Below are 141371 nucleotides of genomic sequence, written 5' to 3'. Positions count from 1 at the left end.
AAATGGAAATTCATGGCTTTTCATCTCAGACCCACCGAGTCTGAGACTCTGGGGGTGGGATTCAGTGATACCCCCCAGCCCCCAGGTGATGCTGATGCTGTGAAAATTTGAGAACCACTACTCTGTAGGAATCACGCCTCTGCCCAACCCAGGGAGAACCGTCGTGGCCCACTCGAGCCAGCTGGCCAGGCACTCGGGCCTCCTCTTACCGTGTCCAGCTGTTTGTGCGTGTCCTCCAGGGACACGGTGCTCGCCTCCTTCAGCTGCTTGCTCACGATCTGGAAGAGGTTCAGCGTTGCCATCTTAATGGTGCCAAGCAAGAGGGTCTTCTTGGCGGCGGTGTTCTGGATGTGTGCCCAGCGAGATTCCTGGGGAGGAGAATGAGGGCGGGGCGTGAGCGCTAGGAGTGTGTGTGCGTGCGTGCGTGCGTGCGTGTGTGTGTGTGTGTCCCTTACCCACCCGGGGCGCTCACCCAGATGATGACGTCGCTGCGGGCGCGGTCGAAGCGCATCTGCAGGCGCGCCAGCTCGTTGTTGTGCTGCAGGATCTCGTCGTCCTTCTCCTCCTTGTAGCGCGCCAGCCGGGCCTTGGCGCGCTCGACCTTCTCCTGGCCCTCCTGCGCCGACTGCATGAGGTCATGGTGCATGCTCACCAGCGTCTTGTAGCGCGCGATCACCTCGTGGATCTCTTCGAACTGCGGGAGGGGATGGGCGGGGGTGGGGGGGAGGGGAGGGACGGACTCGGACCAGTGCACCGCCACCCAAGGGGTTCGACCCCACTCTGCGCCCTCCACTCCCAGCCTTGATGCCTCTGCCCGGCAGTGAGGCCCTGGGCCAAGGGGCAGAGGCTGTGAGGCCCTTGGAGTCCCCCTGTGCTCCTCCTGAGTTGGTATGGGCCGTGGGCCACGTGTTGGGAGCACGTGCATCTAGACCCAGGGCTCTCAGTCTTGACTGCCGGTTATTAGAATCACCTGGGAGCTTTAATAAAGCTAACGTGCCAGCCTCCACCCTCAGAGACCCGGATTAATAAACCGCTCCGAAGGTTCCCCAGCTGAACGGGAGATAAGAAAGCCAGACCCTGCTTTTAGGAAGCCTTACAGCTTGGGGTGGTGGGGTAGGACAGGCAGACAAGTAAATAGTCAGTTACAACACAGAGCGATAAGACCTCTCGGTGACTGGGGGATGGGCTGCAGGCGACTGTTGGGTGGTGTCTTCAGCCTGGTGCTCTCTGGTATTTGTTCAACAGGGGCTGGGGCCTCCCTCCGGCGGGGTCTGGAGAGGGTGGGTACCAGTGGGGCAGGTGGCTGGCCAGGCTCAGCTGCCCCGTCTGCCACAGTGCAGGGCCACGCTGCTCTGGCCCTAACTCAGCAGAACAGAAGCCCTGTAACCCTCCCTCTCTAGAAGGTGCTCTGAGTACCAGCTCCAGGATGCCAACTCACGTCCCCGGGGTGTGGGGGGTTATCAGCACGTGACTTCCAGCCACCCAGGGGACACTCCCTGAGTTGTCTCTCCATCTCATGACATTTCCAGTGATAGACTGGTGTTCCGGGAACTGGCCTCTCCCCAAATACATCCTCTGTGGGCAAGGGCCACTTAACCCAGCATTAGAGGAAATGGGGACAGCCAGAAAAGGCTTCCTCAGGAAAAGGATGGTTAAAATGAGACCAGAGGTATGACGAGAAGACGGGCAGGCAAAGGCAGGTGGGGGAAAGCGAGGAAGTAGTACAGGTAGACGGAACAGCCTGGGTAAAGATGATGGTGTTATGTGTGGCATATCCAGGATGAGCAAGAGAGTTTAATATGAATGGCCTGGGTTCAAGATGAGGAGGGAGAGATCACCCTGGAGAAGTTAAAAAAGTGCCCAGTAAACCCTGAGGAGTGTGAACTTCATCCACTGAAGGAGAGAGCAGAGAGAGAACTTCCTGTCTGCATTTCTGAGAGATGCAATGGTATACAACAGCTGAAACGAATGGGATACATCAGAGCACCCAGGAGCACCTCTCCAAAACTGAACGCTGATGTCAAAAGTTCCCAGGGGCCAACTTGAAGAGGCTCCCACTGTCCAAAGATGGGACCCTTTGAACATCAGTAAGAATAAGTGCGAAGGATTGAACCATATCAAATGTGTTGTTCGCGGTGATACTAACAACATTACAGGGCACTTTCGGAGGATGCTGGAGAACCAACTCATTATTCTGAAGGCTGTAATGAAGAATCAAGCATTTAACAAGATTTTTCTTTAAGGCCCACCTAGTCATCAACTAGTTGATGAAGGGAAGTATGAAGTCCTTTTCCAGATGGTAGTATTCTAGCTAATATGTGAAGAGGGGGACTTAGGACACTTCCAGCACCCTAGAAGAATCTTTGGCCCCCTTTCAGTCAGTATCTGCCCCGAGGAAACCAGAATTATGACTTCTATCCCCCATGATTCATTTCACCTGTTTTGAAACATATCAGTGGAATCATACAGTATGTCCTCTTTCATGTCTGGCTTCTTTTGATCAGCATAGTAATAACGTCTGGGACACTTGAGAAACACATCAACCAAATGCAGTTTGGGGACCTTATTTGGACCCCGATTGGGACAAACCAGCTGTACAAAAAGCATTTGTGCAATAACTGGGGAAATTTTGACGTCGGCTGGATACAGGTATTGTGGCTATGTGAAAAAGAGCTCTTTTAGAGCCATATAATGAAATACTTATAGATGAAAACAATATCATTTGCTTCAAAATGGCAGCGACGGGGATCTGACAATGAGCTGATGATGGCTGGAATTAGGTGATGAGTAATGGGCATTCAATAGACTATTTTCTCTGCTTTTGTATACGGCTGAAATTTCCCATGATACAAAGCTTTTTTTTCTCTTTAAATCATTGATTGGAAAAAAGCCATAAAAGGACATGTACATACTCTTCATAGTTTATGGATATGTAAACTGTGGCCCCAAATAATAACAAGCCTGAGAATGAGAAGCTTAAAAATCTGGATTACTGGTTACCCCTGAGGAGAGGAGAAGCATGGTGTTTGGAAGGGGGGCACACTGGGGGTTTCAATTACCAGTCGTGTTTTATTTTAGGAAAAAAAGGGGCAAATTGGGGGAAATATTAAGATGTGACGAAGCTGTGGAGAGTACTTGGGTGCTGTTATATATTTATGTATACTTTTCAGTACGCTTAAAATATTTTGCAAGAACTAAAGGACGAGGAAAGAGAATGAGAGATGGGGACCCCACTGGCTGTAGAATGCTGGACAGACTGGTGGCGAGGCATAACGCAGAGCTGAACTCCTGGTGAGGTACACTGGTGGTCTGGATGAGGAAGGGGCAGGGGCTGGATTTCAGAAATACTTAGGAGGCAGAATAGACCAGAGCTGCTGATGGATGGCTGCGGGGAGTGAGGGAGAAGGAGAAGGAGTCCAGGAAGAAGCCGGAGTTCCGGCGAGGCTGTGGGTGGGTGGTCTTGCCCTTCACCAGCACCGGACCCACCCGCAGCAGCGCTGGCCCGGGGGTGGCAGGAAGCAGTCGTGGACTCAATAAATTAGATGTACGGGCCTGACGCTTAGGAGGGAGCTCCAGGCCAGAGAGATCCAGGCCAATCTCCTCCATTCTAAGACACATTTTACTAGCTCTAAATTTGAGTCGTGTCCTATAATCTATCTGCTGCTTTAATATACTAGTCTTCTCTCACTCCCCCACCTCCCCCCAAACCCAATTATTAAATGAACAATTTATCATACAGTAGGTAGTGCCTTAGAATGCAGGAAGTAACACGGACTTGGGACTCATGCATAAATAAATTAGGTTAGTGGTTCTATATGGAAATTGCCAGGACTTTTAAAAAAGTGGTGCATCCTTTGTCTCCCTGTGCCCCCCACAGGACATGGGTTCACACCCCAGAGGGCATACCTCATACCTCTCTCCACCCTGGTGAAGGGCCCTGCTGCTGTCACATGGGAGGATGGGGGACATAGGTGGATGGCCGTTAACATGGGTGACATCCATCAGAGGCCCAGGGAATTCCTCAGGGAGAGAAGTGCAGGGTGTGGGACAAAGACCCGAGGAACTTGAGGAAGAGGAGCCCCAGAGGAGCCTGAGGAGGAAGGGCCAGAGGTAGCCTGAAAGTAGAAGGAGGGAGGAGTCCCAGAGGAAAGGGCACAGGTATATTTCAAGCAGGAGCATGGACAGTGTCAAACGCTCCAGAAAGCATGGGTGGGCAGAGGGCAAACAAGTTCCCTTAGCTCTGGCAACAAGGCAACTTTATGAAGAGCAGTTGTCAGTGGCTTTGTGGGGCCCACCGAAGGGTGGTTAGAAGCAAGGGCTCTGCCACTTATAAGCTGTGCCTCCCTGAGCAGGTTACCTAACCTCTCTGAGCCTCCGCTTCTTCCTCGTAACAGGGTGAAATGATGGCTTTCCTCTGGGGGCTAGTGAGTGGACTGAACAAGGCTATGCTTGCAGCACCCACCCAGCCCAGGGCCCAGCACATGCTAAGTGCCCAGCTCTGCGCAAGGCTGGCGCTTTCTCTGCCCATCTACTCTCAAGTAAACTGAAGAACACCAGGGAGGAGGGGAAGCAGGGAGAGCGTGGGTCACATCCGACGCAGGCCAAGCTGATCGTTGGTGCTCCAAAACAAAACCTCGCTCCTAGACACAGACACGGGACCCATATAGAGACAGGTCCACAGATGTCATACGCGCACAAATACACCGCCAGGTTCCCACCCTTGAGAAATGAGTCCAGCCTCGCCAGGGGCCTCTGCCAGCTGCCCTCCTTGGCTGGAGGCCTTTCCCCAGAGCAGGTGACCGTCCCTGCCCCAGTCCCCTCACAGCCCAGGCCCCTGGGGAAGAGTAGGTGGGTCTGAGGAACCTCCCACCCCCCTCGGCCCTCCACACACCTCGGAGTTCTCCACCACCTTCTCCAGGTACTTGTTGAAGATGGAGTATTCCTGCAGCTTGGCGCTCAGCCTCTGGTGCTCCAGCCGCAGGGCCGCCATCTCCTGCTTGGCCTTGGTCAGCTCTTGCGTGCACTGCCTCTTGAGTTCTCGCTCCTTGTTGGCCTTCTTCAGGGCCCGGATCCGTTTCTGGTCGTTCTCCTGGGGCCAGGGAGATGACGCCAATCGGGCGTGGGTCCTGCCCTCCCTGGTGCCCAGGCTGGTGGGGCTCCCACAAGGCCTCTGTCCACCCTGAGGGTGGACGGCGGTGGCCAGGCTGCCCACGTGGCGGATGAGGTGAAAGGAAGCGCGTCTCCAGGGTTATCTGAAGCTGGTTGAGGGGTTTTCTGTGGACTGAGGAGGCTGAGAGGACAGAGATTTAATCCAACATCAGAAGGTGGCCTTATGGGGACGAGACAGGACGTGATCCTGACTCTGCGGAATCTGAGCTCCGGAAGCCCCACGCCCCACTGGGCTCAGTGTCTGGAGAGAACTCAAACCCTGGGAAAGGCTGGGAAAATCTTCTGATAAAGTTTCCATCTCTATTGTTTTTTTTTTTTTTGGCCGCACCGCTCCTCTCGCGGGATCCTAGGTCCCCAATCAGGGATAGAACCGGAGCCCCCTGCAGTGGAAGCGCGGAGCCCTAACTGCTGGACCACCAGGGAAGTCCCTCATCCCTATCCTTAGTGGTGGCCATTTGTCACGGGGCAGAGTCCTGGGCCCAGACCTGGGAAGCCCAAATTTTCTCCTGATTTGGTGCCTTACCTTCTCCAATTGTAGAAATGAGAGGCAGGAGCCCGTCTCTTCCTTTCAAAAGCTGGGGCAACCCTGCTGGAGCTCTAGGGAGACGAGCTAGGAGGTGGGCCTAGTCCGGAGGGCCTGGTGGGGCAAGACCATTCCGGAGGGGATGTTCCTGTAGCTCAAGACTGGCATCAGGTGGGGACAGGAGGAGACGATGCAGGGAATTCAATGCCCAGAAAGAAAGACACGAGGCTCAGCTGCTGCAAGTGGGCTGGTCCCGTCCTCCTTCCTTCCTCGGGAGGACAAGCTCTCCTCCCAAGATGAGGGGCAGACCTCTCACACTGCCTGTGTGTGGCTCCTTTCCCCCTTCAGGGGCTGTGGTGATTCCACCCAGATGGGTGCCTGTGGTGGTGGCATTTGGAAGACATGGAAGAAGGCACCCGGGGGATTTGCATTCTGCCCTGTGGGTCCAGGAGAGGACAGAGGGGCCCCAAACCAGTGGTTTCCAAGTCCAGCTGGGCATCACAATCCCCTGGGGATACTTTTAACAATACAGTCGACTGGGCCTAATCTCAGGCCTGCTGAAAGCAAGGAGAGGGCAGGGGCCCAGGGTCCGTATCTGTAACAAGCTCTCCAGGATTCCGATGATTTGCAGAACCCCTCACCCCCAAATCTCCTGCCACCCCAAGCACTCCATGAGCTTTTCTCTGGCCAGTAAGAAAGACTGGACCTCTGGAGAATAATGCCTGGTCCATCAGCTTCCTTTCCCACCTGGTTTAGGCAGAGAGAGAGACAAAGATGCTTGAGAACAGGACTGCCCTGTAGCAGAGGCCAGAGGTTACCCCCTGGGGCTGGGCCAGCCCTTCAAGGCTCGGCAGGTGCCCGGTTGGAGCCAGTCTGGAGAAATCTGGATTTTAAAACGGTTAAATCCCTCCTCTCAGGACACACTGAGAGGGGTTGTCTCGTAGGGGACTCCAGTACCTGGTTCTCCAATGCCCCCTGCCTGGGCTTTCAGTGCAAGGATGGAGGGGTAGGGTGAGCTGGGGGGACTAAAACCCTGTCTGGAGGCTTCCCTGGTGGCGCAGTGGTTGAGAATCCACCTGCCAATGCAGGGGACACGGGTTCAGTCCCTGGTCCAGGAAGATCCCACATGCTGCAGAGCAACTAAGCCCGTGTGCCACAACTACTGAGCCCATGTGCCGCAACTACCGAAGCCTGCACACCTAGAGCCCGTGCTCCGCAATGAGAAGCCACCGCGATGAGAAGCCCGCGCACCGCAACGAGAAGCCCGCGCACCGCAACGAAGAGTAGCCCCTGCTCGCCGCAACTAGAGAAAGCCCGCGCGCAGCAGCGAAGACCCAACACAGCCAGAAATAAATAAAATAAATAAAAATTTATTTAAAAAATAAAGCCCTGTCTGATTCATCTTTGTATCCCCAAGTGCCTGGCCCTAACCGTGGCACATTCATTCATTTATTCATCATCCATCATTCATTCATTCACTGGATAAACTGGATGTGCCAACCACAGGCAAGGAAATAGGAAACAGCAATCTAGAGGGGGCAGAGACGGACAGGGCAGCAGGAAACTATCAATGCAAACGGAGCAGTAGGAGGGGGAGATAAAGGGGCAAGCCCCAGGCACTGGTGAGCACCAAGGAGACCTCTAACCCAGGGCGAGGAGTCGGGGAAATGGAGGCTGAGGAGGGAGGGGAAGAGGTAGGGAGTGGGAGGAGGGGCAAGCTGACCTACTGCCGAGTGTGGCAGCCCTGCTGCAGCAGGCCACACCCCTTCGTACCCGGATGAACTGCTCAAACTTCTGTATGTGGGCTTTCAGCTGGGCCTCCTTGACTCCCAGCTCCTCCCAGCGCAGGTTCAGGGTTTCCATTCTGCGCTGAAATATCTAGGGGGGATGGGGGAGCAGAGAGGTCAAGAGAACCCCTGAATGGGAACCAAGGAAGGCCCCAGCATCCCCTGCCCTAGAGCCCCTGTCCCCAGGTGCCCACTTTCCACCCCACGTCTGGTTCAGAGCAGAGCATCGCAGGACACTGGTACCCCAAGACTCAGATCCCTTGTGTGCTGTGCAGAGGAAACACAGGATCAACACCCACGATGCCTGGCTCTAGCCACCACCACCCACAAAACAGAGGGCCGTCCTCAGGCTCTCCCTGAGCCGTGGCCCTCCCCGCATCCAACCCTTGCGTCTCCCACCTCCTTCTTCTGCTCCATGGCATGGTGCATGAGCTTGGCCTCTTTCTTCTTCTCCAGCAGCCGGATGGATGGGGAGTCTGAGTGGTCCTCGGTGCTGGGGAACTTCCTGCCCAAGACACAGGCAATAGGGACTGTGGACTCTGAGTGCCTGGGGCAGCCCGGGACCGGGAGGAACCCATGGAGACAGGCACCCACGGGGAGGGAAGGCGCCCTACCCCATCTGAGCGAAAAGAACGGTGTGCTCAGGGGGAGAGAGGGCCGTGCTGGGGAGCAAGCTGGGGCCGGGGCCGGGCGGGATTGGTGCCAGTGTGATTTGCGGTGCTGGGTTATAGGAGCAGCGGGACAGGTGGGAAGGTGGGGCAACGGGTGGGCACGGCGGTCCCAGGCCCTCCGACACTCACTGCAGCAGCTGCAGCAGCCTTTGCCCATACTGCAACCGGAAGTACTCGGCCAGATCCTCCCCCTCCATGGTGCCCAGACTCATGGCGGCCGTGACCTGATGGCCCAGCGGCCGAACCTTCACAGTGAAACGGGGGTGGCGGAGCTCAGGGGTGGTGGCAGGGCTTGCTTCTCCCCTCCTCCTGCTTTTCAGGGTCCCACAGAGGGTGGGTGTCTGAGAGATTCAGGGAAGATGGCTGGAGGCTGCCTATCGGCAGGCAGCTCAGGATGTGTCGGCTGGGAGATCTGGTTGCCTAGCAACAGGTCTCTGGGTTCTGTGAACCACAAGCGGAACCCAGACTTTGCCCTTTGACCCCTGTCCACACTGACCCCACTCTGGCTGGGGTCTGGCTCTCTGCTCCTTCATTTATCCCTCAGGAACTCTGGGAAGAAGTTCGGCCTGATTTGAGGCCTGATTTGATGCTGGTGCGGGGGGCCGGGGAGGCAGGGGCTAGGCGTCCATGGCTGCGAAAGGGGGGTTTTGGTAGAGGCGTGTTTTTGCAGGGCAGCCCTGCCCGGGGGGGGGCTCCCTCCTGGGCTCAGGTGTGTGTGTGAGGGCGAGGCAGGGGGCTGGGGCTGGGACAGATGGTTGAGGAGGAAAGAACTGAAGGAAGCTGTTTAGCTGAGGCAGGGGTAGGGGTGGACAGGCGCATGCGGCCCGTGGGAGGAGGGGAGAAGGCCCGAAGTTGAGAGACAAGTAGTGGGTGAAGGATGTGTAGGGGTGTATGTGTTGGGAGGGGGCTGGGGCGGGGTGCAGATAGGCGATAAGCCTGGGGACCAAAGAGGCCGTCCCCTGGAGAGGTGGAGGAGGCCCAGGACGAGGCCCCTCGTAGGGTAAGAGGCTCAGGGCCAGTGCCATGTTTTGAGGTTGGCGGAGTATTAAAATAGGAAGCAATGCCGAAATGTGTTAACATAAATGTCAGATATTTTACATGTCTGCTTTATGACGCCTGCCTTCCTTGACCCCATCAGGGCATTGTGCATCAGCTCATCTGGCCCGAGGTCCAGCGTCTAAATCTGAGACCCTGGGTGTGAGGCGGACACCCTGGGACCCCCGCCCGGAGGTTAACAGCCGTGACCTCGCGCCCGCGCTGCCGGGCACCGGCTTCCGGGCTCCGCTGGGTTCTCCCTGCTTCCCCCGCGCACGCCGGCCGCGCGGCCCGGGTCCCCTCCGGGTCTGGGATGCGGAGCCGGGGTGGGGCGGGGGTCTCGGGCGGGGCAGCGTCCCAAGCCCGGCAAGTCCTCCGCGAGGCAGTGCCTGTCCTCTGGCGCCCCCTGCTGGCCGCCCGAGCCCGCCCTCAATCCCGGCCGGGGAGGAGGAGGAGACGTGGCGGGGCGCGGCCCACCCCGCCCTTTCCCATTCCCTCCCCCAAGTCTCGCCTCCAGAGCCAGACCGGCGGGATCTGAAGAGGCAGCCTGACGGCCCCCACCCAAACACCCCCTCACCACCCCACTCCACCCTCAGCGCCTCCACCCGAGAGGGTTCTCCATCGGGAGCACACGCAAGAAACAGACCCTCTCCTTTTTACTCCCTAGAGTTTGGCACAGCGGGGGTTTGCCTCCCGTTTCCCCCAAGAGGGTGTGTGTGTAACGCCCGGCCTTGAGGAGGAGGCTCTCTGTTTCTCGAATCACCTGCTTCCCCTGTTTTTTTTGCGGTACGCGGGCCTCTCACTGTTGTGGCCTCTCCCGTTGCGGAGCACAGGCTCCGGACGCGCAGGCTCAGCGGCCATGGCTCACGGGCCCAGCCGCTCCGCGGCATGTGGGATCCTCCCGGACCGGGGCACAAACCCGTGTCCCCTGCATCGGCAGGCGGACTCTCAGCCACTGCGCCACCAGGGAAGCCCCTGCCCCGGCATTTTGACACGTCCTTGGTTGCATCTATGAATCGGGTGGTCCAGGGCCGGGTTGGTGCCTACGGGCAGCTGTCAAGGCATCTTCTTCTCCTGCCGGTGTACGTGCCCATGTAGCGTTTCTGTTGCTTCTGTACCTTGTGGGAAAGTCATGAGAATCTTCATCCCCATCACCCACCATCCCTCCCTGGGGTCTCACTGTCTTTTCCAGAGCTGTGGGTCAAGATGCAGGGCTGTCTGGGATTCACAGAAGTCTGTGCTCTCCCCCACTCCTCTCCTCTTCTCTCCTTGGGTGAGCCCAGCTTTCTTACCACCCTTCACCCCCTACCTCCACTTTTCCATCTTGATATTTGCCTCTGAGGCATCTAGGAAAACCTGATGGATTTAGGTTGTTGGGAACCAATAAGCATAATATTTTCTGTTTTCTATCCTGTCCCATCCTCCCTCTGAGACAATTACCTGTTTGAAAAGGGAGGGGGGAAAAATATCAGGAGGAAGAGAGATCTAGGTTAACGTCTCAAAAAATATTTCCTGCCATATAGGCCAGCACAGTGCTAGGTACACACAGAGTACTGGGTGCGAGGAAACCACTTTTTGTCTATGTTATTTTCCATGTCTTAGATTCCATGTAAGTGGAATCACACAGATAAACTATATTAAATACATTTCAAAATGGACGTTATGGAAATTCCTTGTATTGGTCAACTATGTTGATGTTAGTTGCTGTAACAAACAATCTCAAGTCTCAATAGCTTACCAAGGTCCAATATGGACTTTCTCAGTGGGGCAGCTCTCCTGGGAGATTCTCTTCCAAGCAGTGAAAAGTGTAAGCCCCTTCCATCTCGCAGCTCCATGACCTCCAAGGTCTCTACGGAAGGGAAAGAAAGAAAGCAAAGGCCCTTCTGCTCTTAACAAACCCATCGCCATGTCCACTCACTGACCTCTGGTGGGAACCGGTCACGTGACTAGTTATGTTGCAAGGGGCTAGCGATGTGGTTTAGCTGTGTTCCCAGGAGCATCAAAGCAGTTTGTGCTGTACTTCTTTTGAGAATTAAAAGAATGTTTGGCTGTAAGCTGAAAGCAGAGCTTTATAGAAGAACTAATTATAGACAAAGAAAGAAAAAAACAGGCCAGACACAATCTCAAGTATGAAAATCCTTGTAAATCAACTATACTTCAATTTAAAAAAAAAAAGAAAATCTTAATGAAAACATTATCAAATTTAATTTAGTGTGAGGTTAAAAGAATAATTCACCAGGACCATGAATACAAAAATGGTTTAATATTAGGAAGTCTATTAATAAAATTAATTCTGTAAATATGTCTCAGGAGAAAAGACATGATCATTGGGATATACGCCAACAATGCATTGGAAAATTCAACATCCATCCTGATTTTAAAAATTCCAAATTATTAGTACACAAAGACACTTTATCAACATGATAAAAAATATCTGAACCCAACAGATAACGTTATAATTTCCATTAAAGACATTTTTGTTAAAATTAGAGACATGACAGGTTTTCTTCTGTCACTACAATCATTTGACATTGTTTTAGACGCTCTGTCTATTGCAAAAAGACAAAAAAAAGTTTTCTATTTTTTTTCTTTTTCTTTTTTTCATAATGACAGATGCTGTGATCATGTACTGTGAAAATCCAAGAGAATGGTTAATTAGTGAAAAACAATTAGAATTTAATGTAATCCTATGCTATTTATAAGAAGATTGAGGTTGATTTATATGCACGGACACGGAGAGGTTTCTGTGATAAATTGCTATGTGACAAAAGCAAGATGCAGAACAGAATGTGTAGTCTGTGTGTGTGTGTGTGTGTGTGTGTGTGTGTGCACGCACACGCGTGCGTGCATGTGTGCCTGTGGTGTGTGTATAGTTAAGCACGGCCCTAGAAGGATAGCACCATATTTCTGGGGACAGAATGACATGGGGGTGGGGTGACGGTTCTTTACATTCCTATACTGTTTAATTTGTTTTTGTACAATGACCACATGTTATTTTTGTAATCTTGAAAAAAAATGAGAAAAAGATATCCATCCGTCTTGGCAGCAACAAAAGAAATTCTTAGAAATAAATAAATTTAGCGAGAAATATGCAGGATCTTCAAAAAGAAATTTTTAAATTTTTACTCAGTGATATAAAAGAACTGAGTAGAGACTTACACTTCTGAATAATGACTCAATATTGTAAAGAGGTAAATTCTGTCCAAATGGATTTAGGAACTTGACGTACTTGCAATCAAAATCCCAGAGAGATTTTTTTTTCCCCAGAAGCTGACAAAATAATGTCTAAATTATTTGGAGAATTAGAGCACTTAAATATTGAAAAAGAAGAATAACAAGACCGAATGTCCACTGCTCCATACTAAAATATGTTATAAAGATAAAATATTAATGTTGCTAGTGTCACTCGAGACAGAAAAAACTCAATAACCTAAGAGCTTGGGCGAGTAACTTGGTCTAAGACAGAACTGACTCTCTAGACCCCCTAAAGCAGGGGTCCCCAACCCCTGGGCCACGGACTAGTACCGGTCCGCGGCCTGTTAGGAACCGGGCTGCACAGCAGCGGGTGAGCAGGGGCGAGCGAGTGAGCGACACTTCACCTGCCGCTCCCCATTGCTCGCGTTGCTGTCTGTGGAAAAATTGTCTTCCACGAAACCGGTCCCTGGTGCCAAAAAGGTTAGGGACCACTGCCCTAAAGGTAGTAAAATTCACAGGCTTAAAAAACACCTCCGGCCAAAACCAAAACAAGTTGAAACACACATGTGGAGGTCTGTTGAGCCCACAGTGCCACAGTTTGTGATCCTTGCTACACTGAATCAGAATAGAAAGCCCAGAAATAGACCCAAGTTTATACAAGGATGTGTTGTACGCTAATGTGGCATTCAACCAGTGGAGAAAGTGTGGATTATTAAACAAATGGTATTGGGGTAACTAGCTGATTATTTGGGAAAAAGAAAAATATATACAAATTTATTTTATTTTTCAAGTAAGAATCGTATCTACTTAGGGAGTACAACACGATGATTTGATATACATCTACATAGTGAAAATGGTAACCACAGTCAAGCTAATTAACGTAGCTACCTCACATAGTTACCATTTTTTGTGTGTCTGGTGAGAGCACCTGAAATCTACTCTCTTAGCAAGTTTCCGGCATTCAAGACAGTATTATTAACTGTAGTCGTCATGCTGTATGCTAGATCTCTAGGCTTACTCATCCCACACAGCTGCAACTTTGTACCTTTAGACCAACATCTCCCTACTCCCCTCAGATCCCCACTGCTCGAACCACCATTCTACTCTCTGCTCCTCTGTATTCCACTGTTTTAGGTTCCATATATCCGTTAGATCATGCTGTTTTTATCTTTCAGTGCCCGGCTTGCTTCATGTGGTGTAGTGTCCTTGAGGTTCACCCATGTTGTTGCAAAAGGCAGGATCTCCTTTCTTTTTGAAGGCTGAATAATATTCCGTCGTTCACATATACACCACATCTTCTATACCCATTTGTTGGCTGACGGACACTTAGGTTGTTTCCATATCTTGACTACTGTGTTTATGTTGCAATTAGCATAAGAGTATGGATATCTCTTTGAGGTACTCATTTCATTTCCTTTGGGTATATACCCAGAAGAGGGATTGCTGGAATGATTGATATGGTAGTTCTATTTTCAGTTTTGAGGAACCATCACACTGTTTTCCATATCGGCTGTACCATGTAACATCCCCACCAGCAGAGCACAGGAGTTACAATTTCTCCACATCCTTACCAATACCTGTTATTTCTGGGGTTTTTTGAAGGAAGCTACCCTGATGGGTATGAAGTGATATCTCACTGTGAAAATATGTTATTTTTGAATTAGAAGGGTAATGAGTGAATATATTCTCACTGTCCATCATTCAAACAAAATTGATACAGCTGGAGCCCTATTGATCCAGCATCCAATCCCATTTCCCAGAAATGAGCATGCATTCAACAAATACTTACGTTGAGTACCTGTGATGTGCCTGACACTATTCTAGGCTGGGGATACGGCAGTGAACAAAACAAGGTTCCCAGTCTTACGGTGATTGGGGGAGAAAATAGGAAATAAACTCTGGTGACTACATCTGAGAATGTTGTCTTCAAGATGCTGCCCCTACTACCACCACAAGTGACCATGAGTAGGGAGGAGTAGGGAGTTGGGACAAAGGAGCCAATCAAGGCCCACAGACCCAGGCACCTCCCATAAAATCTTCCCAGCTGGGTTGTTTATCCTCCAGGCCCTGTGGGCCCAGGGCCCAGGGTCTATGAGCTTTTCAAGAGCTTGCGACAATGTTTGAAGCCTGGAAATGATTGTTGGCTCGAGAATACAGAATGAAAAATAAAGAATAAATGTTTAATTAAATGCATACAAACATGGTATTCCAACTTCATGAAGTGTTAATTTTAGCATTCATACAGTGTTTCACACATTTGAAAGTAATCTGTAGATTTGATTTCTTCATTTCTCAAAAATTCCCAATTATGCACAGATTTTTGGAAAAAAATCAAAGCAAATTGCGAATTAAATGAGTTATTTATAGACAAAAATTTCAAAAGTGTGTTTACAAAAATCCTCTCACATTTTTTTCCCCAAAATTATATTTAGTGTCGATGCAAATTATACTTAGTGTCGAGTGAGTTTATACTTAGTGGGAGTGTGTTTTTAATCTGTTTGTTGCAGCAGGGTTTAGGGCTGAGTGATGTACCCAGCAGGGTTGGGTTGTCTACAGATGGCCCAGTTGGGTTGTCACTAGTAGGATCGTGCAAAGCCAGGGCCTCCCTGACCCCAGCCATCTTTTCACAGAATGGTTCTCTTACTCCCTTTCGGCAGTCTGCTGAGGTTGAGGATGACAGGCCCCTTCAGAGGCAGTTTCAAGGGCTTCTTACAGGGAAAGGATGAGGCAGAACCTTGGTTGTATTCATCTCAATGAATAGTCTTGGGCCAACTCTGACCTTGGCGCCTGGCCCCAAACCTCAGCCTGCTCCTGGGCTTGTCTCTGAAATGATAAATGACTCCCTGCTGTGTTCTGATGCCTGATTTCCCAACGCTGCTGTTTCTGAGAAGTGAACTACCACTGATCCAAATGAACGGCTCTGCTAGGCAGCAGCTGAAACCATCCCTTTCCTTCTGCTCTTGATGTCCTAGGAGTGTGGCTCTCTCCATCAGGAAGGGGGCCAACACTCTCAGTCCAGCTACGGGAGCTTCTGCCAGTCACTGTATCATCGCCTTGGAGAGACCTAATGAGCAGAAAGAAGTTTCTCATGCTCTGATCCAAGTTATTCCATCTATTTTATTATTCCCCTCTCCTGGGACTCCTTCAGCATTGACACTTTTTTTTTTTTAACCTCAAACAAGTATTTCAATACATAGTCATCATACTTCTGTCTTCAAACATGAAAACTGATTTTTCAAAGACGAAATATTGCCTTGCATACATATATGAAGTAAAAGTATAAAGAACCACTGAGAATGATAAACACTGAATTAGGATAATGGCTACTACCTCTTGGTGATGGTGGAGAGAAGGTTGCTATATATTGGTCGTGAGTAATCTTTTAGATTGGGCACTGGGCACACAAGTGTTCATTATGTTATTCTGTGTACTATTGGTAAGTCAGAAATATTTCCTAATAAATTAGAAAGAAAAGATGGCATCTGCTCCCATGGTGGGTTAATTGCATTTGTCATTCTCAACACTTGCTCATTCTCCTCCAAACCGTTTTCCAATCAGTGGTTTTCCCTTTCTCTTGTGACACCTTTCTCTTTCTCTGTCAATACCCTCCCCTTCTCATTCCTTGAAACTTGATTGACATTCCACCCTCTAACTTGACATTCATTTTCGTTAATAACTCTCTCTCGTTGGGTGTCCCCCCCCTTATGTCTCTATATCACCTTGGAAATTGTGTGGTCTTAAAATATCTCAATGTCTCTTACCTGCCACCTCTGCGTGTACTGCATGGAATCACAGAATTTTAGAGCTAGGACAACTTGAGATCATTTGTTCCAAACTTCTCATTACAGAGAAGAAAAGAATGGAGGCTTGGAGATTAAAATTCATCTTCAGCCACAACACATGAGGCTGACTTCAGGTTTCCCATAAGATTGCAAACCAGGAGAGGTTCTTTGCTCCTGTCCTGAGATGCTGCAGAGATGGGAGGGAGGTTGAGGGATACCAAAACCAAACATAAAAACTAAGAAGAAAACCCTAGGGAAACAGAAAGTGGTTGGATTTCTCTCTCTCTCTCTCTCTCTCTCTCTCTCTCTCTCTCTCTCTCTCATGGTAGCCTAGAGCAGAAGAGGGCCAGATACCAAAAGAAAAAAAAAAAAAAGTCGGAGGGGCTCGGACCATGCCATTTCTCTCCTTTACATTGCTGGGAAGATCACTGCACACCCTATTTCCACTGTTTGGCAAGAAAATAGCATTAGCCCAGTGCCAATGTGATACCAGCCCGGAGCAGTGAGGTGAGGGGGAGGCAGCCTTGGAGCAGATACAGGGGCACCCAGGCTGGACACACTTAAATGTTCCCTCTTTCAAGGGACAGAGAGTTGCAAGAGGGAGGTAGCCCCTGGAAAAGAGCAATGTCTGGGGAGGAGGTTCTGGAAGATTTACTGAGAAAGAATACTGCCTGGTTGGGAGAGGGAAGGGGGAGTGGTTGCTTTCAGACAGCAACACAGAGACTCTCTGACTGCCCAAGTACACACCGCCAGGCCAAGGTCATTGGTGGTTCCAAGGACACATGAGTTCAGAGGGGAAAATAATGGGATGTCTGAGGAGGGTAACTGTTATAAAAGAAAGGCAACAGACAGAAGAACCTGTTTCCCTGTACCAAGGGAAAGAGAACGAATGGATTAAAGGAATAAGCATTTAAAATAAACATAACAAATATACTCAGAGAGAGGAGGGAAGATATCAGAAACATGAAGCTGGAAGCAAGCATAAAGGATGAACGAATTCAAAGGACGTGCTCGATAGGAAAACTGAGAGAAGTACTTAATGGATGCATTGAAGAGCAGCAGATGCATATAGACAAAGAGCAATTAGTAGGTGGAAGGCCATTTTTAGCAACTCTCCCAGAAGGCATCAGAAAGATATGGAAAATAAGCTAAGATACAGAGGATTGAAGTAAAAAATAGAAAATCTAAAGTAGTAATGGAAATTTCATAAGAAGAAAAAAACGTGGGGAGGGGGAAGGGTAAGCTGTGACACAGCGAGAGAGTGGCATGGACATATATACACTAGCAAACGTAAAATAGATAGCTAGTGGGAAGCAGCCGCATAGCACAGGGAGATCAGCTCGGTGCTTTGTGACCACCTAGAGGGGTGGGATAAGGAGGGTGGGAGGGAGACGCAAGAGGGAGGGGATATGGGGCTGTATGTATGCATATAGCTGATGCACTTTGTTATAAGGCAGAAACTAACACACCATTGTAAAGCAATTATACTCCAATAAAGATGTTAAAAAAAAAAAAAGAAGAAAAAAATGGAGAGGGATGAAATGTTTGAAGAAAAAAAATGACCAAGAATTTCCAGAAGAGACCTCAAATTGAAAAAAGTCCATATCTAAGAAGGAGAAAACAAAAAACAAACAAAACCCAAAAACCAAAAAATCAACCACACCTAGACATAGTACAACAAAACTAATTCTTTTCATCAAATTTGGGAAGATTTTAGTCATTATGTTTAAAACTATTCTTGTTTTCCTTTATTTTTCTCTTCTCCTTCTGGGACTCCTATTATGCGTGTGTTAGTATGCTGAATGATATCCTATAGGTCTCTGAGGCTCTGTTCATTTTTATTCCTTAGATTGGATCATTTCTATTCACCTACCTTGAAGTTGCTGATTCTTTCTTCTTACAGCCCAGATTTGCTATTGAGACCCTTTAGCAAATTTTTCATTTCAGTAACTATGCTTTTGAACTCCAGAATTTCTATTTGATTCTTCTTTGTAATTTCTGTTTTTGTTGTTGTTATTGATCGTCTCTATGTGGTGAGACATTGTTGTCATACTTTAATTCTTTAGGCATGGTATTCTTTAGGTCTTTAAACATATTTGTAGCAGCTGGTTTAAAGTCTTTGTCTACTAAATTAAACCTTTGTGCCCTCTCAGAGATATTTTCTGCCGGCTGTTTACTATTATGTGGCAAATTTTTCTGTTTCTTTGCATGTCTTGTAAATTTTTGTCAGAAATTAGATATTTAAAAGAATATATTGTAACAACTTGAAATCAGATTCTTTCTCCCCAGATTTGTTGTTGCTGCTGTTTTTTTGTTATTGTTTTTCTAGTTGCTGCTTGTTAGTGACTTTCCTCAATTAATTCTATAGATTCTGTATTCCCTGAAGGGTACAGCACTTGAGTTCTCTGTTACGCATCACCCCCGCCTTTTTTAACTTCGTATTTTAAAGTCTGGTTTCCTAGGGTTCACTCCTGGTTCAGTATAATTTAGCGGTAAGCCGATGATCGGTCTAAAGATTTCGCTAAATGCCTTGCTTGTATGTCTTCTACCCTTGGACAAGGAGATCTGTGTCTGAAGACACACATTCAAACTTCAGGCAGTTAACAGAACAGACTTAGCTTTCACTTCCTGAGTACACAGGGCCTAAAGGTCAGTCAGAGGTGAGTGCCTGCAGCCTTTTTCCAAAGGCCTTTCCTAACCACGTGCATGTGCCCAGCCTTCTAGATCCCTAGGAATATGGTGGAGCTTTTCAAAGTTCCCTGTGGTTTTCTAGTTCTCCAGGGCTTCCTTTAAAACTTTTGTTGTTGTTGGCCAGGCTTCTGTTTGTTCCAACCAAAATCACCACCTTAGGCAGCTGAGATATTATTGGAAGATTGCTATTGTTTTTGGTAATGCCCTAGGGATACCACCTTCCCTCCCCCGCCACCCCCAGCTGTGAGTCAAATCGAATAGCCATAACACCTTGGGAATGGAGATTTTTCGGGTAGCTTCTAACTTGGAAAAAATATTGACTGTGCTCTAGGAATGGGCTTTTAACAGAACTCCAAGAGAAATCAGACTTCTCCATCAGCTTTGAGACTGCTAACTTTTCATGGCTACTGGCCCACCAAGCTGGGGAGGGACAGAGGGCTGGACACCACTGTCTTGTTGAAGTTCAGTAGTTTCTCTTGGATAGATAATTTTCAGTTCAGTCAGTGGCCTTGGTACATTTCTAGAGTACTCAAATGGTTGACTTTAGTTGTATTGCCAGTGTTTTTGTTGTTTTTATGGGAGAGTGGTTCACCAAGATCCTCACTTCACTGTTCTAGAAGTTGATCTCCCTTGAAAGCATTTTTTTAAAAAAGTACCTCAGGCTGCCCTGGTGGCGCAGTGGTTGAGAGTCTACCTGCCGATGCAGGGGACACGGGTTCGTGCTCCGGTCCGGGAAGATCCCACATGCCGCGGAGCGGCTGGGCCCGTGAGCCACGGCCTCTGAGCCTGCGCGTCCGGAGCCTGTGCTCCGCAACGGGAGAGGCCACGACAGTGAGAGGCCCGCGTACCGCAAAAAAAAAAAAAAAAAAAAAAAAAAAAATTAACAAGACCAAACACAGGTCCTTTAGAAACACTAAATGCAAACTTCAGAAAAGAGTAACTAAGCAAAAAGGACTGTGTTCAGCTGAGTGTGGGATTTTCTTGCTCATGCTTCTTGCCTTATGGCTGCAAGATGGCTGTTTCTCCTCTAAGGAAAGGGGAAGAGGAGGGGATGAAGCTTATGTAGGAGGTGGAACCTGTGTCTGGGAAAGTTTTTGCTTTCCCCACCTGCATGGGTATCTGGGAAGCTAAACATGTCACTGGAACACAGTTGCTGCCAGGAACACGATTTGGGTGAAGAAGAGAGAAGAATGGATATTGGGTAGGCAAGCAGAAGTTTCTGCCTCAATAATTATACACCAATGCATCTGAAAACTTGGGTAAAAAGGATAAATTTCTAGAAAAATGTAAAATTTCATATGACCAAATAGAAAACTAAGTGTATAAACACTTGGATGTACAAGAAAAACCCCTGTTCTACGGACCTTCAAGCACAACCAGTTTTTACCATTTATTGAGGTTTGTCTTATACAAGTTGTCCCATACGATAGAAAACATAAGAGAGAGGGAAAGCTGCTTTACTTATTTTAGAGGCTAGTGTAACCATAATGACAAAACTGATTAAGGAAAGTGAAAGAAAACAAAGTGAACATTAATGCAAAATTAATTAATTAATTAACGAATCAATTAAATATTGGCCAGTCAAATCCAATGGTGTGTTTTTAAAAAACATAACTTATCAGGATCAGATAGGGGCTATCTAAGATTTCATGGTTAGTTAAAAATCCAAAGTATTGATATATTGATGTAAAATTCATCACACAAATGGAGAAGAAAAATCACCTCATCTTCTCCATACATGCAGGAAATTCTTGACATAGTTTATGATGAAATGTTAGAAAACTAGGAAAAAAGGGGAGTTTCTTTAACTTAATAAAACCTTCAGCAAACATCATACTTAAACCTTTAGATACATTCTTTTCAAGGTCTGGAACAAAACAAATATGGTTATTTAACCATAACTATTCAGTATGGCATTAGAAGTCCTCACTAACCAAGACAATGAACCTCATCACCACCATCACCACTGACAACAAAATGTTCAAGTGTCAACAGGGTAAAGACAAAACTGATATTAGTTGCAGATGACATGCTCTTTTACATAGCAAACCCAACTGAGTCAAGAGACAGAGAACTAAAAAGAGGGTTCAGCAAGATAACGGGAGATGGTGCCCTGCAAACAATAACCAATAGGGTTTGTTTTGACAGCAGTAGTCAATACCAATTGAAAATATAAGAGAAAGTAAAATTACCTTTCACAATAGCATCAGAAACTATCAAGTATTTATGATCTTATATAATGAAAACTACATAAGATCTTTTTGAAGTAAAATTTAAAACTTTATTAAAGGATATAAAAAAGACCTGAACAAATGGAGAGATATACCATATTCATGGATAATGTGACTTAGCAATTGTAAAGATGCCAAATTCCTCCAAATTAATGTACAAATTCAATGTAATTCCAATAAAAATTCCAGACTTTGGGCAGAGATGGTGCAAACTAACTCCAAATTTATAAGGGGAAATGAAACTTGAAAAAGAAGAGCAAAGAGGAAGGACACACTGAATACTGAGACATATTACAAAGCCAAGTGCTAAAAACAGTGTGACATTGTGCAGGAATAAATAGATTAAAGAAACTAAACAGAGAACTCAAAGGCAGGTCTAGGTATACAGAGGCAGTACCATAAATCAGTGGAGGAAAAGGTGGGCTGTTTAATATATGGTATTTTAACAATTGGCTAGATGGAGAAATATAAAGGTGGGTGCCTATCTTAAGCATATGTGAAGGAAACCCCAAATGGATTAAAGACCTTAATGTGAGAGACTAAAACTGTGGATCTAATATTGAAAAATGTAAGACATATCTTTGTAACCTGGTAGTCAGGGGTAGTAGATACTTAAATACGATCCTCAAAACAAATTGTAAGGGGAAAAATTTTTTAAGTTTGATTACATCACAAATCAAGGCTTCCTGTTCAAAAAAGGACACCAAAGTTAAAAGATGGTGACAGACTGAACAGAGATATTTTCTGCATGAAAATCAACAAAGGGTGAATATCTAGAATGTAGAAGACATTCCTACAGAACAAGAAGAAAAAAGACAGGATTATTAGGGAAATGCAAATCAAAACTACAATGTGGTATCACTTCACACCGGTCAGGATGGCTATCGTCAAAAAGTCTACAAACAATAAATGCTGGAGAGGGTGTGGAGAAAAGGGGACTGTCCTACACTGTTGGTGGGAATGTAAATTGATACAGCCACTATGGAGAACAGTATGGAGGTTCCTTAAAAAACTAAAAATAGAGCTACTATATGATCTATCAATCCCACTCCTGGGGATATATCCACAGAAAACCATAATTCAAAAAGATACATGCACCCCAATGTTCATTGTAGCACTATTTACAATAGCCAAGACATGAAAGCAACCTAAATGTCCATCAACAGAGGAACAGATAAAGAAGTTGTGGTACATATATACAATGGAGTATTACTCAGCCATGAAAAGGAATGAAATCATGTCACTTGCTGCAACATGGATGGAGCTAGAGATTATCATACTAAGTGAAGCCAGTCAGACAGAGAAAGACAAATATCATACACTATCACTTATATGTGGAATATATGTGGAATCTTAAAAAAAAGGACACAAATGAACTTATTTACAAATCAGAAACAAACTCACAGACTCAGAAAACAAATTTCTGGTTACCAAAGGGGAGAGGTGGCAGGCGAGGGATAAATTAAGAGGTTGGGATTAACATATACACATTATTATGAAATAGATAAGCAACAAGGACCTGCTGTATAGCACAGGGAACTCTACTCAATACTCTGTAATAACCTATATGGGAAAAGGATCTGAAAAAGAATAGATATATGTGTACATGTAACTGAATCACTTTGCTGTACATCTGAAACTAACACAACATTGTAAATCAACTATAGTCCAATATAAAATAAAAATTTTTTAAGAAAAGAAAAAAGACAGGACACCAGACAGAACACTTTACAAAGTATATTGTGGAAATCTGAGCTGTGAGCTTCAAACGCTTTGATTTAACCTTGGCTAAAATTATAGTTGGAACCAAAGGTCACAGACGACAACTTGAATATCTTGGAAGGAAAATACTTTTGAAAATGCAAGGCATGATCCTGGCTCACAGCCCTGGAGATAAGTGTAGCCAAGCTGTGAGTCCCCTGAAATCCTTTCATTTCCCAAACAGTTCAAAGTGCTCACAGCGTGGAGAAGAATGGCTCTGCTGGCCCTACAATTGCTTGGCCTTGCTAAGTCTTTTGGTAGCTGGAGAACAAGGTAGCAGCTTCTTTGCTGAAGGAAGGAGGCAATATCCACCCCCACCCCCAGGGGAACCTCAAGCTCTCTTAGCGCTAAAGGTGCAGAGCTGGGACCCCTACTCCCTACCCTAGAACCCTCAGCTCCAAGAGCTAAACTCAGGAAGAGACAGAGCCTTCCTCCATTAGACCTGCCTCTTTTTTTATTTTTATTTATTTAATTTATTTATTTTAGGCTGCGTTGGGTCTTCGTTGCTGCGCGCAGGCTTTCTCTAGTTGCGCTGAGCAGGGGCTACTCTTCATTGCGGTGGCTTCTCCCGTTGCAGAGCACGGGCTGTAGGTGCAAGGCCTTCAGTAGTTGTGGCGCACGGACTTAGTTGCTCCGCGGCATGTGGGATCTTCCCGGACCAGGGCTCGAACCCGTGTCCCCTGCATTGACAGGGGAATTCTTAACCACTGCGCCACCAGGGAAGCCCCGGCCTGCCTCTTTTTAAAACAAATTTTTTTTAATAGTGGTGAAACATAAAATTGACCATCTCAAACATTTGTAAGTATACAGTTCAGTAGCGTTAAATCCATTCACATGGTTGTGAAACCAACCTCCAGACTCCTTCATCTTGGAAAACTAAAACCCTAAAACCCTATAACCACCAACTAAAACCCAAAACACCACCTCCCATTTCCCCCTGCCCCCAGCCCTGGTAACAACCGTTCTACTTTCTGTCTGTATGAGTTTGACCACTGTAGGTACCTCATGTTGTCACCAAGCCAGGTTTGTTTGCCCGACGTGCAGCGAGCCAAACGCTGAGACGCTGAGGTTTGCACCAGAGAAAGGGTTTATTCACGAGGCCGGGAGACGGGAGAACTGATCTAAGCTCCACCTCCTTGAAGGCAAGGGCCTCGAGGTATTTATGGGATAAAGAAGCAGGGTGGTCTGAGGTGTGGGGAGCGTGGGGAAAGGGGATTGGAAATAAGAAAAAGGTGAGGCAGTCATCCTGTGCTGGTGCAGGTGCAGCTAAGTTACAGGCTTCCTCATGAGATGTATGTTCAGAAAAAGGCAGGATTTTTCGTTTCCTCTAACAGTGTACAAGGGTTCCGATTTCTCCATATCTTTGTCAACACCTGTTATTTTCTGGGTTTTTTGTTTCTGGTCTTTTGTTTTTTTGTTTTTGTTTTTTTGATAGCCGCCATCCACAATGGGTATCTCATCATGGTTTCGGTTTGCGTTTCCCTAATGATTATAAACGCGGAGCATCTTTTCATGTGTTTGTTGGCCATTTGTATATCCTCTTAGGAGAAATGTCTATTCAAGCCCTTTGCCTATATTTATAATTGGGTTGTTCGTTTTTTGTTGTTAAGTTGTAGGAGTTCGTTCTTTATACTGGATATTAACCCCTTGTCTGATGTAGGATTTGCAAATATTCTCTCCCATTCCATAGGTTGCCTTTTGCTCTGTTGATTGTATGCTTTGATGCTACACGTGCCTGTTTGCAAACTTTGTCCTCCACCTGTAAACCCCATCATGTTTCCACTGGTGGACGTCATGATGCTGGTGGTGGGCCCCAGTTTGGATGTAGTAATGGTACCCGGTATCTCTTCTCTCCTCTCCCAGGTCACCTTGCTTAGATTCCTTTGATTGTAGTAAGGCAAAGATTTCTGGGCACCAGGTAACACAGAAGAGTTCATTTTAAAAAATGGTTTTGTTTTCTAAAGGCTTCTTCAGTCTCTATCCAAGAAAATGCCAAGCATATTCAGATATTACCCCCTCTGTGGAAGACAGTATTTCTTTAAATATCCTAAGCGCCCGAGCTGGTCTGGCTCACCAGCCCCTGAGACAGACACAGCCAGGTAGGTTTGCTGCCCACAACTGGCATGGTGGCAGCTGTTGTGAGGGGGGAAGGCATTCAGAGCCCTCTCACAACTTTCCTTAGAAATGGTGGCCCCCCGTGGCCATTATTTATGGCAGGTTCAGTAGTGACACCACCCAACCATAGCTCTCTCACCTAATTCACCCCACGGAGGGCAAGCATCTCACTATTCTCCAATGGAAACCTTGAAAGCCTCTACAACCTCCAAGCAAAAGATTCTCTCCTGGGGCTTCCCTGGTGGCGCAGTGGTTAAGAATCCGCCTGCCAATACAGGACACGGGTTCAAGCCCTGGTCCGGGAAGATCCCACATGCCACGGAGCAACTAAGCCCGCATGCCACAACTACTGAGCCCACGTGCCACAACTACTGAAGCCTGCGAGCCTAGAGCCCGTGCTCCACAACTAGAGAAGCCACGGCAATGAGAAGCCCATGCACCGCAACAAAGAGTGGCCCCCGCTCGCCTTAACTAGAGAAAGCCCGCGCACAGCAATGAAGACTCAACACAGCCAAAACTAACTAACTAAATTAATTAATTAAAAAAAAAAAGATTCTCTCCTTACGGGAAGTCTAGTCTCTTTTCTGGGAAAAGGGCACACAGGTTTTAATATATCTTGCGAAGAACAACAGAGGCAGTTTGTCGATGCCATCTGCTTCCGGAGAGAAAGGTCGTATCATGGCGGTATCAGAGGGTCTCAGGATTTTCCCAAAGGTGACAAATCCTCCCACCTTTTTCCATCGGTAGCGGGTGAAGGCTGGTGAAAACAGGGTAACTGGTAAACGCTGGTGAGGCCCTCACTGCAGGCACCCAAATATAACAGGTGAGACTCGAGGGGCAGCCAGGGTTGGACGGATGGGGGCTGAGAAGCAGGAGGTGAGGACCTGTGAAGCTGACACTATTCCTATCAAGGCTCTGACCCCATATGGCCCCCATCAGCCCTGGGACCTTCAAGTGGTACATGCAGCCATTTGTCCTGTTTCTTTCACACTTACAGGGACTCCCACCCACCCTGACCAAGACCAAAGCAGCATAAGGGTAGCTTGTCTCCTCAGGAAGAAATACCAGCGGCTGCTCTGAGCTGGCAGGGCCGCTGGTACCCATGTCTCTTACCTGCCAAGTCCACTGCAAACCCTGCAGCATCCCCGCTCCCAAGTCCTTCTCCCGGAGGAGTCCTATCTCTCACTCAAAGCCAGTTCAACAGTGGCACCTGATCCTCGTTGTTGTTTTTTTTTTTTTTCCCCCTGTAGTTCCCAGCTTCAAGATCTAAAGGGTCCTCAGGGAGCTGGCCTCACCCTGAACTGGAGCTTTGGGAAGGGCCCGGGCCCATGTTTGCCAAAGGAAGCCAGGCGGGTGTTTCCCCCGTGTGTTTGGTGCCCCCTGGTGGAACACTTCTGAATTGCGGGCCGACTCCCTTCCTCCCTTCCGGTCCTGGTTTGTTCTCCGCGGTCCCAGCTCCTGGCCCTCAGCTTATGGCCCTCGCACTCCATGTGGAGGTAGAAAATGGCCTCTCTGGCCCGAGAGGATGCCCTCATCCCTGGCACAGGGTAGAGGGGATGCAGGAGTCCAAGGTTGCAGCCTATGATGGTTGACATGTGCAGAGCGGGAATTCGGATGCCGCTAGGAGGGAGTTCCCTGAGGTAAAGGTGCGCCTGGGGCTCCCCCTTCCACCGCAGACCCCCAACCACAGGCTCACAATTCCAGCCCCCAGGGACTGCCCCTCGGGTTCATCCCATCACTCCCCTGGAGCCCTGGTTTTGAGGGCAGAGGGTCAGTCTAGGGCTGGGACTTGGGGCTCCATGTGGCCACACTGCACAGCAGACCAGGGGCACAGTGCCAGGTTCAGGGAAGGAAATAAACATTCATTCAGTACATCCCTCGGGTTCCAGGACGCCATGCCGTTCTGCCGGGTGAGAAGGGCCGAGGCTCAAAGGAACGGATCATGTCCAATCAAACGGCACAATTTGAAAGATCATGGAGGCCAAGGCCCTTGTTTTTCAGACTTGGAAGGTGAGACCTTGGAAGGGTAAGTGGTTTGCCCGAGGGGTCACATCTTAAGCTTCACTTCTGTAACAGAAGGCACCTCACCACATCACCCTCCCATCACAGATCACAGGCTCCCAGGGTCCAGAGGAACTGCAGTCCAGTCCAAACTCATGTCTCCAAGCTATTTCCCAACCAGACTTGAAAAGAGAGTCAGGTTTCCTGAACATTGCTCTGGAAAAGCCCTCTGATTTTGGAAATGTCTTCTGCTCTGCCCCACATCACAAGTATCACCAAACAGCCATATCCCTGGTCTCGGTGGCAGTCATCCATTGTGGAAGGGACCTAGCAGGCTTAGGAGTAATGTCTTTTCTGTATCGTCTTTCATTTTTATGATATAGGCACTGGTTTTCTGTCATTCTGGACTCTGCCATTCTACTTCTGCCATTTCCCTCATCACATGGGTTCAAAATTGCAAAATCATCTGTGATCCTTGATATCTCCTTCCTCCCTAACCTCCACATCGTTAGTCAATCAATAACCAAGGGCTATATTGTTGATTCCATCTCTGAAACTCCCTTGCATACTGCACTAGTCTTCTCCGGCTGCCATAATAAAATACCATGGGCTGGGTGGTTTAAACCACAGACATTTATTTTCTCACAGTTCTGGAGGCTAGAAGTCCGTGGTCAAATTGCTGGCAAATTCAATTTCTGGTGAGGCCTCTCTTCCTGGCTTGGAGACAGTGGCCTTCTCGATGTGTCCTCACACGGCCTTTCTTCTTGCACTGGTGGAGAAAGAGGGAGAGAGAGAGAGAGAAAGAAAGAGGGAGGGAGAGTTGGAGGGAGGGAGGGAGAGGGAGAGAAAGCTCTCAGGTGTCTCCTTTTCCTCTTATAAAGACACCAATCCCATCGGATTAGGGCCCCACCCTATGACCTCATTTAACCCTAATTACCTCCCAAATGCCCTATCTCCAAATACCATCACATTGGCAGTTAGGGCTTCAACATATGACTTTGGAGGGGACACAATTCAATCCGTGGCACATACGTTGTCACATCATTAGATCATCACATGCTTCTGAGATGCAGCCCCCTTCCTGCCCAGACAATTGCAATGGTCTGTCCAAAACAGACGTCCCAGCCCTGATGGAGCTCCCACAACCCAGACCCGTTGTTCACAGTGCAACCCGCAAGACAGAGTATAAGCTTTCAGTGCCTCTCAGCTGGCTGGTAAAATCTTCACTTCCAGGAAGCAGCGTGAATATTCAGAGGAAGGACCATGAGATTGGCAGTGGTCAGATCTGGGTTCAAGCTATGTTCCACCATCCAATAGTCATGACCCTGAGCAGCTAAGTCGGTTAACCTCTCTGAGCCTCAGTTTCCCCTGCTGTAAAATGAGCATCTGTGTGGTGAGAATTATGAGTGTGACATGTGCAGGTGTCAGGCACAGAGGGGGCGGGCATGGTTGAACCTGTGTGAATTCCCTTTCCCTTAGGGTGATATTGAGGGTGTCCACAGTCTGACTCCAACCCATGTCTCCAGCCTATTTTCCACAACTCCTCATACAAAATCCACAAGCAAGTTTAGCGTCTTGTCCCCGCCATGCCCCTGCCTGGTTATCACCCGCTACCCTTGTAGAACAGCCTCTCCACTTATCTGAGCCAGTTTCAACACACAGCTTGAGCAGATGGGCTCAAACAGATCTGGTTTTGAATTTTAACCTTCTGAGCCTTAGTTGCTTCACCTGTAAAATGAGTGGATGCTCTGACGTAATGAGGTAGCTTTGTAGCACAGATACCCTCGATTCTTGCCAGTCTGGGTGTGGGAGCCCAGATGTGTCCCTGAGTCACAAAGGTCACACAGAAAACTACCAACATTGGTGTTTTCCAAGCCTCTTCTAGGGAACACTAGCTCTGAAAGATACTGATTTGTGTACCTGGAAGAAGGTTGTGATACGTATTATGTCAGGGGAATTACAGGGCCAACAAAGTTAAACAGATTTGTTGGTTATAGGGCTTTCCAGAATCTTTCATTGCTAATACGTATTGTAAGTTTCTAAGAGGTGACGTCATTTACATAATTTCTTAAATTGTTTGGCACAGAATTCTTTTTTAATGCCCCCACCCCCCTCCCTGCTAGGATCAAGTTTTCTGCAAACTCACCTGGGAAATGAAGGTTTAAGTAAGGCTGAGCAGAAAGGTTAATGGCTCATCCAATATTTACTTTCCTCTTAGCCGGAACTAAGATGTGTTAGAACTCAGTATCTCTGATAGCCAGGAGGCTGTGAGCTAAGGATTTCATTTGCTTTTAACTTTATGATGCTGAACCGATCTAGTGGCTGGTTACTAGCGTAAAAGTCACACCTCTGAGGTCTAAGTCTTTGTGACCCGATCCTTCCTTCAATACGAAGGCCTATTTCATCATCTCCATGAGGTTTTCGCCCAGCATTCAACCATCACGCCTGCCCCACACTTCCTGAAACACTGTTTGAACTTCTCACTTGACATTCAGCTTGTCTTGTTCTGTGTATGTGTTTTCTCTTGGGCCTGCGGGCTGCCCCTTGTCCCTGGTTCCTGGAAGGCAGCCTCTAAATCCTTGGAATTTCCTGAATTATAAGAGTGTCTTTGTTATTTTTGGTGGGTCTCTCTGGACCACACCCGTGTTTATGCTAATGCGTGACTCCTGGAGGGCCCCTGGTTTATGTTAATGAAGTAACTAGTGAGGGACCCTAATGCTAATGAGATAACTGGGGAGGGGCTGCTGTGCCAGAAAGACCAACCACGTGATTAAATAGAAGTTTGGGGCTTTGAGCCACGTGACAACGGCCTGACTTCTGTTGGGACTGAAGGGGACAGGGGCTGAAGATTGAGTCTCAGACCAATGTCGCAATGAACCGTATGCTGATGTAATGGAGACCACGGATGCCAGAGTCTCCCGGGATGGCGATGCTCCGTGTATTTGCACACATCCGTGGCTCAGAGGTGGTGGATTCCGACTCCGTGGAGAGAGGACATGGCCACTCCACGTTTGGGACCCTCCAGGCCTCACTCTATGTGTCTCTTCTTTTGGCTACAATAAAACTGTAATCATTCGTGTGGTACCTTCATAGGTCCTGTGAGTCATTCTAGCGAATTATTGAACCTGAGGGGGAAAGTGGGAACCCCAAATTTGTAGCCAGTTGGTCAGAAGTGAGGGTAGCCCTGGGGACCCCCGAATTTGTGGCTGGTGTCTGAATCCAGCCTTGGGAACTACTGGCATAGCAGAAAATGCACCAGATTTGCGGGAAGGAGATCAGGGCTCTGGAGGTGTTTCCGACAGTGACCCAATGTGTGACTTTCCTAAGACTCTGTTTTCTTGCTTGTAAAATGCAGTGAACAACTTTGATTTATTCATAGGTTTGCTGTGGGAGGTCCAATGGCACAGGTACTAGCATCCTAGCCCTAAGGAGGCTGCCGCACCCTCACGGAGCAGACGCAGAAAGTCTCCATGTGCTCTTGAGAGGTGGAGCCTGCAAAATGGGAGTCCAGAGGACGTGAAACGGCTCTTGCCCTCATCTAAGCATCTAAGTCTAAGGACCCCATTTTGGTGATGCACACATCTGAGAGTAAGAATGAAAACCTGTTCACCTCCACCCCCTATCCCCCCAAACACACATTACACTTCCCATCATTTTCTCTTATTGGAGACTTAAGTCCCTGGGTGTGACTGTGGGCACCTGCACATTAGTGGAGAGAGAGAGGGAGACAGAGAGAAGAGTTTCGGTTCTCATGACCATCCTTACCTGCCCACGGCATGGCTTTTATCGGCTCGGGCTCAAGCCTTAAGATCCACAGGAATGTGCATGACTCATCGAAGCCTGCTGCCCCTTCCGCCGACTGAGTCCTGCAGTTCCATCGCCTTCCCAGCCCCGTCGGTTTCACCTGAACAGTTCAGTCGTGGCTGAAATCAACAGCACCACGCAAAGCTCTTGCAAACTGCATACGCCAAAAAAGAGTGACCACAAAGGGAAATTTTTTGTTTTTCAGCAAATGTATTCTTGCTCCATTATTTTAAAAAGACTGAACAGCCAAAAGTTAAATCTCCTTTTACTACAAAAGTAAAGAAAATCATGCGATGAGATGCTCCCGTGGGGCTTTGGCACAGACACGCTTTTGTCTCCCCAGGCTCCCTGCACTCCCGGCAGGACTCGTGGGGTTTGTCCCCAGCAGGCTAAGTGCTGTCCATCCCTTTGGCTCCTCCCCAGATCAGCGCATCCTGACTGTCTCTCAGCCCCTCCAGTCTGAGTGCTCGTCTCTCATGGCCTTCACAAGCCAGTCCCGTTCGGTCCCCTGCTCAGAATCACTCGTGTCACTGGCCTCCACGGCCAGCAGCTTAGAGTAGTTGATTGTCCGCTCCTGGGGCAGTCTGGACTGGATGGACAGGAACAAGGCCAGCCAGAGCAACAGGACCACACAGCAGGACTGGTAGAGCACAGCTAAGCTGAAGTGCATCACCACGAAGCCCCCCACGAAGCTGCCCAGGCTGGCCCCGACCCCGTAAAAGTGGTCTCGGAACACGGCACTCAGAGGCCTCTCTGTTCCGGGAGTGGCCAGATGCTCTATGGAGGCCCCAACTGCCCACCACAGAGCCCCGTGGCTGACGGCGCTCAAGAGCTGAGCGGGGAGGACAGACCACCAGCTCCAGAGGAAAGAGAAATACAGAAGCTGCCCCGCCAGGCAGCCCAGCCCTAGCCCCACCGTGCCCACCCTGGACAGCTTCCTAAGCAACGGAGTTTTGAGAGGATGAAGTAGAACTTCCCCCAGCAAGCCCAGGGCCACTGAGACGCCCATGACCGGTTCGGTGCTCTCGTGGTCTTTCATGCGCCAGAGCAGGAAGTTCTGTGCGGTGCTGGTGGCGGTTCCTATCCAGAAGACAGTGAGGGCGAGGGTGATGAGGCGGGGGTCACCGCCGACGAGAGACAGGGCTTTGCCCATTTTGTAGCTGGGCTCCCACCGCCTGCAGACGGGGACGGGAAAGGCAATGCTCACCAGTAAAGCCAGGGTGCTGACCAGTGAGTAGCCGTAGAAGTGCACTACACCCCGGGGGCCATTTGTCATCAGGAAGCAGTCCAGCTGCCCCACCAAGGCTGAGATGCCGCACACGCCTGCCGACATGCCCAGCAGCCTCCAGATCCACAGGCTTCTGTAGCCGTCAGTGGCGTCCACAAAATCCAGGTATTCATAAAGGCTGTCATCGGCCACCTGCTCCACAGGGGATGTCAGCAGCTCCCAGACCACCATGGAGCCCAGGGAGAGGATGAAAGTCCACCGCAACCCTTCCGAGGAGAGGTCGAGGGCCCCCGCCATCCCCCTGGCTGCCGACTGGTTGGCCAGACTTGCCAACGCCGTACCCCCAGCAAGCAAAGGATGGGCAGGACTGACCACCCTAAAAGCGCCTTCCTGGGGAGTATCTTTCACTCTTGAAGTAATAGGATGGAGGAGAACTCGGGATGTGGTCCTGGTTCCTTGGATGGAGCCCACAAAGGAGCTGGGCAGACGACTGAAAGGTTCTTGGCCACTTTCCCCAGGCCCTTCTCTGAAGCCATCGCCTGGGCCGACCCCAGTACTCCTCTCGGCTGGGAGGCTGGGCGCTGGGTAGTTCGGAGCTGGCTCGGGGGCGGAGGTGACGTTCACGGTGAGTGCGACCGCCGGTGGTGGGACCGTGGCGGTCACACTGTGGCTTCCGTTACACGAGCGGTACCCTGGGTCTCTGTCCAAGGGCGGCACCAGGACCATCAACAGGCTGGCTCCCACCGAGCCGAGCAGCGAGCCTATCAGAAGCACCCTCCGCTTCTGGTAGCTTTTGGCCAGGAAGGCACAGAAGGGAGCCCAGAAGGCTGCGATCAGGTGCTTGGTTCCCATGAGGATGCCCACCCAGGGCGCGGCCAAGCCCAGCTGCCGCAGGTAGAGGGTCAGGAACGGGGTCACGCAGGCATCCCGGACCCCGCACACCAGATGGAAGAACCTGGCCACCCCCAGCGCCCTGCTGGTGTCCCACTGGGGGTTGGCGCTCATGGCTGCCCGGCTCCGTCAGACCCGGGCGGACGGAGGGCGCGGCGGGGCGCGGGGCGGACGCGGCGCCATGTCCCTTGAAGGGAGGCGGGAGCGAGCCGCACGGCAGCTCCAGCCTCCGGCGGCGCCGCGGTCACCGGGTCAACGGCCGCCCACCGCCCCACGTCCGGCCACCGACCCGGAAGTGGCCCCGCCCGGAGGGCCCCGCCCCTAAGGGCGGGGCCGGCGCACCTGCGGGCCGCACCTGCCACCCCCCAAGGCCTTCGCCGCCGCACCTGCCAGACGTGCGCAGGTGCAGGAGGGTCGCGGGCTGAGGCCTGCTGGGTGCGCTCGAGGCCACCCCCAGGGCCCCCGCGTAGCCCACGGTGCTGAGTTAGATCCCTGAACTGCTTCAGGCAAGTAAAACTTGGCTGGGGAGGCGCGAGAGTGGAACTCATGATATGCCCCCCTGCCCCGTGTTCTTTAGGTCTTTGCTCATGGGCCCCCGATCAAGGACGACCCTGTTTCCCTCAGGGACCGTCCCTGTCTACCCTCGCTGACAAACCCCGCCCCCTCCCCAGACTCACACTCTCCCCTTCCCTGCTTGTTTTCCTCCGTGGTACGCATCGCTGTCAGACACACTACCGGTTTCTGTTTCTGATTGTCTGTCTCCATTGGAATCAAGTGCTATTTTTGTCCCCAGGGCCTAGAACTGTTTGATTGGATGTGAGCTGCCTCTGGAAGAGGCACGACCTTAGGTGACACGGTTTTCTTCAGTGGAGACAATCCCCCGAGAGGGACTGACAGCTGAGGGTGGTCTTGAGACGACAGCTCCTCCAGGCAGCCCCGTGCAGAACCCACCCTCAGCCCCACCCCCGGCCAACGTTATGCACGTACTGGATCGCTTTAATCGACACCTGAGAGCGCTTAGTTGTCCATGTGGGGAATACACACGCCAGAGGTGGTTAGCTAACACTTCATCCAAGTCACACTCCAGAGGCAGTGAATATAAGCACGTTAATGATCTCAGATCAACGGAAGTGGATTCATTAATCATCCCGAGAGATATTGGCAAAATTTCGCTGGTGAAATTCATGGTGTCCAAGTCACATGGATTGTTTATAATTTTTGGAGGCATCTCCTCCCTTGGTGAACAGGATTAAGAATCCGGAGATTCCAGCAGTCCAGACCCTTTGGAAGGGAAGACTTTACTTTGAGATGGACACTTTACAGTGTCCAGCCACCCAGTGTCCTTGCGTGAAGGTTTCAAGCAAGGTTTGTTCGGAGCACCTAATTTGACTGGGGGTGGGGAGGCATATCTGAGTGGGCAGCAGAATTTGGTCTATGACGTACTTTCTTTGTAAGCTGGTGGAGAGATTGTTGTGGGAGAAGGCCCAGAGCCCTCACCTAACTCTAACAGCTGGTAAACCCTGCAGCTGTTTATTTCACGAACCTAGTACTTGTTGCCCAAATTGATATGAATCAATTTACATAACCCCAACGACAGAAAAAGAAAGTCTAGCCATGTTCAGATAAACTCACTCAAATTCAGTGATATCAGTCACTTCCTGTTTAAAACCATCTCCGTTACATTCAGGGCTGTCCCTAGTCCCTGTCCTCCCCGGGCTCCGCAGGGGCAGCTTCGGTGGAGGACCGCACATCCATCAACTTCTCGGTCTTCACCTGTCCAGGGTGGATCGCCACTGAGGGGCAGGGATTTCGCCACGTAGTGTCCATCAAGGTGCCTGCGGTCCACATCCAGGCTTTAGGTTCTCTGGTCCCTGTAGCCACTCACGGCTGCACCTCTTACCTTGGGCTTATTTGCTTTCAACTACCTGGGGAAAACCGTACCTGCTTCCCGTGCCCAGAGAGGCACGGGGACTCTCTTTAAGCTTGCTCTTGGGCCCATCTGCCTAGGCCCCCAGGCAGCCCCTCTTACACCATGCCCCTAGGCTCTGAGAACGTGCTCTGAGACCTGCCCCCACTCCCAGGGCAATAAGGCCAAAAGTGAAGTGCTTACCTCTCCACTCTTGGGTCCCAAACTTGGAAGGGACTCTTCCATCCCACTGCCGCCGTCCCTTGGGATTGCCCAGGGGATGGGTATGGACTTAACATCTGGACTCAAAAGCCAAGAATTTTGATGTCTTTAATCTCTGGCTCCTCTGAAATGAGCCTGCATTCCCACCTCGGTTCTGGGGACATCTCTGATCAGGAGGCCCTCAGTGAACGTGAACGAGGAGGGGGCCGGGCAGGTGGACAGAACACACCAGTGAATGTTTCACCAAGCTCTTACCTGGGCCTAAGCAGAGTCGTTAGGTTAGACTACGTAGTGCCTCTGCTCTCTACTAAAACACAAGTATTGCTCGATATAGATGAGAGCAGAAAGGCTTTAGTGTGCATTTATTGAATCTGACATTTCCTCTTAACTGGGAGGGACGCCCGCCTGGGAGTGGGCGAGGTGGGCAGTGGCCCGCTAGAGGGAAGGGAACAGACTGGGCGGGAGGGGCTGCCGCTGCCCACGTCCTGTTTGCCCCAGGCCACGGGACAGCAGCTCTCACCTTGGTTTTAAGGGCCGGGTGGGGAGCTTGAGTGGGAGAGGCAGGGATTGGAAATCAACGAGGGAGTGGACACAGGCGCAAGGAGCTGGGCTTCGAGCGCACAGCTTGGCCAGGGCCTCCTCAGCCCTTCGTGTGGGCTCTGCCCCACCGCACCCGCCACGGCCAGCTCCCTGTGCTCCTGGGACTTGCTGGCTTTCAGATGTGGCTGGAAGCCGCCCCAGGGAGCCTCGTTCTAGTCGTTGCTGTGAGTGTTTGGGGCAGGTGGGGTGGTGTATCCTTCCTCTCGGGCCCTCTGCTCTCAGACTCAGCGATTCTGCAGTCCCTTTGGGCTCACTGGACGATGCCAGAGAACGTGTTGATGGGCATTCGAAGGGGCTTGGCCTTGGCTTTGGTCCTTTCTATCTCCTCCTGGTGTGAGCTGAGTCCCAGCACCTTGGATTTCTGGGCCCCAGAACACGGCTCTGGGCAGGGAGCAACCTCGAACCTGTGGGCGGAGAGAGGCCAGCTCGGGAGACCCATCTCAGGGGTCAGATCTGCCTGGGCCTTTTGACCGTAGCCCCTTTACTGTCGGGTAGAGACAAGGGGGCTCCGCAGAGGGAAGAGGAAGAGTCAGAAGGAGAAAGGGTACCCTGAGCCTGGGGCGAACGCACAGAGAGGAGGATACGCCTGAACGGGTCACCCTGTGCGCCTGCCTGACCCAAAAACACCTCCCTAGGGGACAGCAGTAAGTGTCGTGTTAACTGGGTCGTGGCTGCCGCAGAAGGGCAGCCTGTGTGGGGCAGTGCCAGCACCGGGGGTTGGATGGGGAGGGCTGCAGGCTGAGCATTTGTAGAAGAATCTCGGGAGAACTGAATTTCAGCTACTGCCCAAGGTCAGCCGTCGTTTGCTCTTCTTCCTGGATTTAAGTCATCACCTGAGTCCACACCCATCAGGGATAACTGCCTGGCCCACGATCCACCCCAACAAGGCGTTCAGGGCTCAGGCAAGAGCGGGGGCGGGGCCGGCAGCCGGGCAGCTTTGCCCCAGGGGCACGGAGCCCAGCCTCACCTGGCCACATCCCTGTACGCGCGGCAACTGTCCTTGTCCAGCAACAGTGTCAGCAGCCTCTGGTCCTGGCTTTGGATCTGGACGTTGGCCGACCGGAAGGTGTTTGTCACCGTCTGCGACAGAGACAGCTTGGGGAGCATCACCTTGGTAACGGATGGCCCGGCCAACACCTCCTACCCTGGAATCCTGTGTGTTTCAGTTCAGTACACAAGGGTCCCACCTCTCTTCTTGCAAGTGACCCTGAGTAGTGTCAAGCCTGCGTAAGATGCTTCTAGGCAGCCTTGGTCCTTGGCTCTCCCATCATTTCCACAGTTCTTTTTCCCACCTGTCGTCCTTAATCTCAAACACAACCTGGGATGCTACAGCTAGAGCTTGCCAGGTGCTGAAGTGACCTGAGCACCTCCTTTTTGACAGGCATGTTATGTATGTAATTTGGGGCTACTTCAGGGTTTTTATAAGCCCTGACCCCTGTACTCAGTGTTGGACTGCATACAAAATTATTTCCCTGGGGCAGAGACAGAGGGTCTGGAAAACAGTCACCTATCCCCATGACTCAGACTAAGCCTGTACCAGTTTGTACCACGGGGCTAGTTACGTCCTCTGCACGGGGAACCCGGGTCATGGTGCTCCCACCTTCCACACCCACAGCCCTGCGCAGCTTCTCCAGAAAGTACCCAGGAGCAGCGGAAGGCAGCCCGAGGCAGCCCTCCAACCCGTGACCTGAGGGGGCTGCTCCCGAGAGACCCCTCCCCCTGGCCAGAGAACGTAGAGCATCCTGGGCTCCAGGTGGGGCACTGAGGGCCTTTCCGGTCACTGGCCCATGGCACACGTGGATGGCAGCTTTGCGTGACTCACCACCACAGAGCATTGGAGTTTCTAGAACCTTAGCCTCCATCTCATTCAAGTATTCTCAACCCCTGGAGTCACCTTTCCAAAGCATAAAATTAGAAATTCTGACCTAAGTGGTCTGGAGTCCAGCCCCGGCCTGGGCATTTTTCATAAGCTCCCTGTTGCAGGCAGGGCTGATCCACCTTCCTACTGTCAAACAGCAGAGGGACAAACAGAGCCTCAACCTGGGGCGGGGGGTCAAGCATGTCCAGGCATTTCTGCTGGACTTTTGTGGGGTGGAAGGTGGGCTTGGCGGCCAGGAGTCTATGGGCAGAGTGTGCAGGAATCTCCCGGGAGACTCTACACCCAGACCACCAGGGTTCTCATCCTGGCTCTGCCACTTATTAGCCGTGTGACCTTGGATATGATTCTTAATCACTCTGTGCTTTTGTTTCTCACCTTTGCAACTACCTTGTAGGCAGCGAGACAGTACAGAGGTAAAAGGGAACTCGCTAGGGTGGTAAGTTTAGATTTTCAAAAAGCTCACAACCAGGTTATTTAAAGAGGTCATTAAAAATAGAAACCGTGGTAAGGAACTGACTTTGAAAGGGGAAATACATAAAGGTAAATAGGTCCACCCTGGAACCTGAAGCTCAAATACAGAGCTGTCCTGTTGGAAGATCTCAGCTCAGTACAAAGCTCTCAGCCCGTCAGAGCGCTCCTCCAGTGCACAGGCTGCCCCAGAAAAGATGAACTCTGGTTAGAGGGGAGATCCTGCACAGGTGGAGGCTGGATCAGATGATCAGGGAACATCTAGCCCGCTCCTGCTGTGGGCCATTCCCACGGTGGGCACCGGAAAGACGGAGATAGGGCCTGAGCCACGAGATCACGTCATTGACAAGTTTTGCAAATGCTTCAGTGGCTCTGTCCCCAGGGCTCTGGGGAAGCACAGAGGTGGGGTCCCTAGCTCTCCGGGGAGTGGGGAATGGGGAGTGTGGTGGAGGAGGTGGAGGGAAGGGCCTCCTGGGGGAGATAACACCTGAGTTTCATCTTGAAAGAGAAATAGGGGTTATGAAAGGAAGATGGGGAAGAGAAAGGGAGGCACGGGGTTTCAGGCCAAGCAAAGCGCGTGAACGAAGGCACAGAGGAAGGTCTGCCAGTACACTTCCAAATGGAACCGGGCAGGATACTACGGGACCTTCCCCGGACAGACCCCTCCCCCATGTCCTCTGCTGTAGCTCCTCTCCAAGTACCTAGATAACAGTATCTGATGCACATTTCCTGAGCTGTTTTACAGATGCTAAAACCACCACCAAATGGAAGAAATTAACTGCTTGATGACCATGAGCACGTAGCCCCCAGACCTACTGGCACCTAAGGATTGATAACGTTAACCGCTGTGACACCGCCCTGTTACCTCGCCATCAACCAATCAGAGAGCTGTGCACCAGCTGATCACACGCACTGGGGTGCCCTTCCCTCACCTGGCCTTTAAAAGCGCTTTGCTGAAACCCATCGGGGACCTTGGTGGTTTTGAGCACCAGCTGCCCTGGACTCCTTGCTTGGCACCCTGCAATAAACACTGCACTTTCCTTCGCCACGACCCGGTGTCAGTGTATTGGCTTTGCTGAGTGCAGGCGAGAGGACCCAGGTTTGGTTCGGTATCACAGATACCCCCGTGTAAAGTGCACGCAGGGGTGGCCAGGGTTGCAGATGGAGAGAAAGGGGAACCAAGCTACGCAACACTGAAGTGTCTCAGCCCTTCTGCCCTGGAGAGTAGGAAATGGTCGAGGGATTTTAAGCACAGAGTCATGTGTCCGAGTTCTGTTTTAGAAAGATCATGCAGGCAGAGGTGTGGAGGGTGGATTGCAGGAGTACTGGAATGACATCGGGGAGACCGGCTGGGAGGCTGTAGAGTTTGTCCAGGAGAAGGGGGTGGATGAAGGTCTGGCCCAAGGGTGACCAATCCGTCCCAGGAAACCCCTTAGTCCCTGGCAAATTGGGACAGATGGTCAACCTCACTGGACCACAAGAAGGAGGATGGAGAGGAAGAGAGAGGTGTGAGAGTGTTTGAGAGAGAAAACCAGTGGACACGGGGAGGTGAGAAAGGGGAGGCATCTGAGCTGACTCCAAAGTTGCCGGGACAGGTGACTGGTTAATGATGGTCCCGCTGAATGAGAGACAAGACACAGGGGAGGAGGGGATGAAATAAAAACAGCTGCTAATACATATATAGCTGTGACTTGGCCAAGCACTCTTCTAGAAGCTTGACATGTCACCATCATTTAATCCTCACAACAACCGGACAGGTAGGTACCATTACTGTCCCCGTTTTCCAGATAATGAGACTGAGGGACAGAGAGCTGGAGTGTCTTGCCTAAATCACGCAGCTGGTAAATGACAGCTCAGATCTGAGCCCAGGCAGTCTGGCTCCAGAGAGCTCTTAACTCCTAGAAAGCACTGGCTCTGGTTTTGAATATCTTGAGTTTGGGGTGTCGTGGGACACGGAGGTCGTGCTAACTTAGTTGAATGCAGGAGTCAGTCACTCAGGGATGAATGTCAGAGCAGGAGATAAAGGTTTGGGCACCCTTAACAACTTGGACTAAAGCCATGGACGTGGTTTTGAGAGTCCAGGGAATAAGAAAAGAAGTGGGCCATGGACTGAAGTGGAGAACAGTGGCTATTTAAGGAATCGGCTTAGGAAAAAGAGTCCAGAGAAAAGGGCTGAGTGATGCCAAGGCTTGGGATGAGGTGGAAGGTCACGGCCCTGACCTCGTGGATGCAGGGTATCGCGGAAGCACTCAGACACCTGAGCATCAGACCGAGTGGGCGGCTTGACCTAAAGGTAGTGTCTGCCTGACAGGCGATGTGGGGAAGCTGAGGCTGTCTTGAGAACGTGGTTCAGGTATGATCACGGGCTCCAAGCCCAGCCGAGTAGGGCAGTGAAGTCCAGAGAGGCCATCAGATAGGGAGAAAATGGGCGGGTCCTATGTCTGTATCAATAAGGGACTCTCTATGAGTATCGGTAAGGGTTAAGGCAAAGGGCAAAGGGCGGCGGTAGGGTGATGAGGTTGAAAGAGCTGGTTTGATGTGGTCAAAGGCCGGGCCATTGCTGTTTGGGAGTCTAGCTGCTGTGTGCAGGGGACGCCAGAACCCGGGTGCATTTTGCACTATCTGGGTACGTCTTAGTTCCTCAGATGGTCCAGGTGGAGGTGGAGGGCGGGGCCTTAACTCTTCCAGTGCCTTACTTATGCCAGTTGGTGCTCAGTATTTCAAACAGACTGACTGGAAAGCAGATTCTTTCCAACAGGAAGACCCACTTCAACAGCAAAGGCTCAGAAAGGCTCAAGAGTCCATTCCCCCTTCGCTGAAACCCTCCCCCTGGGCTCCCCGCCACCTACCCTGCATGAATCTCCCCAGTACTTACAGAGAAGGACCTTCCTGCCAAGTTGGAGGTCTTGACAACCTCTGTCACGCTAATATTCAGGCATGTGTGGTCTGTCTCGGGAGCAGCAGTTGGGGGGCAGTGGGTGGGCCCTGAAACTGGGAAGAATGAGATGGTGGGTGAGGGGCTGTGAATGGACCTCTAGGGAAGGAGGGGAGCTCGAGACTCCGCCTCCCGAGAAGGACACGAACCCACCTTGACTACTGCCCCGCCCCCTTTTAACCCCGCCCCACACCCTGCGCAGCCCCTACTTCCTGACTCCACCTCCGTCCTCGCCAGGCTTCAGTTCCCTCCAGATCATCAGTCTCCCTCCCCTGGAGAATCCACATTTCTATATCCTGAGGCATAGCAGACATCACCACCCTAAATCCTTTCTTTCACCTTCTCCTGTACCCGTTTCCAACGGGAAGAAGTTCCTCTGCAGCCACTGGGCATGCTCAGAATGGCAGGAACACCTAGCCCAGGATGGTGTGTAAGACAGAGGGCTGTAGGAGGGCATCTGTCCCAACATGTCGAGAGCATTTCTTTGACTTTCCTCACAGCGTATCATGTGTCAAAACCCATTATTGTGTGACTGCTGCCCGGCTATACCCCTCCCTGCCGACGAAGGAGGGTTCTTAGAGATCTAAGAACAGTTCGGATAGGACTGTGTGATGGAAAATGTGGAGGAGATTCAGGAGATAGAGCGGGGGTGGATGGGGTGGGAGTTTTGTAAGGGAAACAGAAGAAATCAAAGTTTAACAATAGGGCTGACGCTACAGTGTACGTGTGCACATACATTAGCATCTTGTCTCTATTTTAGAAATGAACAAACAGGTAGAGAGGTCACAAGTAACCCGAGGTCACACAGATGGAAACGCGGCAGAGCTGGGCTTCGACGCCTGCCCATCTGGTTCTAGAATCTGTGCTCCTGCCCCACTGCTCTGTGACCGCCTCTTGTCTTAGAGCTATTGCCAAAGTCACACGTCTCCTTCACGTACAGGAGGCCACGTACACCCCTCCGCATGGTCCCTCCACCTTCCAGCTCAGGCTCATCCGGCGGCAGAAGCATCACCCAGCGCTGCTCGATGCTGACCAACCTGAAGGCCAGGCGGGTCCTCACCCGGGCAGCCTGGTGCCCAGCTCCGGGCCCAGCACGGGTAGGAGTTCGACCACGTTCCGTGATCCCAGGGACAGGGAGGGAGGCTCCTTCCCTGGCTCAGCCCGTCTCCTTCTCTCTCCGCCCTCTCTCCTCCGCGCCCCTGCTTTCCCGTGCGTGTCCTTCCCTGTCTCTGCTCTGCGTGCCCAGCCCCTCACCTTCAGTGTCACCGGCTGGAAGGGCCTTTAGGACCAGCCCGGTGGCCCGCAGGGAGACGGTGACCTCTCGGGTGCGGTGGCTGAGCAGGGCCTGGGGAAGGGGGTGCGGGGACAGAGGGGGGTCCTCAGGACAAGGTACACGACACCACGTCAACAGTCCTGCTTCTGTCCCCTTCCCCCCATCCCCCGCTTCCCGCCCCTGCCCTGAGTGTTGGCCGTGTCACTAATGTCCAGTAAGGAGCTAGAGGATGCAGGCTCAGAACACTCAGCCCAGGGAGCCTTCCAGACCAAGGACTACGCCCCCATACATCGGGTCAGCTAGCGAGGAGGGTATTTTATTTACTTATTTATTTATTTGCGGCACACGGGCCTCTCACTGTTGTGGCCTCTCCCGTTGCGGAGCACAGGCTCCAGACACGCAGGCTCAGCGGCCATGGCTCATGGGCCCAGCTGCTCCGCGGCATGTGGGATCTTCCCGGACCGGGGCACGAACCCGTGTCCCCTGCATCGGCAGGCGGACTCTCAACCACTGCGCCACCAGGGAAGCCCGAGGAGGGTATTTTTGAGCAAGGCGACAGCGCCTTGTTCCTTAGGTCAGATCGCCTCCTTGGCTGTGTGGAAGGCCAACTGTAACCCCCCCATCCCTGCAAAACTCCCTGGAGGCTGGGAAACTCTGGGGGCAGCCACGAGAAAAGGGCAGAAGTTTCCTCTGGCTCTATCGGCTCCCCGTGATGCCCCTGACAACTGCTTCCCCCCAGTTGAACCTCCGGGCCACCTGCTGACCACGCCACACACACTGACCTTCTGGTAGCGAACAGAGAGCTCAGCCCCTGGGCCCTCGGCCACGCCCCTCCTCCGGGGTGAAAGGCTCTCTGCAGGGGACAAGAAGAGGCTGAATGAAGGCGGGAGGTCCCCGTCCCTCCCGCTCTGGCTCCCCACCTCCCTGAGGTGGACCTGAAGCTGCATCTGTCCCGGGATGGAAAGGCAGCACCCTAGGGGGGCCAGGCTGCCCTTCAGTAGGGCAAAGCCCCCCGGTATTCAGCAGAGGTGGGACGGGGCTTGGGGGGAACCATTAGGTGAGAGGTGGGGGGACTTTCTGGAAGCGGGCCTTGAGGAACTGAGCCAGGGCAAGCTTTGGGAAAGGGGAGACAGATGCCCACCTCTGGGGAACTTGGAGTCCTGGATCTTGACTTTGAGCTCGGTGAGGAAGATGTCCTCTGTAGGGTCCTGGCTCAGGTCACTGAGGAAGATCTGGAGGGAGGCGGGGAGGAGAGAGGCTGGAGGAGGCCGTCCCCAGCAGAGGCAGCTCCCCCCAACCCCCGCAGCCCGGGATGCGGGCTTCTAATCCAAGTGCCCACCGCCGCCCTCAGATCCTCCATGGGCCGACTTCCTTGCCCTTATCTTCCCCTATCTTTTAATTTATTTTTCTACTCATTTGAATTCTCACAGGAACCCTGTGGTGAAGATTATTCCTATTTTAAATGGTTGCCCCACCTCCTACATTGCACCTGCCTTCCAGAAAGGAGAAAGGCTTGTGCCAATTGAGACAGCCCCACCTTTTTTTTTTTTTTTTTAATATTTCTTTCTGCCTTTATTTAGGCTGTGCTGGGTCTTAGTTGTGGCACGCAGGATCTTTAGTTGCGGCCTGCAAACTCTTAGTTGCGGCATGCGTGTGGGATCTAGTCCCCCGATCAGGGATCGAACCTGGGCCCCCTGCATTGGGAGCGCGGAGTCTTAACCACTGGACCACCAGCGAAGTCCCTATTCCCATTTTGAAGATGGGGAAAATGAATGTTAGAGAGGTAGAGGTACCGCGATCCCACAGTGAGCAGGTGGGGGGACCAGGAGGCAAAGCCATGAACTTCTTAGCACCGCACACAGGCTCTAACTTTCCACCCACTGCACACAGCCGGTCCCACACTGACCCGCTCTTTGGTTTACACACACACACACACACACACACACACACACACACTCACACACACACACACTTCATGGTGTTAATAGCAGGACATTCAATTATAAACAAAGGACAGTCTCTTATCTCAGGGGACTCAGAGTCTTGGTGGGGAGAGACAGGTATCTGCAGATATCTGACAAAGTGGCAGTGAGGTGTCAGAGGGATGCCCAGGGCATCACAGGGGCACCCAGGAGAAGCACCCAATCGGGCTGAGAGGAGCAGAGATGAGGGCAGTTTTGCTGTAGGACGTGAGGGCTAGCAAGGATGAAGGGGAGGACGTGAGGTAAGGGAGAGAACCTTCCACATGAAGAAGACCTGCTTCTGCTTGAACTTGAGGCCTTGGGAGTTCATAATTATCTGACTCATCCAGAGAGTAAGAAGAGAAAGTTAACCACTAAGAAGGTCTGGATGAGTTTATGACTTGCATCCTGGCCCCCTGTTTCCCTGGAGCCAGGGTATTTAGGTTGTGGGGTCCTGGGATCCAGCAGGCTGCCATGGTCTCCTTGGAGCCCCAGGTGGGAAGCTTACCTTGACTGCGTAGATCTGGAAATAGATGGGTTGGGTGCCCATGCGAACATAGTAGGTGATGGCATCCAGGATGAAGGGGTCTACGGTCTGGGACGTGTCCAGGGAGAGAGGCTGTGAGTGAGGGAGAGGTACTGTCTTCAGCCAGCTTCCTCCAGCCTACTGTGGGAGCTGACTCGTTCTTTTTTTTTCTTTCTCGCCATGCTGCATGGCTTGCAGGATCTTAGTTCCCCGACCAGGGATTGAACCCGAGCTCTGGCACTGAAAGTGCTGAGTCTAAACCATTGGACTACCAGGGAATTCCCACCACTTTCTTAACAGAGAAACTCCAAAGCCCCCATGTGCCCTCTGTGATACACGAACCCAGCTGGTCCTTCAACAGTCCAAGCCTTTCCGACCACCCGATTTCTGCTCCTAATCAAAAGATGACTGTCTAAATCCCCATCTCAGGGACTCTGATTCACTTCAATCACACACAGACATACTGGGCAGCTCTGTGTATAAGGCACTGTGCTGGGTGCTTGGGGTAGACAAGATGCTTGAGAATGTAAGTAATGATGAGAGACACTGGAGTGGGTTCTAGTTTGCATTAGCTACTCACTAGCCAGGTAAGCTTGGGCACGAGAGCTGGAACCAGATGATCTGATGTCTCTTTGAGTTCTTGTGGCATCTGACTATATTAATAAATGAGCTAATGTTTACATGCTATTGGGAAATGACTAGTGCCGTGTCCTACAGGCCTTCCCCAACCCCATACGATTATAAAGCATAATGGGTTTTTCAGGTAAACAAAACGTCTATATAATGTCTGATAGTATCAGAGTTGGAAAGCAGCTCAGCGTATTTCATCCATATCCAATCTTATAATATCTCTTCTAACTTTCACATCTGGTCTATTGAAATCTCGTTCCTTTCAAAAAGCTCGCACTGAGGAACTATGCACTTATTCTAATAGTGCCGCCATTGTTCACACTATTTCCATTTTCTTCATGTGGAAACTGCTTTTGGAGTTAAGTGTAAGGGCTACATAAATTGTTAATTATAAGGGGAAAGAGAGCAGGGGAACATAAAAATCCTACCTGTGTCTTGGCAGGGAAAACAGCTACCAACAAAGGAGTATAAATGAGACCCTGCATCAGATGTTTCTCCTGTTAGTATCCTCCAGGTTTCGAGGAAAAGGTATTTTAATACCCAGCTAAACAGTCTTTCATATATAGGCAAAGACATTTTCAGATAAGTAATAATTCAGAAAAGATGCCTATCTCCAATATCTTTATTAGAATATAAGAAGATGCCTAATCAATCAGGCAATGAAGCAAAATGTGGCCAGTTAGAAAGTAATTATGTAAAAATCAATAACCTCCTTTTATACTAGCAGTGACTACTACCCAAATATAATGGGAGAAAAATCCACAACTATAAGAAAAAACCGTCAAACATAGGGAATAAATTTAGCAGGAAATGGGTAAAATCTATATGATGAAAACTGTACAACTCACCTGAGGGAGATACAAGAAGACTTTAATAAGTGAAGTTATACCTCACCCCCAGAGAGTGTAACATAATGTGCTAAAGGTGTTAATTCTCCAAACTTCAATCGAGATCCCAAGGGAATTAAAAATAAAACTTGACAAAGGGATTCTAAAATTTATCTGGAAAGAAACAAGACTTTCCAAGTCTGGAAAGTTTTGAACGAGTAATGGGGTAGATGTCCCGTGCCAAACATTGACATTAAAAAGTGCTAATTTATACAAAAATGAATAGATGAATCAGAAAGAATAGGTATCCAGAAATCAACTCAAGCATGTGTGACAATTTAGTAAATGATAAAAGTGGCATTTCAGATTGATGGGGCAAGATGGTTTACGCAATAAATAGCTTTAGGACAACTGGCTAAACACTTGGAAAAAATAAAATTACATACTAAAATTAATGGCAGATAGGTTATTCACATGTAAAAATTGAGACCATAAGATGGTTAGAGAAATTATCAGTAAATATTTACTTAATCTTGGAGTGGAGCAGGCCTTTCAAAGCATGGCTCCAAAGGGAAAAATCATAAAGGGTAAAAATATTGAAATTCTGTAAGTCAAAAAAAAAAAACCACTCTGACAAAATTGATAGGCAAATAAAAAAGTGGGGGGAAATGTCTGCAGCACATATGACAGCAGAAAGGGAAGGCCTTTCAAATCAATAAGAGATGAGCTCTCCTTGCCCCCCAACCGCTGCCTGGGGTGGGGGATTGGCACTATGGCTTGTGGTTAAGAGAACATGCTCTGGAATCAAGCTGCCTGATTCCAAGCGGGACTCCTTCTGTTTCTTTGGGCAAGTGACCTAATCCCTTTGTGCCTCAGCTGCTCGATCTGTAGAATGGGGATGCAGTGGCAATAGCGCCTGTAGACAGACAGGAGGACCTGGTTGGTAGGGCTGCTGCGTGTAAGTGCTTAGAACAGTGCCTGGCATGGCACTGTTCAGGGCAGTGCTCATGGCACTGTTCAGGGCAGTGCTCAGGAAGCATGAACTGTTGCAGTTGGAGAGAAAATAGCACAAGAAACTCACAGAAGAAGGCATATAATTGGTCTACACACTTAAGAATGTTTTACGTTATCTTCTCCATAGCGTTCCCGTAGGTGCCTGGTACGTGCTCCGAGTGAATTCCAGCCACTAGCTGGTTAGGGCTCCTCTTCTGTATTCCTTCCTGCCTCACCCCTCATGGGGCTCCCTGGGCTGACTCTTGAGGTCAAGGGTCAAGAAAACACCCCCTACCACCTCCCTCCCGCCCTCCTACCCTCGCTGCCCTACCATCTCTGCCAGCTTGTGGATGGCGGGGCACAGGGTGTTGACGATGCTCTCGTACCACGGGTCTGCGCGGCCCAGGAACGCAGCCAACTCTCCGAGCTCCGAACGCCTGGATGCTGTGGGCTTCTGGGGACAGAGGGACAAGGGGACAGGGCAGACCCGTCAGGCCCTCTCTGGCACTCTCTTCCTATCGGAGGGTCCCCAGGTACCAGTCCCGGGCAAACTAGCTTTGGGAATATGGCCAAATCACTCAACCTCTTGGGGCGTCGATTTGTGAAGACTTGTTTTACACCTGAGATGAAGCTGGAATCCCCTTCCCTGAGGATGCCCGCCAGGGACACTGAAAAATGGTCATCAGCCTTTAAAGGGGAGAGACAAGTATTGCCTTGAATTTAGTGCTTTCCAATCAGAAGCAGAGTGGGCAACAGAAAAGAAAAATTGCCGGTACGGCTTCATTCCCGGCCCCCCGGGAAGGGTGGTGTGTATGTGGCTGAGGGGGTGTGTGTGTGAGAGAGAGCCCCGTTTGAGAAGCTTGCCATTAATTCCGTTAGAAAAGCAAAACGATGCTCCCAGTGAGAGAGCATCTCTCTCTGGCCACATGCAGCCGCCAGGGCCCACGTCTGTGGCTTCTGGGACAGAAAGCCTCCAGGTCTCTCCCAGCTCCACATCCTAAGGAAGAACGATCCCAGTTCCCGCTCCTGACACCTTCCATCTCTTCCCCCACGTCCCCCGCACCCCCATCCAGCCACCTCAGATGCCAGCACAGGGATGTAGTAGAGCTGCAGGCTGAGTCTGGGGGTGAGGCAGAACTTCTGGGTCTCTCGCTTCCTGGCAAGGGGGAGCAGAGCACAGGCATGAGGGCAGGGGTTTTGACTTCAGACAGACTTGGTTCCACATCCTGGCTCTGCTATTTATTATCTCTTGACTCTGGGCAATTGACCTACTGTCTCTGAACCTCTGTTTTCTCATCTGTAGAATGGGTGCAGTAAAGCAGGAAGCACAGTGCTCCGTGGTGGCCGGGTGCGGGGGCAGGGGGATTACCGTGCACCATCCTCTGCCATCCCAGCCTGGTCTCGGCCTACTGAGCGCACCCCCCCCCCCGCACCCTTCCATCCTTCACCAGCACAGGCTGGGCCCACCTATGCCCCGACCATCCCTAGCTGCCCCTCGGGGCCCTACCTGAGGCTGTGGTAGGCCCGGGCCAGACGCCCCAGCATCCGGTCGTCCCCTAGCACCAGCACCCGGGCCGTGTGCAGCCGGGAGACCCCAGGCAGCAGCCCCCTATCCCCGCTGGGCCTGCCAGTCCTCTGGTGCAGCCCCGGGGGCCCATCCCAGCTGCCGGGCATCAGGATGTCCGGGGGCCACACCCGCTTCTTGATGCCCCCTTTGCGCTTCAGCCTGGCTCGCTCCACCTCGGGGCTGCCAGGTGTGGGCGGCTCGTCGGCCCCCCAAGGAAGGTCCCGCTCGATGCCGCTGTCGGTGGACAGCATGGACGCCCGGGCCAACTCCCCGTCTGGCAGGAGGCCCTGCAGATCCAAGGCTTCCAAGTCTGCACTGAGGCGCAGCTGGGATCGCGGGCGCAGGAAGAGAACCAGCTCCTTCCCTGGGACGCGGAGACAAAGGGGACCATCAGGGCGGAGAGCGGACGCGAGGCTGGCAGGGCCCCACCCTGGCAAGGCCAGTGGTTCCGTGTTTCCCACACACGGTTAGCTGAACAGAAGCCCCATGAGATGCTCCGTGAAGGAATAGAGGCTCTGTGGCCAACAGAGACTAAGAACCCCACACACTCCTGCCACAAGTAAACATCTTAAAGGCTCTGAGAAGTCCTGTAGCTTAATGCAGTGCCTCCTGCCTCTAGAGCCCTCTTCTCCATATTTGCTCATTGGCATCCTCCATTCTCCAGCCCCCCCATAGTTTCCCCCGGGACACAGATAACAGAGCATCAGCTCCTGGCTTTTCTAATCGACCTTCATTTTATTGCTCCTGAGGAAACTGAGGCCCCCAGGGAGCTGCCATCTAGGGTGACCCAGCACGTGAAAGGACACGTGGGCCTTGAACCCGGTTCACCAGCCTGGCACGTCCCACCACAACCTGCCGCTCTATCTTCCCCCCTCCCTTGAGAAGAGCCAGGGGGACTGGGGGACAGACATCAGCATGGAGGGGAAGTGTGGCCCCCTCCTGCTCTGGAAACCATAACTTTTTTGTGCCTGCCTCCTTCTTGGGGACGTGTATTGTCTGTTGGCATCATCATGGCATGTGACACTTTCTAGACACTTTCTAGACACATGTGGCCAGTGGCTAATGCACGGAGTGTTCTGACATAGAGCAAATGTATCCTCTTTTCAGATGCTGCAAACAACTCAGGGAACAAGGAGCACACACAGACACACACACAGCAGATACACAGGCAGACACACAAAGATACACACAAACACACACAGATGCACAGACACACACACACACACACACACACGCACGCACACACGCATACACCACTATTTCCAGCCCGCTCCCCCCAGAGGGGTCAAAGGCACTGCACTTACAGAGCTGTTCCTCATTGGTCCACAGGTGGAAGGTGATATGGGGGCTGGGCAGAGGGATGCTTGGAAGACGGTCCTGGGGGGGCTCACCTGAAGGACAGGCTGTGGAGACCACGGAGGAGAGGACTGTGAGATTCTCCTCTGCCCTCTCCCCACCCCCAGCTCCTGTGTGGGGCCTATGGGGGTGGGTGGCAGAGACCCTCGCCCTCCCGTATCTGGCCCTGTCGAGTTCCTCTGCCTCTCTGCCACCATCAGCTCATCCAGGGCCTAACACCTGCCCAAGGATGCCTAGCGGCTCCCAGTTTCCTACAAACTTCCCAGCTGGGCCTTCAAGACCCTGCACAAGCCAGCTCACTGCATTATTCCCAACCTTTTCTCCCTCCCCCAGCCCCGCTGCAGCCATGCTGCCTTTCCCACTGTTCAGAGACATCCTGGCCACATGCAGACCAGGGGAAAGGCCTCCGTATTTCTCAGGGCCTCCTCCAGGAGCCTGCACACAGTAGATGCTCAATTAACGTTTGCTCCTGGTGCTGAAAAGAGTCACGGCCAAGTACGAAGGGCAACAGGAAGCCTGCATCCAGGGGAGAGAGCAGGGCCAGCCAACCCCCCTCTCCTCCTTCCAGAAGCCTTCCTGACACTCCAGCCTGGGAGTCATCCCCTCCCCAGACCTTATTGGCGGCACACTGGGCACACCTAACATGTAGCCTTAGGATTTAATTTCCACACAGCACAGCTCCCTCCTGAACAAGGCTGCAAGCTTCTTTAGGGGAGAGCAACCCACGGTCACTGAACACTTACTACTGTTCTCACCGTGCCCACAGTGCTATCATCTCACCGGGTCCTACCAGCGACCCTGGGGCACAGGTAATATTATCTTCACCATAGAGGAGGAGTCAGGGGCACAGAGAGGTTAAGTAACTGGTCTGAGGTCACACAGTAAGTGGCAGAGCCAGAATTTGAGCCCAGGCAGCCCGGCTACAGAGTCCATGCTTTTACCCATGACACGGTGCCCATAACCACTGTCCCATGCTGCCTCCCAGCAGCAGGGGCTCAACGGGGGTGCTGGCTGGCCATTAAGATGCACAGGGCAAGTCTGGGCGGGAGGCAGGTGCCTGGATGTGTCTGGGATGGTGGGGGCAGCCCAGAGTGGTCTTGTCCTGCCCACGCAGATTTACTGCTGAGTTAGCAAGTGGTACCCAAGGAGAGCAAAGCCAGATTTGCCCCGGGGTTTGGCCCAGCTTTGGGAGGGGACAGGCTTCATGAACAGACATTTCCACGTGGCAATCAGAGGCAGTGTAGAATATTAAAGCAAAATAAGAGGAGGCTGAGAAGGAGGAGGAAGTTTTAAGCAGGTGCCCAACCTGCCTGCCTCACCCTGACTTCGGCAGTCTCCACCCTCCCTGGGCTGCCGAGGTCAAGCCCAGGGAGGGCCGGCACACTGGCCTCTGCCCGTGGTTTCCAGTCCTCAGGCAAGTGCTGTGTACCTATGGGTGCACCGTGTGTTCGGGGCATGCAGGCTGACAAACTCCACGGGTGCTTTGAGTGGCCATGAAACAGGACACAAATCAGAACCGTCCTCCAGTAGCCAGAAAATATATGTTCCAGACACTTCTCTGGGCTCTTTGGAGTTTCTGCAACACACACGGGCTTGCTTCTCATCAGTGTATGGCATCGTCTTATAAAAAGGCAAGCAGAAAGGAAGCGTTGGAATAAAAATCTGTGAGACCAGGTGTAAGTGATGTAGATGCTCTTTAGGGAATCCGTGGACCATTGGATCCCTTGGTTACTATAGTATGGTGGTTAAGAACTAGACAGCCTGGGTTTGAATCTCAGCTCTGCTACTTACTAACTGGGTGATCTTGGGCAAGATTTATAGCCTCTTTCTAACTCTGTTTTCTCACCTGCAAAATGGGGTCAATGCTTTCTACCTCATAAGTACTGTGAGGACTAATTGATTTAATATATGTAAACTGCTGAGAACAGCAACTGGGGTATAGTAGGTGCCCAGTAGGTGTCAGCTGTTATCATGACCCTAATTACCCACCTTCTAATTAGCCCGGGACCTTCAAGCTCTCGGGAGCCGCTGTGTGTCCCACCCCGCTTCAGCCACGCGCGCAGACTCTGAGCAGGTACAGCGCTGGTCTCTGGCGCCCCCTGCAGGGTACCCGGACCGCAGCTCACCGCGCCTGACGCTTACCGCCGCAGCGGCCCCTGGCGGCGGCCGCCGGCCCCAGCAGCGAGCAGTAAATCTCCCCCAGCCTCTCCAGGTGGCCCTCCCGGCTCGGGCTGGGCTCGCTGGCCATCTGCTCCACGGCTGCCACCACGGCGTGGAAATAGTGCTCCAGGGCGCGGGGGGAGCTGGTCTGCCAGGGAGGAGCATCAGAGCTTGAGTTCCGGCTCTGCACCCACCCACCCCTGCTCCAACGCCAAGCCTGCAGGTGCACGGAGAGCCCAGTGGCACCTCCCCTCTGCCCGGGACTCCGGCAGGAGCTTCCCCATGAAGGCCTTCCCACGTCCAGGGCTCCGCTCCTGCCCTGCCATAGCTGTTGCCCGATGCCGCCTGCAGCGGGGGGTCCCCTCGGCCCCTCACACTGTGGTGCGGGGGGACAGCTGGTGCCCGGCAATGTCGGGAAACCCGGGGGGCAGGGATGGCCTCTGGCGCCCACCCTCCTTGGGATGTCACTAAGTATCTGGATCACTGTTCTGCCATCACTCGGATGTAAACTCAGGATGGTAGCGGTTTTGTCTGTTTCATTTCCAGCTGCATCCCCAACGCCTAGAACATCTGCTGGCTCATAGTAAGTGCTCGATAAATATTTGCTGAATATTTCCTAAACGTCTGTCACTCCTATACTGCCTTGACATACCACCTATAAATCATTATTTTTCTTTAAATCATTGCACTTTTTTGGTTCAAAATTATTTCAAAAGCAAATTTTATATTGCTGCTCTAAGTAAAACGGCTAGTGTCACTTGTCATAAACAGAAAAAAACTAAGATGAAAATAATGATCACAAAACTCTATTATTAAATTGTAGCCAGGTACTATGGCCTGCCAAGGCTTTAGAGCTGGAAGCTTGCTTTTTCTTTTAAAAAAAGGCAGATTGGCAAGTGTTCAAGAGGTTAAGGGTAACGCCCCAAGCTGAGCCTTTCTCCTTAACACAAACAGGTTTTGAAGAGTTTCTCACTCTTTGAGTTTCACCATGCTCTCCAGCACCGAAGGCTCCTGTCTCCATGGGTACCTCTCTGACACCTTGAGAACTCCCCTGGGTCACTGTTCTCTGGCTGTGTCCCCTCACCCCCACTCACCACCAGCTAATCCCAGCTCATGACTGAGGATGCAGGGCCCAAACGAGTGACACGGGCAGGCACAGCAGGGCTTGCTCTGATCTCTTTTTTGCGCTAGGGGTCCACTGAGCAGGGTCTTAACTTCCTGGGCTGAGGGAGAGTGGGTCATTCTGACTAGCTAGGGCTCCAGTAACTATTTGCTGAATGACCAGCAATTAGAGGGACAAGGAATCAGAGTTGGAAGGGGCCACGGGGACCATCTCGTCTTGTTGCTTCATTTTATAAATTGATTATAAGTGAATTAATTAAATAGTTATCAAGTACCCACTAGGTTCCAGGCACTGTTCTAAGTGTTGGAGTACAGCAGTAAACAAAACAGACAAAAATTCCTGTCTGCGTGCAGCTTATATTATAGTGTATCTCTTTGTGTGTGTGTGGGGGGAAATAATAAACAAGATAAGTGAAATTTATAGTATGATAAATAACAGTAAAGTGATGAAAAGAAAATAAAGCAGGGAAGGAGGATGTGCAGTCTGGGGGAGGGGCTGAAGTTTTAGATAGACCAGAGGAGCCTCACTGAAAGGTGACTTTTGACTAAAAGTTTAAAGGAAGTGAAGGGTCGAGTCATGTGGGTACCTGCCACGGGGCAGCCCCACCTGGACACCATCTCTAGCATCCGGAACACAGAGCAGAGGGTCCGAGGGCCGGGTTGTCCCAGGCTGCCCTCCCAGTCTCGAGACCTTGTCAGATCCTGTGGACATGTGGGGAGACCAATCTACGCCCCCCACCTCCTACCTGGGCCTTGGACCAGGCCCTCAGCAGACAGGGTGTGGGCTGGTGGCTAGAAAAGGCCTACCCACCAGACCGTGGCTGTCTGGGCCACTTCTCCCAGGCCCCACCGGCCCTCAAGCCAGCAGGTATGACTGGGAACGGCATCCCTCAAGCAGAATTCCAGATAAGGAGGCTGGGGTCTCAGGGGGCGGGGAGCCCCAGGCCGGGCTGAGGTCTAGGAGTCCCAGCACCCAAAAGGGGAGGGGGGGTGCCGGGGGGACCACTGAGGACCCCTTAACTCCAAGCTTCCGAGGGTCTCTAACTTCAGATCAGTGACGCATTCCCTGGGTCTCTCCTGGCTCTTCTTTGGTCCCTCCCCACCCACCCCCAATTCTCTTTTCACAAACATGGAGACTCAGCCGTGAGCTCCGGATAAAGCGAGGTAGCAGAGGGTGCATAAGATTTTGACTATGTTTAAAAAAATACAGCTTTCACTTTCAGCATTTCTTTCTTCTATAGCGAAGTAGTGCACGCATCAGACCCATTAATTTCAGCCCTGAACCCCACCCCATTCTTGGCCCAGCACCTCCCAATCCTGCCCCATTCCTCATGCCCTCAAACCCAGCCCAGCCTCACTCTCAAGCCAACCCCTGAACTCCAGACACATCCAACTCGGGGATGGAGTGAGGCTGGGGATCCTCTAATGCCTGCATCACTGAGAAACAAAAATCAATGCGCTTAAGATGTTAGGGAACTGTTGACCAAAACCACCCACTTGGGCCAGGCACGATGATCACCGCTTGCCTCAGCTGTCTCACAACAGGAGGTCCCGAGAATTCAGGAGGGGCCAAAAGAGGGAGGAGATGACCAACCTCCCAGAATCCTTTGCACTGGAATCCACCTTGGCTGAGAGATACGCCACCAGGAAGGACCCTGAGTCAGACTATGGACCAAGCAAGATGATTGGCCAGAGACAACCCGGAAACTAACCCCATCACCACGAAACCCGAGACTGCGAGCCACGTGGCAGAGCAGTTCCCCTGGGTTCCCTTACCCTGCTGCTCTCCGCCCGGGGGCCCTTTCGCAATAAAGTCTCTTGCTCTGTCAGCACGTGTGTCTCCTCGGACCATTCATTTCCGAGTGTTAGACAAGAGCCCACTCTCGGGCCCTGGAAGCGGTCCCCCTTCCTGCAACACTTACGTGTTTGGCATTGTTGTGTGAAAATGGCGCCTTGACCATGGGCTGCTTGGGGAGCCAGAAACAACCTCCAGAGCCGCAGGTGGCCACACAGGGGCTGCCGGGTCAGCTGACAAACTCTGGTCAGGAAGGCGACTACCCTCCCCCCTTCCCGAGAGCCACGGCCAAGTGCAGGGAGAGGGGACAGGAGCCCACGTTAGGACAGACACATGAGACACATTAGGGGCCACAGGTGCCTGTGCTAAACCCAGCCTGGGGCTGGGTACGAGCCCGGCGGGGGAGGGTACGAGCCCGGCGGGGAGGGGCATTCCTCCATCACGCGTCTGTGTGCTGTGAGCCCCCAAAGGGGCTGTTATGGAAGGAGGGATGTCCCGGATGGCGGCATGGGGGAAGGGGGTCAAGAACCCTCAGTGGGTCCAAGCAGGTGGGCAACCACAAAGGAATGGTGGGGATGGTCCTTTTAGAGAAAAGGAATGACAGAAAACGACCAACATGGTTTAAGAAGGAACCCAGGGCTTCCCTGGTGGCGCAGTGGTTGAGAGTCCGCCTGCCGATGCAGGGGACGCGGGTTCGTGCCCCAGTACGGGAAGACCCCACATGCCGCGGAGCGGCTGGGCCCGTGAGCCATGGCCGCTGCGCCTGCGCGTCCGGAGCCTGTGCTCCGCAACGGGAGAGGCCACAGCTGTGAGAGGCCCGCGTACCGCAAAAAAAAAAAAAAAAAAAAAAAAAAAGAAGGAACCCAGCCGCACATAAAAGACACCCATCAAAGGAAGGATCCAAGACCTAGGGCTCAGGGTGTGGAGAATTCCAGATGGAAACTAGAGAAGGAAGAGCAACGGCTCCAGTGCATTTTGATGAGCAAAGCAAGGCCTGAGACTCAGGCTGGAGAAAGGACAGACACCCACTTCCTGGGGCAGGACGGGCAGGGGATCGTGGACCCCTCAAGGGCGTGCCCCGTTCTGGAGCCGGCCCCTCCTAGGGCACCACAGCCCTGAGCGACCCTCCGACCCCCCTTCCCGAAGGGCAGGCGCCTTTCCGCCTACTGTGCAGACTCCGACTGGCATCCTCCCCCACCCAAGAAATCCAGCACCTGGGGCCACCGCAGCCAGAGAATCTGCAACCTTATGCAGTCTTGGCTGTGGACAGGGGTGAGGCTGAGTCAGAGAGAAAAGCTAGGAAATAGGTGGGCAAGTGTTGGAAACAAACTAAATGCCCACAACAGGAGCAGGGGACAGTTAAAGAAATAACAGCACATTCACGAGAGAGAATTCTCTGCACCAGCGGAAGCACATGTTTTCCAAGGAAAATATTTCCATATGGCATATTTCCAGTGGCAAGGAAAAATAGATATTACATTTATGCACATAGAGAGGCAGTATATAAACTGTATACAGAGTCTGATAGCTCAGTTGTTAAAAAGGAGTGGGGCTGCGGATGGGGCTGGAAGGCGATTGAACACAGGCTTGAAGTCAGATAGACCTGGGTTCAAATCCAGGCACAGCCACTTCCTATCTGTGTCACCACAGGTAGGTTATCGGCTTCTCTGTGCCTTTGTTTTGGTAAGTGCATCCATTTCACAATGTTGTGGTGAGAGTTTTTTAAGGTGATACCTGTAAAGTGTTGAACACGGTGCCTGGAACACAGCAGACGTTCAATAAACAGTGGCTCTTGTGATGATCACTGTTGATATTATTCAGGAAACATACCAAATGTTAATTGCTAATGTGTGTGGGTAGAGGGGTGTGAGTGATTTTTATTTTCTTTCTTGGCTCTCCTGCATTGTTTTTCAAATTTTCCTTAGTGAATGTGTCTTTATCTTTGGTTTGGGGAAAGAGGTGATGTGGAAACAGGAGAAGGGAGAAGCCCAGGAGAGTGAGCGCTGGTATGGGGGGGCAGGGCAGTGACCTTACCTGAAGCTTCCTTTGCAGCACACCTGCCTCGCAGGCCTCCCCCAGCGCCGCCTGCAGGGTGTGGGAGACCACGTGGCGCATGCAGGCCTCTGGTGTCTGCTGCCCCTGGGCCGCCTCAATCTCCAGCAGCAGGGCACTGCACACGGAGGGAGACACCAGCTCAGGATCCACGAAGAGGAACACTCTGAGGGCAAAGGTGGGGGGACCGGGAGCTGATGACGAGGACCACGGGGAGAAGGGCCACCCTCAGAGCCTTGCAGCACCCGCCACCCCCCACCCCCAAGTTATTTACTTCCTCCAAAAACGGGAGCCTCAAATTCAAAATTCTATTGGGGGACAACGCTAGGGAGTGGTGGGGATTGCGGCAAAGAAGAGCAGGCACGGCCCTTCCAGGGGGGCAGCTGGTCCCTCTGGGTCCCTCTCATGTCTAGGTAAGTTCCAGCTGAAATGCCCCTCCCTCCCTCAGCGTCGTGGCCCGTTGACCCCGTAGCCCTCTAGGAGGGACCCTAAATCCTTCCTGCTGAAACGAGCTCCGAACCCTAAGTGAGCCCCTTCTTCTCTCATCCCCCTCATCGCAGCAGAAAACCAACCTCACCCACCCTCTCTTCCGTACTCAACTGTCATTTCAACCTCTCCAATGCCAAGTCCTCCGGATCCCTTCCCCTCCCTGCACCCTCCACGAACACAGAGCCCCAGGCTACACCTTTCAGTACCAGGCGAGCAGAGGTACCTGCAGGGCAGGAGGCTACGCACCCCCTGCTTCACCCCCGACTCCATCAGCCTCTCTCCCCAGCACGAGCAGCGGACGTGTCCTCAGTCTTACACACACACAGATGAAAGACCCCAGATCTCATGGTGTGACTGTGGCCTGAATTACTGATATTCTAGAGGTGCCTCTGGCTGCTTGACGCAACACCATGGCCAAGGGCAGAATGGAGGTGGAACCATGGATCTGCAGAATGGCCCGGTGCTCGTGTCCACGTTCTGCATGTGAGCGGGCGAGCTCTGAATCCAGCCCAAGAAGAAAGTCCTAACTGCTTTCAGGGATCTCCAGGGAAGGACACGCCCTCTCCACCCTGAGGACGTCCCGCTGCTGGACAAACGCCATGGATGGGAGGGGACGCTCCCCACGCAGACTCCTCACTTGTCCTGCGGGCAGCACCCTCGCTGGGGCCACTCACCTCTCCCGATAGGGGTACAGCTCACTCCTCAGGTTCTGCTCGGCAATGACCAGCCTCTGGTACAGCGTCCCTGCTGGGCAGACCACTTCAGCCAACCAGCGTCTGAGTCTGACCCCCATTCCCTACTTTCCCAGAAGGTGCTGGGGCTTTTGAGCTCCCTGGAATCCTGGAGAGGAAGGCAAGACCTTGGGCAGAGCTGGACTGGCTCTTACCTGGGACGGCCGTCTCCGTTTTCAGCCTTATGGCGCAGTCCAGGGCGATGGTGCAGTAGGGGGCGGGCAGGGTCAGCAACCTCGTGCAGAAGGCGTAGGTTCTCCGGTGGAGCTCCTCTGTGATGCCCGTGGCCTGGGTGAGACGGGGGAATCAGCGTGCCCGGAGCCCTAGGTCTCGCAGGGTCCTGGGTGGTGCGGGGTGATGGGGGGCGGGGAGAGCAGCCAGACCTGGGCTCACACTCTCTCCCAAATCTACACCTTCAGCCTCTTCTCCCAGCATCTTAAGACATCTCCCCTCCTACACCACGTTCAGGCCTCTCAAGATGGAAACTCATCCCCATCCTGTTTTGCCAGCACATCAACTCCCCTCGCAGCCCTTCTGCTCTGTCGGGGTCGCAAATTTACCGCCCCTACCTCCCCAATTTCATCTCTTCGTGTATCAGGGCGAGGGCAGGGCTATGGGGAGAAGCCAGTTAGGGGCAGGTGCTCCTCGAGCTCCTCTAGGCTCGCTCGCCAGGCAGAGACCGGTCGTCTCCTGAGTGTCCAGCCCCGTCACCCGGGGGTCACCCCGACCCCCTTCACCCTCAGTCCCCGCTCACCTTAGTGAGCACGTACATTAGCGTGTGCAGCAAGGGAATGATGACATGCCGGGCGTCCTCACTTTCTGCCTGGAAAACAGGAGATCACAGGACATGGATGGGGCGCACAGGTGCGGGGGGTCGCAGGGGTCTCGCCACATCCTAGCAGGAGATGTGGTGGAAGGCAGTGTCCCAGCAGGCCGAGGGGAGTGGAAAAGGGCCACAGCCTGCCCTGGTAGAAGAGCGGGGGTGGGGGGCACAGGTGCGGGAGCCCAGGTGTGAGGGCATGTGGGAGGGGTGCAGGGAACTCCCTGAGGGAGGGGCGGCACTGACTCAGGGCAGGAGCTGGTAGCAAAGCGACAGGTGAGGCGCCAGCTTGGAGGCTCCCCTGAGTGCAGCGTTTCCCAAACGTAGAGCACTGGGTGGTGTGGAGGGTAATTACGAGGATAATTTTGAACATTTTTAGTAGTTAGGCATTTACGTTTCCAGGTACTTTCCATTTCTGTCCAGTGATACGGGTTTTCCATTTACGGTCGTGTTGTAGAGATCCTTTTTGAAAGACGTTAACTCAGGTCAAAGAGTGGGAGTCAACGTAAAGATAAAATTGCTTATAGCAAAGTACTGGAAAGGGAGAAATACGGTAGAAATCAAACGACCAGAGTGTGTGAGACGCGGGGTGGATGGGCCCGAGTCCCCGGCGGGAACGGCCCCTCTTCCTCGCGTCCCTGTCTGCCCCCTGCCCGACGCCTGAGGACTCACCTTCTCCAGTTCTCTGAGCAGTATGCGGACCAGTGCCGGACTCTTACCAGGATCCCGCTCGACCTTCTTGTGCAGGGACCATCTCCACATGCCTGGGTCAGGAGAAAGGGGTGTCCAGCCCAGCCAGGGGGGAGGGGGGTGGCCTCTGAAAGGAGACCCCTCTGAGCAGGACCCTGAGCCCTGGAGTCCCAGGTCTGACCCCCGCCCCCACTGCCAGGTGCTGGGCTCCGCGCCCATGGGGGTGGGTTTCTCTGATCTGCAGCCCCCATGAGCGGTGAATTCCCAGGGAGGGAGGCGGGACGCTAGCGGGGACAGGTGTGTGCACGTGGCTTCTGGAGCAGCGATGTTTACAGCTCAGCACCCCAAGCCACGTTCCTGGGAGTCATGCGGGCCTGGAGTGCCAGGGGACTTTTATTTGCAAGGCAAGTTGGAGAAGGCGGTTAAGAAAGAGGGCGGCAGACCCCCGATGGGCTGTGCCACAGTCCCTGGAGGGTGAGCCGGGGGCAGAGAAGACCTTCTGGGTCCTTCGGGCTCCAAGGATTTCCAGGAGGACGGGGGCTTGGCTGGAAGCCCCTCATTCTGGGAGCTCTAGGCTGGGGCGCTTTCTTCCCGAGAACACGCGGGCGGAGTTGGCTGCGCGGGGGTGGGGGAAGCAGAGAGAGCGGACGATGCCGGCTCTTACCTTGGTTGCTCGGCAGGGCGGGGGCCGGGGCACTGAGCTCTCGGAGCACAGCGTGCACGCTCCGCTGGAGGTCCAGATCCACATCTGGGCAGCAGGGTGGGGAAGCTTTGAGGCCGGGAGCCCCTGGCCTTACCCTCGCTCCCACCTCCACTCTCCCTAAGAATGTCCTTAGCGTCTTCTCTGAGCCTCAAGAGGTGCCCGGAAGTAATCAACTTAGAGCTGGCAGCCTGCGTCCCGGCCAGGACTGCAACACAGCCTTTCAATCGGCATTTCTCTGTTCTTTGTAAAATCCACATTCCCCAGAGTGCGGTACGTACATTGCCAGTGACATGCGAGACAATTTTAGACGGTACACAGGTGATTCTAAAATTTGAGTAATTATGCACTTATTTTAATGTATAGAAAAAAATATATAACTGGTTCCTCAACTAGTATGAAGCTAAAATTTAAAGTCAATTTAAAGAAACGTATCAGATAGATACCAGGAGGTGACAAGAACTCTCTCCCTGACCAAACTTCACTCGGGATCCTCGAAGCCCTGTTCTCCACTAGGCCCTCAGCGTAGCCCCTGTCCTGTCTTTGGTCTCCAAGCCCAGTTTTAGCAAGGATCCTGCTGTCGGTCGATAGAAGTCCCTCTCCCTGATATCTGACCAAGCTCTCTATTCCCCACCTTTGATGTGTAAGTTCTTGACCTGTGTCGGGCAAGAATCCTGTTAGGTCACTTTAGGAAGAATCTCCCACCCCTGAGGTCCCCTCTTAGGAATTTTCCATCTACTGACCCCTCCCTCTGTTGGTTGGCCGTAAATCCCCAACTGTCTTTGCCTTATTCAGAGCAGAGGCCCATCTCTCTCCTCTATTGCAATAATCTTGAATAAAGTCTTCTTTAGGGTTTAACAAGTGTCAAAATAATTATTTTCTTTAACAGCAGAGCATTGACACTGCAGAGCTGTGGAGGTGGGTACACGAATCAGTAACTGACACTTGGAAAGCACGGTAGCCGTGAGAATGCACCTCACTGATCTCCCGCTACAACGAGTGTAAGAGCTTTGTGCTGTTGGGCTGTGAAATCCATCACCTCCTGCCGAGGCCACACTTCCCAGCCAATAGGGACAGCAGCAGGAATTCTAAAGCCAGCTCAGGAAGCTTTGTAGGCCGCTGACTCTGCGGCTCAGGGATTCCCCAACCCAGGACCCGTCTGTCAGTCTAGCACATTTCCACCCAACCCTTCCTCCCTTCCTCCTTCTTTCAGAGTTGGATTTTCATCACAGTCTGGGCGCTCGCTCTCCCAGCTCTCACCAGCTCCCTCCGTCTCCATTTTCTGTCCCACAGGCGTTTCCCCACATGAAGCCTTGCATGTCTAATCTTGTCTCGCTATCTGCTTCTTAGAGGATCTGGACCAACACAGGAAGTACGGGAGACACTCCCTGTACCATCAATTCCCCTTTATGATCAGCTCCAACCAAGAGGCTGTTTTTACAGGCGAGGGTGCAGTCTCTTGTTGTCAGACAGTACAAACCACACGCCTCAGAGGTTCCCCTTTTGCCTTGGTGGTCAGGAAACTTACAGCCAAACTGGGGCCCCGTCTCAAAAATCAGCTCATCTCAAGTGACAGAGACCTCTCTCCTTTGCTCCTTTTCAGATGTGCTTGCTTCATGTTCTACTCAACATACATCTTAATTGCCTCAGATTCCTTTGGAAATAGGTAGGGTGGAGAGGACAAATCTAAAAAGCCAGCAGGTTGCAGCCCAGGAGTTAGAATTGGTTTAGGTCAAGGCACCCCATGCCCTGGTGCTCATGGACTGGCCCTTCCATGGCTCTGGCGTGGGCCCTTGTACGTCTGCTGGGGCCACCCAGCATCTCTGAAACCCTCACTTTCCTCCTGCCTCTCACTTGTTCCCCTGCCCAGACCAGGTCCAGGTCTGAATCTGAGTCTCCTTCAGGCTCAGAGCGGGCAGGGAGTGGGCAGGTGTTATAGCGCACGTTTGCCCACCCGGCCACTCTGTTGGGCAGTGCAGCATCTCCCAAAACTAGCAAGGAAATGATTTAGCCTGGCAAGAAGTCTTATCACAAGCCATCCTTCCATCTACCGAGCTCCACCTGGCATGAAAATAAATGACTTAACGCAGGGTGGGTTATTAAAAAATAATGCTATGTCCTATTTCTTCTTTCCTTCTTTCTTCCTTCTCCCCTCCCTTCTTCTGCCCACCTTCCCGCCATGGACTACACAAAAGACTTAAAACTGTGATAACTGTGATTTCCTCCCTGCCCCCTCATTAGAAGGGCAGCCAAACCTTCGTCTTCTGAGCCCTAGGTTCTCCTGCTTTGCAGAGGGAGCTAAGTTTTTATGTTTCAGAGAAAAATGGAGAAGTTAGACTCTGCCAGTAGCCCCGGGAGACAACCCCAAATAAACTTTGTTTTCAAAAGTCTGGGCAGCTGGAACAAACTCTCAGGCTTTGGTCCACATCTGGCTTGCAGACATGTCTTGTTTGGGCTTGTGGAGCGTCTTGGAAAAAATTAAAAAAATGAACTAGCCGCCAACATTCACAAATGAGGAGATTTTGCATCAAAGTTCGGATTTCTGGCATCTCCTGAAAGTCTGTCGACACTGGGCGTGCGTTCTTCTTACATGTGACAGTGATGGGGCTGGGGAGCAGCTGCCCCTTGAGACAGGGCACAGCTCCCCTAGGGCTTCAGAGTGGTCGCTCTCCTTGTTTCCCTCACTTACATCCTCTCCCCAGCCCCTTGACTTTGAGACCCCTGGCTGTCTGATTGAGACAATCAACCTGGATTGTCTCCAACGGATGGGGGTGAAGGCTGATGCTTTTAGTTAAAGAGGGGAGTGGCGATTCAAGGGCGGAAGCTTGGATTCCCAAGACTGTGAGGGTACGAGGGTTATGGGGCCCCAGGAAGGAGGAAGACCAGGGTTGGCTGGGACATAGCTGAACGGTGGTGGCAAAGATCTCAGATGAGGGCAGCTAAGCGCTAAACTCTGTGTGCTTGAGTGCCACTGCTGTGGTCTCCTGGGCCACCTTTGCCAGAGCACAAGAATGTCCCCAGAGGAGCCCCCTGTCTCCTTATGGACCAGGCAAGCTGTTCTGGGGGCTGTAGCCATAGTGACACTTCCCATCATGCAGACTTTGTAACCCCTGGCCTTCTCACAGGATCCCAAGGAGAGGAGGGGGGTACCGCAAGTGAACGACATTGGAATTTGTATGGACCTTGGAAAACAAGAGCTTGAAGCTGGATTGGATTTGATTAAGCCAAAGAAATAATATTTCTCGTGCCTCAAGTATCTCAGGGCCGTTTATACATGATATGCAATGTCTAACAGAATGCTTGGTCCAGAACACCCACTAAATAAATAACATTCATTATCTACCCCTCCATCCAGGAATGTGATATAACTATCAGGTATCCAGATTACTATTAATACCTAACATTTAAATAGCACTCGAGGGCTTCCCCGGTGGCACAGTGGTTGAGAATCCGCCTGCCAACGCAGGGGACACAGGTTCGAGCCCTGGTCAGGGGACACAAAATTACTACGGAAGAGTTGAATTCATAATTCCCAAGGGATGTTTCCCTCAAACTAGGATGTTGTGGAGAATTGTCCTTTTCCACTCTCTGGGTATCAGCCATCAGAATCAGAACCCCCTCCCTGGAATGGAAATGGAAACACACCAATGAACTCTTTCTGGTCCCTTCCCTTTAAAATCACAATAAAATCACTAACCTAGGGGTCCCACTACCTCATGCCGGGTGAGCCATAATACAATTGAGAAGCATATGGTTTGTTTGTGTGTGTTCCAATTCAGCCTTGGACTACCCGAGGCAGCTTAGCTCTGTACCGGTGAATGTCATGTGGTACATGTTGTGTTTACTAGTTTCCGTTTTGGAGGATGACCTTTTCCTGACCTTGACCTTTGAGCTGGGCTCCATTTTCCTCGAGCCCATGGGGCCCCAACACGCTGACCACCTGGACCTTGCCGACTACCCTTCCTACCAGGGGCAAGGACTTGTCTGGGAATCCCCTGGTGAACAGACAGCACTGTCTGAGCATCTCAGCTGCTCACTGAAATCACGTGCTCAGCACCCAGATGCACCGTTGGCTGGAGTGAGTGACACGCTCACGTGCTCCTCTTTCTTCCATCCCGTGCCTGACTCCCACCTTCCCCCCATGTGGTACAAAGGCTCAGATGTTTCTAAAAAGGTTTGCAATCTTGCCCCTGTTTGCAGGAGTGGCAAAATAACAATACCTTTGGTGACCTTGAAACATTGCTCTTTGCAGCCCTCCAAATAAACATCTTACTTTTCAGGGGCCCCTCTTCTTGACTCTAGGAAGAGAGGTCTCTAAGGGCTGTAGGAAGGTGGGAAAAGTTAAAAACAACTATAATTTGGAAAGCCAGCCAGGACAACTGCAGTCCCTGGTCCTGATGGAAAAACTCCCTTTGGGAGTTTTCAGGGCCAGCATCCTAATTTGGGGATGCTTCTCTCACCCACTGGATTTTGGGTCAGGGGGTCATTTGGATGTTGGTGGTCTTTCTTGCCCTGTAGCCTTCCCTGCTCACTATAATCCTGGTGGCACTGTGACCCAGGTGCCCTGCTTTGACCTGGCCTTGGAGTGGCATGGGACCAAGCTGGCCAACGGACTCTCTCTCCCTCTGGGTGACCTTTGTGTGGGTGACAGCCCGGAGTGGAGAGAGCCTCCCTCTTCCTGTCCTGGCGGCAGATCCACCCTGTTCCCTGCCCTTTCTGGCGCCTGATGCTTCAGCTCTTCCTTCAACGCTCAGCCACTTTTCATCTTTGAATATTAAATGAACCATATGGGCTTCTATTGCTTGTATCCAAAGAAGCTTTATCGGTATACCTCCCTTCCTAAAACACGATACCGATGTGTCTTAATTGTTGTAATTAAAGTGAGTGCAAAGTAAGTTGGTTTTGAAATGTTCAGTAGGAGATTTTCACAGTGCTGTCCCCACCCTTATCCTCCCAGCCCAAACCCCAGCTGGTTAAAGGTGACCAGGAACCTTGTGACACCAAGATTCACTGGTTGAAGCTTCTTCTGATTGGGTGAGGCTCTCTGAGGGTGAGTGGCGTGTGGAAAGGATGCTGTTAGGAATGATAACAGGCTGGTGGCTGTGCCTGCCTCGGGGTGTCCCCTACCCTTCCCTGGGACAGGGATCTTCAACGGCATTGGAGTCTATGCCTGGTGGCCGGAGGAGTGGTTTCTGACTTGCCAGGTGAACATTCGTTGATACACATCTTGGGGGAAGGGTCATCTCTGCTTGTTGTCCCAGGACGGTGTAGGGAGAAAAGTCTAGGTTTTGGAGTCAGCCAGACGTGGGTTCCAATCCTGGATCTGCCACTTACTAGCTCTGTAGCTTTGAGCAAATTACCTAACCTCTCTGAGCCTGTTTCCCTTTTAGTAAAATGAGGACAATTGTACTGATATCCCTACCTCGCAGAATCCTTCTGATGTTTTGCATGAGGCAGCCCGTAGAGAAGTCATTCACAGCACAGATGCTGGAGCTAGATTGCTGGGTTCAAATCCTGATTTGACCATATAATATCTATGGGACCTTGGGACAATACCTGTCTTCTCTCACTTTCCCATATTCTTTTTTTTTTTTTTTTTGCGGTAGGCGGGCCTCTCACTGTTGTGGCCTCTCCCGCTGCGGAGCACAGGCTCCGGACGCGCAGGCTCAGTGGCCATGGCTCACAGGCCCAGCTGCTACGCGGCATGTGGGATCTTCCCAGACCGGGGCACGAACCCGTGTCCCCTGCATGGGCAGGCGGACTCTCAACCACTGCACCACCAGAGAAGCCCCTCCCACATTCTGTAAAATGGAAGTAATAATAATATCTATCTTATGGGGTCTTTATGAAGACTAAACAAATTAACATTTGTCAGGTGCTTTTCCCACTACTTGATATATTGTGAGTGCCATAGAGATTTCTGTTAAATAAATGCAAGTGTTTGGCAATATATGTTGCTATTATTGTCATTACTCCCAATGTCCAGCTCAGTGATCTGCCGGCAGCTGGGGCTCGTACAAGCGTGTAGATGTCCATCTCTCAAGATGGTCTCGCGTTCGGGGAGCTGAGTGCGGGTCTCTCAGCCCCGCTGGGTAGAGGTGGTCCTGCCAGCTCTGGGGGCAACCTCACCTGCCAGATGGGCCTTCCCCACTCTGTAAACGGGCACACCAGACCCCTCTCTCCCGGACCATACTGACCTGAGCTCTCCATGGGGGCCTGGGGTAAGTGTGAGGAGGGTGTGACTGTCTCAGGCAGCAGAATGGAAAGTAAGGTGCTTGTTTTCCTGCAAAGAGCTGGTTCTGCAAAAGAAGAGACAGTTAGTGGTGGGTGGGACGTGTACAAAGTATATTTGTGGAATGGAGAGGCTCCCGGGGGAACGAGGCTTCTCTCAAACTGGAGGGGAGGGAGTCTAGATTTATTTAAGAAGTACTACTATGGTGCTTGCTATATGCCAGACACTCTTCTAAACACTTAAAAACTATCAACTCTTTAATATTAACCTTATGAGGTAGGCACTATTTTCTCCCCATTCCACAGATGGGGAAATTGAAACACAGAGACAAATAACGATTCAAGGTCAAATAGCTAGTAAGTAAAGGAATGAGCCCTTGAACTCAGACCATCTGGCTCTAGAGCTCATGCCCTCAATCATGACCACAGGCTGCCCCACTGTGACCCCAGAGGGAGGGACACCCAAAGTCTGCTTCCCAGGGCAACACACTCCACAACTGAAAAGCAGAGGAACTCTGAAAGAATCCAAGAGCTTGTTCTTTGAAGAAAAAAAAGATACACACATACACACACACACCTGGGAAAGCTAATTGAGAAAGAGAAAACAAAGAGACAATATTAGGAATGATAAACATCCCATATGACATTTATCTGTATAAAGAAAGTCTGAACCCTCTGTATCATACACAGTTTTCTAGGGAAATAAAAATGACTCAAAAGGCTCTAGAAGAGTTAGAAAAACTGCTTATATTAGTAACCAGTGAGGAAACAGAGAAAGCCATCAGGTAACTGGCTCTTAAAAAGTGGTATCTGGCTCAGATGGTTCCTTTGATAAGTTCTCTCAAACCTACAGAGTGAAGCAAGTTTTTATGTTACTTAGCACAGAGTTTACTGTCCCAAAGAATAGAGAAAAAAGAAAAGATTCTCTGAAAAAGCCAGCCTACCCTCGGTACCAAAAATCGAATGAGGATAGTTTAAAAAAGTAGAGCAAGCACTTCACATCCACTGGGATAGCTACTAAAAAAAGAAATACAACAGAAGGGACTTCCCTGGTGGCGAAGTGATTAAGAATCTGCCTGCTAGGGACTTCCCTGGTGGTGCAGTGGCTAAGAATCCGCCTGCCAATGCAGGGCACACGGGTTCGAGCCCTGGTCCGCGGAGATCCCACATGCTGTGGAGCAACAAAGCCCGTGTGTCACAACTACTGAGCCTGCGCTCTAGCGCCCGCGAGTCACAACTACTGAGCCCACATGCCACAACTACTGAAGCCTGCACGCCTAGAGCCCGGCTCCACAATGAGAAGCCACGGCAATGAGAAGCCTGCGCACCGCAACGAAGAGTAGCCCCCGCTCGCCGCAACTAGAGAAAGCCCGTGTGCAGCAACGAAGACCCCACGCAGCCATAAATAAATAAATAAATAAATAAATTTATTACCCCAAAAAAAGAAAGAAAATAGATCAGTGGTTGTAAGGGTTTGGGATAGGGAGAGGGGGTGACTACAGAGGGGCAACAGGGAACTTTTGGGGTGACGGATTTGCTCTGTACCCTGTGGTAAAATCGATATATGTGTTAAAACTCATTGAACTGCATAGCAGTAAGAGTCAATTTTACTGTATGTAAATATAGAAAATAAAAAGCTATTAAACAAAGAAAGAAACCCACATCTGAATTGGTAACTGGGATCCCGTGCTTGGGTACTTAGTAGGCTTTGACCAAATTCTAGAATTTACCAAGAAAAAGGCATGTTTGTTCAATGGTGCTCTCACAGCTTTAAAACACCAGATCATTGACACACAAGGCACAGCTACCTCTTGAGAAACATCCGAGGAGCTGGAGTGGAAAATAATTGACGTATTTTAATATATACCCTTTTTTTTTTTACCAGTTTAATTTTTTTAAGCTTGTGCATGTTTTATATACTCTAAATGCAAATAAGCCTCTATATCTAATTACCAATTTATAGGAAATACGGAGATTACCAGGATGCAAAATCCAGCATTTGAGAAACTCTACAGGATGAACATTCTGTTTTCTTTAACAAATAAATTGCAGGGAAGAAGGGGTGAAGGTGCGGAGGGGAGACGTAAAGCCAAAGGAAGGGGGGGGCTACAGATTAACAGGGTTTAAGAGACATTATCAACCAAGTGACTCTTATTTCGATCCTAATTCAAACTATTACAAAAAACTATGGGGTTAGGGGCTTTCCTGGTGACGCAGTGGTTGGGAGTCCGCCTGCCGATGCAGGGGACGCCGGTTCGTGCCCCAGTCCGGGAAGATCCCACATGCCGCGGAGCGGCTGGGCCCGTGAGCCATGGCCGCTGAGCCTGCGCGTCTGGAGCCTGTGCTCCGCAACAGGAGATGCCGCGATAGTGAGAGGCCCGCGTACCGCAAAAAACCCCCCAAAAAACAAAAAAAAAACTATGACATTCGAGGCAACTGGGAATTTGAACACCACAGAAATTTGGGTGGAGGGAGATAATAGTTTTGTAGTTCTGTTTGAAAAAAAAGTAACAGCTGTTGTCTTTTCTTAAATTAAACATTCAATGTTGAGGTAACTAGATTCACACGCAGTTGTAAGAAATAACACAGAGAGATCTCACGTGTGCTTTACCAGTTTCCCACTGTGGTAACACCTTGTGAAACTGCAGTGCAAGTATCATTACCAGGATATTGACATTGATACCTTTTTATTCAGATTTCCCCGGTGTGTATGTGTGTGAGTCCTTTATCTTTTAATGATACACACTAAACTATAAAAAAAAAAAGTGGTATCCCTTACCCATAGGCACTGGTTTTCATTTTTAATACATTTCTACATCTGATGTCTTAATATGAAATAGGTTTGACTTTATTTTTATTATGTGGCAGAGGGCACACAAAAGAGAGAGATGACATGTATGTAAGTTGGGAAGCATAATAAAATAGACATCTGTGAGCTCATCACTCAAGGACATGGCCACTGAATTACACTGTGCGTGTAACTTATAATCTCAGGGAAAAAACAATAAAACTGTTAAAATAATTGCTCTTCTCTTCCTCCCTGGGTCTCTGGGACTGCTGTACTGTAAGGTTGACCATGCTGAGCTGTGGGCGTAACTTCTGGAGTCTGAGGAATCCGGCTCAAGTCCCAGCACCCCCACCCCCAGGGGGCCCACTGGGGGCCTCTCTGAGCTGCCGTCTCCTCCTCTCTTTGTGAGATGGACACCCAGAAGAACCAGCTAGAATGTCAGACTATTTCATGATGACATTTTGATCAAGGGCTAGGCATGCAGGTCGGGGAACTAAAACTCCACTCAAGAGAGGAAGGTGTCAGGCATTCATGCTGTTTGTTCTCTCTAAAAACGTGCAGTGGCATGTTTTGGTGGGTGAGACTTGACACTGAAATCTAAATGAACTATGAAACTTCAAACATGAAAGTTCGACTGTGAGTGGAAGACCTTGTGGGTGTTCCCAGTCTACACGGAGGAGGTGGAAAATGGCAACACAGTCAGAGCCACCGCCCAAGGTGGACAGGCAGTGGGAACAGGGCAGATCCCCAAATCCAGGGGTGGAGGGAGACAAAGAGAAGCTTCCCAAGTGGGAGCCCAGAAGTTGTGTTCTCAAGTCCCCCTCTATCGGTTATGTGGTTGTGAAGAAGGATGGTAATAACCTCTGCTCCAACCCCACCGCCCCACCAGGTCCAAGCCACCATCATTTCTTGTGCAAATTACGGCAGTGCCCCCAGTGGGTCTCCCAGCTTCCACTCTTCCCCCTACAGCCTAGCCCCTGACTGAAGCCCTCCAATGACTTCCCTTAGACCTTATCATAAAGTCCACCCTCCTCACCCTGCCTAAATCTTGCCCGATCTGGCTTCAGTGCTTCTCTCCAGCTGCATCTCATCCCGTTCTCCCTCTGGCTCACCAGGATCTCACCTCATGGCTCTTTGTGTTCCTCTAACTTGCCAAGCTCAGTCCTACCTCAGGGCCTTTGCACACCTCTGCCCGGAACACCTTTCTCCCAAGCCTTCCTCACAGCCGGCTCCTTCTCAACACTCAGGTCTCATTTGAAATGTCACCTCCGTAGAGAGGCCTTCCCTTGAGCAGTCTTTCTAAAATAGCTTTCCCAGTCATGCTCTCGCACACTCTCTTATTTTATTCATAGCTTTCATCAGGATCAGAATTTTCCCATGTAATGATCAGTTTTCTGGGCTCTTCATTAGAATGTGAGCTCCACAAACAGTGGGTTCCAGTGTCTCTTATTCACTGCAGCACGCCCAGTGTCTAAGGCAGTTATCGGCACCCAGGAGACAGTGAATAAATATTTTGGAGAAATAGTTGAAGTCACATGTCCAGTGAATGATGAATCAGGGCTAGAGCTCAGATCTCAGCCTGGGGTGCCCAGTCATGGCCCCCTCCCTTCCCTTCGTACCCATTCTTCCCCTGCTCCAAACCTCACAGAGCACCCTCTGCCCGAGGAAAATAAAGTACACACACAGTTAAACTTTTGTCGGGGAGGAATCAGCTAATAATGACCATTGAGCAGACTTAAAGGAAAAGAAACCACAAAGATACAGATTAAAAGAGAAGCGTAGGTCGGGTCGGGGGAGGGATAAATTAGGAGGCTTGGGATTAACATATACACACTATTATGTATAAAATAGATAACCAACAAGGAACTACTGCATAGCACAGGGAACTATACTCAATATTACATAATAACCTATAAGGGAAAAGAATCTGAAAAAGAATATACGTAGCTGAATTGCTGTGTTGTACACCTGAAACTTACACGACATTGTAAACCAAGTACACTTCAATTAAAAAAAAGAGAAGTAGGGACTTCCCTGGTGGTCCAGTGGTTAAGACTCTGCACTCCCAATGCAGGGGGCCCGGGTTCGGTCTGGGATGATGTTTAATGGAAAGCAAAATTCTAAGAAGTTTGAACAATCGCTGTCAGAAAGCCTCCTTCATTCTTCTATTCATTCATTCGCTCACTTATTCACTCATCAACCATGTATTCGGTGCCTGTATGCATTTGTGCAGGTCCTGGGTATATGCTGTGTCACCCCCTTGTTCCTCTGCAGGGGACCTCTGTAATCTATTTCCTGTCCTTTGGGGCTGCTGACCACACCAGTATGGGGCAGAGCCCTCAGGGGTCAAGCCTGCACCAGACAGGAAATGGAAACAGGCAGAACCCAGGTCATTCTGGCAAAACGCAGCAACATCTCAGTTGTCTCACTTCAGGATGATGTGAATTTCTCAGGAAATAAACCTTGCCCTTTTAAGCACCCAAACTTGCCTCTGAGGGTTCCTCGATGAATCTCATGGGAGTTGACTGCACGTACCTCACAGTAACACAGTGAAGATTTCAGGGGCTGCTGGTAGGTGAAGGAAGCCTCCATCCTACGCTGAAAGGCTCCTACTTTCTCAGGTATGAATCCCGTTTCAGCAGTGGGGACTGCACCTCGCACAAAGTGGGTGGACGGGGCTGCCGTCTGGCCCACCGCCTCACTGGCCCTCCCAGCCAGGAAGGGCGAGGCTCTGTAATCCATCCAAAAGGGTGCTTGCTGTCATCTGTCTGTTCAGCGGGGATGCCTCTCTTAAACTGGAACAAAGGCTCCTCTGTGCGGGTGGCTGCCCTGTTGCTGTCTCTGCTCTTTCACCAGACTGCCAATTTGCTGAACGCTGGGGAGCCAGATAAACACATGGCATTGTCTTGTATGTAAAATAGGGAGACAAAGCCCGAGAAACTGGTCTATGAAAAAAGAGCATGGAACTCCCATGCTCTTGGAACATCTATTTGGGCTGCTCCGAGGCCCTCTGGCTCTCTTCCTAGCTCCTGGCAGTGTTTCGAGGGACTGAGATTGCTGAGTAAATCAAACAGCATCTATGGAACACTGTTCACGTGGCAGAAAGTGCGCCAGGCCTGAACGTTTAGAGGTAAATAAATGAGACACAGTCCTTGCCCTTAGGAGCTGGGGGCCTTCCAGCCCATGACTTCTCACTGACTGCAGTGTGGCCCTACTCGCCACGTTCTCGGCCCACGATTGGCACACTGGTGTCCATGCCCACGGCAAGCTTGATGACACACGTGTTACACGGAAACCAAGGGTAGTCATCAGTTAGCCATTAATAAATACTGCCTTTGCTGATCAGGCTTGCTTTAATTATTTTTACAAAAACTTGCGTGTCCTCCAAGTGTCATGAAGGCTGAACGATAAGACGTTTGCCTAAGTGGTTTTTTAGGAACTCAAAGCTGTGTCCAGTTTGAGTTTGAGCCCATTAAGACTGGTTGAGACCCTCCATCTGGGCAGGCGCAAATGTCCACTTGGTGACCATTTGGCGTCAGGGGCCCAATACCTCCACCCTCAGAACACGCTAACGGCACCATTTTCTGAGCATGCGTCCTATGAAGAAGCCTGTAGCTTAGTTGCACCTGCACAGAACGATGATTACCTCACCTTTTCTTATCCCCATCACCTTTCCCCATGCTCCACACGCCTCATCTTTATCTCGTAAGTACCCCTCGCCCCCTCGCCGTCAGGAAGGCAGATCTGAGAGTTGTTCTCCCGTCTCCTCGATTGGCTGCCTCACAAATAAACCCTTTGTCTGTTGCAAACCTCAGCATCTCAGCATTCCATTCACTGCGACTCGGGCAGACCAAACGTGTTTGGTAACATGTGCACGGGGAACCAGAGACTTGCTCTGCCTGGTACATTGTTAGAATTTACTGCCCACGCTAAAAAGTCTGCCCATGGGAAATGTCTGGAAGGTACACATGCTATACAGTGAAAAAGCAAGCATCCCCCTTCCCTAGAAGCAGCCACGGTTCTAGAAAATTTGACTCTGTAGCCCACATTTAAAAGTTAGATTTCACATAAAAATCAAGATTCTCAACTTTTACTTAGAAGGAATAACTGGAAGATCTGGAAACAATGGGCCCATAATTCCACGTGGCAGCAATCAGTGGGCTTGGACTGCAGCTGCCCCCTGGAAGGGCCAGGCACCCGCCCCTCCTACGGCATCCACCACTGTCAGCTGGTCTGTGGCATTGTTCGCACTTCCTGCTGGGCTCTTTGAGGCAGACAAGCTGGCAACCCACAAGCTATATAGATCTTTCTTGATCTGTGATGGGGTTACACCCCAATAAACCCATTGTATGTTGAAAATATTGTAAGTCGAAAATGCACTGAACACACCTCCCCTTACAGAACATCACAGCTTGGCCCTGCCTACCTTAAACCTGCTCAGAACCCTTCCATTAGCCTACCGTTGGGCAAAATCTTCTAACGCAAAGCCTCCTTGATAATCAACGGTTGACTATCTCACGTAACGGATTGAATACTCTACTGAAAGTGAAAACCAGAATGATCGTCTGGGTGCAGAACGGCTGTAAGCGTATTAGTTGTTGATTCTTGTGATCACGTGGCTGGCTAGGAGCTGCCCTGCCCAGCATATCGAACCCCATATCGCTAGCCTGGGAAAAGATCAGAATTTGAAGTACGGTTTCTACTGAATGCATGCTGCTTTCCCACCATCGTAAAGTCGAAAAGTCTTAAGTCAAACCATTGTAAGCTGGGGACTGTCCACTGTGGCCCAGGTCCCAGTTCTCAGAGAAGAGAGTTAATTGCAGACACGCCTGACGTGAGCTGGGCGTTGCAGTTGCCCCGAGGTGCCATGTGAGTCATTCGACAAGCATTTACGGTACACTTCTCTACTTCTCCGTAGCCCCTGATGCACTGCATCGTGAATGTCAAGCACTTGTACGAAGACAAGACCGGGTCCCTGTCCCCAAGCTGCTCTCAGGCTAGGGAACGGAATCAAGTCTGTTCAGCATGGTTGCTACGGCAACTGGCACAGGAAACAGAGATGATACTGATGCTGAAAACACTGGTGAAGAGGCAGCGGTCCCATGGGAAGGGGGTCCCAGACACAGTGGTAAGGACGCTGCTCTGCCACTTGTGCGGGGCATTGGTCTCCGGTTCCGTCTCGGATGACCGACTGTGGCTTTTGTGCTGCTAACCAGGCGAATGGCACGTCCAAGCTCAGCTCCCAAGCCCCTGCCCTCCCCCAGTTCCCCCAGTCATAGCGAGAATGCGACATCACAGGATAGAAACACACCAGCCTCTGCCACCAGTTAGGAAGATTCCCAGCAGCTGGTACGAGCAGCACGGAAAGCGGCCAAGGGGCGAATCCCAGCCACCTGGGGGCAGCCCCACGGTCACGGCACTGCGGCCTCTCATACATCCCCCACCCCCATCCCTGGCCAGTGCTATTCGTTCCTTGTCTCATTTGCTCAATAGTGATTGAGCCTTATCTGTCCTACAGACTCAAGGTAGGAGAACCAGGTCTTCAACTGAAGATCATATAAGTGGATGGATTCATTCATTCACGCAACGAATATGTTTCGAGCCCCTTCTAAGTGTGAGACACTGTTCCAGTTCCTGGGGATGTGGCAATCAAGTAGGCAAAAACACCTGCTCTCATAAAGGTTGCACTCCTGAGGGTATGTAGTGAGGGTGGGAGTGGGGGAAGACAATAAATTCCATAATTAAGTTGTATATGAGATGCTGAGAAGTGCTATAGGAATACGGCTGAGAAGGGGATCGCGAGGTTCCAGCGTCGGGGGCGCGATGTTAAAAGGTCTCCCTAAGGAGGTGACATCTGAGTAGAAGCCTGCGGGAGGAAAGGAGCAAGCCAATGTCTGCAGGAAACATGTTCCATACGAAGGGAACAGCCACCCAAGCGCTGAGGAGGGAGGTGCCCGAGGGTTTTCAAGGGACAGTGCAGCTGGGGTGCAGTTGGCGAGGGGACAGTAGGAGGATGCTGGCAGACAGTCCTCCCGGGTTTGTGCCTGTCTGGTGAGCTTTTGTTCCAGATCATTTCTTCAAGAAGGTTTGTATCGTGAACAGCCTTGGAACAGACAGCAAGGATCTCCTCCAGGGCCAAGGGTGGATTTCTTTGCCGACCAGTATGATAGAGACGATGTCTCCTTCCAGGGCAAAGATGGCAGGTTTGCTCGCAGCCCACGGTGAACACTGGGGGTTTCCTTAGCTCAGGGCTAAGCTCAGCCGTGACGCACAGCGTGCACTTGGGGCCACCTCCCCGCTCTCCCAGGGGACTTGGGGGCAGGACGCTCACACTGCCTGGTGCACCGTGAGTGATAAACACCCGGGTCTCTGACTCTAGAATCCCGTGTTTTCTGCCAGCATCCCTAAAATTGTGGTACGCTAACCTGTTAGTCACAAGGAGGGTAAAATCTTAGACCCTTTCCAGCATAGGGGCTAGACCAGAAACAAAGAATGAACGAGTGAATGAATGAATTGGGATTCAGAGGACGTTCCTCCTTAAACACAGAACATTAGCAATGAACAGTCCTCAGGGCGGGTGCGAACACATGGCCGTTCACTGCCTTGGGATAAAATAGGCCACAGGACCAGCCACAGAGCCACAGAGGCGGTTGTGTGACACGCAGCAGGAAGAAGCAGACGGGGCCCTGTTCGCAGCTGCGGCTGCCCATTCTCTCTGTGCAAGAGATCGTGGGAAGGACTTCCCTGCTGGAGGAAGGGCTGCAGAGAGCAGGACTGAGGAGGCCTGGCTCCGGGTCAGTGTCTGGCCGTGAAGATCCCAGCTTCGGAAGATCCCCTGCCTGCCCCATGGCTGGCTCCTGGGCCAGACCCTTCAGACAGGAGAAGCCACCCCTCGGGAAGAAAGACACGGAGTTTCCCAGGACCACCTGGGTCCTCCTTCCCGCCTCCCTCCTGTCCTGCGCCCACCGCCCTGGTACAGAGAGAAGGGACCCCCCACTACCGAACCACTCCCCTCTCCTCCCACCCGCGTTGCCAGCCGGCCGCCCCCAGGGTATTGGGTCAGAAGCCATTTCCAGGACTCTGAGTTCTTCTCTCTGTAGAGACAGACTTGCCAGACGACACACCCAGCTCTTTGGTTTAGAGCCTGTGATTAGTGGGGGGTGGAAATGCAGAGCTTGGGGTTCTGAGGGGGCCCCTGTCAACCCTCATCTCACGAGGCCCGCTGGGCTTTCCAGATTCCCGAGGGCCCTGCTCCCCAGCTGTCCCCTGAGGACGGGGCAGGCCCACTTCCTCGCTGAGTCTGCCTCTGGCTGGGAAGGAAACACCTGGATGCGAGAGGGCTGGTCGAGGGGGGAGGAGGAGAGCATTGTTCCTGGGGGGGATGGGCGGGGGGAGCCTGGGAGGAATGTGACAGGGCCTGGATGCAGACCAGGAAGCCACGAGCCAGCCTGGCGTTCACATCCACCATGAGAGCCGAGGAGGTGACAGAGGAAAGTGGCAGAGTGGCCGGGCGGGTAGCATTTGGCGCTGGACTGCCCGGGTTCCAAGCCTCTCTGTTGCTATGGCAACATGTTGCTTAGAGCCCTTGTGCCTCAGTTTCCTTATCTTTAAAGGAGACCTAATATTAGCACCTACCTCATAAGATTACTGTGAGGACTCAATGAGATGACATTCAAAAGCCACTTACTTAGAGCTAAATAAAGAAACAGGCCAGGCCCATGCTGCTAAGTTCTCCACAAACCCCACGTTAGCAGCCAAACTGAGTCTCTAGCTTTTCTTTCTCGCTGTTCACACCCGCTCTCCTGCTCTGGGTTTGCGCACTTTGTCCCCCTCACTGGGACGCCCGCTGCTCCATCTCTGCCCACAAGCCCTCTGTCTCCCTCAAGACCCAGGTGCCACTTTGCGCGGAGCCCTCCCTGACCCCACACCTGCGGGGCTCTCTCCACCTGCGCGCACACCTCGCCTCGCCAGCGGCCCCGGCGCCTGTTACTGTCTGTGTTAGTCACTCACAGCCATGTCTCAACCCCACACCAGCCGGGCAGCTTCTCAAGGATGGAGACACGGCTCTGGTTGGACTCTGGTGCCGGCAGCACACATAGAAGATGCTGGATCCGTGTGTGTGAGTGTGTGTGTGTGTGTGTGTGTGTGTGTGTGTGTGTGTGTGTGTATGTGTAGAGAATGGCCAAGATCCGGGACAGAGGTGGACAGATGATGTCCCAGGAGGGGCACCGATGGGGACCCAGAAGATTCTCTCTGAGCCCTGTGCCTTGCTTACCCACTCTGCACTTTGGCAAGTAAGTTGCCTCAGTCTCCTGACCTATAAACGGGCATTATAAACATACCCAGCCTTCCTCCAATTGCCCGTGAGAATCCAATGGGCTAATGAATGTATCCTATAGCACCAGGCGTGAATAATTAGTCCTGTTATTACTGGCATTTACAGGATTCGGAGAAGAAAGGAGGGGTCTTCTCACAGGGTCCTGCGTCCTTTCTTCTTGTGAAGATGGATTGAATAATCTTTTTCTAATTTTTTCTTGGCCGCACCTCGAGGCATGTGGGATCTTAGTTCCCTCACCAGGGATCGAACCCGTGCCGCTTGCATCGGAAGTGCGGAGTCCTAACCACTGGACAGCCCAGGTTGGATAATCTTAACTTGGCAGAATGGTCATAGTAGCCACCACATCTGGGCAACCCGTCTCAGAAAGGCTGGGCGTGTATTCACAAGCTCCAGGGGTGTCTTGCCCCTCACGGGCTCCCCTTCCAGCATCCCTCCTCCCGGACCCTCGATCTGCTCTGCTCAGGTCTGCCTCTCCCGGCTCCCTCCCTGGAGACCCCACCCCCAGCCAGCGCCTACCTTGGCTCAGCTGCAGCTCGGCTGTCCACAGTCCTGCCCAGGGAGGCCTCCAGCCCGGGACCACCTGATGTCTTAGACGAGCCCCGACCGGTGTCTGCAGCCTCCAGACCTGCAGAGAAAAGCCCAGTGTTGCACAGGCCTGGCTCTGTCCCCTCCTCTTCCTTCCCCTTCCCCATGGCCCTCAAAGCTCCTCCCAGAGCACATCCTGCTGCGACGCTGCTTTCTAGAGAAGTGTCTGTGGTCAGCCACTGGCCACTGGAGGTTCTTTATTCTGACTGGGTGGGACGGTGGTACCTCCGTGGGCCCCCCGCTGGTGCTGCCTGGGCAGCAATGCAGGGAGCCCTGACTTCTTTCTCAAGCTCCAGACACACCAAGAACCGCACCCCCACCCCCGACACCATCAGCCAGATGGCCCCAAGTTCTTCCGACTCAACAGGTGCAAAGCCAGTTCCTCATTTCACCTTCTAAACCCACCTCTCTGCTGCTCGTCTCAGAATCAGAAACCTGGGTGTCATTCTTCACATCTCCCCCTCCCTCAACTGTTACACCTAAACAGCACCAAATCTTGTCACTGTCTCATGAACTGTCCCATTTTTTTTTTCCATCCCCCATGGTGGTCATGAGGTCACCACTGTTTTTCTCCTAAATTATTACAACTGCCTGATGTCTCCCTGCCTCCGCCTCATAGCCAAAGGTCTCTTTCTGATAGTGAAACACAAATCTGATCGCGTTACACCTTGTTACAACCTTCAATAGCTCCCTATTACCTTCAAGAGAATGGCCAAATTCCTCAGCATGACTTGCAAGGCCCTTCTTGATCTGGTCCTTCCTTGACCCCCAACCTCAGGCTTTATCCCCTTGCTCTGACGCCTTCCAGAACGACTGCAGTTCCTTAATGATCCAGGCCATCTCCCACCTCCAGGCCTTCGCATGTGCAGTGAAGTTGGGATTCTCTTCCCAACCCTTCTCCTGGCTCACTCCTAACCATCCTTCCTTTGGTACAGAAGAGGGAAAAACAGGTCAGGAGGAAAAGTAGAGTACCATGGAAGCTGGGGGTGGGACAGTGTCAAGGACTTGATGGTCAACGGTGTCCAAGACTGCAGACAGGACACGGATGAACACCAAAAAGCATCTGCTGACCTTGATGATTAGGAGAGAGCAGTGCTGGGGAGCAGATCACCTCCACGGTGACATGTTTGCTAGTTTGTCATATTCTTTCTTTTTTTAATTTTTAAAATTTTTTTGGTGATACGCGGGCCTCTCGCTGCTGTGGCCTCTCCCGTTGCGGAGCACAGGCTCCGGACGCGCAGGCTCAGCGGCCATGGCTCACGGGCCCAGCCGCTCCCCGGCATGTGGGATCTTCCTGGACCGGGGCACAAACCCGTGTCCCCTGCATTGGCAGGCGGACTCTCAACCACTGCGCCACCAGGGAAGCCCCTGTCATATTCTTTCTTTTTCCCATATTTTGAAGCCAAGCAATATTTTGGGGAATCTCCAACACATTTCTAGACCTTTGAAAAACTCACACACTCTATGCTGTCATCCGATATGGCCTAATGCCTAAATGGCTCTGGAGAGAGGCAGATTGCAGACAGCATGAATGCCTGGATTCAGCTGTGCCTGAAACCCTGATGTCTAGATCTTCTCTTAATTGTTCAACTACGTGATCCAATAAATGCTCCCTCCTTTTCGATTAAGACTGTTTGCACTGGGTTTCTGTCACTTGGGTTTCTCCTTTGCAACCAAAGGAGAAGCCGCTGACCTTTCTCTGCAGGGGCTGAGTGGGCTCTGTTCCATCCCTTCCTTTTGTAGAAGAGGCCATTTGAAAAAAAGAAAGAAGTCCAGAAATTTGAACCATTTGCTCTAGAGCTCAGCTTCCCTCTCATGGCTACTTCTTTTCGGTCCCACTCACGTGACTGAACTCACATTTTATCTTGCATCTTTGTAATCTTAGGTCACACGTCTGCCGCCTCCCTCCCCCTGTGAGTTCTGAGAAAGCAGAGGCTAGGTCTTATTCATTATTCTATCCGTCACAGGATAAGAGAATGTTAAGAGACAGTCTGGCTCAGTAAATAAAACAAAGGGATGAATGGAAGAACGAATGAATGAGGGAATGAATGAGTGAAGTGAATAAGTCCAGGACAGGATGAAGGACCAGGAACTCAGCCCCTGCAGGTTCAGGACTCAGCAGCAGCCAGCAGTGTGGCCACCACGGGCGGCCCCTCCTCCTTATCAGCTTTGGCCTGAGTCGGAAATCACAAGTTGATGTCAGCCTCTTGTGGCTGCCCTGCTCCTCTTATCATCGGCTGATGTCTCTGCAACTACCGTGGGTGTGGTAGCCACGGAAGGGGCTGCTTGGTGACCGCGGACAGCCTGGGAGCTGGGCCCTGCAAGGAGGAGCTGAGGTACCCTCATTTTGTGGGCACGCAGCTGACAGCCAGCCAGGCAGGAGACAAAGAGAGAGTGAAGGAGGTGGACGGAGGGAGGACCAAGGCCCCACACCTGCCCCCAGCGCACCACGCCTACCATCACCGAGGGGGTGGCGTTGCCCCTCTGATTGTTCCCAGTGACGCCGTGTCCCTCCAGATGCTCTTAGTGTTTGTTTAATCTGGGCTTTTCAGGCCGTCTGTTGCCAAGTTTCCCATCTGCACCGATCTCTCAGCAACAGCCCTTTCCCCCAACAAGACCACATGATCTGTAAGCATCAGACTCGAGAGGGTTAGGGTTCCCTGCACTTACTGCTCCGGTTCCTAGATCACCTGGTTAGCTAATGGTTGAAAAGCCACTCTGGGGTGATCAACACCCAAGATACAGAAGCAGAGGCTCGACATCTATGGCCCCTTGGGGCAGAGCTGTGATAGCTTTCCAGGTTCCTCTATCCCAGCCTGGGCGTTTGGAAGTCTGTTCACTAATTCACCTCGGAGCTGCCACGTCACTTATCTTTCCTGCAGACAATCCACTGCTTCTGTTCCATCCTCATCCCTCTTTCCAGTCCCCTTTATTCAGAAAGATATGTCTTACTTATTTCCCTGTCTATTACTAAGCCGCTGAGAGGTTTAAACAAACGAAACTTTAAATTTTTAAACAAATTAAAACAATTTAAATCCTCTTGTAACTGTGGTGGTAGGGAGATGAGTGCTGTGATCAGGGCGCTCTAGAGGGCCAGGGTATTGGAGTCAGGGAAGAATTATTTGTTTTGGATACAGGAAACCCAGGGCCACCTGTGCGTTGCTCCAGCCCCATCTTCTGCAGGGGTCCCCTCTGGGATCATTCAGAAGCCGATGCAGAATTCATCATCTCTTTGAGTTTTCTAAGGAGTTCACTCTCAGAAAATCCTAATAAGCAATGTAGATTTTACTGACGGTTACATTAGGAGGATGGAGAAGAAGTGGATATCACTCATCTCTTAACAAGCTATTTAAAAATCTTCCGTTGTCCGGACGCCCTCCTCCAGGCCATGCCGTTGGACTGGTAGAGTTTTTTTTTTTTTTTTTCCTTTCTCTTTTCTCCCCGTGACCCCAACTCACTAACTCCTGGCTCCTCCCACCCAGATTTTTTCACAAACACATCAAAGGACTCTTGAAGTGCATTCAGAGCACCTCAACTCCATTCTAATCCTTGCCTGCCAGTTTTTACACCCCGAACTCATTAACGACAACTAAAAAACAAATGGTTCTCTGGTTGGTAGGACCCATCCTTAGAAAGCAGCGAGAGGTAATAAACCAGAAAATAGCTGTTATAGAAACACATTTTACTTTATCTATACAATCACTTCAAGAGTTAGGACAATTATGGAGATGGGTAAACTTGAGTTTAAAGGCTCGTATAACTGGCAGGTGCTGGGACTTGAACCAGGAAACACCTAGTCCAGCGAGTTCATTGTAGGACCACAGGGAGGACCTGCAGGCTGAGCCAGCCTGAAGCCTGGCCTGTGTTCCTTGGCTCTCAACTCTACTGCAGGGAGACCAAGGCAGTGGCAAGGCTGGCACTCACCTGGTGGGCACCTCTGCCTCTAGTGAATTCCCTCCAGGGCAGCAGAACAACATCATGCCCTAAACCAGCGTTTCGCCAAGTATGGTTCCTGGACCAGGAGTATCTGTATCACCTGGGACCTTGTTAGCAACTAGTACTGTCTGCCGAGGAACAGTACGCGTATCGGGGATTCTCCACCCTTTACTTCCAGCAGTGTGGTTTTGTTGGTGTGTGAGAGAGCGCAGAGTTAGGGCTAATGGGGTGACATGTGTAGGAAGCTGATTTATGTTTTTATCCATTCCCTCACCTTTCAGCCACTCTTATTTTGGGGGGAGAAGGAATTTTGATTTTAAATGCTGGCAACATTTTTTTAAATTTTCGTGTTTAAGAAATTGCTCAAGCAATTCAAAAATACATTTTCATTGTAATAACAAACATTATACAGCAGTATACAGAATAAAAAAGCAGGGCTTCCCTGGTGGCGCAGTGGTTGAGAGTCCGCCTGCTGATGCAGGGGATGGGGGTTTGTGCCCCGGTCCGGGAAGATCCCACATCCCACATGCCACGGAGCGGCTGGGCCCATGAGCCATGGCCGCTGAGCCTGCACGTCCGGAGCCTGTGCTCCGCAGTGGGAGAGGCCAGAACAGTGAAAGGCCCGCGTACCGCAAAAAAAAAAAAAAAAAAGGCAATCCTCCCCCTTCCCAGTTTCTTTTCCCTCCTCTCCCAGTGACCACCATTGTCCATAGCTTGGGGTGATTTATACAAATTGTTTCTCAGCTTGCTTTCTTTCTTGGAAATCATTATCAGTACCTAAGGACCAACCACATTCTTTCTTAAATTTAAATGTCCGTATGTTCTGGACTAGTAACACATTTACATGGATCAAGACGGGAAAGATACAGAGAAACCCAGACCATTCCTTCTTGCACAAGCCATCCTTCAAGTTGGTGAGGAAAACTTCTCTGCCCAGGCCTCCCTCTGCACCTGTGCCCCCTCCAAGCTGCTCAGGCGCCTCTGAAACGGGGTCAAGGGCAGAGAGAACCTGCGGCTGCCCTGGAGGGCAGGGCCTGGAATACTCTTACTCACCCTGTTCTCAGGTCAGCCAGGAGACCATCCTTCCCTGCCCCGGCACCCTCGCACCGCCCCCGCTTTACCTTCCTAATAAGGCAGGTTCCTCCAGGGCAGGTCTGCAAGCTTCGCAGAGTGTGGAGGAAGAGCTGGGGGTGCTTGTCGGCATAAAATTGGCACCTGGAAGGCTGAGGATCCAGCAGGACATCAGTGAGAAAACCCGAAGAGCCCAATCCTTTATTACCTGGGCAAATTGCCTGGCCTGTGCACCTGCGCGCACACGCACTGGGGCAGGAGACAGAGCGTCCTGGCCGGGCTCTGGTCCTAGCTGCCTCTGCTCCGTACCCTCCTCTCTGGGTCTCAGTGTGCCCATCTGTAACCCAAGGGATTGGAGAGTGTGTTTGCAAAGCCTTCCTAGCTTTCTCCGGCTTCTTTCCCAGGCAGTCCTGCTTCTGTAGACCTGCCGCTACAGTTTTGCTCAGAGAGGCCCCTTTCCCTGGTGGGGGAGGGGTTGGGCGTGGGGAAGGCTGCTCTGCTCCCTTCCCTCCCCACACTTTCCTCTCTCCCGATGTCTCAGGGGACCCTTTTGGGGTCAGGGCCGGCTTTGGGGGCTGAAGCGACATTCATTCACAAGGGCTTCCTTCCTGACTCCCCTGCCCTGCCCCCCAGCAGTGGCCACACAGACTCGCCTGGAGCCCCGCCAACCCTTTACTCTCCTCCCTCACCGCCCCCCCCACTTCCACTTCTCCACACCCTGCCCCACCACCATCCCCAGGGAGTGTGAAGAGGGTAGCTGTGAAACCAGCAGGGCTCCTCTGGAATTCCATTGGCATGAAGCCATCCCCCTCAGATCTGTGTGAACTTTACTTTTCTGGGCCTCAGTTTCCCCACAGCTCACATGAGGGGATTGAGGGAGCAGCAGAGCTTAAGAGCAGGGACTCTGGTGCCTGGCTGAGTCCTGACTTCCCCTTTTCACTGTCTCTGTGACCTTGGGCAAGTTCCTTAGCTTCTCCGTCTCAGTTTCCCCATCTGTAAAATGGGGCACAATAGTACCTACCTCATGATGAGGCAGGCTGGGACCTCGGACCCTCTACTGCAGGGCTTGCACCTGGACAAACGTCTCTTCCAGCAACAGAATACAAAGAAACTAAAAGGGACTAAAAATACCTGCACGCATGCGCAGTTTAGGCAAATTATGAACAAGAAGATACAAAAAGGTCAAAACCCAACTGCCGCTTCTGAGGGGCGGGGAGGAAAAGCAGGGTCCTGCACGCGATCCCTGCACACGGCATCACCAAGCGGGTGGGCAGACCACCTGAGCCACCGTTCCGGCCCAACCCCCCCTCACCCCATTTAAGGGACCAGCTCGCCCCACCTCAGGGAACGAGCAAGGGCACCTGTTGCTTGTTTTCGCTCCCTTCTGCTGCAGCACGAGTCCCAGTAAAGACTCGCCTGAATTCCTCCTCTGGCCTCTCATCAATTTCTATGGATTAAAGAGTCCAGGAACCCTGGTCAGTAACAGTGGCGACGTCGGGAAGCATCAGTGAGATGACATAAGCACGTAAAGCACGTGGACAGTGCTGGGCCCGTGCACGGTCAGTGTTTGCTCGTATCTCGGTTTGTGCTACCTTGATGTTCAGGGGAGATTACCTGGTCAGGCTGCAGAGACTCCGAGGCTTGGCCTCCAGCTCTAAATTTCTGAGATTCCCTGAATGGGTCCTGTTTCTTCCCACTCGCCCTGTGCAGAGAGGGGCACACGCGTGTGGCTGCCGTGACCACAGCCGCCTCTCCAGGGACCACATGCTCAGAATTGCCAGGTATTATGGACTAAATGTCTGTGTCCTCCCCAGATTCGTATGTTGAACCCCCAATGTGATGGTGTTAAGAGGTGGGACCTCTGGGAGGTAATTAGGTTTAGATGAGGTCCTGAGGGTGGGGACCCCATGATGGGATTAGCGTCTTTATAAGAAGAGGAAGAGACACCAGAGCTTCCTCTCTCCACCTTGTGAAGAGACAGTGAGAGATGGCTGTCTGCAACCCAGGAAGAGAGCTCTCACTAAACCTGGCAGCACCTTGACCCTGGACTTCCCAGCCTCCAGAATTATGAGAAGTAAATGTCTGTTGTTTAAACCACCCACTCTATGGTATTTTGTTATAGCAGCCCAAGCTGACTGAGATCCTGGGGGCTGTGGACTGGCCCAGGACACAGGTGTGCCTGGTGCCCGGGACAGAGAGAAATAAAGGGCACAGATGGGGATAGCCTGCCAGCTGCCTGTCTTTGCTCCAGGGGGATGGGGTGGGCACTCCTTCCCAGGGGAGCCGGCTCCCTTTACCCTGATTTGCTGGTTAGGGTTAGGGGAGTGAAAAGAGGGATTCAGAGACTTGGGTAAAGGAGGGAGTAGCTTCTTCCCCAAGAAAACCAAGAATCCCTCTTCCCAGGGCAGCGGCCATCCTCCCAGTGCGCGAGGGTGGGGTGGGCGTGACAGTGGGGGAAGGGAAGTCTGAAGCCCCAGGCCAGGTGCCAAGCAGTCCAGGTGCACACAAGTCTCCCGTGTGGGTGAAGCTGCAGGGGCTGGAAAACTCTCTGATGCCTCTGCTTTGAGCAGACTGAGGCGGCTCTACGCGTTCCTTGACACAGGGGTTGTGGGAGAGCCGTCCCTCTGGAGGAGGCGTGACTTGGATGTCAGGGACCATAGGAAGAGATCTGAGGAGGGTACCAGACCACTGTGGCCTGGGCCGCAGAGGAAGCTGCCAAAGTTGACAAATCGGACCTCGTTAAAATTAAGACCATCTGCTCTGCAAAAGGCACTGTTAAGAGAATGGAAACACACGCCATAGATTGGCAGAAAATATTCGCAAAACGCATATCCAATAAAGGACTGGTATCCAAAATATATAAAAAACTCTTAAAATTCAACAATAAGGAAACAACTCAATTAAAACATAGGCAAAACCACACCGTTGAAAGCAATTATACTCCAATAAAGATGTTAAAAAGAAAAAGAGGGCAAAAGATCTGAACAGACACCTCACCAAAGAAAATATACATATGGCAAATAAACACATGAAAAGACGTTCAACATCATAGTCTTTAGGGGACTGCAAGCTAAAACAACAAGGAGGGGCTTCCCTGGTGGCACAGTGGTTGAGAGTCCGCCTGCCGATGCAGGGGACGCAGGTTCGTGCCCCGGTCCGGGAAGATCCCACATGCCGCGGAACGGCTAGGCCCGTGAGCCATGGCCGCTGAGCCTGCGCGTCCGGAGCCTGTGCTCCGCAACGGGAGAGGCCACAGCAGTGAGAGGCCCGCGTACCGCAAAAAAAAAAAAAAACCAAAAAAAAACCCACAATGAGATATCATTACACACCCATTAGAGTAGATAAAACCCATAGCACTGACAATACCTAATGCTACTAAGGATGTGGAGCTACAGGAACGCTCATTCATTGCTGGTGAGAGTGAAAAAAAGGGCCCAGCCACACTGGAAGACAGTTTGGCATTTAGAAAACAAAACAAAACAGAAAAACCTAAATATATTTGTACCATACGATCAAGCGATTGTGCTCCTTGGTATTTACCCAAATGAGTTGAAAACGTACGTACGTCCGAACAAAACCCAGCACACAAATGTTTACGGCAGTTTTATTCAGAATTGCCAAAAAGTGGTATCAACCAAGATGTCCTTCAGTAGGTGAACGAATAAACAAACTGTGGTACATCAATAAAATGAAACATTCGGCCAACAAAAAGAAATGAGCTATGAGACCACGAAGACATGGAGGAATCTTCAGAGCATATTGCCAAGTGAAAGAAGCCAATCTGAAAAAGCTACATGCTGTATGGCTCCAACTCTATGATATTCTGGAAAATCTGTAACTATGGGGACAGTAGAGAGATGATTGGCTGCCAGTCTACTTAAGAAAATAATGGTTTCAATTTCTTTAATTCTATTAGCCTATTTGGGATATCCACTTCTTCTGTCAGATAGGCAAACTGTATTTTTGAGAAATTTCTCCGTCTTATCCAAATTACCAAATGTATTGGTAAATCTATAATATCCCTTTATTACCCTTTGAGTGTATATAGGATCTGTAGAGATGTCTTCTTTTTCATTCATGATATTGATAATTTGTTCTCTCTCTCATCAGTCTTGTTAGGGGGTTTTCAATTAGTATGTTGGTTTTCTAATTCATAGATTTCTGCTATTACACTTATTTCCTTCCTTCTACTTTCTTTAGGATTGATCTACTATTCTTTCTCTAGCTTTCTGAGATGTAAATAACTGATTTTTAGCTTTTGCTCTATTATAAGACATGCTTTTTTTTTTTTTTTTTGCAGTATGCGGGCCTCTCACTGTTGTGGCCTCTCCCGTTGCGGAGCACAGGCTCCGGACGCGCAGGCTCAGTGGCCATGGCTCACGGGCCCAGCCGCTCCACGGCATGTGGGATCCTCCTGGACCGGGGCACGAACCCGGGTCCCCTGCATCGGCAGGTGGACTCTCAACCACTGCACCACCGGGGAAACCCCAGATATGCTTTTTTATGGCAATAAATTTTCTCCTAATATTGCTTAAGCATCCTGAGAGTTTCAAAAACATATACTCATTATTAACCACTTCAATATATTTTCTGGTTTCCACTTTTCTTTCTTTCTTGACCCCTGGATTATTTAGAGATGTAGTGCCTGATTTACAAGCAGTTGGGAATTTCTAGTAAAATTTACCTTATTGATAGTTTAATTTCAATGTAGTCAGGGAATATACTCAGTTTGATTTCAATCATTTGAAATTTGATATTCTACTCGTACTTGAAAACAATGTGAATTCTATTGTTGTTGAGCACAGTGTTCTATTTCAATGAGATCAAATTTGTGAATTGTGTTGTCCAGATCTTCTATAACTCTACTGATTTTTTTTTTTTTTGTCTATTTGTTCTATCAGCTACTGAGAGAAATGTGTTAAAGTCCTTCACTATGGTTGTGGAGATGTTAATTCTGTCAATTTTTGCTTTATAGTTTAAATGTATAAAATGTCCCTCTTCATCTTCTGTAATGCTTCTGACATTAAAATATTTGTCTGATATTGGTGTAACACCACCATCTTTTGGGGACATGTGTGCACGGTGTTATCCTTTCCATCCTTTTGCTCTCAGCCTTTCTGGGTTCTTACATTCAAAGCATTTCTCTTGTGAGCAGTGTATAATTTTTAAAAAATCATTGAACAATTGTAGGTATAGAATTCTAAGTTGACAGGTTTTGTTTTTTTTCTTTTCAGCACTTTAACTATGTCATTTCATTGTATCCTGGCTTCCACTGTTTCCGTAGAGAAGGGAGCTCTCAGTTTAGTTGTTGCTCCTTTGAAGATTAAGTGTATTTTTTTCCTCTGGCTGTCTTTAAGATTTTCTCATTACCTTTTTTCCCTCAGAAGTTTGACAAGGAGGTACCTCTGTGTGTGTGTGTGTGTGTGTGTGTGTGTGTGTGTGTGTGTGTGTGTTTAAACTAAACTCCAGACTTCATTGGGAATTCAGTCGTTTTTCCGTTAAGATTCTCTTTCTGTTTCAGGATCCCACATTGCACTTAGTTTTCAGGTTTCCTCGGTCTCCTTCAGTCTGTGAATTTTTCAGTCCTTCCTTGTATTTCATGACACTGGAGAGAGTACTGGTCAGATTATCCTGTAGAATGTCCCCAAATCTGGGTTTGTCTGGCATTTTCCTCATTATTAGTCTTGGGTCACAGGGTTTTGGAAAGAGTATCAGAGGTGCAGTGCTCTTCTCATGTAGTTTTATTTTTCTCTTGTGTGAGGTTTCCTGAGCTTATTGACTCTGTGGGCTGATGTCCTTCATCGATTTTGGCCAGCTGAATGTTGGCAGAACAGATACTGTCCAAGTTCCAGGCTCAGGCCCTAGGAGGCATCACATGTCTCTGCTTACCCCTCCTATGCTAACATGCTGACCCAAGGTACCCGAGGAACCCACAGAGCAGACCTGAACCCAACCTGCAGCTTGGAGCCAAGCCACTCTGAGCGCCACCTGGATCCCCAGATGTCCTGTAGATGTACGAGCAAGAATAAATGATCACAGCTGTAGTCCATCGAGCATTAGGTGTGCTTCCTGTTTGCAACAGCTAGCTGATACAGAGCTGAAGTCTCTCACGGTTCCTTCTTCCCCCGTCTCACGTGGTTGTGTTGGAAGCCTGGTGCTTCCCTACTTCTCCCAGGTCACAGGTGTCCTCCACCATCCCTTCGCCTCCTTTCCTCTCCCTACCTGTGAGCCAAGTCTAATAACAGCCCCAGGTCCAGAGGGTCAGCAAGGATCTCACTTCCCTTCCTCTCAGCAGCACGATGAGGCTTACGCAGAAAATTTCGGCACAAGTGTATTTTTGATAGAGAGGAAAATTACAAAAAGATAAAAACAACCCCCCAAGAATCTTATTTCCACTCTATGTGAAGTGATTGACGTGAACTAGCCAGCTAGCGGGAAAATAACTAAGTCATTAAATCCAGGAGGAATCAAGTTTTATTTGACAATAATATTAAATTCCACTCATCTATTCTTGAACAACTCTCGGACAACCAGCTCACACAACAAAAAATATTGAAGGTATACTGCCAGCCACTGTCTGGCGCCTGAAGCAAGGACAGATGGCCTTGACAGCAGACGGGGGACCACATGTGGTCAGAGACGCTCTGTCCACTTCTCTCAAGTCCTGAGTACTCTGGGCTGGGCTTTCGTGGGCTCCTGGAAGCCCAGAACCTTCGGAGCAGATGAAGCCGGAGCAGGACGGGAAGGAGGGGTTCTGTGCGGAATACAATTGTCTCGCTTCCGTGGTTACTTTCTCCACCTCTACGAGTCCAAATCCCGGGCCCGGGCCCGCCCTCCGCCTACCATCCTAGCCCACATCAGCTTCCAGCTTCTCAAACCACTGCAACCCCGTAGTTAAACCTTTGGGCTCTCACGTTGTATCAGCCGTCTTCCCCTCAGCTGTCCATCCTCTACTCCTCTGGGAATTTGCCCAGGCACAATGGTGCCAGTGAACTCTGGGGCTGGAAGAGTTCCCACACAATGGAGTGAGCTGGGAAGTGGGGCACAGGGGCCAACCTAGGAGACGAGGAGGTGAAGGCACGTGTGCAACCCTCCTCTCACCCTGGCGAAGGCAATTCCTCCTTCGGAGGGTAGAACTGAGGGCTCCTTACTCCCTCGGTCTGGGTCCTGCCCCATCGGTGAATTGGAAAGGAGGGAATGAAGAGCATCGCGAGAGCAGCGAGAGCATCCCCTCCCCAGCCCCCGCCCGACAGGTGAGTCAGGGCTGAAGGGGCGACGCCGCTGACCTTTACTGAGGACCTGCTATGAGCCTGCGGCTGAGCCAGGCGCTTTGCAGACAATTTTGTCTCAGCCTTTTAAGGAGGTCTTATATCCCCCCATCTTAGTGCTCAGGAAAGGGACGCTCGCAGAAGCAATACTTCCTTCTGGTCATTTAGCTAGAAGGTAACTGAGCCGCCACTGAATCTAAGCTCGTCCTGTCTCCCAAGGATCTCGATCCAGAAAGAGGCTCCAGAGAGAGAGAAAGGTGTGTGTGTGTGTGTGTGTGTGTGTGTGTGTGTGTGTGTGTGTGTGTGTGTGTGTGTGTGTGTGTGTGTGTGTGTGTGTGTGTGTGTGTGTGTGTGTGTGTGTGTGTGTGTGTGTGTGACAGGGGCGTGGGATGGGGGCGACGGCACTGAGGTCAGAAGAGTCGCATCTACGTTTCTACCACCTGAACCCCTGAGTAGGGGGACTGAGAGCACCAGAGCCTCAGATCCTTCTTCTAGAAAGGATCCTAGACCACACTAGAGGCCAGCCCGCCCATCCTTCTCCTTTCTACCTGAGGGATCTGAGGGGCTGCAGGGCCAGGCCCCTCCCCCTAATGCCTGTTTCTTTCCCAAACAGAGCCCGGAGGCGCCACCAAACCCCTAACCCCTGCCCCCTGCCTGCTGCAGGGCCCACAGCAGGACCCTGACCCAGCACAGGGTCGTCCAGTTCTCCACGGGGAGCGAGGCCCTCCAAGAGGGAGGGGCGCCGAGGAGGCTGCCCCCGGGCTCGCTGTCCAGGCCGGTGCCGGGCCGCTAGGGCAGAGCTCCACTGAAAGTCATGATGGGCAGACAGAGCAGGGAGCAGAGGTCGGGTGCCGTCTGCGTCTGCAGGTAGGAGGGCCTCTGGGGTGGGGGGCAGAGGCTGCTCGTCTCCGGCTTGTAGCAGGGGGAGACCTCACACCTGTGGGGCAGGGCAGGTGTCAGGGCAGGCCTCCCACCCCTCCAGCTCCCTCCAGGCCTCTGGGTGGGTGCTGCAGCAGAGCCGGGGGGCCCCCGCTTTCCTACCTGACCACACTCTGCAGGATCTTCCTCTCGTCCTGGTCCAGGCACACGGCAAAGGGGCAGCCGTTAGAGCCGATTATCTGCACCTTGTCCACTTTGACCTGCGACGTGCTAATCTAGAAGGAAGGCCCGGGTCAGCCGGGAGCCCTGGCCCAGAGCTACCAGCCTCCTCCCTTGGAACCGCCCGACGGGGCAAAGGGGGTGGGGCAGGAGCTCGGCCGCCAGCTCTCCAGGCGCGATGGGCGTGCAGGGGACTGGTCCCTCCATCGGGCCCCGCTTCCTCCCCAGCCTCTGCCCTTTCTTGAGTCTGGAAGGAGCAAGTGTCCTGGGAGGAGAAACCCCACTGTCCTCACCGTGACAGCCCGGGTTCCCTGACACAGAGGCCACTCCGCCTTGGACTCGGGGCTGCCCTGGAGGCCACCACGGAGCCCCACAGGTGTGCACCCTCCCACCCACAGGCCCCAGCACAGCCCTTGGACACCCCCCCATACACACGCACACGCACGCACACGCCCAGTAAGTCTCCCGAGGGGATGACAGAGAGGAGAGGAAAGCTCTTACCTGGTTGAAGCCCTTCTTGGATTTAGGGTTCTGCCTTTTCACCACTTCTGTCAGGTTTAGCGTCAGGGCCTCTGTGCTGGAGTCTGAAGGGCAAGGGTGGCTCAGGCCAGGCTCAGGAACCCACGCCCCCTCCCCCTCCCCCCTGTCCCACCCTCCTCTCCCCTCCCCCTCCCCCTGCCCCCTCACCCAGGTCCTCCTGCTGCCGGCAGGCCTTGCTGAGGTTGACGGAGGTGCAGACCTTCTCCATGTTACTCCAGCGACTGCGTCCACTGATGGCCCCCTGGGGAGGCAGCAAAGCCAGACCCTCTCAACGGCATGCCCGCCCCCCAGTGCCTCCTGCCTTCTCTTTGAAGAAGCGGCTCCAGGCCAGCCAGTGACAGGGCACCGCCTGCAGCCAGCACACCCGGGAAGCTCGCTCTCATTCACCCGAGCCTGCCGGCTTCTTCACCAAGAGCCCCTTGACCCCTATATAGACCTCACTGGCTCCAGGGAGGAGCATCAGGTCACTGGCTTGGTCCACAGGTCAGCCTGGCGACTGGGTCGTAAGGTGCGAGTGCTGAGAACGTCTCGAGGGGTGGTCTGAGGATCTTCTGAACCCCGAGTGAGGGAGAGACAGGCTCACGGGCAGGGGATCCCAGGCAGAGCTGGGCCGGAGCCCCCTCTTTGGGTCTCTGTCTGAATGTCTCTCTCATCAGGGACCTCCACGTTGCCAAACCCACAAGCACCCTCAGTCCTCGGCTCGCCTGGCCTTACAGGAGAATGCATCCCGTTCACTCCTCCCCTCTCCTGGGCGTCCGGGCGGCACGCTCCTGGCTTCCCCACCGCCAGCCTGGCTGGGGCCTCTGCTTTGCGCGATCACCCTCCTCTGCCCCCATCACAGGACGCAGGTGTCAGGAGCTTCTCCTGGGGCCTCCGCTCTGTTATTCCTACTTTCTCCTTGAGGGGGCCTCACCCGTGGCCCTTTCTCCATGACCACCTACACACCCATCTCCACATTTCACCTCTGAGCTCAGGCCCACCCTCCCACTGCCTGTTCTGGTCTCTCCTTCCCTCTCGAACCCACTATGACCCACACCCACTCCCCCACTGGAGCTGGGCTTCTTCTGAGAAAATGGTCCTGTCAGTCGCAGAAGGTTGAAATCCAGGAGCTGGAGTCTCTCCTTTTCTGATCCACCCCTAAGCCCTGCTGCTCGTGTGAGTCACATTCCCTTCCTCCCTAGTGCAGGCTGCCCATGTCTCTCGCCTGGACAACCACGGGAGCCTCTGACTTCCCACACCCGCTGGGGTCCACTCCGATATTCCCCACAGAGCCACCACAGGGGGCTTCCAAACCTCCAATCTGATCCTGCCACACCCCAAACTGAAAGCCCTTCACAGGATACCCATTGCTCTTAGAACGAGGACACAACTCCTCTCATTGAACCAAGGCCCTTGGCATTCCAGCCCTGCGCATTTCTTTAGCTTCACCTCATCATCCTTTCCCCCCAACACTGTCTCTGCTCCAGCCCCTCTGGTCCTCCTACAGTGTGCCCTTTGATGTTCATGTTCTCCCTCACCACAGGGCCTTTGCGCATGCTATCACCTCTACCTGGAGGGCACGTCTCTCTTCTTTTCCTCCTTAACTAACTCCTGGTTTTCTTTCCAACATTGACTCGATGGCCCTCCTTAAGGAACCTTGTCTAACTTTCCTCACTGGGTTGAACAATCCCCTTAAGGGTTCTCACAGAACCCTTTACCTCTCCTTCATCTGTTCGTCACAGTTGTAATTATACATGTTGTGGCATCATCTGACCCCTCCAGACTGTAAGAGCTTCGCTCACTCTCGTGAACGCTCCTGTGCCATGAACAACACCCGGGACACAGTGGGTGTTTAACAAACACCCGGAGCACAGCAGCCAGCGAGTGTCAGTGCCCCTGCCCACCTCCTCGGCCACTACATGGAAAGAATCCTACTGTCTCTATCCCACCAGCCCTTTGTTGCCTTGTCATCGCTTGCCACTCTTTAATATTACCTCGGGCACTTTTTGTTTCCTTGTTTATTGTCTGTCTCCCTCCTCGAGAGAAGTTAAGAGGGAGGGCCTGGCCCCCGCACAGAACCTGACATGAGTAGGTGCTCAATAAATATCTTTCAAATTGCTGAGGGAGGGAGGGAGGCAGGGAAGAAGGTAGGAGGCTGCCCGTCCGGGAGGTGGGCCTGTCGTGGCCCAGAGCCGGGGTGTGCTCATGGGCTACCCCCCCAGCTCCCCCCACCAGGCACAGCAGTCCCTGCCCTGTCCCTCACTCTGCCCCATTCTCACCCCCAGCCCTGAGGCCAGGCCCCAGCGCTTCACGGAAGGGCTGAGCACGTTCAGCAGTGGGGAGAACCCCGGGGCGGGGGCAGCTTTGGAGGCAGAGCGGGAGAGGGAGGTCCACCGCCTCTCCTTCCCCCTTCTCTCAGCATCCAGGAGAGCCTGGGGAGCCTGCCGCGGCCTTCCAGCCTAAAGACCACCTGGGGAACACAGGGGGCTGGCTCTGGGGAGGCGGCATGGGGAGCAGGTCCCAGAGGGGCGGGGCCCGCATCAGTCTCACCTTGCTGTAAATAATCTGTAGTGTTAGAGGGATGGCCTCCCGGTCACCATCGATGCCCAGCCGCTTGCTGCCAGGACCTGTGCCACACACAGACAGACCCTCTGCTCCTTCTAATTCCAGTGCCCTTCACAGACCCTGGGCTCTGCCTCCCTGCCCGCTTCTTGTCCCTCCTGCCCCACCGCCCTGGGACCCCTCCTCCCCAGGGCGCCCTCTCCGCTGTGCCAGCCCCCAGCCCCGCCTCCACTGGGGCTCAGCCCACCCGCAGCCTTGATGGCGCGTCTGGCAGCAGAGTGGCCCAGCTCCAGGGAGTGGACGAAGATCTCTGTCGTCTTCTCCCCGGTGATGAAGGTCAGCTGGAGAGGGCAGGAGCGTGGGCGTCAGCGTGGACCTCCAGGAGGGGCCCCGGCACAGGCCCCTCCAGCACAGGGCTGCTGGCTGCCCGGGTGCGGGAGCAGCCCTGCAGCTAGCCTGGGGGAAGAGGTGGGGCCAGGCGGCAGGGCAGGCCTTACCTCGGCCTGATAGACCTGCAGCAGCACCGGCCGGGCAGCGAAGCGGCAGTAATAGAGCAGCATGTCCGCCAGGATGGGCAGCTGGGCAGGAGAGCCCTCCAGGGGCCGGGACTCAGCCTTCAGGGACTGCTGTGGGTTGGGAGGGCCGAGACCGAGCCCGAGGGACAGGTGGACAGAGAGGGAGAGAGAAAGGGAGGATGAGAGGAAGAGAGACAGACGTGCAGACACACAGAGGAGAGATCCCGAGGCAGACAGGGCCAGGGAGGGGCACGGTGAGACGGGAGCAGGGAACAGAATGGTCAAGGGAGGACCCACAGCCTGGCCTCCGCCCCTCCCTCACTGGCCCATGGGCCTCCAGGGAGGCTCCGGCCGAGCTAGACAAAGCTGGGAGTTGAGGAAGGGAGCTGAGGCCTAAGGCAACTGGACCCTCTAGGGCCCCTCCCTCTCGGTGTGGTGACCCCTCCCTGGGCCCCCGAGCCCTGGGTTCAGCTCAGCCCTGCTTCCACCCACCCTCCTTGCTCGGTCCCACGTGAGCCCTGGTCCTCCAGTGGGGCCGCAAGCTGGATGTCCCAAACTAGGGCCTTCAAAGCGAGGCTGGGTGACCACCGACAGGGCCCTCCACCTGCACCCAGGAAGGCGGCCGCTTACCTGGCACAGGACTTCAGGGGGCAGGTGCATGAGGCCCAGCACGTTGCGCTCATACCAGGGGTCGAGCATGCCGAGGTAGTGCGAGATGTCATTGGTGCTTTCCTCCCAGGGGGCTGCACCCAGCTCCTGGGGCGGGGGCGAGAGTCATTCCCGGCCACCCGGACGCCTGCCACCCTAGCTTCGGGGCCCTGGGTGGCACCTGCAGCCCCCCCCTGAGCTTCTCTGCGCCCTTGGAGAGGTCTGACAACTCTCAGTCCATGTCACACAGCAAAACGTGCCCCCGCCCACCGTCGGGCCAAGTGCAGGGCAGGGACCACGCCCGGGACGGGGGCCCAGGCAGGAGGCGGCAGCCCCTACACACCCCCTTCCGGTGCCCGGGGCCTGCTTACATCTCCTCGCTTTGCCGCCCTGCTGGGCCCAGGGCCGGGGACCTACCGCAGGGCCGGGGTGCCTCGGGGAGTCTGTGGGGAGCGGCGGCGTCTGGGTCCGAGGGGCTGGGCTGGCGCTGGGCCCGCAGCTCCGCTTCACGGGCACGTAGAAGAACTGAAGCTTGAAGAACCGCGTGAGGAGCGGACGGCTGCTCTCCAGCCGCCTGCCGAGAGGAAGATGGTGAGAAGGGAGGCCTTGGTCCCTCTGGGAGCCCAGAGGCCGCCTGCTGGCACGCCGCCCCTGCTGCCCAGGGCAGACCGATGCCCCGTCTCGGCTCTCACCGCAGCTTGCTGTACGCCCGGGCCACCTTCCCCGAGATCCGATCGGAGCCGAAGACCACGACTCGCAGCGTGGAGGCCCCGGGGTCCTCGTCCCCGCTCAGGAAGGGGCAGCGGCGCTGGTGACGGGAGGCGGGGGCCAGGGCCCAGCCGGGCAGCTGGGAGCCGAGCTTGTGCTGGGGCAGGGAGCGGGAACGCTGGGCCCGGGACTGCGCCGGGCCGGCCAGGGGGCTGCAGGGGCTGCAGAGGCTGCCGGCCCGCCGCAGGGGCGGGGCGCCGTCCGGGCCGCCCTCCGGGGTCCGGGAGTCCCTGCGCAGCACCAGCTGGCTGGTGCTCTTGAAGAGTTTATAGATCCTGTTGAACTGCCCGGGCCTGCGGTGGGCCCGGCGCTCCTGGCTGCCAGGCCTCTTGGGCCACTCGAACGAGCCGTCCTGGCTGTCCTCCACGTAGCCGCTGTCCATGCCGTCAGAGAGGCCCGAGACGAAGGAGCTCAGCAGCTGGTGGGAGAGGCTGGGTCCCGAGGCCTGGGACGAGGCAAGGGACAGGGTGGAGTCGTGCAAGGCTGCCAAGCTGGTGGAGAGCAGCGAGTCCCTCTCGGCACGATGCCCCTCGGTCTCCACGTCCTCCTCGTCCCCCAGGATTCCTGGTTGGAGCAGCTCCTGTTCCTTGAGCAGGATCTCCTGCAGGATGTCTGCAGGCAAGCAAGGGGAGACGCCGTCTGGGTGTCCGAGCCCCTGGAACCCCTCTTGCACACCCTTGGGTGGGGTGACAGGCTGAGACAGGATGAACTTGGGGAGCAGAGGGCAGAAGGAGGGCAGAGGGCAGCCCAGTGCCCTGCCCCCTGCTCTGCTCAGAGCCTGCTCAGGTGGGAGGGCTGGCAGGGGGGTGGGGTGAGGGGCAGCTGCAGAGGAAGAGAGCCCGGGCAGTCTGGGGGGTGGGCACCACGAGGGCCCCAGCGGGCTGCTTACCGAAGCTGTCCTGGCTCCAGCTGTAGGTGTAGCACCTGGCGACAGGGATGGGGATGGTACGGAGCTTGCCAGGTTGTGCAGTGTCTGCAGGAACGAGGGAGGGAGGGGCAGGAGGTGAGGGCTGGGTAGAGGCCTTGAGATGGGCCAGCCCAGACCCCCCGTCTTGGAGGAGAGGCCAGAGTTGGGAGAGGACCGGTACAGGACACGCAGCCGGGTGGGCCGAGGCTGAGGTGGAAGCTGGGATGCCTGGCCCGCGGCCAGAGGGCTTCTCTCGAGCCCAGCAGGCAGATGCCCTTTCGTGAGCTGCACGAATGTGGCCCAGTCTCAGCCTCCGCGCCTCTGGTTCGAACAGGAGGACCACGGCGCCGTCTCATCAGGCATCCCTCCTTCTACAGTAGACGTTTCCCAGACCCACCGGGGCAAGGTGGGCCATGTGACTGAGGTGGCTCAAAGGGGTACGCTGTCTTCATTGTGAAAACGAAGCCCCTTGCCCTTGATCAGCACTCTTTTCCTCCTCCCCCAGGCCGCCCCAGTGGCGATCTTGGCAGCCCAACCCTAACCCTGCAGACGGGAGCTGCACCCTCGGGGATGCTGGAGCCAGGAGGTGTCAGAGAACCTGGGTCCCTGAATGATTATGTGAAACAGAAGCACCAGGCCGACCGGGGCTGCTCACCTGGGGGGCTACCAGGGCCACAGGGGAAATGGGCCTCACCCCCCAGAGCCTCACCTAAGGCCCCAGGGAAGCCGGCTTTCTCCCCCACCGCCTGCAGCTTGGTTCTGAGCCACTGCCGGGCCTCTGCTGCATCCCCGATGCCAGATGCCAGTTCCTGTGCTTCGGCCGTCTCCGTGAAGATGTCCTCGAGCTCTGCCAGGGTCTTGGACTGAAACCCAGGGGGAGGCAGGCTTGCTCCCGAACCACAGCTCGGCCGCCCGACTTCTCGAGCTCCCGGTGACCAGTCCGTCCCCAGCCTCATCGCCTGCCACCACCCACGGCTGAGCAGGGAGCCAGGCCTCTCACTCAGTCCCTATTCTCCAGAAGTGGTCAGAAAGAAAGGCCCAGAGCCAGAGCCCTGCAGAGTTGGGAGGGACTTCAGAGCTCACCGCTGTGGCCCAGAGAGGGGAGGGCGCTGCCCAGGGCCACACAGCTGACCTGTCACAGAGCTCGGACTAGACCCCAGGGCTTCCAGCTTCAGCCTAAAGCTCAGTCCTGTACCACCCAGCCCACGCTGGATTCGGAGGCTGTGTCCAGCCCCACTGTCTAGGGTGCCACCCACCTGGGTTAGGACCCAGCACAATAGAAACCTCCCAATCAATGAGGCCACCCCTCCAGCGACTTCCCCGCCACGTCACTCGGGGCGAGGGAGGCCAATGGACCCGGGCCGCGGAGAGGGACCAGAGAGGGGACCCTGCCTTTGCAGAGAGGTGCTCTGCCGGGAGGGGGCGGTGCTGAGCCCAGGGTCCCAGACACATACCTGCAGCTGGCAGTGCAGACCTGGGAGGTCGCAGTGGGCCCCAAAGGTGGCCTGGAAGGCGTGCAGGAGCAGGGTGGTGTAGGCGCTGTGCGGGGAGTGCCCAGGCGTGCTCAGCTTGTCGGCCACGGTGAGGAACTCGGCCTGCACCTCCACCGGGTTCAGCAACAGTACGGTGCTGGGGGACACAGAGGACCGGCCATGGGTACTGGGCGCGGGGGCGGGGAAGGGCAGCCACAGAGCCCACGTGGGCCCGGAGGCCAGGAGAGAGGTTGGGGGCTCAGGGGTCCCAGTTCCAAGGGAAAAGCTTATGATCTACTTTTGAGTAGTTTTCAGCTGAGGTCTTCAAAGAACTTTTAAAAATTGAACTCGGGACTTCCCTGGCGGTCCAGTGGTTAAGACTTCTCCTCCCAGTGCAGGGGTGAGGGTTCGATCCCTGGTCAGGGAGCTAAGATCCCACATGCCTTGGGGCCAAAACCCGTCCCCCCCCCAAAAAAAAACCACAGAAGCAATACTGTAACAAATTCAATAAAGACTTTAAAAATGGTCCACATCAAAAAAATCTTAAAAAACTGAACCCAATTTTCACAAATAAATTCTACCTTAATTTTTACATAAAACATTTTTCCTACAGGATATTTGAACAGATGCAAGATGACGTAGAAAAGGATTGTATTTTAGGTGAGCTGACTGGAAGTCAGGCGGTCATTTTGGGAGGGGACAGCGGGACAGCCACATGCCGTCATGTGGTGTGGCCTGAAATTTCAGCCCGAGCCCTGCTCCTCAAGCCAAGGGTCGGGGTGTGGGGTGGCATCTGCCAGGAGGAAGGAGAGCGAAGTCAGGGCCGCATCTGATTCCTCTGCTTACAGGGGATGCCCTTTCTAACTTGCCAAAGCCCTCATGCAGGCCAGCATCGGGCTGGGGGAGGGAGGGTGCATCCAGCCACGCCCCACCCCCGCCTCCTCTTCCCCTGGACCCTGGGCTCCCTCTTGATCCCAGTGTTTAAATGTCTTCATCACGGAAAATTTCAAACATACACAAATGTTAAGAGAATCGTGAACCCTGAGGATCCATCACTCAGTTAACAGTTAACGTACGTCTGTTCGCATTTCACCCCGGCCAACCCCCATCACTGCATTTTCTCGAAGGTATTCCAGCCATCGCGGTATTATACCTGTAAAGGCTTTTAGTATGAACTGCTCACACTTGCTCTCGTTCTCTCACAAATCTGTGCTGTGTTTAAACCCAGTGCCAAGAAGCACCAGGCAGGTGGCCTTCCTGCCAGTGTCTGTGGACAGAGGTCCCAGAGCCGGCCCTGTGGCCAGGGTTCAGGAATGGGACCAGGCTCTGTCAGAGTTCCCAGGGTTTAGGAAGGATCTCATTTTGATTTCTCTATTTGTAAGAAAAAGGGATCGGGCTCAAGTAAACGGTCCCTCACTGAGCCCTCCTCCTTCACCGACTGCTGGATCATCCCCTCATGGACATGCATTGAGCTCCACTGTATACAGGGCCAGGCCAGCCACACCCGGGCCCTCACCACTTGCACCTCCTCTGCACGCCTGTTCCCAACCTACAGAAAACCAAAGTGAGACCGACTCTCTGCTCGTAGCTCTTTCTACGAACCTGTCCGTGCCTCCGTTTCCTGATCTAAAAAATACCTTTCTCACAGGGTTAACAAAAGGCCTGTATGATGGAGTGATGCCTGCAACAGTGCCCGGGGCTCAGGAAGTACCTAGAAGGGCGTTGGCGAGAATCCACCGTTCACCTGCCTCAGCCCTCTGGCAGGGTCCCGCTTCCTTACTAAGCCAACATTTACAAGACATTTTTTATGCCCTTTCTGTCTCTCTCAAAATCTGCCACTAGCTTTTCTGTTTGTTTTTACCGAGAAGGAACTCAACCAACGTTTGCTCAGTGAATGTGCTGTGAAACCCTCAGACTGAGGATGGGGGGATGGGGTGACTAGAACTTCTGAGCTGGTGGAGGCTGGGGTCTTCAGGCACCCACGTGCTTGGAGGCTTGCCGGAGGGTCCTTGGAATGGAGGCTTCCTCTCTAATGCTTTTCCAACAGGCGGGGACCCAAGAGCGGGTAACTAAATCACTTCAGGGATTCACAACCAGAACAGCCTTTTAAGTGAAATGGACTAGAAGAGATCAGAGCTCATCCTTGGGAGAAGGTGACTTTCATTTCCTAAAACTTGTCTCAGCTCTGTGTGTGTGTGTGTGTGTGTGTGTGTGTGTGTGTACACACCAGGCTTCCATATAAAATGCATTTTTTATTGTAGGTCCCAGTCAAAAAAGTTTGGAAAAACGCTGTTTTACTAACAGGCAGAAAGACATTATGGAAAGAGCCTTGGCTTTTGAGGAAGTCTAAGGCTCAAATCCTGACTCAGACACTATCTGAGTGTCCTTGGGGAAGTTACTTGGCCTCTCTGACCTTCAGTTTCCTCATCTGAAAATTGGGGGTAAAGTAAGGTAATGTATGTTCGCTCAGCACCTGGCACAATCAAGGCAGGTGGTTTTTTGTTTTTTGTGTTTTTTTTTTGCGTTACGTGGGCCTCTCACTGTTGTGGCCTCTCCCGTTGCGGAGCACAGGCTCCGGACACGCAGGCTCAGCGGCCATGGCTCACGGGCCCAGCCGCTCCGCGGCATGTGGGATCTTCCCGGACCGGGGCGCGAACCCGTGTCCCCTGCATCGGCAGGCGGACTCTCAACCACTGCGCCACCAGGGAAGCCCAAGGCAGGTGGTTTTAACCTTTTCCATTTTTTTTTTTTTTTAAAGTCTCAGACCCAATTAGGAATCTGATGAAAGATCCTTAGCCCTGAAAAAAGAGGCTGTGCACAAAACATGACCCCACCCCCCAAACTCCTCCCTCCCCAAGAGCACTCACACAGTGGAGCTGCGATGACTCCTAGTGGACAGGCCCTGCTCGGCCCTCACCAGTCGCTGGTAGGAGATTCCTGTGGCCAAAAGAACAAACACAAAAGAACAGCTCACGGACTCACCTGTTCCTTCAGCAGCCATGGCCCTGCACCTCTCCAGGAGCCTGGCTCTGGAGAATCTGGCTGGGAGTTCCCGGATGAGGGTCAGGACAAGGGGCAGATCAGGCCCATTGCCACCAGGGTCTTTAACTGTCTGATTCCCAGGCCCCACCCGCCCTGCAAAGCTTCACTCTTCAGAGACTACAGGGCAGGGCACCCTGGGAGGAGACCGAGGCCCCTGAAGCGGCCGGGTCTCTTGCTATCCAGCTGGTCCTGGTTCCGTCCCCGCAGACCCTGTCCCGGGTGACCTCCTGCAGTGGGTGTGCCAGGCACCCCTCAGCTCAGCCTCAGCTCCGGCCAACCCCCAGCCTCCCCCTCGGCCTCCCGGCCCCGCTTCCCACATGCTCTTGGGGGGCCCTCAGGGGCCCGTGGTCCTGCCCGGCGCTGTCCCTCTCTAGGGCTGAGCCTCTGCACCCAAGACCCCCTCCCCGCCTTCCTCTCTGGCCTCATCCACCTCTCTGTCACCTCTGATTCAAACGTGCTGAGAAGAAACTAGCCAGAGCTTTCCCTTTTTCCCTGCAACTTGACTCAATTCTGTAGCTGGAGAAGTACGTATTCAGTTCTGCGTCAACTATGCTGAGGCTGTTACACAATGGCTTGCGCTCCTCACTGATGAGGCTGGGATTCAGGGGGGCAGGCAGCCTCCTTGTTAGAGTCTGGACATCGTCACAGGGGCCCTGCCGGGTGTGGACCGGGGTGTGAGCTGGGAGCAGAAAGGCTGCCCCTCGGAGGAGTGAAAGCCAAGACCGGGGTTAGAGACGGCTGTGAACAGAAGGGCCGTGTCTTTTGTTTAGTAAATGGCCGAACATTTCCAATTTACAGTATTCCAACTTAGGGCCTAATTGCTTTGCTTTGGGGGCCTTTCACTTGGTGTGTCTCCAGGTAATTGTCACGTGTTTAGATGTTAATGTTACGTCTATTTTGACAGGAAAGTCCCTGAAACAGGGATTACTATGAGGAATCAGGACGCCATCTGGTGGCCGCTCACAGACACGAGAGAGAAAAGTCCCCTCGTGGCCCCTTCAACGCCCAACAAAGTGCTGCAGGAGTGTCCCCCGCACCCCAGGTCTCCCTACCCCCCAAAACACACAGAGAGCAAAGTCTTCTCTTGACCCGTCACACTTTTCTTTTACCAGCTAATGGTTTTAACGGGTAACGCACGCCCTGCTGACCCGCTGCCGGCCCCGCCCCATTTCTGACCCTGTGAACGCCCCGCCCCCATTTCTGACCCTGTAAACGCCCCGCCCCCATTTCTGACCCCTGTAAACTTAGAGCAGGCCGGGGCCACACTCCCGGGGGTGCTGTTGACCACTTTCTCCTTGAAACCTGCTCTTCCCTTTAGTCTCCATGACGAGGAACATCCTCTAACATCCTCTATCTCTCCACCTGCGTATCTTAGGATGCTTTAATGGTGTCACCTGGGGATTATGGCATCATTAGCGCTGGGAGCTGCTGTTTGCTTGACTTTGTTGTATTAGTGGGGGACCCAGAGGGCGTTGTTTCCAGAGCTGGTTGGCCGGTGCTGAACAGCCCGGATTCCAGCAGCATCAGCTGAAACTCTCTACCCCTCTCCCAGAGACACCCATCAAATTCCCCGCTCCTTGGATTTTTTTTTTTTTTGCGGTATGTGGGCCTCTCACTGTTGTGGCCTCTCCCGTTGCGGAGCACAGGCTCCGGACGCGCAGGCTCAGCGGCCACGGCTCACGGGCCCAGCCGCTCCGCGGCACGTGGGATCCTCCCGGGACGCACGAACCCGCGTCCCCTGCATCGGCAGGCGGACTCTCAACCACTGCGCCACCAGAAAAGCCCCCTTGGCTTCTCTTGATAACGGACCTCCACTTATTGGGGAGCCTCAGGGCACTGGGCGCCTCTCCCCCTTTGACCTTCACTCCTCCTGCCCTGGGCATCTCGGCAGACGGGAACACTTTTCTGGGACTGGCTTTCTTAGACCAAGGCTGGCCCAAGGGCTGAACAAAAAACCCACCTAGGCAGTTCCGTGTCAGGTCCTAATACGTAGGAAATGGAAAGGGTCCCCTCATACGGGCGAGGGATGGGTCCCGGCAGTTGGGAGCCGATGGTGGGCAGCCACGGTGAAGGTCAAACGCCTTGCCCAGGCACGTGAGCCCCTTCGTAACCGAGCTTCCTTTACCCTCCTGAGCTTCCCCTCTTCTTAATTTTTAAAACTGTTTTATTTATTTTATTTTTGATGGAAGTATAGTTGATTTACAATGTCGTGTTAGTTTCAGTTGTACATAACTTCGTGTTGTGTACAGCAAAGTGATTCAATTATATATGTATATATATATTCTTTTTCAGATTCTTTTCCATTATAGGTTATTACAAGATATTGACTATGGTTCCCTGTGCTATACAGTAGGTCCTTGTTGTTTATCCATTTTATACATAGTAGTGTGCATCTGTTAATCCCCAACTCCTCATTTATCCCTCCCCCCCCTTTCCCTTTTTTAAAGTGGTGACTAGAAATGGCCACTCTGCACAGGACAGCTGACTAGGAAGACGGAGGATGCGTGACAGTCTCCCTGGTGCCACGGAGCAGGAACTGGTACATTAACGACACTCTCACAGAACGTCCAGGCTGAGGGCATGACACGGTGCCTGGGCATCCGTGCGGCGGGCAACAAGAACGTTGTCCGGGTTTGCTGGCTGTCTTCCCCCGAGAAGGCGAGCGCCACGATTCCACAGAGTCCTCAGGGCTGGCACGAGACAGGAGAGGCCCCGCCTTAGCTGCATGTCAGTCCCAGCAGGAGACGATGCTGTGTTCCTGTCCCGACCCACATCGGACCCTGACATAGACCCGCCCAACAGCTGGCTTCCTCTTATGCTTTCCTCCCTTCTGGGGTCCCCTGGGCAGCAGTATCCTGACCTTCGTCTCTGCGACGGGCCTGCGTTCTAGAGAGTCTGTGGGAATCGGGGACTCAGGCCGTGAGGCCTCAGCAGGCCCTGCGCAGGAAGGTGAGGCACGGCCTCAGGTGTGAATAAATCCAGGGCGGGGAGGATGTGGAGGGTGGGAAGGGGTGTGGCCTGAGCCAGGTCAGGAAGGCGAGAGGAAAACACAGGGGAAGGAAACCACTGGGCAGAACTACACGCACGCAGGGGGGGATTTGGTTCTTGGCATAAATAGGCCAATGTAAAAAAAAAAAAAAAAACATATGCTGCAGTGACCCCCCTGGAACAGCCCGTGGGATGGACGAGGCCTCAGCCTGGCACAGTCTCCAGGCCTGGGGGTGGGGGAGGCGAGGCCTGTCGCCCCAGCCCTCTCAGCACCCTGCTGATAGTCACCCAGCAGGACCAGTCCAGGTCTTCCAGCCCCTCTTACTAGGAAGTCACACGTGGTAGACTTCTGGGCATCTACCCAACACCCACCCCCTTCTTCACCAACAGGACACGGGGCAACGTGCCCGGCTGATAACACGTTTCTCAACCTCCCTTGCAGAAGGAGTTGGGTGGCGCCTCTGGAAGACCCCTCTTTGCAACCCCCCCTCACTTCTTCCTTTCTGTTAACTGGAATGGGGGCATGACAGCCAGGGCTCCAGCAGCCATCTTAGACCGAAGTGACTTGAGGACAATGTTTCCTGCTAAGGATGGTGGAGCAGAAAGATGGGAGGAGGCCGGTCCAGAATGTTCGTGGGACCACTGTGTCAACCCTGGACTGCCTTCTTCCAGATTTTTTTTAATGTAAGAGAAAAACAAACCCTCATGAGTTTAAGCCACTGTTATTGTGGGCTGTTATAGGCAGCTGGCTAAGTCCTAACCAACCACAGCCTGTGATTTCTGGAAGAGGTGTCCTCCACTCTTTTCCTCAAACCTCCCTGTGATATTGCGATACGATAAGAAAAATATATGTGGTCTTCATCCCACTTCCTCAGACAGAGCTCCTAAAGCTTGTTTTCCTGAGGAAGGTGAGTGATGACGAGTGAGAGGAGTGTCTTTTGTTATTCACCACGAGTCCCCTTAAACCAGACCTGAGTTTATGCCAATGAGGTAGCACTTGGTGGGCCCCGAGGTAGCTTCTAGATGGGGGCTGGGTGCCTGAAGGAGCCAACCACGTGATTGCCTTCCCCTCCTCCCTCCAGGAGGAGCTGGAGGCTGAGTTAACCACCAATGGCCAAGAGTTAATTGATCATGCCTCCATAATAGAACCTCCATAAAAACCTCAAGCTATGGGGTTGGGAGGGCTTCTGGGTAGGTGAGTGCATCCATGTGCCATGAGGGTCATGCGCCCCAACACCACAGGGACAGAAGCCCCTACACTCGTGAACACTATGAACATACACTATGAACTCATACACTATGAACACTATGAACCCTTCCGGACCTCGCCCTATGTACTTCTTCATCTGGCTATCCATCTGTATCTTTTATCATATCCTTTATAACAAATCAGTCAGTGGAAGTAAAGTGTTTTCCTGAGCTCTGTGAGCCATTCTAGCAAATTAAAGAACCTGAGGAGGAGGTCATGGGAATCCCCGATTTATAGCTGGACAGTCAGAAGTAAGAGACTTGGCATCTGAAATGGGGGTGGTCTGTGGCACTGAGCCCTCAGCCTGTACGGTCTGCCAGACTCGAGGTAGTTTGGGTCGGAACTGAACTGAACTGCTGGATACCCAGCTGGGGCCTGGAGAGCTGGAGAACCGTTTGGTGGGTGGGGGAACCCCACGCATCTGGTGTCAGAGTGTTCGTTCTGTAACGACGGCACAGAGGCCCACCTACAGCCAATGACGTTTGACGTTCTTTCAAGGGGTGTAAACCTTTCATTCCATAATCACAGATAAAAAGTATAAAATGCAAATTCTTTGATCAATCATGTCCCAGAGAAACATATTGCCACTGAAGAACATTCAGAATTCACCTGCCACCAGCTAAGAGACAAAACTGACTAATCCAGACTTGTTCCTGTTTTGAAAGGAGGTCAAAGGGTGGGCACCTGCTCAGTGAAAGGAAAAAGGGCAGGAGAAGTTGCCCAAGGGGAGAGAGTGCTCACCAGCTGGGACTGCCCAGGGCTTTTCATCACACACAGTCCCCTGCCTATGCCTCTTGGTAGAAACACAGCTTCATGTGAACATGAGAATGTGGTGTTTGGAGTCAAAGAATATGGTTTCTGGAATCAAATGGACATGAGTTCAAGTGGTAGAACTCTTGTTAGCTATGTGACTATGGGTCAGCTAAACTGTCTGGCCTTCAGTTTCATCGCCTGAAAGATGGGAATAATAGTAACTCCCCAGGGGGATGTTCTGAGGATAGATGACACTGACCCTTAGCAGTGCTGAATGCACTGTCAGCCCTCAGTGAAGGCAACCAACGCCATCACTGCCATCAACATCCTCCTCATCATCAACATCCTCATCATCATCATCAGCAGCATCATCCTCCTCATCTTCATCAACATCATCAGCAGCAGCAGCAGCATCATCATCCTCATCATCATCATCAACACCAGCAGCAGCAGCAGCATCAACTTCATCATCATTATCATCAGCATCATCCTCCTCATCTTCATCAACATCCTCATCAACATCATCAACATCAGCAGCAGCAGCAGCATCAACCTCATCATCATCAGCAGCAGCATCATCATCCTCATCTCCATCCTCATCCTCATCAACATCATCATCAACATCCCCAACATCATTATCATCAGCATCAGCATCCTCATCCTCATCAACATCCTCATCGTCATCAACACCGTCATCCTCATCCTCAGCATCCTCATCATCCTCATCAACATCATCATCCTCATCAACACCATCATCCTCATCAACACCATCATCCTCCTCAACCTCCTCATCCTCATCACATCCTCCTCCTCCTCCTCCTCATCATATCCTCCTCCTCAGCATCGACATCATCCTCATCACACCCTCCTCCTCAGCATCAACGTCACCATCATCAACAATTGCAGCCCTATTTTTTTAACTTGAAATGTAGTTGGTTTACAATGTGGTGTTAGTTTCAGGTGTACAGCAAAGTGATTTGGATTCTTTTCCATTATAGGTTATTATAAGATACTGAATATAGTCCCATGTGCTACACAGTAGATCCTTGTTGTTTATTTTATAGATAGTAGTTTGTATCTGCTAACTCCAAACTCCTAATTTATCCCTCCCCACCCCCCTCCCCTTTGGTAACCATAAGTTTGTTTTCTATGTCTGTGGGTCCGTTTCTGTTTTGTAAATAAGTTCATTTGTATCATTTTTTTAGATTCCACATTAAGTGATATCATGTGATATTGGTGTTTGTCTGACTTCACTTAGTATGACAATCTCTAGGTGCACTCATGTTGCTGCAAATGGCATTATTTCATTCTTTTTTATAGCTGAGTAATATTCCTGTGTGTGTGTGTGTGTGTGTGTGTGTGTGTGTGTGTATCACATCTTCCTTAGCCATTCATCTGTTGATGGACACTTGGGTTGCTTCCGTGTCTTGGCTACTGTAAATAGAGCTACTATGAACGCAGTCCTACTTTTGCCAAGGAGGCTCAGAGAGCTTATGTAACCTGTCCAAGGTCATCAGCTAGTAAGTGACAAAGCACAGGTCTTTGTTATCCGAAAGCCCATGTTCCTTCTCTCACATTTGACTTTATAGCTAAAGCAAGAACCATCAAACTTTCCTGGGTCTCGGTTGTCTCACGCACAAGATGGGAGGAATGTTGCTTTTCCCTCTTACTCCACAGGGCTGTGGTCTGGGTGAGATACAATCATGGAGGTTTGGGTGCTTTGAAAACTGCAGAGAGACCCACACATATGAGGCTCACTGTCTCCCCTCAGGATGACAGACCAGTTCTCTGCAGACAAGTATTATGGTCTGCACAGCTGTGTGGGCATAGAGTAAATACTCAACAAACATACGGGCTGAACCCAAGAGGGGTGTGGTGGGCAGGACCCGGAGGCACTGACGTGAGGTTTCCTGCCACCCCCAGATGGAGGCAGTAGGCGACCCTACTTGGGGTGGAGTCAGGAAGAAGGGGGAGGCCCTCAGGCTTGATAACCTGCCCGCTTCCTCTGCCACCCAGCCACATCAAAGTGGGATAAACTGTTTCCCTCATCTCCATGGCAACTGACTCCCCAAGGCTCCATGGGTGGAGGGCCCAGCTCCCCAGGTCCCTTGTCATCTTCTCCCTGTGACCTTGCCAAAATCCATCTATGAAGCGAATACCACCCCAAACCCTACTGTCCCCAGCAACGGGAAATCAATATAGGCCAGCGTTCATCCTCACAAACGGCTGAGAGGGAGACATTCATATACGCCCATTTTTACAGATGAGGAAACTGAGGTTCCTATGATGTTAAATGTCTTGCCAGAGGCCCCACAGCCCCAGGATTTGAAACGGCGATGGGCTAGTGCAAAGTACTGGTAACCACCAAATGATTCAGCCTCAGCGTCTCCCCAAGAGCTCGTCGCGGGGCCTCCATCCCCGCCCCTCTCCCTTTCTCCTATTGCCTCTCGCAGCTGGGGTTACTGGAGATGGAGCAACTCAGCAACAAGGCAAAACGATTACCACGTGCCTTTACAAAATCACACCAAAGCACTTCCTAACTAGCCCACTTAAGGGTTATGCAAAAGGAGCTAATTTGGTTTAATTTACTACTTGCTATTCATGAGGGCTCAGGTTCTGTGAAGTTAGAGGTTCACTTGTGGATGTGAGATGAGTAATTTTTGCTCACTATAAAGGATAACTTCAAAGGATTTTTTTCCCCTGTATGATGTTTTATTCCCCCATATGATGTTAACTAATTTTGTATCTAATTCTGCCATCTTTTTGTGGCTTACATGAGAAATTTATTTCAGTTTCTCATACCCTCCTTTAAACCAGCCCTCCCACCTTGCTGGTCCCCTCAGTAACGAACTGAATGCATTTTGACACAGGCTCGCTATACATTTGTACGAGTGCTAGGTTTTTTTTTTTTTAACTGTTTGAAAATGACTCTCTGACACAAGAAAGAGCTAATGGTTTCCTATTTCGGTTCTGCTTTCCCTGGAAGAGGAGGCGTTCCTGGCATGAACAGCTTGGCCTAAGCGTCCCCCTCCAGGCATTTGCTTCGGTCCCCAGCATACCTGAGCCCTCACATGGTCCCAGGGGCAAGGTCCAGGGGAAGACCCTCAGCAGTGAACGACTAGGGTGCCAGGAGTCCTCCCTGCTCTGAGTCCAAGGACCCTCACTCCATTTCCATCTCCAGTTGCTGCTCTGCCTGGCTCATGTCCCCCAAGCCTAGAACCCCACGTCCCCAAGTCCGGGCCTCCCCACAGCCCGCATCCGCCCCTTGGCCCCACATCTGCTCGCTGGGGGCTGCTCGGAGCTGAGTTCCTGCTTAGCTGCCCACAAAAACATCTCAAGGCATAGCGTGCATCCAGCTGAGGGGAGACAGCTGGTTCCACTTGAAACTGGGAAGCGGTCCCCCTGCACGCAGGTGACAGACAGCCCTCCCCCAAGACAACCTCTCCTTTACCCATTTCAAAGTAAACTCATTTAGATCTTTGGTAGAGACTGAAGGTCCTGCCAAGGCATGTGCATTTTAAATCCTTTCTGTCTCATTATAGAAAGGAAGAAAAGCTTTGCGTTCTTGTTAAAGGAATTCTGGTCACCAGCAAGAAGCCCAGAAGTGATCTAGATCTGTTTGTTTGGGGGGTGGGTAGCGGGGAGCAAGGGAATGAAAGAGATTAAATTGGTTTGTTCATTTAGGGTGCCTGGGAAAGCTAGGTTGCCTGACTTGTCTATTCACCATGTGTCTCAGCACCTTTCCTAGTCCAACCCCTTCTCCTGAAGGCCTTCCTGATTTCTTAATGCTTCCACCCAAGTCTCTACCAGGAGGTAAGGTCCATGTAATGGGTAGACTTTGGCTACCCTAGCCTATGCCTGTTCAGCTCTTAGAGCCTATAACAACGGACAGCTGACTGGCTGGGGGAAGACAGATCAGCTGATTGGTTAGGCAAACAGATCAGTTGATTGGTTGGCAGACGACAGATCAGCTGATTGGTTGGGCGGACAAATCAGATGATCAGTTGGGGAAGGAAGTCATAAACCTCTCCAAAGGAATTTTCATATAAAGCTTCAGTCCTGTGCTTTCTAGGGTCCCTGAATCATTAGGGAATAAGATTTGGTACTTCTGTCCTGTGTGTATTTAATGCACATGATGAGACTTAGACACTCCCAATACTAAACAGGGTCTGGTGCATACACAGATTTAAAAGAAAAAAAAAAACGGGATTACAACATACTTAGTATGGCGGGGGGTGGGGGGCTGCCTTTTTTTTTTTTTTGCGGTACGCGAGCCTCTCACTGTTGTGGCCTCTCCCGTTGCGGAGCACAGGCTCCGGACGCGCAGGCTCAGCGGCCATGGCTCACGGGCCCAGCCGCTCCGCGGCATGTGGGATCTTCCCGGACGGGGGCACGAACCCGTGTCGCCTGCACTGGCAGGCGGACTCCCAACCACTGCGCCATCAGGGAAACCCCGGCCCTGCTTTTTTACTAAACACGTTACTCAACATCTTTTCATCTCAGTAACTTTATTTCTATGATCTCATTTTTAATAAGTGAGGCGGATTCCACCAAATGACTTTGCTACGATATATTCAACTATGTACAATATTTAAGTTTTTTGGAATTGGTTATTAAAAAGAATGCAGCAATGAACATCCTTGTAGCTAGGCTCATGTAACCTATTTTTCTTCCATTACTTTTATGGTCTTTTTTTTTTTAAATTTTATGGTCTTGATTTCCACACTTAAACATTTAATCCATCTGAAATTTATTTTTATGTTTGCAATAGAACTCAATTTTTTTTTGAGATAGAATTTTAAACCCCTCCTCTTTTTGGTCTGTCAATTACCTTGATACCATTTATAAAATGACCAATTGTTTACATCACTGATTTGAGGATGCTGCTTTGCATATAATACATTTTTATACATTTAATCTGTTCCTTGCTATTTTATTTAGTTCCATTAATTTTCTATTCTTATACCAACAGTGTACTATTTTAATAACTATAGCCTTACAGTACTTTTAAAGACCTAGTAGAGAACCATCCCATTCTTACTCTTCCTTAAGCATACATAAGTACCTAATAAATCCTACTGTAGAGCATTTATTCTGTCCAATAGACTTTATTTTGTTAAATTAAAAAAATATTATTGGTATTTTTGACTGCACTTACATTTATTTCCATAATACCTGATGTTATTATAATATTGATTCAACCCAGCAATGTCTCTTAAACTTTTTATCCTTCAGTAAAGTTTGTTTTCTCTATGTAGGTTATTCACGTCTTTATCTTATATTTTTAGTTGCTATTGTAAATTTTTTTTTCCACATTATGTTTTCTTACTGGTTGATGCTATTACAGAAGAAAGCTCTTAGCTACCTGATTACTAGTCTGACAGTGCTTTGGGTTATTCTCTTAGTCTTGACAGAAAAGCAATTGTTTGATCTCTATCTAATTAAAATTTTATCTTCCTGAAAGAGGAAATATTCTTTCTTTCTTTCTTTCTTTTTCATGGGCAAAATACCTACAAGCACGAAGAGGAAGATTATTGACTTAATAATGGAAACGCTGCTAGTTGTTACCTTATTAAGGTTGTTACCTTATTAAGGACCCTTCCATATATTAATAGTTTCCACATATTAGAGGGGCTTTGAATATCAGGAATGGATGTTGAATTTTTTTTTCATTTTTTTTTACCTTAAATATTTTTATTTGGAATGGATGGAAGTTGAATTTTATCTAACATTTCAGAGGCATCTACTGGGATGTTTGTGTGACTTTATTCCTTTGAGTTACTGATGGGATGAATTACTCTACTACGGGACCACCTCTCAGTAAATCATACCTGATTGTGTTTTTCTGGCTCTACAATAGTTCTCTTAGACCTCATTTTCACGTCTGCTATAGCACCTGCAACTTCTCAAGAACTACTTTTCAGAATCCACATATGAAAACTTGGACAGTACCTGGCCCTTGCCCACACTTGTGATGCCCATCTACCTGTTCATTCCTGGTACCAGCCACCTTCCCCGGCCAGAACTGAGTCCATTCACACATGCATCCCGCTACGTGTTCCGGGGTAAAGAGGACAAACAAGGGCCTCTTGTCAACATCGTGTGTGGGCTTCTCTGTCTGACCTGGGCAGCCTCAGAGACCCCCCCCCCCGGCTAACCAGAACAGAGGCACAGGCCAGGAGGCGGGGTCTCCTTGCCCTGAACCCCTGCTCAGCTACTCCTAAGAGTCCCTCCTTGGGTTACTGCCGGTGTTTGCTGCCGTCAGCCATCTGATGTTGATGCAGACACAGAGCACTAGAACCATGAAAAGGGACTCCAGGCTTGTGAAGCAGGCCATGGGCAGAGACGAGCTGCACGATATGAAGTGAGGGGGGTCACAGCCAAAGCCCAGTTTCAGAAAAGCCGGAAACCTCCTGACCGCATGGTCCCTGCCCCACGTGCGTGCCACCTCCACACTTACCTGGGGCCTTCAGTTCAGCATCGATGAAGGTGAGCAGCTCCTGGCAGATGCTACAGTAAGGAATGGGCCAGGTCAGGAATCGGTGGTAGGTTTTGGCTGCTTTCAGAAGGAGATCTGAGTCTGGTGGGAAGTGTGGCGTCTGGGATAGAGAGGGAGCGGCAAGCAGAGAGGTCCGGGTCAGAGAAAGCTCACTGATATTCCAGAGCAGACCCTGCTCCTTTCTGGAATGTTCCACAAAGGGTACACTTTTCCTGGCAGCAGTGTGTCCCAGGACGAGGGCAGGCAGAATTGAAAGTTACCCACAGGAAGTGAGTTACAGATGGGCAAGACGGTGCCCAAGGATGTCTCTACCACAGGGGCCTTGTTTTCACCAAACATAACAATTTACCAAATACACAAGAGGGCCTCTCTGAAAAGCTGTCACCTTGGAGGTCATCCTAAATGGTGCCACTGCTGCCACTCCTTTCGAGGAATGGTGTTCAAGGCCTAAACCGCCTTTACTTAAATATCCTCACGAGAGGACAGTGTTTATTCTTTGAAGTGGACCGACTCAGTGTACTTGAAGTCATTTGATGCCGCTGGTCTGGTGAACAGGGGGTGACGGCACTGGGGGAAACTGACCACTGCGGTACAAACGGAGGTGGACATCACATGTCTTTAACAGAATCTCTCCTGTGGTTTGTGAAAGGGCTGTGACCGTATCCCCTCCATGGGTGCCCAGATACTCCAGGCGCGATGGCATCCACGTGGACTTACTGGAGGCCTCTCAAATGGCTCATCTGAAGCCATCAGAGGAGTGACACCCACCTGAAGTGTCACTGGTGGACAGTTTCTCTCTCTGCGTGTTTATCCTCTGAGCTGTGAGGGCTCTGCCCCCTCCATGGAGGCTGTTCTCCCTCTCCTCCCCAACCTCCCCCAGCCTGGCCCAGCCGGAACTTACACAGAGGACAGTGGAGTAGAAGAGCAGAGCCAGGGGGGCGAGGAGGTCATAGGTGCCCTTCTCTTGGACCTGTGAGGGGGACAGGAGGGGGGCAGGCTCATCACAGGTACAAAACCAAGCACTGCTCTCTTCTCTATTTCTTTCTTTTTTCTTTTTTTTTTTAAGTGAAAAGTAAGGTAATCACAAGACAAACATTTAGAAAATAGAAGTAAAAAAAAAAAAAAAACCCACGATATCCCCCTTCCAAACTCAGCCACAACTCATATTTCAGTGTACTTCTCCTTACACCATTTTTCTCTGCGTAGTTTCCTCTGCAAAGTTGTATATTTTTACTCTTCATGTCTTTTACGTACAATATTATAAATGGATTTCTGCTTTGCTACATCATCTCTAAGACCATATTTCCCCCCCTCCTAGTTATACATTTATCTATTATTTGTATTGTAAATATGTTTTCCAGTTTGTTGTTGGTCTTTGAATTTTCCGGATTTTTTTTATGTACATAACTTACAAGCGTTAGCTTTTTCCTTTATGGATTTTCACTTTTGCATGCAAGGTTCAAGTAAATATTCATATATGGTTTTTGTTCTTTTCTTGGAAGCTTCATTTTCTTAAATTTAAACCTTTAGTCCACCTAGAGTTCTGTATAATACGAATTTGGAATTTCACTCCATATTTTTGGAAACGTTTAATCAATTTTCCCTAAACCATTTAATAAATTTTAACGATGCAATTTGTTTTGGCGGCTCTGCAGGCTTGCAGGAGCTTAGTTCCCCAACCAGGGACAGAACCCGGGCCCCAGCAGTGAAAGTGCTGAGTCCTAACCACTAGACCACCAGGGAATTCCCCGCAATTTTTTAATATATTAAATTTTGTTTCTACCCTTGGATACTATCCATCATTTTTATTACCTATATAATACTCCCTCTGGTAGATCTCCATAATTTATTAGCTTTAGACACTTGAGATTATTTTCTTGCATTTTAAGTACCTGTGCAGTGAAAATCTTTGTGTTCACTCCTTTTTCTATAATTTGCATTATTTACCTTGGATAGAGCTCAAGAAGTGGAATGAGTGGATACAAGACTGTAAACATATTTACGATCTTCGAAATGTATCACCAAATTGCTTTCCAAAAGAATTTTGCCATTTATCATACTGTGTATGTATGAAAATGCCATCTCACTACACCCTTCCCTGCAGTGGTTATTCTAATGTTTTTGCGAATTTGCTAGGCAAAAGCTGTGCCATTATGGTTTTCATTTACATTTCTTTTACTATAACTGAAGCAACATTTTCCATATTGTTTAAAAGTTCTATTTATTCTTTTGTGAATCATCTCTTTGATAAAGCTCACCCACCACACCACAAACGAGCACGTATAGACACAAGTTAGAATTCTTTGGTTAAAATACTAGCGGTCTCCCAACCCATCTGGAATTCACGGGTGTTGAAGAAGCAGAGAAAGCCCCACCACCTCTGCTGTGCCTGGTGACGGCAGCAGGATCAAATAGAATTCTCCTTCACGGTCCTGAATAGACCACGTGTCCCGTACACTTGCTGCTTGGCCCCTTCTATAAAACCCTCCCCTGTTGCTATACAGTAGTTGTTCCTTTATATTTGGGTTTATAAGGTAAGCACTTCAGAGGTGCTTTAGCTCTTCTGAGTTGGTCTCCTTGTGATCAGTGTATAAAAGCACCAGGTAAGTGCTGGCGCCAAAACTGAAACCTTGGGTGTCTTGATAAACCAAGACTTTTTTCTTAGACGTAAAGGGACAGCTGAGAAAGACGTGCGTTTTCCAACTCAGTCATGTATTTAAAAACAAAGATAAAACATCTTTAGGGACTCGTGCCTGTTCTGGAACCCCAGCCCAAATCAAGTTTGTTTTCTTGTTGTTGTTTTTTAATTTCTTTTGGCCACGCGGCATGTGGGAGCTTAGTTCCCTGACCAGCGATTGAACCCGTGCCCCCGGCAGTGGAAGTGCAGAGTCCTGACCACTGGACGGCCTGGGAAGTCCCCCAGATCTGCTTTCAACACGCTCTTCTTCTGAGTCATAAAGGCCTGTTTACTGAACTGTTAGAGGAGGTCTCGGTTTACCTCTCCAATCAGTTTTCTCTTTTGCATCTTTGTTTTCTCTTTGCATCTGCGTCTTTGGGGGGAAAGGAATTCGGGAGCGCGTCCTCCCTCCCTTGTAGTCGACACCTTGACTTACAAGCAATGTCTGTCTTAAAAAGCAGCTTAAACTGGGGACCCTGGCTCACCCAGCACATGTTCATAGCAAAAGGACCACGCCCCTTCCTGAGGCCTTCAATCCACAAACACCACCGAAGCAGAGAACTCAGGCTGCCAGTGCTTCCACCAAGCCACCCTGGTGGTCCAGGCACCCCAGAACTGCCATTCTGTGGGGACCTATTTCTCGACTCTATGAGACTGATCCCAGCGCTGCCCTTCAAACCCAGGCCGAGCCCTCACCTCGCGGGTTTTCTGCAGGATCTGCTCCAGGAGGATAAGGAAGTGGCCTGGATCCCTGCTGACCAGCTCCTGCAGGCTCCAGCAGTTGAGACACAGCCCAGCTGCAAAGGGAGGGAGAGGCCAGGGGTCAGTTGTGGGTTGGAGGGAAGTGGCAATTCCTGGGGCTGCACTGGGGCATTCCCTTCTGAAGTAAAAGCCTCAGGAAATTCTGGATCAACACACTCGACCCTATGATGCCCCATCAAGATAATGATAAGTTTCTTCTTCCCGCATAGACAGGAGGCTCGAGAGCCACAGAGAGGGGCTGGGATCTCCCTCAGAAGCCAAGGACTGGCCACGACTCTGCTCCCTGTGCCTCTGGAGAGCACCAGCTTTCCCACATCCTCCGAGATGCAGCGAAGGGGCACAGAAGCAGAGATTGCCACCCCAGGACACAAGGCTGAGTCTGCAACAGCCACGGGACCTCCCGGAACTGCTGGGCAGTGGAGCCCGGGAATTTTGAAAGCTATGAGGAGCACTTTGTCACTCTGTAACTTCCCCAGACTTTCTTATTTTGTCAATCTCTGCTTCCCTGCAGTCAGCATGGGTAAACTCCCCCCAAATTAAAGGGGCAGCCACAGAGGTCTGTGGTCTCTCTCTCTGTGTGTGTGTGTGTGTGTGTGTGTGTGTGTGTGTGTGTGTGTGTGTGTGTGTGTGTGTGTGATGGGGAATGAGAACAGTGGGGGTGGAAGTGGCCCCCTCATGTGCACGAGCTCCTTCTGAGGTGCTGCAGGCCCCAAGCAATGTGTTCATATGGTCACGGGTTTTAGTAAAATTTGCTATAGTCAGATATTTTTGTATTCTTTGACTTGATGGCCCCTCAATTCTAGAAGCTTAGTCTCCTTAAAACCTGGGTAGGAGGCCAGAAGGAAGAAAACTGTCATTTAGTGACCACCTACTATGTACCTCTAAGGTTCCAGGCCTTTCACACATCACCTCCATCGAATCTCCCATCCCCCCCTCGGGAAGGTGGTTCCTGCTGTTATTATTCTCATTTTACAGGCAAGGCAGGTGAGTCCTGAGAGGCTAAGGGACTTGCACAAGTTCCTACAGCCAGTGAGAGACAGTTTTAAGTCAGATCCGCTTAATTCCAGTGGCCAAGGAAAGCCTCTGAGGGGAGGTGACATTTGAGTTGAGACCTGAATGAGAAGGAGCCAGCTCTGCGTTGTTCTGAGGGAAGAATCCCAGGCAGCAAGTGCAAAGGTCCTGAGGTAGGAAGGAACCAGTTATGTTCAAGGAGCATGGGTATCTACCTCGTGGGGTAGTTAGGGAGGCAAGTGAGGCGCGGAAAATCTTTTTGAGCATAAGGAGTTACTAAGTTAATCTCTAGCCTTGGAGACAACGGCCCCAGCCTGCAGATACCCCTGTTTCTCAGTCCTGGGGATCACGGAACATGGAGGCCTCCTATCCCCTGAAGTTCTGCTGAGATTCTCCTTTGTTCTATGGGGAAGAGGAGGATGGGGCTGTGGAGAAAACGAGATACCAGGAAAACAGGAGAATTCTGGGGAGAACTGTCTAGAGATACCCAGCTGCTCTTCTGAACTCAGCAGTGTGGCATTTTTAAGCTGGTCCAGTGCCTTCTTCAGGGAGCTAAGCTTCTAGCCCACGAGGAGGATGAGGAAGGCTGCCTGGGGGAAAGGAGAAACTGCCACCCACCGGGGGCCACTCTCCATCAGCTGCTGTGCTGAGCACCTGCCCAGGTGAGGTCCGCGGAGTCACACACGCAGGGCTGGAACCAGAACCTGCCAGTTCCGTGCCTGAACCAGTGCTCACCACAGCCCCTGCAGCTCCCCTGGGCCCCGGATGCGCCTCCCCGGCTCCCTGGGACCTACCTGACCAGGAGGTGGAGCGGCGACTGAGGCTGAGCCCGTGCAAGCAGCGCTCCAGGGCGTGCTGGATGCGGTCCTCCGTGCACGTCGTGGCCCCTGGCTGCATCCTGAGTCATCGCCTGCATGGGGGACAGACGCTGGTCAGCCTGGAGAACCCCGGCCTCGAGAAGCACATGGCCTAGCAGGGCAGCTGGCAGAGACAGCGGGCACTCACAGCCGGTGCCGTGAGCCAGCTGCCTCCGGGGCTGGACCGGCTCCTGGGCTCCTGGCGGTGCGGCTCAGAACGGCAGGACGGGGCACGCCTGTGGCCCACCAGCACAGGCTACGGGAAGTGAGGGGTGGCGGGGGGAGTGGAGAGGTGCGGCCCTCCCTCCCTCCCCGCCCCCACCCCCGGCAGGGGTAAGTGGCTGCAACAGCCCAGGGAGTGCCCGTGGCGTGACCAGACCCCCGTGCTGGGTAGGAGGACCTCAAAGGAAAAATCAGGATCACGTGGGGGACTTTCTCTGAATTTCCAGGTCTGCGTGCCCCACCCCTCAGGGATGGCCAGGGAGCCTGGTCACAGAGCTCCCCGCCAGTGCGCCGGGGGCTCTGATGCTCGGGCCCGGCAGGGGCTGCCTTCACACATGCCACACCTCCACCCCGCCACATCCTCTGCTTGGGTACCCAGGCCACAGGCCCCTGGTCCTTTTCTGCCCTCACCTCCACTTCGGCCATTTTTCTTTGCTGTCTCTGAGGTTTAGCAATGTTAGCAGTTATTCAAAGACCTTGCTTGGCTTGGTCTTTCAAAGAACCCCCTTCTGGGAATTCCTCTGGGAACTCCCTGGCAGTCCAGTGGTTAGAGGACGCCACGCTCTCGCTGCCGAGGGCCCGGGTTCAATCCCTGACTGGGGAACTGAAATCCCACAAGCCATGCGGCACAGCCAGAAAAAAAAAAGAACCCCCTTCTTTCCCCCGTCCTACTGAGGAGAGAGCCGGGATGTTTAGCTCAGGCTGGAGGGCTGCTGAGGAGGAGATCTAAGAAGGGGTTTTAGCACCAGGTAGGGAACCATGCCAAGGGCGACATTCTGAAAGCCTCCAGCAGGGCCAGCCCAGCTTCACAGTGATGTGTCGGGGCTCCTGGGTCCCTCAGGAAGCTGTGACAGGTAGTGCAGTGCAGCAAATAATCCTGGCCTCTGGCATCAACAGACTTCGATTCAGATCTCAACTCTGGTATTTGCTAGCCATGCAAATGGGCAGTTTCTTTAAACTTTTCTGAACCTCAGTTGACTGATCTGTAAAATGGGTGTGACGATGGTACTAACCCTCCAGGGCTGTTGGGAAGATTAAATGCCACAGTGGATGTGCTGAGCGAGCTTTCAAGACACGAAAGCTGGGACTTCCCTGGTGGCACAGTAGTTAAGAATCCGCCTGCCAATGCAGGGGACACGGATTCGAGCCCTGGTCCAGGAAGATCCCACATGCCGCGGAGCAGCTAAGCCCATGCGCCACAACTACTGAGCCTGCGCTCTAGAGCCTGTGAGCCACAACTACTGACGCCCGTGTGCTTAGAGCCCGTGCTCCGCAACAAGAGAAGTCTCTGCAATCAGAAGCCCACGCACCGCAACGAAAAGTAGCCCCCGCTCACCGCAACTAGAGAAAGCCCGCGCGCAGCAATGAGGACCCAACGCAGCCAAAAATAAATAAATTAAAAAAAAGAAAAGAAGACACGAAAGCTCTCCTGTTACAGTCTTTGCCACAAGCCCACTTTCCCTTGGGAATTTCACTGCGTTCACCCCGTCCAGGCAGACTCCCATGGCTGGCCGGTCAGGCCAGGTCATAGAAGGAAGTCGAGGAAGAAGTGGTCCAGCTCTGTGGAACAGGGGATGGACCAGGAAACCACAAGCAGAAGCACAGAGCTCAGAGCTGAGCCATGCAAACGACATGCAAAGAGCTAGGAAATCCTACCCCGGACCCAGTAGGCAAAACCTCCTACTTCCCCAGCCAGGGAAGAACCAGGCACCCAGAGAAACAGAAGCCTTTTGTGAGCTGCCCAGCATCACTTCACTTCGGTGATATCCCTGGGATGGCACGGGGGTGGGTACACGGAAAGCAGCACGCATGCGTTCATTCTTCCATGGATTTACTAACTCCTTACTATGTGCCGGGCACTAACGACATAGCAGCGAATGAAGCAGGCGTGCCCCGTGGTAGGAGACAGAGACAGGGGACGACCTAACAGACGAAGAAAGAGGTCACGGCAGAGGGGGATATACGCTGAGAAGAAAGTGATGGTGCTGGGAGGGGGCCAAGTGGGGGGCCCCCTCCAGGTCGTTGGGAGGTCAGGAGAGCCTCTCAGAAGGGACCTTTTAGCTGGATGAGGAGGCCAGGAGAGAAGTGAGGGGGAAGAATGTTCCAGAAAGAGGAGGCAGCAGGTGCAAAGGTCTGGGTGCAGGAATGGACCTGCCACGGGCTGAGACCTGGAGCACGGGGCCCAGGACGGACCAGCCCCCCAGGCCACCCACCCTTCTGCGGCTGAGGTGGCAGACTGAGATCAGAAACACTTTCACTGGTGAGTCAGGACCATGGACCTTGGGTGTTTCCATTAGTGGCACCTGGATGTCCAAAGACGTCCTTGGGCCCTTCTAGGGCAACTTTCGTGGTCACCTTAGGGCCTTTTGTGTGCAGTCCAGACAGGGGGTCTGTGGACCCTGAGCCACACCAGGCAGACATCAGGCCCCTCCTCCCCGGGTGTGCCGGTGCCCAGCATGGATGCGTGTCCCTGGGCATGAACACTCAGGATGCGGCCTCGTCCGTCTGCCTGCAGCGGACACCCAAGTGCAAGACCCTCTTGAGCTCGGTCCTGTGCAGGCTCAGGGCCGACGGCACCCACTGGAGGAGCTAGAAGACCAGGCACCTTCAAAAGGATGAGTTTGGAGCGTGAGTGGCTGGCCCAGATGTCATCAGCAGGCCTTGGTCCCCACAGGTTGATTCATCCCCGATCAGCCCCCGGGGCCGTGCTCAGAGGAGGAGGTGAGACCCAGAGAGCCTAAGGGGCAACCCCGGGTCCGGGCGGGGCTGGGAGAATCAACGCCAGAAAAAATCGACTAGGATATAAAGCAGGACTTCCGAAATCCCAAATGGCAGGGAAGGTGCTCAACGACCCACCTGCTAAAGTGCTAAGAGTCACCGTGAGCTGTCAGGGCCGGGGGCCGGCGACCACGCTGGGGGGCTTGCTGGGAGGTACGGGTCCAGAACTGGTACAGCTGCCCACTCCGCAACCCCCGTCAATACAAGAGGACCGGGCAGAGAGGAGGGCTTGTCGACCATTCCAGGGGGTCCTCCTTTCTCTCCCCAAGGCCAAGGGCAGAGGGACTTAAAAAGAATCCCTTATTCAGACGGGACACCTGCCAGGAGGGGATGCTGCCCTTTTGTTCTCAGCTCACTCTCTATCCAGCCAGCAAACCTACTTCTGGGCTACCTGGGAGCCATGGGAGGGCTAAGAGGAGCGGAAGGCGCGGCTGGCAGGCTCCCTGCTGGGCAAGGCAAAGATGTGAGCTCCCTGCGGAAGGGTGGAGGTGGCGGTAGATACTTGGATGAAAAGCTAGACTTGAGCTGTTTTGTTGATTCTTCACTGGGAGGGCCCCCAGCCGGGTGAGGGAAACGTAGCAGTAAGAGGCTGAAGGTCGGACCACCTTTGGGGGAAGCTGGAGGGCGCGTGGGCACTCTGTGGCACAGAGAGGTTAAACAACTTGCCTAAGGTCACACAGCTAGGAGGCGGCAACGCAGGGAGTCTGGCTCTGCCTGCCGCTTGGCACAGTCAGATGCAGTTCCTGGGAGACAAATAAAACTAATTCATGTTTCTACCCCAGCGAGTGCAGGCTCAATCAACTAACATTAATTAGGAGCCCTGCATTCCCAGTTGCCGGGAATCTTGAGCCCGCCATGTCTGTCTATGCCAGCTGTCCACTGCAGCCCTGCCTCCTCCAGAAAGAAGACCAGGGCCCACAGAAGCAACAGTCTAGGCTGGACCAGGCGATGACCATGGTGGCTTGAGGGGCCCAGTCATTGTCTAGCTCAGAGCGAGGGCTGAACCCTGTGAACTAGGTTTAAAGATCCCTCTGCCCCGTCTCTGCTGCGACAGACAAGTTGGCTGTGTCACAAAGCAGGAATGAGTTACCCTGCCCTATTGTGTCGCAGTGTAACTGAGACAAAGGCAAGATGCAAATGCACATCCTCAGCTGCTGTCACTCCTGCTGCAGCCCTCTCCTTAGAGCAGCGTCCTGGGGCCGCTGCAAGCAGCCTGTACAGGCTAAGGGCTGCTCCCCAGCACGCGCCCCAAGGCCCGTGGCCCACGCATCTTCCCTTCTCTGGGCCCCGAGCAACATTCCCATCTCCTGGCCTCAGTGTCCTCTGCCGTTCATTGGAGACGATCAAGACCTTACCCTTGGGCACTGGGCAGAGTTCCCGGGGTGCCCCCGCCTCCCTGGCATCCTGAGGCCATCTAGAGCTTGCCCTGGGTCTTCAGAGAGGCTGGACTTGCCCAAGGCGCTAGGCCGTGGGAGCCGAGGGATGGGAGCCTGGCCGGGATCCTCAGCTGAGCTGTCCTGGGGGTAAAGCCAGCACCCCGCGGCTCGCCACCTGGCCCTCTGGCATGCTCATTTCTGCTTGATGAGTCAGTCATCAGCCGCTTCTGTCAGCAGAACCCCCGTGGCTTTGGGGCGGAGATGAATGGGGAAGAGGTGGCACCCCTCCCTCCCCAAGGATGATGCCTTTTCTCAAAGCCTTGGTGGGCAAGGCCTGGTTTCCCCTGGCATCCCCCTCCCAACCCCCGTTGCCACCTTACTAAAAGGAGCTCGAGTTGTGAAATTCCAGCTGCTGCCAGGAATGGGAATGCCCCCCGCCACAGTGGGGTAGTGTTGAGACATTCCACAACGGGGCCTGCTGCCACCTCCAACTTCCTCCTCTGAGCCAGTAAGGATGAGTCCTTACTGGGGACCCTGAACAGCACAGTGAGTCCTGGAGCTGGAGGGGGAGGGGGTTGGGGAAAGGGGGTGCCCAAGGGCAGAGGGAGACCGCCTCTTCACACGTTGACATGACCTGTGATGCAAGACAGGGGTCATCTCCCCTCCTGGGCAGGGCTAGTCAGAGGGGCAGGGCCTGCCTGGGTCCAGCTTCCTCATGCAGCCCCCCATGCAGCTGGGAAGAAAGCTTCTTTTCTTGGGGGACTTAGTGCAAAACGGCAGAACTGGAGGGTCCACATCTCCTAGGGACGGAAGTATGGGCCAGGGTCTGGCGGCACCCCACAATGCTTCCCTGGTGTTCTGGAATATTCCAGGCCCATGCTTTGAAGAATCAGTCCCACAGGTGGACGTAAGAGAAGCACTAAGGCATGTGGTCCCGTGCTGACCCCGCTCGCCTCAGTCCTGGGTCACTCCTCCCTCTCCCCCTTCCTATCGTCCTCCCTTCTCGGTCACCACTCTCCTCCTCGTAAGGCAGAATCTCTTCTACAAACTAATTTTTGTGTTTTTTTTGTTTTTGTTTTTTTGCAGTACGCGGGCCTCTCACTGTTGTGGCCTCTCCCATTGCGGAGCACGGGCTCCGGACGTGCAGGCTCAGTGGCCATGGCTCACGGGCCCAGCCGCTCCGCGGCACGTGGGATCTTCCCGGACCGGGGCACGAACCCGTGTCCCCTGCATCGGCAGGCGGACTCTCAACCACTGCGTCACCAGGGAAGCCCCATATATGGCTTTGACTCTTAGAACCACAACAATATTTTCATACCCCAAATGAAATAAATCGACCAGGATATGGGGAGGCACGGGGGACAAAAATGGGAAACAAATAACAAATTGACCGTACTATAAATGATTAGCATAACCGCACTGAAAGGAATGGGGAACACAGGAACCACCTTGAGTAACTCTGGAAAGTAGTATTTTCACTGGATACTGTAAGGCTAAAGACAAAAAGAACCACATACAAATACTGTGTTCTAGTTACTAAATCTGTTTCTTATAGGGATGTGCGTTAAAAATCCTGCAACTTCTTCATGTGTATGCTAGGACTGAACAAATAAGTAAACAGATCACAGATAATGAGAGCCAGTTTCTCACTGTTGGAGAAAGAAGTTACAGATAAGGAAAAGGGAGAAGTCTAGACTGAACCACCTTATGGTGTTGGACTGGAATTGGAGAAATCAGTATCGACTCATGGTTTTTCATGCATATTCAGATAGATACATACAGAAGTGGAAAAAAGATGTGTGTGAGCTTGGATTAACATGCATACATATATTTTCTAGCTCTGTCTGCGGAGAGAGCCTAGAAACAACGACTTCCCAGTAACGATGAGCACACCTAGTGCCCAGACCCTCGTTTCTAAATACCATTCTCCAATCAAAGGAACCAGGGCTCCTTAGAGAAATGGCTGATTCTAGGACTGGGACAGGAAATACAGAAGTTAAACCTGAAGACCTGGAACATCTTGTAGAGTCAGAAAATAAGTCAGTACTTGAAAAAGGATGGGAAATGTCAAAAAGACATGGGAGCCAGCTTAAAGGAGCTTCCAATGGCCAAAGCTAGGACAATTTGAACAACTAAATAATGAAAATGTTGGATTATAATTCATAGGATAAAATCAATACCCATGAGTTTACACTAATGTCATAAATAATAAACTAAAAAACATAAATGGAGGGGAAGGGACAGGTCTTCTTTACAAAAGAATTCCAATTAGTAAATGCGGGAGGAATGAGAGAAATACAAAATGACCATTAGACAAACACCACGGTAATAATTACTGCAGGCCAGATCCACCAGTGGATGCTAAAATCTGTGAGTGAAAATCTGAGAGAAAATGAGAGATTTCATGGTCTCAGAGTATTTCCCCCAAGAAACTGATCAATTACAAAAAAAAAAAAGAAAACAATAACTTCACAGTGGAGAAATCCAGCACTGCCGTAACTTCATGACCAAACTTAATAGCACCAATAATAAGACATATCAACATCACATATCCCCTGATATCCTGATATGCTGCACTGAAAGGGACACAACATCACTTCTGTGGGATTCTTGCCAAAAATTCCTAACCACACAATCTAATCATGAGAAATCATTCAAAACTGAATGGAGAGAAATTCTGTAAAATAACTCACCAGTAACTCACCGAAGAGTCAAGGTCATAAAAAATAAGGCAAGACTGAGGAACTGTCACAGCCTGGAGGAGACTAAGACGACTCAGAAACTAAAAGCAACGTGGGATCCTGGACTGGATTCTGGAACTGAAAGGGGAGGTTAGGGGGACATTGGCTAAAATCTAAATAAGGATTTGTACCAATGATCATTTCCTGGTTTGGATAACTGTACAATGTCATATAAATTGTAACATTAGGGGAAGCTCGGTGAAGGGTATATACCTGGATCTATATAACCCTTCATATAGTTACATAGCCTTATATACCCTTTCTGTATCTTTCCAGGTGGTTTCACTGCCCTTCATGAACTTGATTTAATTGTTATTTAATGAAGAGTCACAGTTCCTAATTACGGGCGGGTGGACCAGTACAGAGCTGGCTGCCTCAAAATCCCCTGACCCCATGTTCCTAACCTGGGGTTGAGAATCTCTGGGGCTTTTAGAGGGCCGCTGAGGGCTTTCTGGAAGAATGCTTGAACCGTATTTTCATTTTGATGCCAACCTGGGAAAAGTTAGCAGTTAATACATTGTGGAATATCTTGATAACACTATGACCAAATGTTACCATAAAATGTTGATGTATTTGCGTCTATCGCCAATTTGGTGTCCCCTAAAAGGACAGGGCGTGCCAGGTGTGTTCCTGGGGTCTGCGAGAGCTGACGGTTGAGCAGCATGAGTTAGTAAGTGGGAAAATGTTTAGAATAGTGCCTGGTACATAATAAGCACTCAATAAATGCTATCTATTAGCTGTCGGGGTGCCTTCTTAATGTATACATTTCAACTCCAGGTGGCTTTGAGATCAGGCCAAGAAATAAAACACTCCCTGGATGACTCTGATGCATAGTAGTGTTTTCTATTTTACAAATACACTCACACCCAAATCCCCACCACACACATGCTAGACTATACACCAGACTATAAGACTAGGAAAGCACCTTAGAGACCATCTAGTGCAACTCTCCCATTCTACAGAGAGGAAAATGGAGGCTTCAAGCAATGAAGGACTCGTTCAGATTAGAAAGTGGCAAATTTCATATGATCCAGCAATCCCTCTCCTGGGCATATATCCAGACAAAACCATAATTTGAAAAGATACATGCACCCAGATGTTCATAGCAGCACTATTTACAATAGCCAAGACATGGAAACAACCTAAATGTCCATCGATGGATGAATGAATAAAGAAGATGTGTATCTATACAACGGAATTTACTCAGTCATAAACAAGAATGAAGTCATGCTATTTGCAGCAACATGGATGGACCTAGAGATTATCATACTAAGTGAAGTAAGTCAGAAAGAGCAAGACAAATATCATACGATATCACTTATATGTGGAATCTAAACAGATTCACAGGTATAGAGAATAGATTTGTGGTTGCCAAGGGGGAAGGTAGTGGGGGAGGGATGGATTGGGAGTTTGGAATCAACAGATGCAAACTAATATATATGGAATGGACAAGCAACAAGGTCCTACTGTATAGCACAGGGAACTATATTCCATATCATCCTGTAATAAGCCATAATGGAAAGGAATATGAAAAAGAATATATATATGCATAACGGAATCACTGCTATACAGCAGAAATCAGCACCACACTGTAAATCAACTATATTTCAATAAAATAAATTTTTTAAAAAGAAAGTGGCAAATCTATAACTAGAATCTGAGTATAGAACCACAGGACAGTCACGGCACCCTCTGGCTTGGGTGAGAATCAAACACCACTGCCCGGAAGTGAGTGACCTCAGCTCCTCTCCTCAAGATTCAATACTTTTTCAAATTTCTTCCAGAGCTTTTGGGCTGTGTAGGTATTCAACTTCTTCACATGCCAACTTTGTAAATTTAGGTTTTCTGACAGTATCATTCATTTGAGTCAGATTTTTAAAATTCTTAGCGAGAATCTGGATCTAGAATTCCTATATAATTTTTTTAGATATTTATTTATTTTATTTATCTATTTTGGCTGTGCCGGGTCTTAGTTGTGGCACGCGGGATCTTTAGTTGCGGCATGTGGACTTCTTAGTTGCGGCATGCATGCGGGATCTAGTTCCCCGACCAGGGTTCAAACCCAGGCCCCCTGCATTGGGAGTGCGGAGTCTTACCCACTGGACCACCAGGGAAGTCCCTAGAATTCCTATATACTTCTTGAAGTTATTTTTTAATCTGTGATTTTAGCCCCTCTCTTAATCTGAATGTTGTAACATTACATCTTCTTTTAAAATACAGATAAAATATTTGTATTTGTGTTAAATAATTTTACGCTGCATTACAATTCCTGAAATGATTATTTTTGAAATTTACAGTAAACATCATAACTATGATAATAATAGTTTTTTCTGGACAGTGGTTTTAAGTTTCATTTATTTCATTGCTTGCTGTTTTGTACCATGTCATCCCTATTTAAGAGTTCTTTACTTCAATTCATTTCTTGCTCAGCCAGGGTATTTCGAGTAACTCCAAGAACAGTGTGAGGGTGAAGTACTTTCTGAGACTTTACGTGTCGTGTGTTATTCATGGAGGCTCACTATGAATTACGGCTTTGCCAATTATAGATTTGGCATAATTCACCATTTTTCCACCCTCAAAATGTTTATAGAAAGCCAAAATAATCCACTGAAAAATGGCTCTCACAAAGAAGAGAATTACGTAAGGTGGCTGGATACAAATTAAAATAGAAATTAATATCGTTCAGTCCTACAGACGAAAAACAGAAATGGTGTTGGGAAAAAAAAAGACCCACATACATAACAACAAAAAGAATAAAAGAAAAGAAAATAAACTTTTAAAATCTGCAGGATTTTAATTAAATAAAACTTTCGAGGGACACAAAGGAAGGCAGATAAATGGAAATGCACACCCTGTTGGTAGACAGGAAGATTCAATACCATAAAGAATTAATTCAAAATGAATCAGAGACCTAAACATAAAGAGCTTAACTACAAAACTCAGAAGAAAACACGAGGAAAGCTTCATCCCATCAGATGTGTCAATGATTTCTTGGAAAAGACACCAAAGCCTAGGCAACAGAAGAAAAAATAGAGAAACTTGACTACATCAAAATTTAAAACTGCATCGAAGGAAACAATCAAGAGAGTGAAAAGGCAACCTACGGAAAGGGAGAAAATATTTGCAGATCATATGTCTGACAAGGACGTAATATCCGGAATATATAAAGAACTCCTGCAACTCAACAACAACGAAGAAACCCAATTAAAAAATAGTCAAAGGGCTTCCTTGGTGGCACAGTGGTGGAGAATCTGTCTGCGGGGACATGGGTTCAAGCCCTGGTCTGGGAAGATCCCACATGCCACGGAGCAACTAAGCCCGTGCGCCACAACTGCTGAGCCTGTGCTCTAGAGCCCGTGAGCCACAACCGCTGAAGCCCACGCACTTAGAGCCCATGCTCCACAACAAGAGAAGCCACTGCATTGAGAAGCCCACACACCACAATGAAGAGTAGCCTTGCTCACCGCAACTAGAGAAAGCCTGCTAGCAGCAACAAAGACCCAATGCAGCCAAAAATAAATAAACAAATAAATTTATTTTTTTTAAAAAAAGGTCAAAGTGGGACTTCCCTGGTGGTCCAGTGGCTAAGACTCCGCATCCCCGATGCTGGGGGCCCGGGTTTGATCCCTGGTCAGGGAACTAGATCCCGCACACTGCAACTAAAAGACCCTGCATGCCACAACTGAAGACCCCTCATGCTGCAACTAAAGAACCCGTGTGCTGCAACTAGGACCCACCGCAGGCAAATAAAAAAGAAAAATGGTCAAAGGACTTCAATAACCATTTCTCCACAAAGATATATAATTGGCCAATAAGCACGTAAAAAGATGCTTAACAGCTCTAATCATTAGGGAAATGCACATCAAAACCACAGTGAGGTACCACTGCACACACATTAGCATGGCTATTATGAAAAACAAAATAAAACAGAAATAAGTGTTAGTGAGGATGGGAAGAAAATGGAACCCTTGTGCACTGCTGGTGGGAATGTAAAATGGGTCAGCCACTGTGGAAAACAGTATGGTGATTCCTCAAAATATTAAAAACAGAATTACCACAGGATCCAGCAACTCCACTTCTTGGCATACACCCAAAAGAATTGAAAGCAGAGACCTGAACGTATTTTTATACACCCATGTTCACTGCAGCATTCGCAACAGGCAAAACGTAGAAGCAACCCAAGTGTCCACTGACAGATGAATGGATAAACAAAATGTGCTCTATACATACAAGGGGATATTATTCAGCCTTTAAAATGAAAGAAGTCCTGTTACATGCTCCAACGTGGAGGAATCTTGAGGACATTATGCTAAGTGACGTAGCCAGTCACAAAAAGACAAATACTGTATGATTTCACTTCTATGAGGCACCCGAAGTAGTCAGATTCATAGAGACAGAAAGCTGAACGGTGTTGCCAGGTTTTGGTGGAGAAGGGAACGGGGAGTTGTTTAATGGGTACAGAGTCTTAGTTTTACAAGATGAAAAGAGTTCTGGAGGTTAGTTGCATAACAATGTGAAAAACAACACTACTGAACTGTACACTTCAAAACAGTTAAGATGGTAAACTTTATGTCATAGGTATTTTATCTCAACTTTTAAAAAGAGTAAAAAACAAAAGAAGAATTAATCAACATCTGTGGGATATTACATAGGAATGTCAATTCTCTATCAGTTTCGGCCTAGAGAACAGGAGGTAAGGAAAGAGGACAGACTGCTTAATACAGGGTGGCCGGTCCACATCAGGTCCTGGGCTGGGTACTTCCACTTGATTGTCTAGTTTTGCTTTTTTTTAACAGATTTATTTCATTTATTTACTTATTTTTTTGGTCGCACTGGGCTGGGTATTTTTGACCCTGGGCTGGGTCTTTGTTGCTGTGTGCGGGCTTTCTCTAGTTGCGGCGAGCGGGGTCTACTCTTCATTGCGGTGTGAGGGGTTCTCATAGCGGTGGCCTCTCTTGTTGCGGAGCACAGGCTCTAGGCACACAGGCTCAGTAGTTGTGGCTCGCGGACTCTAGAGCGCAGGCTCAGTAGTTGTGGCGCACGGGCTTAGCTGCTCCGCAGCATGTGGGATCTTCCCAGACCAGGGCTCGAACCCGTGTCCCCTGCATTGGCAGGCAGATTCTCAACCACTGTGCCACTAGGGAAGCCCCTGATTGTCTAATTTCATGATCATAATGACCCCATGACATACTCACAGTTGTGTACAATTCCTGCAGTTCAGGGAGGGTGTGCCATTTATTTGGCCAAATTCCTGTGGTCATAGTTCTTATGGCCTGAGCTGGACGCACATCCTAAGTTGGCCTGACTCCCAAATCCCACGTTCTCACTTACACCATGTTCACAGGAAGTTATCTCTACTGTGTTCTAGACACCCAAAAGGCTGAGTATGCGGTCTTACCTCGGTGTTATCATTTGAGGCTTCCCGGGAAGACATCGTGCACAAAAATTGCCTCAATCCTCACTGTCAGTGATTCAATCTCCCTGGGTTAGAGTGGCTCACTTCCTCTGTCCTAGCTTATTTTTCAAGATATAAGATTCCTGGAGGGACGTTTAACTAACAAACAGGTCTGTGACGGCAGTGACAGTGGCTAGTGGGCAGTGGAACGACTCCAGGGCCAGGAGAGGTAGGACATGTGAAAAGGTGGGTGGGACGTGGGAGCGGATGAAGCAGACGTGAGGAAAAGGGGAAGGAGAAAGATGCTAACATGTATGCATGTTAGACTGAAAGACAACGGGAGGCATCATGTTGCCTTTGTATGTAATAATTATAATAACAGCAGCTAATGCTAATTGAGGGCTTACTATGTGCCAGGCACTGTCTAGGTGCTCTCTATGAATTAACTCATTCAACCCATATGAGGTAGACACTCTCTTATCTCCATTTTCCCATTTTACAGATGAGAAGACTGAGGCACAGAGCATTCTCTCAGCTGGTAAGTGAGGCATGTCCTTTCTTGGCAGGACCTAGGCAATTTAGCTTCTCTGTGTACATAAAGGAAACCATAACGGAGCCAGAGATGGGCAAAATGAAATGACTGCGAAGATGGGGAACCAGAGAAAGACTGTAAGAATTTACCGAGATATAAACTCCAGGCAGCAACCAAATTCTATGGGCCCCTGGGCCAAACCCCGGCACCTGGCACTGGAGGCTGTTTAATCTTGCCACCTTTCAAATTTAGAGCCTGTCTTGTTTGCCAGCAAATGCTCACAGAGTAATAAAGCAGCAAATGAATGCAAATGTAGAAACTCCAGGAAGGCCAATTACACATATACTGGCAGCTTTCTGATTTTTTTGGATGTGGAAAAAGATTGTGGTTCTGACAAACTGCATTCGTTTATAGCTGCTCACTTTCTGCAGAATCATTTCCAGTTTGTGAGACAGACAAGAATATTTCATAGTTTTGGGCAAAGAAGATTTTACGGAGCACTGAGACTTCCAGATAGGTGCTTTGCCATTGGAATAAATTTGAGACGGGCTGTCTAATTCATGATCTCTGACCTTGATTATCGTTTCCTCCCTCCCACAGTGAAGACAGTTCACCATCCATCTTCCCTCCATTAATCCAACAGCAGGTGATTGTTCTCAGACACCGGCGTGTCCATCTTCTTTGGTCTCTTTTTCACTCTCTTTCAGCCCTTGCCCAGCTATAGAAGAAAAGCCTCTCGCCTTCTCTCTCTCTCTGTCCCGTTCATGAATACCATTTATTAGCTCTGGCCAGGCTAGAATGAGGTGCCCCAACCCCTCCCCCAACCGTAGACGGTGTCTGAGAAAGCCAAGTAGGGAGCCAGGCGTTCCATGCACACTGGCAGTGATAAGCCCCCTTCCACCTTGCTGTCTCAACGGAGACCACTGGGATGCCTGCATGTCCAGCCCCACCAGACAGTAAAGAGCACTCCCCCCACTCTGGGGTGGTGTCAGAGGAAGTGTAGTGAGAGTCAGGGCTTTCACGGCTGCCCAGCAGTAATGAGGTCACTTCCTCTACCCCATGGTGTCAATGGGGCAGTAATGAGGCACTCCTGTCCCTCCCAGCCAGGGAGGTATCGGTAGAGGCCTAGTGTGAAGCCAGAATTCCCACTCCATCCACCCAGCAGTAATAAGGAGCATCTCCTCAGTATCAGTGGAAGCTGAGAATGGAACCTGGATTTACACCCTCACCTGGCAGTAAAAAGGCAGTTCCCCCTCCCCACCCCCTGCCCCACTCTCCCTTTCAGGGACATGTTGGAGAAGCTCAGCAAAGCAGAGGTTTAACTAAGATGCAGAGCCTTAAAACTCTTATAACAAAATACCCCAAATGTCCAGATTTCAGTAGAAAATAACTTCATATCAAGAATAAGGAAGATCTTAAACTGAATGAAAAAATGCAATCAGTAGATGCCAACACCAAAATGACAGATGGTTAAAAATATCTGAAAAAGACTTTCAAGCAACCATTATTTAAAATGCTTCAGTGAATGACTATAAACATATGAAAACTAGAAAAGTCTCAGCAAAGAAATAGAAGACACAAATAAGTACCAAATGGAAATTTTAGAACTGAAAAATATAATAACTGAGATAAAAAATTCAGTGGATGAGTTCAACAGCAGAATGGAGGGGACAGGACTTCCTTGGTGGCACAGTGGTTAAGAATCCGCCTGCCAGTGCAGAGGACATGGGTTCGATCCCTGGTCTGGGAAGATTCCACATGCTGTGGAGCAACTAAGCCCGTGTGCCACAACTACTGAGCCCGTGTGCCGCAACTACTGAGACTGTATGCTGCAACTACTGAAGCCTGCATGCCTAGAGCCTGTGCTCTGCAACAAGAGAAGCCCCAAGCCTGCGTGCAGCAACAAAGATCCAACCCAGGCAAAAATAATAAATTTTTAAAAGAATTAAAAAAAAAAAGAATGGAGGGCACAGAGGAGAGAATCAATGAACTTGAACACACAACAATAACATTATCCAATCTGAACAACAGAGAGAAAATCAAATGAAGAAAAATGAACAGAGCCTCAAGGAAATGTGGGGCTATAACAAATAGGTTTAACGTGCGTGTCATCTGAGTCCCACTGAGAGAAGACAGGGCTAAAAAAACTACTCAAAGAAATAATGGCTGAAAACTTGGCAAAATTTGGCAAAATGCATAAAACTACAGATTCAAGAAGTTGTATGAATCCCAAACAAAATAAATCCAAGAAATACACACCAAGATACATCAGAGTCAAACTTATAAAAACTAAAGACAAAGGAAAAATCTTGAAAGCAGCAATAGAGAAACAACATCTTCTCTTAGATGAAAAATAATTCAGATGACAGTGGATTTTTTATCAGAATTCATGAAGGCCAAAAGGAATGGAGCAGCAGTTTTCCAAGTGCTGAAAGAAAAGAACTGTCAACCTAGAATCCTATATCCAGTGCAAATATCTTTCAGGAATGAAGGGGAAACCAAAACGTTCTCAGAGGAAGAAAAACTAAGAGAATTTGTAGCCAGCAGACCTACTCTAAAAGAATGGCTAAAGGAAATTCTCTAAACAGAAAGAAGATGATGAAAGAAAAATATCTTTTGCAATATCGGGATTGAAGAAAGAACGTGGCAAGCAAAAATCTGGGTAAATACAATAGACTTCCCTTCTCTTGAGTTTTCCAAATTATGTTTGATGGCTGAATAACGACTTATAACACTTGTCTCATATAGTGCTAAATGTATGCAGATAATAAATAAATAAATAAATGCAGAGTAAATATTTAAGACGATTTTATAATAAATGGGAAAAACGTAAAGGGGCCTAAAAAGAAGTAAGGTTTCTATACTTTATCAGAACTGGTAAAATTATGACATAATTAAACTGTGATAAGTTATGTATATAAAATGTAATATCTAGAGCAACCACTTAGAAAGCTATGTAAGAGATACATATAGAAACATTATAGATAAATCAAAATGATTTCTCAAAAAAAGTTCAAGTAATCTATAGAAAGGCATAGGAAAAACCCAGAAACAACAACAAAAACACAGAAAAACCCCCACAAAACAAATAATAAAATAGCAGACTTAAGCCCTAACATATCAATAATTACATTAAATTTAATTGGGCTAAATGTACCAATTAAAAGACAGAGATTGGGGCTTCCCTGGTGGCGCAGTGGTTGAGAGTCCGCCTGCCGATGCAGGGGACACGGGTTCGTGACCCGGTCCGGGAAGATCCCACATGCCGCGGAACGGCTGGGCCCGTGAGCCGTGGCCGCTGAGCCTGTACGTCCGGAGCCTGTGCTCCACAACGGGAGAGGCCGCAGCAGTGAGAGGCCCGCGTACCGGAAAACAAAACAAAACAAAACAGAAAAAAGACAGAGGTTGGTAGTGGATTACAAATCATGACTCAACTATTTGTTGTCTATCATAAACTCACTTCCAAATATAATGATACAGACAAGTTGAAAGTAGTAATTAGGTAAAGATATATCATTTAAACGTTTATCAAAAGGAAGCAGAAGTGGCTATATTAATATCAGATAAAGCAGACTTCAGAGGAAAGAAAATTACCACAGACAGAGAGGAATGTTATATAATGACAAAAAGGTCAATCCACCGAGAAGACACAGCAATCCTAAACGTGCTTTCATCAAACAACAGAGTTACAAAATCTGTGGAGGAAAAAATGATAAAATGGAAAGGAGAGATTGACAAATCTATATACTTAGAGACTTCAACATCCCTCTCTCAACAACTGATAGAACAACCACGTAGAAACTCAATAACACAATCAACCAACAGGATCTCATCAATTTACAGAACATGCCACCCAACAACAGCAAAATATACATTCTTTTCAATTATCCATGGAACCTATACCAAGACAGACAATATCCTGGGCCATAAAACCAACCTCAACACATTTAAAAGAACTGAAATAATACAGAGTACGTTCTATGACCACAATGAAATCAAACTAGAAAGCAGTAACAACTATAACAGGAAAATCTCCAAACACTTGAAAATGAAACACACATCTAAATAATTCATAGATCAGAGAGGAAGTCTCAAGGGAAATCCAAAAATTCATTGAACAGAATGAAAATGGATATACAACATATCAAAATTTGTGGGACACGGCTGAAGCAGTTCTGAGAGGGAAATCAACAGCAGTAAATACATACATTAGAACTAACATATGGCCAAGCAACTGCACTCCTGCACATTTGTCTCAGAGAAATGAAAACTTACGTTCACACGAAAACCTGCACGTGCCTGTTTATAGCAGCTTTGCACATAATATCCCCAAACTGGAAACAACCCACATGTCCTTTAGTGAGCGAATAGTTAAACAAATGATGGTACATCTATACCATGGAACACTCTTCAGCAATAAAAAGGAAACAGTCATTGATACACACAAAAACCTGGATGCATTTCCAGAAAATTATGCTGAATCAAAAAGCCAAAGATTATCTAACGTATGATTCCAATTATGTAATATTTTTAAATAACAAAATTATAGAATGGCCACAGCCTGGGAGAAAATATTCACAATCCATATACCTGATAAATGACTTATATTCCAGAATGGAACAAATAAGTACAGACACTTCACAAAAGATATCCAAATGGTCAATAAACACATGAAAAGATGTTTATCATTATTAGTCATCAGGAAAATGCAGATTTCAAATCGCAATGAGATTATACTATATTAGAATACCTAAAAGTAAAATGATTAACACTACCAAATTGGTGAGGATATAGGGCAACCATACATTATTGGTGTAACTACTCTGAAAATCAGCTTGGCCGGTTCATAAAGTTAACAAATCCCTACCATTTTGACCCGATAATTCCACCTCTTTACCCAAAATAAATGAAAACACGTGTCAACAAAAAACTTTGTGCAAAAATGTTCATGGGAGCTTTATTCGTCATAGCCCCAAACCGGAAACAACCCAATCCATGAATAGGTGAGTGAATAAACCTATCTGGTGTATTCACATAATCCATGACTACTAGGTGATGGAAGGAATTAAAAAGAGCAAACTTTGAATGTGTGCAACAACATGGATGGACACCAAAAACGTGTTGTGCAAATAAGCTGGACCCCCCCAAAAAATAGATACTCTATGGTACCATTTACAAGAAGTTCTAGAACAGGCAAAACGAATCTATGGTGAAATAAATCAGAACGGTAGTTATCCCTGGAATGTACAAGGAGAGACGACCAGGAATGGGCCTGAGAGAACTTCCTGGGATGATGGAAATATTCTATATCTTGATAGGAGTTACAAGGTTACATATTTTCCGTAACCCATCAAACTGTACAATAAAACTTGTGCATTTCACTGTATGTAAACCACACCCCAATAAAAATGGTTTTTTAAAGACTCACATAATACATAAGCGTATAGAATAAACCTTGAAAGGTTTTCTTAGCCTGACCATCTACCTGCACCCCACTTTCCCTTTTCAAACACACACTCTCCACTCAGTTTGGCCTGTTATCCTTCCAGTCTTGTTAATGCATTTACAGGCCTACGTAACATACCCCATCCCTCCCCCCACACACATTTTCTTCTTACATACGCAGCATCAGAGCATAGACGTTGTTCTATGCAGAACTGTCTCTGAAAAAGCACATCTGACTGTCATTACCTCCCTGCCTCTTAAAGCTTTCTAATGGTTTTCCCTTGCCTTAGGACAAAGTTCGACCCCCTAACCCTGCTTATAAGGCACCGGGAAGTCCCGGCCCTTCCTCCCTGGCCAGTCTCACACCCCTACCTTCCTTGTCCATTAGAGACGTCTTCCTGCCCATGCTCCCTCGGCCTGAAACATTTCCACCATCCTCCTGCTTTTGATCTGGCTCTTTCTTTTTTTTAACTGTATCTTTTTTTTTCCCTCCTAGAGATTCTTTTTTTTTTCTTTAAACTGAAGACTTACAATGTTGCATTAGTTACAAGTGCACAGCAAAGTGATTCAGTTATACATACATACGTATCTATTCTTTTTCAGATTCTTTTCCGTTACAATATGGCTCTTAGGCTCTTAATACACATTCTTTTGGTCACTTCTTTAGGGAAGGCCTCCAGACTCCCAGGCTGGGTTGGGTGCCCACCCCCTCCGACTCTGCTTCACCTTCGCCTGCGCTGTGACTGCTTCCTCCGCTGGACTTTCAGCTCTGACGACAGCGGCTCGTCCACCATGCACACGGTTCCAACCCCAGCGCCTGGCGCAAGACCCAGGCAGAGTCTCCCTGGACAGTTAGGTGAGTTTGCAAATGTACTACAACCCAAAGCCCCACCCAAATGTGTAGCAATGACGCTGTGACCCTACGAGCAACAGGGGATATTCCTCAGGCCTCGAGGGGAAATCACATCTCTTGTAACTTCTCAATGAGTCAGTCCTGGGAGGGGCGTGTTGATCGAGTCATTCCAGCCACCCACGGTGTGGGGCAAGTTGCCTTAGAGACCTGCTTCCTCCTGTAAGTCTTCTGCCAGAGGCCAAAAGAGATTCAGGCCAGAACCCAAGCTTTCCAGGAGCTGTTCTTCAGGCCACAGGGTACAAATACAGGACAATTTATGGTGCTATTAATTTCTTTCTTTCTGGACATTGTACCCTCCCCTGGCTCTGTCCCCATGCTAATAAAGCAACCACCTTGGGGAAAGTTCATGGCAGGAAAGTTTAAAACTCTGAGCTCCCGGACAGCTCCTGGCAGAATAGGTGGGGCTCAGAGCCGCATTTCAACTGATGTAAGAAGATGAAGAAATAGTTATTTTTTTTCTTCTTTTTATAAACTTTAACTTTCTTAGAGCAGTTGTAGGTTTACAGAAAAATTGAACAGAAAGTACAGAGAGTTCCCATATACCCCCCTGCCCCCCTTCCCCCCACAACCCAGGGTTTCCCCTATTATTAATATCTTCCATTAGAGCAGTATATTTGTCACAATTTATGAACCTATATCGATACAACAGTATGAACTAAAGTCCACAGTTTGCATTAAGGTTCACTCTTTGTGCTGTACATTCTATGGGTTCTGCCAAACACAAAAATGTCATGTATCTACCATTATAATATCATACAGAACAGTTTCATTGCCCTAGAAATCCCCAATGCTCTCATCCCTTCCCCTCCCTCCACCCCTTGACAACCACTGATCTTTTTACTGTCTCTACAGTTTTGCCTTTTCCAGAATGTCATGCAGTTGGTATTTTACATGACGTAGACTTTTCAGACTGGCTTCTTTTACATAGTAATATGCATCTGAGGCGCCTCCATGTCTTTTCGTGGCTTCATGGCTCATTTCTTTCCATTGCTAAAAGAGATTCCATTCTGTGGACGTACCCTGGGTTGTCTACCCATTCACCTACCGAGGGACATCTTGGTTGCTTCCAATTTTTGGCCATCAGAATACAGCTGTTATAAACATTCATGTGCGGGTTTGTAGGTGGACATAAGTTTTCAACTCATTTGGGTAAATAGAAGCACGACTGCAAGACTTAGCTTTCTAAGTCTTGACTTTCTAAGAAACAACCAAACTGTCTTCCAAAGTAGCTGTGCTATTTTGCATTCCTACCGGAAATGAATCAGAGTCCCTGTTGCTCTGCATCCTTGTCAGCATTTGGTGCTGTCAGTTTTTTGGATTTGAGCCATTCTAATAGGTATATACTGGTATCTCCTTATTGTTTTAACTTCCAATCCCCTAATGATCTATGATGTCGAGCATCTTTTTATATGCTTATTTGTCATCTGTGTATCTTCTTCGGTGAGCAGTTCAGATCTTTTGCCTACTTTTTAAATGGGTTATTTATTTTCTTTTGTTGAGTTTTAAGAATTCTTTGTATATTTTGGACATAAGTCCTTTATCAGATAAACATTTTGCAGATACTTCACTGTTTTTAATTTTAATGAAGTCCAGCTCATCAAATTTTTCTTTCATGTGTCATGCTTTTGGTATTATATCTAAACACTCATTGCCAAGGTCATCTAGGTTTTCTCTTGTTATCGTCTAGGAGTTTTATAGTTTTGCATTTTGCCTTTAGGTATATGATCAATTTTGAGTTAATTTTTTGGAAAGGTTTAAGGTATGTATATAGATTCTTTTTTTTTTCCCTTTTGTATGTGGATGTCCAATTGTTCCAGCACCATTTGTTTAAAAACTATCCTTTCTCCATTGAATTGCCTTTGTTCCTTTGTCAAAAATCAGTTGATTATATTTGTGTGGGTCTATCTCTGGGCTCTCTATTCTGTTTCATTGATCTGTTTGCCTGTTCTTTCACCTCTATCACACTCTTTTAATTATTGCAGCTTTAGAGTAAGTCTTTTAGTCAGGTAGTTCAGTTCTCCTACTTTGTTCTTTTTCTTCTATACTGTGTTGGCTATTCTGGGTCTTTTGCATTTCCATATAAACTTTAGAATCAGTAATTTGTTGGAATTTTGATTGGAATGGCATTAAATCTATAGACCAAGTTGGGAAGAACTGGCATATTGAGTCTGCCTATCCATGAACATGGAATATCTTTCCATTTATTTAGATGTTTCCTTACTTCATTCGTCAGAGTGTTGTAGTTTTCCTCATGTAGATCTTGTGCAAAATTTTTTGGTGCTAATGTAAATAATGTTGTATTTTTAATTCCAAATTCCCATAGCTCATTGCTGGTACATAGGAAAACAATAGATTTCTTTGAATAAATCTTGTATCCTGCAACCTTCCCATAATAGCTTATTAGTTCCAAGAGTTTCTTAATTCTTTGGCGTTTTCTACATGGGCAATCATGTCATGTGTAAACAAAGACAGTTTTATTTCTTCCTTCCCAATTTGTGTAGCTTTCATTTCCTTTTTTTTTTTTTTGTCTTATTGCATTAGCTATGACTTCTAGTACAATGGTGAATAGGAGGAATAAGAGGGGACAGCCTTACCTCATTCCTAATTTTAGGGAGAAAGCATCTATTTTTTCACCATTAAGTATGATGCTAGCTGTAGGGTTTTTGTAGATAATTCTTCACCTAGTTGAGGACATTCCCCCTCTATTCCTAGTTTGCTAAGAGAACTTATCATGAATGGGTGTTAGATTTTGTCGAATACTTTTTCTGTATCTACTGATGATCTACTGATGATATGATTTTTCTTCTTTAGCCTATCATGTAATGAATTACATTAACTG

The 141371-nt window shown here is 50.7% G+C and overlaps 4 protein-coding genes across 13 annotated transcripts in view; all 4 read right to left on the bottom strand.

Moving 5' to 3' along the window:
• Positions 1-8362, bottom strand: part of CCDC42 (coiled-coil domain containing 42) — a 13053-nt gene extending 4691 nt beyond the window's left edge. The window contains exons 1-6 of one of the 2 annotated variants that reach the window (XM_060133830.1): positions 8280-8362; positions 7879-7984; positions 7466-7570; positions 4892-5089; positions 473-694; positions 210-368 (exon numbers count right to left, since the gene is read on the bottom strand). In XM_060133830.1, the coding sequence (XP_059989813.1) occupies positions 210-368; positions 473-694; positions 4892-5089; positions 7466-7570; positions 7879-7984; positions 8280-8362 (873 nt within the window). The remainder of the gene's footprint in view (positions 1-209; positions 369-472; positions 695-4891; positions 5090-7465; positions 7571-7878; positions 7985-8279) is intronic. The other variant, XM_060133831.1, reaches the window with a different exon arrangement.
• A 19055-nt stretch (positions 8363-27417) lies between these two features.
• PIK3R6 (phosphoinositide-3-kinase regulatory subunit 6) lies at positions 27418-78576 on the bottom strand. Of its 8 annotated transcripts, none has more exons than XR_009537462.1 (20): positions 78460-78576; positions 66784-66885; positions 60551-60634; positions 59869-59960; positions 59131-59199; positions 58532-58664; positions 58320-58389; positions 57139-57322; positions 52170-52335; positions 49976-50074; positions 48612-49035; positions 48182-48260; positions 47436-47558; positions 44637-44747; positions 43309-43399; positions 42950-43020; positions 42149-42239; positions 40835-40950; positions 30727-30884; positions 27418-27730 (listed from the first exon to the last, which is right to left on the bottom strand). XR_009537462.1 is itself a non-coding variant. In XM_060133453.1 (20 exons), exons 2-20 carry the CDS (start codon positions 66794-66796, stop codon positions 30875-30877), a joined length of 2139 nt encoding a protein of 712 aa, XP_059989436.1. In that variant the 5' UTR covers positions 66797-66885; positions 78460-78576; the 3' UTR covers positions 30748-30874. The 8 variants fall into 8 exon arrangements, 6 of the variants coding, with proteins under 6 accessions (XP_059989436.1, XP_059989434.1, XP_059989432.1 ...); XM_060133453.1 differs by lacking the exon at positions 27418-27730 and adding an exon at positions 36580-36692 and having other exon boundaries at positions 30748-30884; XM_060133451.1 differs by lacking the exons at positions 27418-27730; positions 30727-30884 and adding exons at positions 34530-36016; positions 36580-36692.
• Positions 30962-34529, bottom strand: MFSD6L (major facilitator superfamily domain containing 6 like). Its single transcript, XM_060133458.1, has one exon. It carries the CDS (start codon positions 32996-32998, stop codon positions 31211-31213), a length of 1788 nt encoding a protein of 595 aa, XP_059989441.1. The 5' UTR covers positions 32999-34529; the 3' UTR covers positions 30962-31210.
• Positions 78577-91336: 12760 nt separating the features above from the next.
• PIK3R5 (phosphoinositide-3-kinase regulatory subunit 5) lies at positions 91337-119170 on the bottom strand. 2 transcript variants are annotated; one of them, XM_060133957.1, is made up of 18 exons: positions 119068-119170; positions 117197-117297; positions 114725-114793; positions 113785-113923; positions 102160-102229; positions 99275-99449; positions 98530-98683; positions 97803-97886; positions 96838-97525; positions 96563-96719; positions 96128-96253; positions 95480-95608; positions 95230-95323; positions 94971-95047; positions 92589-92682; positions 92403-92485; positions 91845-91957; positions 91337-91740 (listed from the first exon to the last, which is right to left on the bottom strand). In XM_060133957.1, the coding sequence occupies exons 1-18, from the start codon at positions 119168-119170 to the stop codon at positions 91593-91595; spliced, it is 2604 nt and encodes an 867-aa protein (XP_059989940.1). In that variant the 3' UTR covers positions 91337-91592. The 2 variants fall into 2 exon arrangements, with proteins under 2 accessions (XP_059989940.1, XP_059989941.1); XM_060133958.1 differs by having other exon boundaries at positions 95480-95605.
• Positions 119171-141371: the final 22201 nt, after the last annotated feature.

The sequence above is a fragment of the Lagenorhynchus albirostris genome, chromosome 20, assembly GCF_949774975.1.
Source record: "Lagenorhynchus albirostris chromosome 20, mLagAlb1.1, whole genome shotgun sequence".
NCBI classification, from domain to species: domain Eukaryota; kingdom Metazoa; phylum Chordata; class Mammalia; order Artiodactyla; family Delphinidae; genus Lagenorhynchus; species Lagenorhynchus albirostris.
This window is presented reverse-complemented; position numbering and strand designations above follow the sequence as displayed.

Bases quoted from the DNA above. Each gene is read 5' to 3' on its own strand.
- MFSD6L (XM_060133458.1), bottom strand. From the start codon at position 32,998: ATGAGCGCCAACCCCCAGTGGGACACCAGCAGGGCGCTGGGGGTGGCC.
- PIK3R6 (XM_060133449.1), bottom strand. The intron at 52,336-57,138 runs GTAAGGTCACTG...CCTCCCTGGCAG, and splicing joins TGCTGCAAAGGAAGCTTCAG to ACCAGCTCCCCCCGCGCCCT. The intron at 47,559-48,181 runs GTGGCTGGATGG...CTCTGTCCCCAG, and splicing joins TCCCTGTGCTGGCATCTGAG to AAGCCCACAGCATCCAGGCG.
- PIK3R5 (XM_060133957.1), bottom strand. From the start codon at position 119,170: ATGCAGCCAGGGGCCACGACGTGCACGGAGGACCGCATCCAGCACGCC. The intron at 98,684-99,274 runs GTATGTGTCTGG...CCTGGGTTTCAG, and splicing joins GTCTGCACTGCCAGCTGCAG to TCCAAGACCCTGGCAGAGCT. The intron at 91,958-92,402 runs GTAAGAGCTTTC...CCTTCCTTCTAG, and splicing joins CCAAGAAGGGCTTCAACCAG to ATTAGCACGTCGCAGGTCAA.